This window comes from Canis lupus, chromosome 8, assembly GCF_011100685.1.
Source record: "Canis lupus familiaris isolate Mischka breed German Shepherd chromosome 8, alternate assembly UU_Cfam_GSD_1.0, whole genome shotgun sequence".
In the NCBI taxonomy this organism is placed as follows: domain Eukaryota; kingdom Metazoa; phylum Chordata; class Mammalia; order Carnivora; family Canidae; genus Canis; species Canis lupus.
In genome coordinates, this window is record NC_049229.1 from 48,692,575 (window position 1) to 48,805,285 (window position 112,711).

Sequence of the window (112,711 nt, forward strand, 5' to 3'; positions counted from 1 at the left end):
GTGGGGAGGGAAATTACAGGGAGATAAGCTGAGACCAGTCACCAAGGGCCCTGCAAGCCATGTTACATGTTGAGGAATTTGGACTTTAGGGAGGCACAGAAGAATTTTCCTAGGGCGTGATAGAATTATATTGACATTTTGGAAAGATTATCTTAGAAAGATCAGGCTTGGGCACTTGGGTGGCTCAGTGGTTGAGCGTCTGCCTTAGGCTCAGGTCATGATCCCAGGTCCTAGGATCCAGTCCCACATCAGGCTCTCTGCAGGGAGCCTGCTTCTCCCTCTGCTGTGTCTCTGCCTTTCTCTCTCTCTCTCTCTCTGTCGGTCATGGATAAATAAATAAAATCTTTAAAGAAAAAAAAAAGAAAGAAAGATCAGGCTTTCTGTGGAGAGTGGATGGAGGGAGCACAAGTAGAGGACAGTTAGGAAGATTTTGCACTGCCCAGCTGAGAGATGATGGTTCTCAAGTAAGGAAGGGTTTGTGAGCATGGTGGAGGTGGGCACATCCAAGAACTATGTGGGATGTGGAATCAACAGGGGGGCTGAAGGAGAGGCGAGGTGCAGGGGGAAGCCCAGATGTGTGGGTTCAGCAGCAGGATGGAGAGTGGATTTGTTCACCTGCAAGGGCTAACAGGAGGAGCAAGTTTAGGAAAAAGACATGTTCAGTTTGGGATCCACTGAATTTTAGGGGTTTAGAATATCCAAGGGGAGAAGTTCAGGGGGCATTGGGATCTTTATCTATGGTTCTGGTGCTTTGGAGAGTCTGGCTCATGATATTAATTTGGGAGTTGTGAATGCATAGGTGGTATTTGAAGTCATGATGATGGAATGTTGAATAAAAAATTATCTCTGCTCTTGAGTAGCCAAGAGTCTAGTGTAAGATGGGGGCCAGGCAAATAAACAAATATTGGAATTCAAGGTGAACAGTATGACACAGAGCCATGTACCAGGTTCAGTGTGGGCACAAAGCCTGGGAGCATCAGAGAAAGCTTGACAGAAAAGGGGCCAAGGCTGAGTTTGGCACGGGTGGGTGAGGGAAGGGTGATTCACATGGAGGGAGCAGCATGTGCAAAGGCATGGAGATATAAAGGCAGCACTGCCTAGCCAAGGAAGTCCTTGAAGCATTTTCTAGAGCATTTCAGTATCCTTGTTTGAGAGAGGAGGCAGCAGTGGCATTTGGAGCCTTTGAGGAAACACCTGTCACCAACATGTAGGCAGTGCACGCCAAGTGCAGCAGAGCAGATTTACACAGTTGAAAAGTCCCTGATAAAGTGACATTCAAAAAAAATTTTAGACTTTTTTTTTTAAATCATAGAAGTTTTCAAATATATATAAAAAAAACAGAGAAAATAATACAGCAACAAACCATAAGAGACTCTTGGGTGCCTGGGTGGCTCAGTCAGTAAAGCATCCTCTTTAGCTCAGGTCATGACCCTTCTTCAGCTCAGCTCACAATTTGGGTCCTGGGATGGAGCCCCACATTGGGCTTCCTGCTCAGCAGAGAGTCTGCTTCTCTCTCCCTCTGCCCCTCCCCACTGCTTGCTCTCTCTCTCTCTCTCAAATAAATAAATCTTTAAAAAAGGAGGAAAATGAATTCATTAAAAAAAAACAACAACACAATAAGAGACTCTTAATCATAGGAAACAAACTGGGGTTGCTGGAGGGGGAGTGGGGGGAAGGGGTAACTGGGTGATGGGCATTAAGGAGGGCATGTGATGTAATGAGCACTGGGTGCTATATGCAAATGATGAATCACTAAATTCTACCCCTAAAACTAATAATACAGTATATGTTAATTAAGAAATTTAAATTAAAAACTAAAACCACATAAAATTTTAAAAATGAAAATAAAAACATAGATCTGACCCTGAAAAAAATACAACAAACCCACGTGTATTCATTACCCAGCTTCAGTGATTATCAACATTCTGTCAATCTTTGTTTACTCATTTCTCTCTTTTTTAAATTTTTTTATTATTTTATTATTTTTAATTTTTATTTTTTTTATTTATGATAGTCACACAGAGAGAGAGAGGCAGAGACACAGGCAGAGGGAGAAGCAGGCTCCATGCACCGGGAGCCCGACGTGGGATTCGATCCCCGGTCTCCAGGATCACGCCCTGGGCCAAAGGCAGGCGCTAAACGGCTGCACCATCCATGGATCCCTCTTTCTCTTTTTTTTTTTAAAGATTTTATTTATTTATTCATGAGAGATACAGAGAGAGAGAGAGAGAGGTAGAGACACAGGCAGAGGGAGAAGCAGGCTCCATGCAGGGAGCCGTACATGGAACTCAATCCCAGGACTCTGGGATCATGCCCTGAGCCAAAGACATCTGTCCTTTTCTTTTTCTTTTCTTTTCTTTTTCTTTTTCTTTTTCTTTTTCTTTTTCTTTTTCTTTTTCTTTCTTTCTTTCTTTCTTTTTTTTTTGGGGGGGGGCTTTGTGTAGACGGGGGATAGTCACTCTGAAGCAAACAAGCGAAATTACTTAGCATATATTTAAAATCACGGGGATCCCTGGGTGGCGCAGCGGTTTAGCACCTGCCTTTGGCCCAGGGTGCGATCCTGGAGACCCGGGATCGAATCCCACATCGGGCTCCCGGTGCATGGAGCCTGCTTCTCCCTCTGCCTGTGTCTCTGCCTCTCTCTCTCTCTCTCTGTGACTATCATACATAAATAAATAAAAAAAAATAAAAAAAAAATAAAAAAAAAATAAAATCACAATTGCCCTCTAACAAGGTTGAATCCTATTCAGTGGAGGGTCTGGGACTGACCTGGGTAAGAAGTTTGCAGATAGGCAGCAGGAGAGTCCTGGGGTATTAGAGGGGGGAGCTTTTTTTTTTTTTTAAGATTTATTTATTTATTCATTCAGAGAGAACTAGAGAGAGGCAGAGACACAGGCAGGGGGAGAAGCAGGCTCCATGCAGAGAGCCTGACGTGGGACTCGATCCCGGGTCTCCAGGATCACACCCCGGGCTGCAGGCGGTGCTAAACCGCTGCGCCACCGGGGCTGCCCTAGAAGGGGGAGCTTTAGGAACTCCAGGGCAAGAACTGGGGGGCAGACGAGGAGCAGAGACAGGCAGAAGGAAGATTCACACTTCTGTAAGTAGAGTCCCTCCACCAGCAGCATCAAGATCTCCCAGGAATTTATAGAAATGCACATTCTTAGGCCCTCCCCTGATCAATTGTCAGGAACTCTGGAATGTGTTTGTTTTAACAACCCCTGCAGATACTCAAAGGCTAAGCCACCCAGGCGTCCCATCATTTCTCTCTCTTTTGATTGCCAGAGCACCATTTTAAAACTTTCTATTATGGAGAAAGTAGACAGTGGGGTGTAATAAACTCTCGTGTGCCCATCAGTGAATCCTAGGAGACTTCAGCTGGAGATCATTCCTTCATGTCCAAGCTCCCACCGGCCTGCTCCCCTCCCACTGCAGCATTTCATCTGCAAATATTTCAAAGAATCTATCTCTAATAGATGAGGACTTAAAAACATAACTGCATTATCATTATCACACCCAAGGCAATGGACATTAATTCATAAGGTGGCATTTTGAAGACTTTGGGCAGGTGTTTGCCAGAAAATCCTATGACCATGCAGAAGTGCACTTCAGGTAGCAATTCCGGATGTTCAGGTTGGTATAGACCAGAATCCCTTACCAAGACCCCACTGGACAAGCCAGGTAGAGAAGGAACTAGAGTGAATCTAGGTCAGGAGCAGCTCTGGGGATGCCAAGAGAACCTTCTCAGCTCTCCTGGGTGTCCTGGCAGGCAGGAGGCAACCATCCAAAGGAGAGAAAGTGGCAGAAGAAGGGATGGAGCAGGGAACAGAAAGAAAAGGAGGTGAGAGGAAAGAGGCTGATATTGATAAAGAAAAAGAGGAAGAGAAGAGCAAAAATAATCACAAATACCCACAGCATGCCAGGTGTCAGGTGCACTGCCTCTGCCCCCTCCAGGTTTCCAGGAGAGGGGTTCCCCCAAACCTGCCTCGGCTTCTTGCTCACCCCTTCAGTGAATCACTGTTGGTGGGATGAGAGTAGGGGCAGGTGTGCAGGTTTGTGTGTACTTACGAGGAAGGAGGGTTATGCCAAGGACACAGGGCAGGGCTGCAGCAGTGAGGGCGGGACCTTGGCAGAGCCGAGCAGGTGCCCAGGTGTCTGTGGCCTCTGCAGGATGGCATCTGCCAAAGCAAGGGAGAAGGAAGGCCACGGAAATGAAGGGGTTGGTCCTCGCGTGGGAGGGGTGCCGAGGGGCACCAGTCTGTGCCCAGAGCCTGATAGAAACTGCACCCCAGCGCCCTGCACCCACGGAGGGCGGCCTCCCTGCCTGTGGCCACCGTGACCCTTCTGGGGGGGCGGGAGCAGCACGGGGATAACCTGGGGAAGTAGCGGGTCCTGGGGTTTCTCCTGGGATTTGGGGAAATCGGTGGATCACCGGGAAAGTGTGGAGCTCCAGGCAGGGGCCGGCCCGGGGCGCACCGCGCGGCTGTGGGGGTGCCATCCTGCCCCACGTCCCCCCCGCTGGAAGCGCTGCGGCTGATGTCACCCATGGAAAGGCGAACTTGGACGACTGCCCCGAGGGGCTCAAGCCCCCCCCAGCTCCCGCAGATCCTGAGGAAGTTCTGGGCCCTGCCCCGCCCCCTCCAGCTCCGGGGGTGCAGAGGTGCAGCGGTGGGGGGCAGGGGGGCTTTCTATTCCTTTCAGCCAAGCGCTCATCCTCATCCTCCAATCCCAGGTGGATGCACCCCAGGAGAGCAGAAACTCTGTTCGCCCCCCAGCAGACCCCGTTACTTAATGGCCAGTCCGCCTATTGCCACTGCCCCGCGATTACATTGGTCTGGCGCTTCTTTCTGGGACGTCGTGGGGCGGGGTGGGGGGGGTGGGGGGGGGTGGGGGGTGGGGGACGGGCGGTGCAAGAGGCCTGTGGTCCAGTGAGGACCCTGAACCGGAGGGAAATCTCTGCCCTTTCGTACTAGAGGAGTAAGTGGGCTGGAGGTGAGCCGCATTGATTAGAATCTGCACGGTGGCTGGTGGTCACATGCAGCGGGGGGACGGTCTCAGTGGCGAGGCTTCCCATCCCCTAGCTGATGTTGGTGAGCTCACTACAGAAGGACATAGACCCAATAAACCGGATCTGAGGACTTGTCTTCATTGGTGGATAGTGATACCCAACACCTGGAATGCTTCTTATGTGCCGGGCGGCACCGTTCTTAGCATTGCTCTCATGCATCTCATGCGTGTCCTAAACATGCACAATCTAAGTTCATGACATTCCTGATTTTATAGTTGAAGAATCTGAGCCACTAGGAGATGACATCACTTGGCCAAGGTCATAAAGCTTCTGGGGCCAGTGTTCTGTTTTGCCTTTGTGAAGAAGAGGGAACATGGCACTGTGTGTTTCTGAAGCAAAAACAAGCTGATGTCAGGGATTCTTTCAGAAAAGCAAATTTCAGGGCCATTGTTGAGATCACCACCCATTCAGCAAATGTCCCAAACCCTGAATGCACTTCTGTGTCTCAGCCCTTGGCATAACTGATGTTCATCATCATGAGCTTCAACTACCGAAGAAAGGTTAAATTCTATTTTGCAAGCTCTGTTTAATAAAGCAGGGGGAGGGAGGAACAAGCTTTAAAAGGATCTGTAACAAAACCAAATTAGCAAAGTTAAATTGTTAAACGAATTAACCCTTCTCTCTGAAAGGCTTGGTTACTCTGCTAAGTCATTCTAGAGGACCCTTGACTTTAAACACTCTTCCTTCTGGGGACGCCTGGGTGGCTTCGCGGTTGAGCATCTGCCTTTGGCTCAGGGCATAATCCCAGGGTCCTGGGATCGAGTCCTGCATCGGGATCCCTGCGAGGAACTTGCTTCTCCCTCTGCCTCTGTCTCTGCCTCTCTGTCTGTGTCTCTCATGAATAAATAAATAAAATCTTCAAAACAAAAACTGCCCCTCTGGGAGAGACTCTGCCCTTATGCCACTGGTGTCGCCACTGCATCTGTGCGTCAGGAGCCGGCGTATCTCACCGTTATTTCCCTGACAGTACTCTCCGAAGATGGCGGGGATCACATGGCGAAGTTCTCTTTCTTCCCCTGGCCTCGGTCTGAAATTCCCCAAACGCTTGGGGCTCTGCAATGCTGGGCAGCAGGCAGTGTCCCCAGCAGTTGCCCTGGCATCCTGCCCCCTTTATACAAAGCAATCACTGTTGCAGAAAATGAGGGTCCTGTGACCATTTGGCACCATCCCCTGCCTGGCATTCGCGTGGGAGAAGGAACTTTCTCTCTCCCTGACAATAGATTCTGATCACAAACCAGGCCCCTTTTCAGAGAAACGGCTTCCCATAGAATGACTTTGCCTAGAGGTAAGAACCGAGTGAGGGAACAGAAGTGGTTTCTTGCAGGAAGCCTGTTAATGTCACTGAGAGATCACTCAGTCCAGGAGGCCTCAGACAGCCTCTGCCGCCCCCTCCTCGCGGCCATCGCTCTGTCCCTGGCCGCAGTGACACCTGCGGCGCCCTGTAGATCGTGGCCTAGACCATCAGCCTTACCTCTAAATGCAGGTGTGGTGATCCCTTCCTACAGAGAGCATTTCCCTGGGTGACTTTACTGAGAACCTAGCATTGCTCTAATACCATTAACTCAACTACAGATTTTACTGGGATTCCCCCAGTTTTCCTACCAATGTCCTTCTGCTTCAGGATAGCGAATCGCACCAGGTCTCCTGTCGTCTGTGAAGATTTCTCGGTTGTTCCTTTTTTTTTTCTCCCACAACTTTGACATTTTTCACGTATTTTACTGAATGTCCCTTGATTTAGGCGTGTCTGAAGTTTTCTAATGGTTAGGCGAGAGTTGTGAGTTTTCTGAAAGAATACCGCAGAGGTGAAGTGCCCTTGCTTTTCACGCTCTATCAGGAAGTGCATGATATCAACATGACTAATTAGCGGTGAGGTTAACCTTGATCACGTGGTAAGGTGGCTCTACCAGTTTCCGCTGCTGTAAGATTAGCATTTTCCCCTTTCTAGATTCTACGGATTGGAAGTGAATCACTAAGTCCAGCTCCCACTCAAAGGGAGGGAAATGAAGCTCTACTCCCTGGAGGAGGAAGAATTTATGTATATAACTTGGAATTCTATAAAGAACATTTGTCTCCTCTCCTTAATTAATTAATTAAATTGAGAGAGAGATAGATAGAGAGAGAGAGAGAGAGAGAGAGAATAAGCAGGGGGAGCAGCAGAGGGAGAGGGAGAAGCAGGAAACCCAATACAGGGCTCCATCCCAGGACCCCAGGGTCATGACCTGAGCTGAAGGCAGATGCTTAACTGACTGAGCCACCCAGGTGCCCCCGTTATTTACTTGTCTGTCTATCTATCTATCTATCTATCTATCTATCTATCTATCTATCTACCTAATTCTTTATAGCAATATGGACTTAGGGATATTTATTTTATTATTTGAGTTAGAAATGCAATACTTTTTCAAATCCTTGCTCAAATTGTTCCAGCTTTGGTTACTGGGTTCTGTCTCAGGTTGGCTCCGGTGTCTTTTTCACATGCAACCCCCCTCCCTTTTCCCCACTATCGTACTTTCTGACACTATACAGTGTGCCAGGCTCAGCTGTCTTTTCCCTGCCTTAGAATCAGTTTTTTCTCCAGGGAGCCCTGCTTCCTTTATTGGAAGATGGTCTTTGGAGACCAAGTTCTGAGTGCTGGGTGTGCCCGCTGCTACAGGGTCATTGCTTTATGCCCGCTCAGTGGACACAGTTAGGAAGCTTCTTCACGGAGGTTAGCTGATGTATCTGCACATACCTACATTTCTACACCTGTCTCGGTATATACTTAAATAAAAGTAAGTTTGCACCAGTATCTCCAACTCGCATCCAGCACCCCTGGGTTTGTCCTGTCCTTCTGTCTTTCCTTATTGTCCCTCCTTCCTCTGACAGTGCCAAACCTGGCTCCCGGTCTGCAATTTACACACTTACTTGTTCAACTTTACTATGCATGTAGTTTCAGAATTGTTAATCCATAGCCCTATGGAAGAAATTTTTGAGGATACAGTGTTTTCATCTAGTTCTTTTAGTCGTTAGCTTTACAAATCCCTGTCAAAACACTGTTTTCCAAGTTACTTAGCTCATCCCTTTTCCCTTCCTTCATGATGGGTGCATCTTAATATTCTCAAAGCATTTCCATAGGACGCTTCTCCTTTGATCATATTGCTATGGTTGTGTGGGGGAAAAAGTAGCCATGACGTGTAGAGGAGGAGTTGGCTGCTCACGATCAGCTGGATCCATGATGACACCTCGGGACTTGGGGCTTTCCTGGATCTCACTACCTTTCCTTGGAGCTGCTGTTGGCTCGATGGGTCCAGGCTACAGAGACAGCTGTGACACACAATGTCTGGTCAAAGGAGGAGATGAAGTAGGGCTGAGCTGCTGGCCTCTTCCTTTAGGGAGGCAGAATTGTCAACTGTCAGGAAAAAGAAGGCTTGGAGTTCTCGTGGCTCAATTTCCCTCATAGATGGAGAAACTGAGGCCTAGAAAGGCAATGTAACTTGTTCAAGATGAACTAGCTGGCTAGAGCCATAAAGGGGGAACCAGATCCAGGGCTCTGCATTCTCGTGTCTGCACTCTTCTCGCCTCCCTGTGTGGGCTACAGGGCCAGAGGTCACCAGTCTGCAGAAAAAAGCCCCTATGAAATTGTTTAAACAGGTGGGAAAATTCATCACCCATCCCTGAATAGAGAGGTAGATCCTGGAACATCTCTTTGAAAATCTGTGCATTCTGAAATGGGGGGGGGGAGTGGATTTAGAAATGATTGGGGAGTCTGCAAAGTTGGTCCCTGCATGCCACACACCAGTGACCTCATTCAAAAGTGTCAACATGAAGGATCTCGTGAATTCCAGAGCTACCCTTTTTTTAAAAAAAATTTAAATCAGTGTCATATTCTCTCTCTCTCTCTTTTAAAAAAATATTTCATTTATTTATTTGGTAGAAAGAGCATAAGCAGAGGGAACAGTAGAGGGGGAGGGAGAAGCAGGCTCTCTGCTGAGCAAGGAGCCCGACATGGGGACCGACATGGGGCCCGACATGGGGCCTGATCCCAGGACCCTGGGATCATGACCTGAGCTGATTACAGTCACTTAACCAACTGAGCCACCTAGGTGCCCAATGTCATGTTCTCTCTTAACTGTCATGCCTCCTAGTGCCTAAAAAATGGAGAAGATTCGTGTCTGTCTTGCCCAGGTCAGGGGGTCATTTTAAGGCTCTCTATCTAAATGGAATGAAGGAATCAAACCTTTTTTTTTCTTTTTCTTTACTAACTACTGATTTCCTAATCCCACCATAGTACATGAAACACTGTAGGAATTCAATAAATATTTATGGGATGAATGAATTAAGGATCACATGAGATGTTTCAGGTAAAAGGACTTTTTCATTTCTGAAGCCCTAGACACATGTAAGGGATTGTTAATGGCATTAACTAATGCTCTGAGCTTGGGCAAATTGCCTAACCTCTCTTGACTTCAGTGTCCCAATCTGTCCTGTAAGATGCTCTAGGCTCATCTTGTATTTGGAATTAAACTAGATGATCTCTAAGGTCCCTTAGAGATCAGATTTGTAATTCTGTAATTTTAGTGTTCACTGTTATTATAAAGAATATTGTGAGAATTTCCAGATAGATTTAGGATATAAAAGTATCTCAAATCTTCACGTGATAAAAGTATCACAAAGCAAGGATGACAAACTGATTTCTTTCCCTGTGTGAATTCTAGTTGATTGGTAGTGGCTGCCTGGAATGAAATGTTGAGAAGGACCCTAGATATAGGACTATAATGATTGATTAGTGATGTCTGTCATGGGCACAGAATAGAAGGCAGTAGCAAGCATGTCAAATATCTACATCTCCAACCTAGGTGCTCAAAATAGTAGCTGCCCTAGAATTTCTGAGGGCAATGTTATTTTTATTTGATTTTGCATGATAATGTTGACACCCCTTGGGTGAGGCCAGGGTTCCCTGGAGGTAAACCCAGAGCTCTATAGGCTTATAGTAAAGCACCCTTCTTCCTTTCATTGCTTCTCTTTTTTTATTTATCAGGCAAATAGTGCATATTAACACGATTAATTGATGTTTGAGAAGCGAAATCTAGACTTGGAATCTTTCTACCACCCTGAGACTCAAACAGATATATGGCCTCTGTTCTTGAGAAAATTGAGAATGTGGAATAATATAAAAATTCTACACATAAATATGAACCCATTCACTCAATAAAGAAGTGTTGAACACCTATAGTGTTCAGGCAAATGCATGACACTGAAAACATAGATACTCTTTCCAGAAGTAAAGCCTTTCCTCTTTCTTGTTTCCACTGACCGGTCATTATGTGTGGGTCCATGAGCTTTCTGAATGTAATCTGTGTTTCCCTCCTTCTACCCTCGTGGTAAGGAAGTGGTAAGTTTTGGGTTTAACTCCCAGGATTCCTGAAGGAAATATGCCAGTGAGTTGCCTTCTTCTTCTTCCTCCCCTCCTCCTCCTCCTCCTCCTTCTCCTTCTTCTTCTTCAAGATTTTATTTCTTTATGCATGAGAGACACACAGAGAGAAGCAGAGACATAGGCAGAGGGAGAAGCAGGTCCCCTGCAGGGAGCCTGGTGAGGGATTTGATCCTAGGACCCAGGGATCACAAACTGAGCTGATGCTCAACCACCGAGCCACCCAGGTGCCCCCACACAGTGAGGTTTCTTAAGTCTCTCATTGCATGCAAGGGGACGCTACCCAGTCCTGGAGAGACCTTCCCAGCCCTCAGGTATCATCCTGTTGCTCAGTATGCTCTTGAAACCCAAAGATGCTGTGAACATGGGGATGCTCTCATTCTTCCCTATCCCTAGAAAGCCTCTGTGTCTTGCTTTGGGGGTCATGTGTATTGATTCTCACCTGTCATCACTTCATGGTCATCCAGAAATGTGTCTCAGTAGAAGAGGGAGGTAGGCAATCCCGTCCCCTCTTCTCCTTGCTGGGTGGTATGCATTTGCCATAGGAACATTGGCTTCTGGTTACCCTCCCTCAGGACTGGTCTTTCTCCACTCTCTAGGCAGTTCCTAAAAAGGCTGCATAACTGACTGAGTGATTACTTCAGGACTTGAAACAGCTTTTTTCCTGTCCCAGATATGACAGTCACTTCCCTAATAGAGCCATCACTCCAAGAGGAACAGGATGTCCTTGTAACAAAGCCAAGGGGGTCACATGATCAGATAGGCGAGGGGCCTCCTGAGACCTTGTTTTCTCTTAAGCCATTGCCCAGGAATTGTCTACAAAAGCCTATCTATGACAGACCCTGGCAAGCGATTCCCAGTCTGCCCTCTTATAGGGTTTCAGTCCAGAACAATTTCTCCAAGGAATAAATGTTAATGAATGAATGTCTAGTAGGGTGGAGAGAATTTCCGTGGAGCATCTTTGGTGGCCTCATGCATGCACATGGTTCTGCACTAGAAAAATCAAGGGATCCCCATGGCTTGTTACCTTTGCCCCCAACAACACCCCTCGAAGAGGCCATAAAGTTTGGACAGGCAGCCCATCTTGCTGATTGGGGAATTCTTGGCCTAGTTTGGAGCCAGTTGGAGAAGAGAGTATGAAGCAGGGAGAGGAAAGATTTTCCTTAGGATTCAGGGTCAGATGGGAGAGAAAAAGCATCTATGAAGGATGAAGACCAGCCCAACCCCAGGCCCAGACTCCCAGACCTCACAGACATGGCTGAGTTTTGTTGGGAAGTTACCAGGCACTCCAGGAGGAAAATATGACTTAGGCAGCCATACAGGAACAGGGGTGAGAGAACTAAGAAAGGTCTTCAAGAGGCCCAAAGAAGGGGAAAATTAGCTGAGTCAGAAGCCGACAAGAGGAACCTAAACCAGAGGAACTTGGGTCTGTAGAGTCAGAGACAGCCTCACACTGCGAGAGAGAGTGGGGGATTCTCCCCCACTTTTTTTAACTCATGAATTTCCAGGGTCATAAAAATCTGTAGGAAACACAAAGTGATCTTGCATTTACCTAGCTAAACCTTCCAGTTAATGAAAAGTCACCTTTTGGGTGAACGGGAGAGTCCCCCATCAGATTAGGAAAAACCTCCGGAATGCCAGGAGCCTGGGCAGATTTTCCAGGGCCATCTGGTTTTGCTGCTCACCCCCTTCTCTTCTTTCTAAGAGTGAAATAGCAGATAAATCCAAAAGCTCCAGGGATTTTGACCTCTGGAAGAACTGAAGCTGGCTGTCAGCCAGAGGAGGCCACATAACTTCAATTCATCCATGGGATGTGGGGAAAGCTATCAGGGCTGCATTAGAGTGCACAGTTGCAGACAACAGAGTTCACCGTACCTACTCTGAAGCAGGAAGGGATTTAGCTGAGGACATTGGGAAGCTCTCAGAATTGGTACAAGAGCTGGAGGAAAAGGCTCTAGGCTGAACCTCTAGAAACATCTCCCAGAGCCATGCTGTAGGATTGAGTTGGCAGGAAGTTGCTGCTCCAGCCACCTCTGACCTAACAAACCTGTTGTTCCTGCCACCTGCTGAACCCACAAAATATGTGCGTGCATCCCTCCTGTTCCAAATCAAAGTCTCAAGGATGTACATCTAAGTTGCAAAATCTAAGCCGCATGTTTATACTCAGCAGCAAGGGAGGCTGAGAAATGTCTACACATAGGCACACATGTGCACACACACACACATGCACAGACACACATAATGTGAATATCCTTAAAACATGAAGGGATTATACAAAGACTTTCAAGATGTGAGGAATGATGGAGATTGGCTAGAAGGGGTCTGTGAGCTGTGGCCTGGGCTACTCAGGAAAAGGCAATGTGAAAAAAAGTGCCCCACAGTGTGGCTGAAGTGATGGATTCCCTGGTAGGCATCCCTCAGTAGAATTATGCTCAATTGGTCTTACGCAAAATGGAGAAGTAAGAAATACTTGTATTCTAGATTCTTCACACAACCGTCATCACCATTCATTCATTTTTAAGATACTTCCAAAAAGAGATTTGAGTCACCAGGATATTGTTTTACATACTATAATACTAGCCCATGGGGCATTCTGAAAGGCACAAACAATTAAACACATGGCTGCTGGTCTTGATGGGGAGCCAGGAAAACAAACTCACACCAACTTTATAGAAATAGCCATGTTATGAAAAGGCACCAAATGAATGGTGCAGACAATGGCAGTCCAGTTGCTCAGAGGAAAGCTGTAGTTTGGGTGGTCAAGATGGCTGGACCCAAGAGGACAGGACAGAAACTTGGCCTTGAATAATGGGAGGATTTAGACAGTCCGGGAGTGTAGGGATCAGGTGAGCATTGCTTGGAGTGGGTGGGTGTGTATTTCAACACGATCCATTGGAGGAATGGTCAGTTATGAACTGACTAGCAGTGCAGGCATGAGTGGAAGAATTGTGGGAGATATAATAATAGAAACTTAAACTGGGACATTGTTTCGGAGAATTTTTTATTTTTTTATATTTTTATTTATTGATTCATGAGAGACACACAGAGAGAAGCAGAGACATAGGTAGAAGGAGAAGTCGGCTCCTCGCAGGGAGCCCGATGTGGGACTCGATCCCTGAACGGGATCATACCCTGAGCCAAAGGCAGATGCTCAACCACTGAGCCACCCAGGAGTTCCTGTTTTGGAGAATCTTGATTGCCCCATGTATTAGTCAGAACTACTTTCATTTCCAGTGATAGAAATCCACTCCAGGGGCACCTGGGTGGCTCAGTGGTTGAGCATCTGCCTTTGGCTCAGGGTGTGAGCCCAGGGTCCTGGGATCGAGTCTCAGGCTCCCCATAGGGAGCCTGCTTCTCCCTCTGCCCATGTCTCTGGCTCTCTCTCTCTGTCTCTCATGAATAAATAAATAAAATCTTAAAAAACCCCAAAGAAAATCCACTCCAAATTAATTTAAGATAAAGGGAATGTATTGTTTCATCTAATTAAAAAGCCAAAGGCATAAGTTTGAAATACGGCTAAATCCAGGTGCTCAGCTGTTGTCAGCACTCAGCTCTGGGTTCATCTGTGTTGGTTTCACTTTCCAGCAGGCCTTCTCCATGTGCTGGTTCCTGGCAACTCCAGGCTTACATCATCTTGGTTCAGCAATCTCTTGCTCAATGTTTCTAGCAGAATTCTCAGAATTCTCAGGGATGAGTCTTGTTGATTGGCTCTCCTGGGTCATGAGCAACTACTCCCTACCCCCATCAGAACTAGAACTATGACCAGGGGAATAAGGGGGCTCTCACTGACCAGGGACATGGCCTGAGAGGACCCATGACCATAGGGAAGGATGGTTACTGTAACAGATGCTGTTGATGCCTCATCCTTATTCCCTTGGCCATTTTATTCCCTTCCCATTTTAGTGGACGTTGGCTCGATTTCCAGCTAACATCAGCATCTCTTTGCCTTGAGGGCTTTCTGTGACCACCAGGGCCCCCCTCCACACATTCAAGACTGGCCAGAAATGCCAGGCAATTAACTGCTTCTAGGAGCAGTCTTCCACCGATGACACACTCTCATCCTCTTGTCTCCTGGATGGGAAAACTCTGAGGTTCTTGATCTATAATGTTTTGCAGAAGTCCCCAGTGGGATTAGTTCTAGTTGTCCAGAGCCATCACTTGAAGGCTAGTGCACCCTTTATTGAGTGCTTCCCCTTTCCCAACCTCACTTTTCTACTTCCCTGCTGGTGTTTCCTGAGATCACCTCCTAAGGAAACCACTCACCCTGGGATCTGCTCATCCAGAGTCTGCTCCTGCAGGAACCTACACTGAGAGATTCCCCAATAGAACAGCAGAGTGCTGTTGCCAGAGTAAAGGGGAATGGATACTGGGTAGGCGGGAGCAATGAATGTCTACTTCCCTTGGTCAAAAGATTGGGCCTCTTTTGTTTTCTTGCCTCTAATTTGTCGACTTCCTCTTAGGAATGGGAAGCGAGTTCCTTGAGAGAAAGGACCCAGCTTGTTGGCTGTTGTGGTGCACAGCAGATGCGAAAACAATGTTTATTGTACTGAGTTGAGTTTTATAGGCAAAGAACAATGACAAAAGAGTTTCCTGAACCCACAACTGGCGGAACATGTTTTGTTTTTCCACTAAGATTAAATGAAGTGGAGACGGTGTGCAATAAACGTTGGAGGGAGGGAATCTAAAGACATACATTCGGCAGCGGTCATAGTAGTTTGGGCTTGAGGTGGTAAAGGTCTCTGGCGTAGTGACTAGCACACCCTAAGTGCTCAATAAATGTTTGTTGAATGAGTGAAGGCTAGCAGTTGTGTAGGGGTCAATGTCATTAAGCGGATACTCAAGACTAGGTTGAAAAGCTGAGGTTGGGCTGCGTGCTTGGGGAGAAGGCTGCAATTCTTCAGGATGTGGGGCCTCCTGGAGAGTCAGGCTGCAATCTGAGCACTGTAGGCTGAGAGCTCTTGGTTGCAGGTTATTGCTATGTGTTCCCCAGCCCCACTTTCTTTCCTCCGAGGCACGTAGCTAGTAGACTACACCCCCAGTCTCTCTTAATTAGGTGGGGACATGAGTGAGTTCTGACCAATGGAAGGTGGGTGACAGTGCCATATACTACCTCTAGCCTTGGTCCCTAAAACAGTTCCTGTGATCAACCATGCTCGCTCTTGTCTTTCATTTGCTAGCTGGATGCTGAGAGGCAGTGCAGGACCCCAAGGCCATAGGAGGTGATAGAGACCCTAGGGTGAAGGGGCGTGGGGCCCTGGATTGCTGGGTGGAACAGAGTTCATCACCCTTAGTTTCTCGCTGGTCTGGAATGAGAATGAGAAATGCACCAATACTCTGTGAAGCCATCCAGATTTCGGATTGCTACAGAGTGGTCATTTGCTACCTTATTACAAAATAACTAATTTGAAAAAACAAAAAAAGAACCTCATTTGAAACTAGGGAGAGGGACGCCTGGGTGGCTCAGCGGTTGAGCGTCTGTCTTCAACTCAGGGCATGATCCTGGGATCTGGGATCGAGTCCCACATCGGGCTCCTTGTGGCGAGTCTGCTTCTCCCTCTCCCTATGTCTCTGCCTCTCTCTCTCTCTCTATGTTTCTCATAAATAAATAAAATCTTTAAACAAAAAAAAGAAACTAGGGAGAGAGAGAGTGGAGGCCAGCATCACCAATTAGGACAGAGTCCTGGCTGTGATTTTCCTCCCATAAACTGAAAGCAGACAAACATGCCCATAGACCTAGGGGGTTGGGAGAGAGGGCTGATTATTGGGTAGGTTTGGGGCCCCATCTAAGCATGAAGGCTTTGAGGTGACAGAGTTATACATCCAAGTGGAAGTTCAATGGGAAGTTAAAAAGAGGCCTGAGATATGGTTAGAATCTATCCTTGCAGAAGTGGTCATTGAAGCCAGGAGAGGAGTGATTGACCTGAGGAAGAGCTGGTAAAGGGAGAGTAGTATGGGGTCCCAGATGGAATCTTTGTGACTCTCCAGACTCGACAGATGGCAGAAAGAGGAGCTGGTAAAGGTGTGGTCAGGAGGGTAGGAGATGCCTGTGGGGACACACAAGCTAATGGTAGAGGAAGATACAAAGAGATTATATTTCATCTACTGAAGAGAGCCGGAAAGGGCCTTACTTCTCCATGGACTAAGATGACCTGAGAGGAAGCTCATGATGTGAGAGTGGAAGCAGGAAGGAGCTAAGAAGAGAAAGCAGCCATCTCTGAAACCCAATAAAGCTGCCCATACCACGATCAGCTGGCAAGTGTGTGCAGCAGGAGCTGAGTGATTCTGCTTCACCCTGTTGGCTAAGCTTGTTGGGTGGAGGCTCTGCGGGCATCCCCTGGACTGGTTTGCACCAGGAGACAAGGAATGGGGAGTGGCTTTTTAAAAAAAAGAAATCAGAAAGAGGGGAGAGAGAAGGACAAGGGATGGATAATGTTAGGTTCCAGTGAGCAGAAAGTGGCCAGGACTCAGCTAAATTGGGGTATAACTGCTCATGTGCCCTCATGTGGCACACAGAGTCTGGCCAGGTCCTGGAGGCTCCATGGGTTATAAGGCTGTATGAGTATGTAACACAAAGCAAGCTGTTCCACTGTGCACTAGCCGTGTGGATTTAGGCATATTTGATCTTACTAAACCTCAGTTTCTTCTTCCATAAAGTGGGGCCTAACCCAAAGGACCATTGGTAGTATTAAATTCAATAACATTCAATAATACATATAAAACACACGATGCAGAGTAAGAGATTCAGTAAATGGTAGCTTCATCTCATCTCGCAGCTTGACTTCAGGGGGGTTGGAAATAATAAGTATTAGTAAGTGACATTTTGTGGAGAACTTTGTCTTGTACAAAAATTTTTCATATATATGAAATAATCCTTTGGCTCTGAGATTGTATTCCTTATTTAAAATTCACACAGTGGGGCAGCCTGGGTGGCTCAGTGGTTTAGCGCCTGCCTTCAGCCCAGGGCGTGATCCTGGAGACCCGGGATCGAGTTCCACGTCAGGCTCCCTGCATGGAGCCTGCTTCTCCCTCTGCCTGCGTCTCTACCTCTGTCTCTCTCTGTGTGTCTCTCATGAATAAATAAATCAAATCTTAAAAAAAAACTCACACAGTAGTAGGGGGATGCTGATTTTAAAGAAGACGAAACCTGTAGTCGTTCTGATTCACATCTCCTGAGGTTCAGTTCAGCAGGAAAGGGAGCGTGTGCTCTCCCACAGGCCAAAGGGGAGGCCTGTGCTCACTGGTTCTTATGGAGCCATGATCCGTCCTTGGACCAATCGCTGTGGTGAAGAGAATGGAATGTGGTGGTTGGTTGAGACCCAGGTCACATGCTCCACTGAGGCACCAGGAGAGGTTTCCATCTGAAGTGTTGGGACTGGGAGCTGGGGAGCAGGTTCTCCAGGGGTAAATCAGGGAACGTTCCTGAATATAAGCGTGAATAAATCTAGGTGGTAAAACCAGCTGATGTTCTTGAGGGTCAGTGCCTTTCAGAAGGGTAAGGGTTGCCATCTGGTTCTTGGATATGTTTTCCTGTTTCTCTAGTACAGGGATGTACTATTAGTAGTCTTTGGATCTCAGCTTCTTGGGTAGGAGCTGAAAGACCTCACACCTTGGCACCAGAGTGCTTAAAAAGGTCAAGGGTCTTATACACAGTGAGATGAAGGTCCTGGAGTCTGTAGCAAACATTTTGAGGTCACTATGTGTGCCAGGCTCTGTGCCAAGGGCTTTTCTGGATTATCATATTGCATTATCATCAGGCACACTCCACAAGGTGGGGACCATTACTCATCTCCACACTGCAGAAGAGAAAGTAGCTCACAGAGATCGAGCAATTTTCCCAGTCAAGGACGCAGGTCAGTCGGTGCCAGATCAAGAACTTGATCCAAATGTTTTGGCTTTGAGACCTCTAAAGACTGATCATCCTGGGCAAACTGAGGCTGCACCTGGGCGATACTGGCTATTGGGGGAGGAGCCTCCTCCCCTCCCAACACATAGGGGATTGCTATGTTGGTTTAAGGCATCTGGAAACAATCTTAAGTAGGCAGCACTTTAGGACAATCAATGACTCCTTTGCAGCTGGTGAAGGAAGGACTTCTGGAAAGTTCATTCACACTCTACCAAACACTCTTTCCGGAGAGGGACAGATAATGAAAACCCACCTCCTCCTCCCCTCCCCATCTCCTCCCACTCTGTGTTAAGTCACAGCTACTAGTTCTAGAGAGTGTCCCACTCTAGACTCAGCCCTCTTAACTCTGGGTATGCTGTGGCCTTCATTAGGGAGGCCTTATCCAATCCTCCAGCCTAGATGGAAGCCTCTTGTTCCCTCCCCTTACTTTATTTTTTCCATGGTACGCGATGTGTTGTACGTTATTGTTTATGTATTATCTGCCTCCCTTAATGGAATGGAAGCTCCAGAGGAACAGGATTTTATTTTGATCAGTTGTATCCCTAGTGCCTAGAACAGTACTTGGCACACAGTAACCACTAATAAATATTTGTTGAATGCGTGCCTGTTTCCCAAGCGCTGTGCTAAGTTCTGCCCATGCATCGTCTCATCGAATCCTCAAAGGCCTGTGGTTTGCCCACACTGGGCTCTGGAACCAGTTTCAGGAGATAGTGAAGTAGATATGACCCCTCACACCCCTCCCTGCGTCCTGCTAGTGGGACCTGGGTGTAAGGAGCCCTAAGGCTGGACCAACCAGAATTCACAGGCTGTGAAACTCACAAGGCTGGGAGTTCAGTGGCCTCCACCCCAGCTGCTGTTAATGGCACCATCTGATCCCAGCACCTTCACACCTCTCTTGGTGTGAAAGTTTTAGGGTACAGGACAATCACAGCTCCCAGAACCTTCTTTCCAGAAATTAGCAACAAATCAAAGAAGAGAGAGCCATCCATGGATGAGTGTGTAGGGGGCGGACTTCAGCCCCTGCTCCATGTTGACCCTGGGGAGGGTGATCTCAGGACAGTGGGGTTGGGGTGGGGGAGCTTGGAGTGGATAAAGGGAAGTTTTTTGGCTTTCTCCTCTTCTTAATTCTTGCTGCTGCCCTCCACTGCCTCAGCTTTGGGTAGGAGGGCGGGGCGGGGGGGGGGGGGAGGAGAGAGAGCTTTGGCCGACCAGTAGTTGCCCCAAGGAGAATTGGAGTGAACTGGCCAGTCCTCACCTAGTGAGGGGCTCCTTTCCAAAGCTGAGCCTTTTCAGAAAGTGGAGTTATCATGTCACACCCTAAGAGCTGATATTTCACCCCCACCCCCCACCATAAAATGTATTTAGAGCTTTGGGTGGCAAACAGCAGCCTAGGGTGGCTCACAAGATTTCTGGGGTGAACGTTTATAGTTCTGGGAAGGGGACACTGATTTGCCATGTAGAGTAGTCCTCTTTCCACTTCCTTCTCAATTTTGACTGTAGTGGTCTCCTTTTCTCTGGCCTGATCCTCCCCATTCACTATTCATTGAAAATAAACTTCCTGGGATGCCTGGGTGACTCAGTGGTTGAGTGTCTGTCTTTGGCTCAGGGCATGATCTTGGGATCCTGGGATCGAGTCCCACATCAGGCCCCCTGCAGGGAGCCTGCTTCTCCCTCTGCCTATGTCTCTGCCCCTCTCTCTGTGTGTCTCTCATGAATAAATAAATAAAATCTTAAAAAAAAAGAAAATAAACTTTCTCTCACTCAAAGGCTACTTGGTTTTTGGTTAATTAACAAACAAACATACAACAAATATTTATTGAAGACTCCTTGGATGTGAAGTTACGCCCACAACAGTGGGTAAGGCTGATGAAACTGTGGCCTTCTTGGGGTTTATAATCCAGGGGAGAGGAATTTCTTCAGCCCCTGCTGCAGGCCTACTTCGGTGTTCTTAGCATATCCTGCTCTGGCCTGGTATGCAGCAGGAACACATCCATAACTTATTAGAATTGTAAAAACGTAACTCAGTCATGCAGAAGCCCCCACCCCCTCCACACACACACTGTCCACAGCACCTCACACAGCTTTCCTCTCTTCCTCTTTAATCCCGGAGGCTGCATTTAGGTTCCATGAACACCAGGGGCTTTTTTCTGACTGTGTGGCCAACACTGCAGCCGGCAGGCATTTTTAGGGGCCGCCCAGCGCTAGCTGCTCCAAGAGGGTGGAAGCTGGAAGAAAAATCCATCCTCACCCTTGCCCTGGGCTTGCTGTCTGGGCCTCCAGGAGTATGAAGTTGGCAGGTGAGAAAAGGAAGAATCATTGGTCTCAGCAAACATCTTCAGCTTTTCCTGCAGTGGGGTGAACATCACACCATGAATTTGCTGTGTGGTTTGGACAAGCTTCCCAAGTTTTATGCCTTTTGTTGTGATACTATCCCCTGTTCCCTCATAGTTTCAGGGTAGGAACAACACTCTGTTTATCCTCTGCAGCACAAAACTCCATGGGTTTGTGTACACAGTAGGCCACCAAATGTCTGGAGAAGGAGGAGTGAGGTGAGAGGGTGCTGACCTTGGCCTAAAGGTCATCATGACCATGGACATCATGACAGCCTAAAGTGACCCGGGCTGGTCAAGAGGTAAACTCCTAGGTGTTCAGCATGGAGCACTCTTAGACATGAATTTGGCTTCCCTCCTGCCTTTTCTCAGAGCAGCAGACTGAGTTTCAGAGAGGGTGAGTGTGACCAACTTAGCCTTGGTCACACAGTCAGTGGGACAGCTGGTCTGGATTTGGGGATGCCTATCCCTTAACTCACTGCGCTTCCATACCCATTGTATATTTGGCCCATAGTAATTTAATGTCATACAGATACATGCCTACATGATCAAAAGTACAAGTAATTTTTTTTTTTGGATAATAGGTTTAAATATTCCCAGGAGCCCCAAAAGAAAAGAACACAACTTTCCCCATTGTTTGCATCACTTCCTCGGAGGGACAATATGACCCCATACAAATGTCAATGGAGCAAAACTTGAACTGGTGTACTGAACAGTGCTTTAAGACCTGGTCCAACTCCTACATCTTTGGGAGGTATGCATGTACCCTATGTGGATACTCATGTGCGCATGTATACATACAACAAAGGGATTTTTTTGTTGTAATAGTTTTAATAGCATCAATATCTCAAGCAAATTTCTGGAAGAACTCACTTCTTCTAAAAGTGACCATTTTTGGAAGAATCTATTCTTTCGATGCTCAGGTATTCTTCATTGCCAGTGGTGGTCAGTGTTCCCAAGTCTTGCTTTTCACATGTGCAGGCGATACTGGGTAGAAAGTACCCAGCTTTCTATACCAGAAGTTCTATTATAAAGTGGTTATGGGAACTGGGAATACATTTTCTCATTAAAAACAACATTATATATGGCTGTGTGGTTTAGTTAATCCTTGAAACTTGTTTAATTTCATATATAGTTGAAATTTTGCCCATTTGGAATTAATGTGAGTATGAAACACTACTTTTTCACCATCAGTGCTTAAATAGAAAAACTATAAAACCAAATAAGAATTCCTTTTTAATTATCATGAATGTTGGTGGTAGGGGTGAGCACTTTTATTAGTCGCAGTGGCAGATGAAGACTTTCTGAGAATTCTAGATGGGGATTTTAGATATTCTAAGGGCTTTGGGAGTAATGGTCCTGTTTTTTTATTATGGCTCATTTGACTTCTAGACTATGGCTTTCTCTTTCTTCTCTAAGGCACAGCCCCACTGTTTAAGTTAATCAGATGTGATTAGGCTTTGCTGACAAATGGAATAAAATGAAGGAAGAGAAAAAGAGGGAAACATTTTCCCACTTGAGATCACTAGATAGGAGTTGGAAGAAAGTAGGCAAATGAACTGCCTGTGTATGTGAGCAGGGATGCCCTACAATGTATGGATCCCCTGGCACTGATTTTTTTGGAGGGAAAGGGAGGAGGAGAGAGCTAATGCAGAGCCTACTCATGTCTCAAGTCCAATGGTCAGTGGTAGCCCAGAGCCCTGAACTCCCCCCTGTGTCTGATGTGAGTCACCCCAAATCAGCATGTCAGCACCATCGTGGCAGCTCAATCCTATGCAGTCCCATGAAAAAAATATCTTGCTAGCCAAAATGAGTGATCCACTTTCCCTAACGCCTTCCTGAAATGTGAACCCAGTCAGAACCCCAGAACAACTCTATAGACATGAAGTCTGGAGCCCTTCAGGACATCTGATCAACACCATATGTTTGGGGATTGGGAAGAGGATAGGGGAGGAGGTGGATAGAGGGATTTGAGAGCATCCAAAACAGAAGATACAGGATCTGACTCAAGAGAGGTAGACTTAGAAAATTTCCAGTGGGGGCATAGCTGCACTCGTCTAAAGGCAGCACTGTGTGAGAAGCTATCTGGAGGTAGACTTTGAATGGCAAAGAAAGAAAAGGGGAAAAATTGGCATTTCCAATCTTCCCAGTAAGAGAAGAAAGGGACAGAGGAATGAAGTGTGGTCAGTTCTCTGCACTGTCCATCAGCAATATTGGTCCTACCCCTGGCTTGGCTCAAGTTAAAGCAAATAGAATGATGCTTAACTGACATCACAAGTGCTGGTCAGGGAGAAAACAACCACAAACTCATTGTGCTGACAAATGCTGGGGTTAAAGAAATAAGGTTTGATGAGGATGGCCCGAAGGTCATAAAGTTTATCAATTGTTTTCGTTCTTAAAATCTATCCACAAATCACACCAGCTGTGGATCTGAACCATGTGCTTTTTGGTCTCTAGTGGAAATGCTTTTGACAAATTCAGTTTTCTTAAGAAGTCATCAGCCTACATTGAGGGATTTTTTTTTTTATTTTTTATTTATGATAGTCACACAGAGAGAGAGAGAGGCAGAGACACAGGCAGAGGGAGAAGCAGGCTCCATGCACCGGGAGCCCAACGTGGGATTCGATCCCGGGTCTCCAGGATCGCGCCCTAGGCCAAAGGCAGGCGCCAAACCGCTGCGCTACCCAGGGATCCCCTATTGAGGGATATTTTAAGCGACAAAATTGTGGAAGTCCCTGTCATTATAAATGGTAAGAATGTTATATTCTTTATAGTATCCAAGATCTATAAAGAACTTATTAAACTCAACACCTAAGAAACAAAAAATCCAACGTGATATGGGCAGAAGACATGAATAGAAATTTCACCGAGGAGAGACATGGCCAACAAGCATGTGAGAAAATGCTCTGCATCACTTGTCATCAGGGAAATACAAATCAAAACCACAATGAGATACCACCTCACACCAGTGAGAATGGCAAAAATTAACAAGACAGGAAACAACAAATGTTGGAGAGGATGTGGAGAGAGGGGAACCCTCTTGCACTGTTGGTGGGACTGCAAGCTGGGGCAGCTACTCTGGAAGTGTGGAGGTTCCTCAAAGAGTTAAAAATAGAGCTAGCTTATCACCCAGCAATTGCACTACTGGATATTTACCTCAAAGATACAGATGTAGTGAAACGCCAGGACACCTGCACCCCAACGTTGATAGCAGCAATGTCCACAATAGCCAAACTGTGGAAGGAGCCTCGGTGTCCTTCGACAGATGAATGGATAAAGAAGCTGTGGTCTATGTATACACTGGAATATTACTCAGCCATTAGAAACGACAAACACCCACCATTTGCTTCAACGTGGATGGAACTGGAGGGTGTTATGCTGAGTGAAGTAAGTCAATCAGAGAAAGACAATCATCATATGGTCTCACTCATATGGGGAATATAAGAAATAGTGAAAGGAATTAAAAGGGAAAGAAGGTAAAAGGAGTGGGAAAAATTAGAGAGGGAGACAAACTGGGTGATGGACACTGAGGAAGGCACTTAATGGGATGAGCACTGGGTGTTATACTATATATTGGCAAATTGAACTTCAATAAAAACAAAACAAAACAAAAAGAACATTGTATTCTTTATAAGGATCAATGGAAGAAATTTCTCTGAGGTCTTTGTTCTAGGAACAGTTATTTTTCTCCTAAATACCTGGATTTTATTTTATGTATACTCAAAATCATATAACTCACCATGTTTCCTTTTTGATTGCTTATATTAAAATTTGAAGTGATCTTGAGTGAATGTAGAGACCTCACAACCTGCAGAACTAAAATCTCACTGTTTACATATTCATCTTTTTTTTTCTTGTTTCCTTCTTTTCTTTAATTTCCTTAGGTATCTATTGTTTTTGCCTTCATCATATTGCATGTATTTTTAAGAACTCATCTTAAATTATTCTGGGAGCAACATGGTTAACTAAATACAAAGGTGGTGAAGGGGTGCTAGCTCACACAAGTCCATTTGCTGACTGTGGTTGGGTGGCTTGAACAACAGGCTATTCATAAGTACAGGAAATTTGCAAGACTGATGTTAGAAACTCTGGAAGTACCTGCACTATTTATAGTTGCATTTTTAAACAAATTCTTGAATCTGAGTAGTGAATATGTGCCATTCTAACTGGAAAGGTAATTATTAAATACCTTAGTAGTCATTTGGCCATAGTATAGAAGTACCTCTACACTCGGGGGAGCAAGAGACTGGTGATTTCTTTCATCTAAGCAGCACTGTTTTCTTTTTAAGGTTAATTCCATTCAAAGATCAAAGTCTAAATACTTAATCAAAACCACTGATTTTGCAAATCCTCAGCCAATCTTGGACTAGATTTGCAACCACCAAGTAGTGAAGAAAGCAAAATGAAATGGGACCAGGCCCTTAAAAAATACATTGGATATTGAACATTTTTTTTTTTTCTAGTTAGTACTCAACACTGAACTCTATTGCTCTTCAAGTTATCTTTCTTCTTGACTGGGAAAAGAAACAAGCTAAGCTAGAAATGGCTTGAATGGGGCAAAGAAGGGTGTTTATTTTCTAAATATGGTTTACCCTTGAATAATACAAGTTTGAACTGTACAGGCTCACGTATATATGTTGTTATTTTTATATAAATACAATACACTCCTATAAATGTATTTTCTCTTCCTTATGATTTTCTTAATAATGTTTTCTTTTCTCCAGCTTACTTTATTGTGAGGATGCAGTATATAATATGTATAACATACAAAAAATGTGCCAACCAACTGTTCATGTTATTAGTAAGGCGTCCAGTCAACAGTAGGCTATCAGTAGTTAAGTTTTGGGGGAGTCCAAAGTTGTACATTGATTTTTTACTGTGTGTGGGAGTGGTCACTCTTAATACCCACGTTATTCAAGGCTCAGCTGTATCTTTCCCAGTCCAAGTATCCATTCCGTTTCTCCCTGTGTCATCTGGTCACAGGAGGGAATGGTAAGGAGCCTACCTGTTCACAGATGGTACAAGTATTGGATACAGCTCAGCATCCTGGGGGTGGACAGGACACATGTGTCATTTGGGGAAGGGATTCACTCTTCTTGGGCTTGCTTCCTATAGGACTAACCAACCTGAAGCCAAACTGGGGAGAAGGAAAAGATTGGTCCTCATTCCTTTGGGCCCTTTTCCATTGGGAGTGATTTTGACTCTCACCTGCTTTGAATCTAGGGTGTCAGGGAGATTTTCTGGTACAAATATTAATGGTGCAGAAAATTGGTCCAGAGTATGGAGAGGAGTTGGAGAAGGAAAGAATGAAGTCCACGGTGTTCTTATGACTTTGAAAAAAATCAAACTTGTAATTTCAAAAGACCATCTTCTTTCCAGTTTTTTCTTTATGAGATATAGATATAATAAATACTCCTTTGTACACATTTGCCTTAAGAAAAGACCTTCCGAGGGGTGCCTGGGTAGCTTGGTCGGCTGAGTGTCTGACTCTTGGTTTCAGCTCAGGTCATGATCTCAAAGGTTGTGAGATGGAGCCCCATGTTAGAAGGTTCTCTCCCTTTGCCCCTTTTCTCATTAGCACACAAGAGTAGGCTCTCTCTCTCTTTCTAATATAAGTAAGTCTCAAAAAAAAAAAAAAAAGAAGGAAAAGAAAAGACCCTCTGAAATACATAGTGGTGGGATTTTAGGGGATTGTTTTTCCCTTGTTTGGATCTAAGGTCCAATTTCCCCACAATATATAAGCGACAATATGGTTGGATGTTAAGTGGGGTCAGGTTCTCAAGTCCATAAGTAAAGAAATAAATCATGTCCAGGAAAATTACCTCAGAAGATAATTTCCCTACCACGATAGGATGTATGTGGCTTTGTGCATCACACACTAATTGCTTTCATTTAGGGGCAAAGATGCATGAAAAGATGTGCGTATTTATACACCAGAATCCACTTAAGGTAACAAGCAGTGTTAAGCTTTGTGAGAGCTGAAACTGGTCATGGAAGAGATACCTCCCATCTTGTCCCTCAGCCTGAGAAGCCCATCCTCACGGAGTGAGGGCCTCAGGAAACATCTCAGGGGCCTCAGGAAACATCTCCATTCTTCAAATTGCTCTCTGTCTCTTTCTCTTCGCAGGATGCTGTGTGAGGCCTCATCTTAAAGCTGGGTTTGCAGGACAAGCCATTATAGTCACTTAGATTGCATCTTGGCAGATCAACAAAATTAGCATTTTATTTTCAGGTGGACTTATTTCATGAATTAAATTTATTTTTTTATTTTTATTTTTTTAAAGATTTTATTTATTTATTCATGAGAGACACACACAGATAGAGAGAGAAAGGCAGAGACACAGGCAGAGTGAGAAGCAGGCTCCATGCAGGGAGCCCAACACGGGACTCGATCCCTGGTCCCAGGATCAGGCCCTGGGCTGAAGGCAGCACCGAACCGCTGAGCCACCTGGGCTGCCCTCATGAATTAAATTTAATGTATTAAATTCTAATGTGAATTTATTACCACTTCACCTAAGATTGAGAAAGCATGAAGGTATGGGGTGGTAGGAACGGAGGAGATCTGGTTATAAATGCAGGGCTTTTTAGGAGGCGATGAGGGTAAAGCCCAACCTGGAAGCTCTGGGCTGTTGCAGCAGTAGAGGTCATCTGTGAGGACGACTCTTAACCATGGCTCACTAACCCTGCTCTGGTTGGGTTGGGGTGGAGTGCAGGAGAAGAGAGGGGTTGAAGGGATGGGACTGAGTCCTTTCTCTGTACCCCTGTACTTTGCTCCCTCATCCCCAAATAGACACAGGTGTCCACAAGACTGGTATGCCACTGAGAGGTGTCTGGGGGCCCAGGCAGAAGGAACATTCACCGAATGCCCAACACATACTGATTGAGCATCTGTGAGGTGTGGGGTGTCTGGGACAAGCATCAAGTTTTCTTGGTGGGGAGCCTGTATAGCTTCCTTCTCCCCTGCCATGGAGGCAGAAACAAGGTGATAGAGACGACACAACTACGGCTGCTCGGTGCCCTCTCATGCAGTGATATGTCCAGCCTTGCTGATCATGTGGAGCATCAGTGGGGTTAGGACGTGGGTTTTGGAGTCAAACAGACCTAGGTTCAAATCCCACTTCTGGTACTCATGGGCTGAGTGATGTCTAACAGGTTATTTGGCCTTTCTGAGCTTCAAGTAAGTTATTGAAATAGTCTGTTAATGGGAATGATACTTACTGAGCACCTGCTATGTGTCAGGTACCAATGTTCTCTGCCCAAGAACCTTACAGACTATGGGGAAGAATGGTATGCGTGTTTATAGGGATGAACAAACCATAGTAAGTGCTCCAAAGGGGAAAAGAAGAATCCTATGAGATCATGTAACCTTGGCCCTAATTTGGGTCTTTTTGGAGAGAGAGCTTTAAGGGAGGGCTCTCTTTTTTTTTCTTTAAGATTTTATTTATTTATTTGAGAGAGGGAGAGAGTGCACATGAGTGGGGTGGTGGGAGGAGGGCAGAGGGAGAAGCAGGCTCCCTGATTTGGGGCTCCATCCCAGGACCCTGAGATCATGTGACCTGAAGGCAGCTACTTAACCAATGGAGCCACCCAGGCACCCCAAGGGAGGGTTCTCTAAAAAACTGTCATCAAATTGAGAGCTGTGAGATGAGAAGGTTGCTAGCTGGAACAGTGAGGGAGAGAACGTTCCAGCAGGATATAAAGGGTTCGACTCACCTCCACTGATGAGACCCCCCTGCCACTTCCCCTGGAGCTAAAAAGAAACTTGCCAAGCCTCTGGGGAAAAAATCCTGTCACTGCCCAGAGCCCTCCAGAGAGACGATTCTGTGGCTCTAACCCTCTGTGTCCCACCCCACAGGATGTGTGGGGCTGGTGGTCCTCAAATGGCAGCCCCCAACCTTCCCAGCTATTTTCACCTCCCTGAGAGCATGTTTCCAGTGAGGCTGGGCTCCCAAGCTGGGCGCCCGCCAGTCAGTCTGGCCAGGGAAGGAACTATTTTGGGAATTTTTATGATGGAACAATATTTTTTTGGTAAACAAATGGAAAGCTGTTAAACAGGGACGCTCACCCCCTAGCTCCTGGTTCACCTTTCCCCATGTAAAGGTGTCACAGAGGCAGCACTGTCCGGTGGGGAGAGTGTCCCAAGGGCTACCCACCTTCAGCGCACACCCCATCATTTCTCTCAGGATACACATCTGCAGAAACTGGGAGGCTGCCCCCTCCTCACACCCTGCCTTGGGTACCTTGGGGAAAAAAACCAAACCTTTAGTGCAGTCAGAGGTGGTAGGGGCCATGTCTGATTAACCCCTTAGGGCTTGAGGATGGCCTGGACTCAGAATGTTAGCTCTCACAGGGACCTGAGAGAACATTGCCACCCCTTTCCTTCCCCCTCTACTGGGAGGGCACTAAGGCCCAGAAAGGGGAGGGCCCTTTCCCAAGGTCACAGACCTCATCAACTGCAAATAAGGCTGGAATCCAGGTACCAGACTCTTAGTCCTCTTCTCTTTCTTCAGGAATAGCAAGCCACACCAACGGTCAGGAAGAGGAAAGAGTGGGCTGCGAGCTTGGTATTTTGTGGGGAGCCCATGAACAGTACACCCATGGTCAATCCTGACTACTAAGGTCCTCAGCACTGACCCCACCCTTGAGCTCACCTGACAGAGGACTCTCTTTACTTTTGAGGACCTGTCCTTGATCCTGGCCCTGTCTTGCCCTGGCTGAGCTTCTCCAGGGGCACTCGTCTCTGACTGGGTGCTGTGGTGGCTGGGACTTTTGGGGCCCAGGACCCTCTCATTGGTGCTGGGACTACCCCTACTTGAGCACTGTCCCTCCAGCAGTTACATCACCTCTTGTTCTACCTACAGCTGTCTGGGCCTCTTTTTCTCAGACGGGGCTGCCGTCATTTTTTATGTTTGAGTTGAGAAAAGTTAATTAGGGTCCCAACTGACAATAGGAGGGATGCATTACCTTTTCCTTACTGGCAGGGCTAAGAGGCCACTGCATTATTATAGTCATGATAGCTACCTCTTACTGAGCCTCCATCGGACCCTTATAGACATGTTTTCATACAGCAGGCATGCCTGCGAGGGATTATTTGACTCGCTTTACAGATGAAGTTACTGAGGGCCAGAGAAACCCCAAATCACATGGCCAATGAGTAAGTAATGAAGCTGGATTCAGTCCGGCCTCCAGGAGAGCTGGCTTTAGGAACAGCTTGATCTAGGATAGTATTTCTTCTTCTCCTCCTCTTGATACCACACGATGGTATCCGTGGTTGCTGGAGCCCCAGAATCATACTCTCTCAGCAGAAAGGGACAATTTTCTTTCATAGCTTCAGTGAGAAAATCACAGAAGGACTCCAGTTAGCTGGCTTAGGTCATGTGCCCATCTCTCACCAATCACTGTAGACAGAGGAATGGAGTCTTCTGATCCCGGAAACGTGCGCCACACAGGATGCACTGCCCACAGGGAAAAGGAGCTTGGGTGGTGGAATGAGGGGAGGAAAAGTATGGAAAGACAGAAACAACAACACCCCTTCCTCTGTAGGCTTGGAGACCAAGAGAGTGTCAGCAGCACTGATGATCAGAGGGAAAATTAGGAGGAAGGGTTACACAGGAATAGTTATACTAACTCTAACAGTACTCGGCAAGATTTATTACTTTACAGCTTACGCAGCCCTTCCGATACCTTATTAGCCCTCATGTAACCCTGCAAGGCAGGTGGAACAAGTGTTGTTACTGACCTCATTTTACAGATGAGGGACAGGTCTGGAGAGGATAAATGATATATGCTTGTGGCTGGCAGGGGGCAGGTCTGAGACCCGGATGGTAGACTCATGCTCACTTTCTCTGAATCCCAATTCAGGAAAGAAGATATGCTGAGTGTGAAGTGCCTGCTATCCTGGAGGAAGATGTTACCTTCAAGGTGGTAGGCGCACCTGAGCATCAGGTCACTTTGGGGTCATTCAGCTTAGTATGGTCCCCTGCTAGGTGTTATGTGCCATGTGGGCAGGGACCTTGTCTAGTTCACTGCTCTACCTTAGTGACGAACATATGCTTAGCACTCAAGAGGCTGAATACAAAGTGATCCAATAGTGCCCTGCTGAGAGGCTGAGTCTCTGCTGGGGGACGGAGGGTGGGGACCAGAGTCACAGGCCAAAGACTGAGCCCTGGGAGGGAATATGGAGCGGGAGCCCAATGTGCAGAGTGGTTGGTCCCAGCTCCAGAAAACCTTTGTCAAATGCACTGCAAGTCTCACATCTGCCGGGCAGACCAAGCTGGCCATGTGGGATCTATGGACTCTGAAAATCCCATTGGTGTAATAGGACTGGGTTGGCACCGGATGTGTTGTGCCTTCTGGGGTCTGTCTTTGCTGCACCTGACTGCACTTCTCTTAAGTGAATCAAGCTCCTCTTATCGAACACCACTATGTGCCAGGCATGTGCATATATAGTGCATGTATGGTGATAAGTAAGATACAATTCTGCCTTTTTAAGTCATTTATTCATTTGACCCTCATTATTTCCCAGGTACTGTGTTAAGCACTTGGGTGTACAAGATTTGGTGAAATTCTGATTTTAGGTAGGTTGACACATTCATGACCAAGTGATCATAATAAATACAATGTATAAGTGGTTTGGTCTACATATAAAAAAGTGCTTTGGGATTATAGAGATAAATGTGACCAATTTTTGTTCAGAGATTCAGGGAACTCTTGATAAGCAGGTGTCTGAGCTAGAATAGTAGAACAAAGGAAAAAGGTAAGTGTGTTCCTGGCATGCTCAGAGGATGGGTTGGTGAGCTGTTTGGGTGGGGAGAGTCGGTACACAGGGGCAGATGGTCGGAAATGGAGGGTGGGCAGCAGGTCAAGCTTGAAGACCAGTCTAGTCCAGGTGTTTTCACTCGATCCTTAGATGCCCTGGTCCCTTGGAAGGGAAACCCTTGCCCGGGATATGTGTCTAGGCTTTGCCTTTTACTCATCTGTTGGTTTCATACTTTGTTCTCTGGTCAGCAGCATGTCCTGTTTGTGTCTAGCTTTGTTGCTTCTTAAACCGTAAGCTCCCAGTGGGCAAGATTTTTCCCAGTTTCCGTGCATTTTTTCTTTGCCCTGAGCTCAGTGACAGCATGGATAATAACCAGGCCCCCTGGTGCTGCTGTGGGCCAGGTATATCACAGGGAGAGGCTGGCCACAAGCTCTGCTCAGTGACTGGGGAGCGAACTCCAGGACAATCAGAGTTGCTGAGAATGAGCTCTCCCTGGGCTTCCCTTACCTACCCATGGGGTCATCCATGGTGTGTATGCTGGAGTGTGCTGCTTGTCCACTGACATAGGTCCCCCCTCATCTGGTGTTAGAACTTCTGAGTTTGAGCTGAGCACACCCCACCCAACCTCCCTTGCACAACTATAGCAAGCCACAGGGATATGAGTGGAAGTGACCCACATTTGAGTTGGCCCTAAAAGGAAGGCATGACCCTTCCCCTGCTTGGTTCCTCTTCCTATAGTAGGGGATGAGGGCCATGGGAGAAGTGATCTTTGACACAGCAGTGGAAGCCGTGTATTGAGGATGGCAGAGTTGCTTATTGGCCTGGACTACCTCTCTATGCACTGGTGTATTCTGAAGCCTCTTTATTACAACAGCTTCGTCTGTACCTAAATCTGTTTAGTGGAAGGAACCTTCTTTGCCCTGTGGTCTTGGACAAATCACCTTATCTTCTTAGACCTCTGTTGCCACACCTGTCAGAGGGGAATATGAATAACTCTTCCCTTGCTCATTGAGAAGCATCTAAGAGCTACAGATGTGGCTCTGATTTGAGAAGTGTGGGAGCAAGGCAAAGGTGTGTGGGAGCGTTTTCAGGGTGACTGAGTGATAGTCTCTGATCAAAGTTTATTGCTTTGCTCTTTCCTCTTTGGGAATGTGTGAGTGGCTCAATTAAACCACTGGCCTAGCTAATCAGAACCAGTGTGTGTGTGTGTGTGTGTGTGTGTGTGTGTGTGTGTGGTGGGGGGGTGGGCTCTGTGTTCACCATCTGCCCAGAATAATTCTCCCCAACCTTTAAAGTGCTCAGAAAACACAAAGTTTGTCTTGGCTGTAATGGGCCAGACCTAAGGAAGTGATCTGGGTCAAAAAGCTTTTACACAATTGTAAGTAATGGAACGTACTGAACCCAGTTGAACCTCATTAAAATGCCATGGCGGGTTGAGTGTTTATGTTTCATGCTCATGATGTTTGAATGTTTAAATTCACATGAAAAACATAAGCACCGAGATGAAATAACTGGCAGGGTCTGGGCCACTATTTCAAGACGAAGCGTACTTGATGGTGACAGCGGTGTTGACAGAACACATGGACTCTGAAGTGCAGGGAGGGCCCGGCTCACACGGGCCCTGGGCTTCCCACTCCGCAACCCGCACGTCAGCACGATTCGCCTCTTCTCGTGGAAACTGGCGCTGTGCAGGGGGCTCGCTCAACACACACCTGGGTGATTTACGATACACGAAGGACAGAGCCCACGTGATTTAGGAGAGGCAGGCAAAGAGCAGAGTTTAGGAAATTTAGGAATCATTCAATTTAGGAAATTGAATGAAAAAGAGGTGGGGGAAAAAGGAAGGATGTCCAGGAAAGAAATAAGACAATGTGTTTGAAAAATTGGAAACAGATTCCTTAAATACCTCACAGTAGAAGATGAGTAAATAAAATTAGGGGCCAGTCACTTATTCCATTTGTGAAACGATATTTGTGTTGTCTGCCGTGCACTGGGGTCCTGGGTCAGTAGATTCTGGGATGAAATCCCCTGACATCAGATTAGGCAGCTATTTAAAGTGATGGTTATGGAGCCTTGGTAACAACTTGGAAAATGCATATCATATGAATTTAGCAGAAGATGCAAGGGTCAAAATTTAGGTACAGTGTGATGACAGCTAGCTTTAAAAAACCCCAGATGTGGTGGAGGAGGAAGCAAAAGGAAGCATGGCTAGCAGGCTGTGCTTATGTTAGGGTGGTGGGGTTAGGCTAACTTGTCTCTATTCTTGAAATTTCTGCGCTGTAGTTGTATTCCATTCATAAATAAATTTTCTTTTCTTTAAGTAAGAAGGGCCATCACCTGACAAACTGACCCTCCCACCCACGTTAACCATCGGTCCAGCTCGCCTTCGAGGAGTACTTCACATGGGACAAGCCCATCCTCCTGTGCCAGCCTGGCTGCTGGCATTCTCCAGGTGTTGGGCCCTGCTGCTAGGAGTCCAAATCAGAGATATTAAAAGTTTGGGAGGAGCCAGGATATGCCAAAGGGCACCCCTGTTCTTAGCGATGGCAAATCTAGCAGCTCGCCAGTGGAAACAGAGAGGCCCCCAATCCGGCACAATGCAGGGGCCGATATTTCCCCCAACTCTCGGGGCCGGGTGCCTGTCCATTTGGGGCACGAGATGAAGGAGTTGGCCAGCTTCCCACCTGGGGAATGGAAGGGCCAGGCATCGCATGCCATGCCCAGGCCAGGCACTCACAGCTGCGCCTGCCTCCACTGGAGAAAGTGAAGGTTCTGTATGTCCTTCTCCAACTAGGCCTGCTTGGGGCATGACTCTGGGATGTGGCTTTGGAATCAGACAGACCCAAATATTTTAAGACTTTACAAATATTGAATTGAAGAACTACATGCACATGGTTAGAAAAATAAAATGGTACAGAAGGGCTTATAGTTCAAAACAGATTTCCATTCCATCCCTTGGATTCAGTCTTACCTCTCAGAGGCTACGGCTTTTCACTGCTTCAGTTTTGGGTTTTGCCAGCTTGCCTTCCTGTCGCTAGGTAATATGTGAATACTGCTGTGTTCTGGTGGATCCTCTGGGGGACATTAGCTGTTGTCTCCCCACTCTGAGAAAGTAGGATTTAGCTCATGCATATACTCGGGGAGACATAGAAAAGCACCATCCAGACTTGCAAAAATGGACTTGCCTCCCAGCTGTAGGGAGCGTGGTCAGCAGATGGCCACCACTGCCAGCTCCCACATGGTCAGCCCCCGAGGTACCGCGAGCCACCTGGCCCCAGGTCGCACCCTTCGTGGGGCTGCCTGCACCCAGCAACCCAGCACAGAGAGGGAATAAGGCCGTTTCAGCCCAACGTGGGGCCCTAACTGGGAATGCTCACTCCAGTGCTCTGGGCCGACTTTGTTGGATAGGCATCACCGTTGACTTCTCTCTCTGCCCAATTTTTTCTTTCCCCTTCTTGTCACGGGTGTCCATCTTTTTTTTTTTCCTTAGATTAATTAATTTATTTATTCATGAGAGACACAGAGAGAGGCAGAGACATAGACAGAGGGAGAAGCAGGCTCCTTGTGGGGAGCCCCATGTGGGACTCGATCCCAGGACCCGGGGATCATGACCTGAGCCAAAGGCAGACACTCAACCACTGAGCCACCCAGGTGCCCTCCCAATACCTTGATGACTCTGTTTCATCAGCTCTGAGTTGTACCCGGCTCCTTACCCTGTAAGGACACCATCCTGTCCTCCAGCCTCTTCAGTCAGGTCATTTTTTTATTGGATTAAATAAAAAAATCCACTAATAGTGTCACTAATAGTGACATCCACTATTATCTTTGTTTCAGGAGTACAAGGTAATAATTTGATATTTCTGTACATTGTGAAATGATCACCACAAGAGGTCTGATTACCATCTGTCATTGTACAGAGGAGTCGCTATGATGTTATTGACGATTTTCCCTGTGCTGGACTTTTTCTTTCTGTGATTCCTTTATTTTATAACTGGAAGTTTACTCTTCTTAAGTCTCTTCACCCATGTCACCCGTCGCCCCTCCACCCCCCTCCCCTCTAGCTACCACCAGTTTGTTTTCTGTGTTTATGAGTCTGCTTTTGTTTTGTTTTGTTTGTTTACTCATTTTTTAGATTTCACACCTAGAGAAATCATATGGTATTTGTCTTTGTCTGCCTTACTTCACTTAGTGTAATACCCTCTAGATCCATCCACCTTGTCACAAAGGGCAAGATTTCATTCTTTCTTATGGCTAATATTCTTTGTGTGTCTATACCACAACTACCTTATCCATTCATCTCTTGATGGACATTTAGGTTGCTAAGTGCTTCTATTAGCTCTTTTTAAATTTCTACATTGTCAGATATGGTCACATCATATCCCGTCCTAAAATCATAGTGAACTTTTCCCTTCTTTGTTCACGGTCAATTTGAAAATTTGAAGACCAATGAATGAGTAACAACCGGAATAGTGCATTTTGTGTGGGTAAATATCACGGGTCCTGGTGATGGCCTCTGATCGTATTTCTTTCCCCGAATGTCCACAGGAAGACACCTGTGTTACTCAAAGGACAACGTTCTGAGCCCCAAGATCAGAGAGATGTTTTATGTGCCACCATTTGCTCAAATTCATCTTACCTCTTTCGTTGTTTCATTTTTGGACTGCAACATTCTTGATTCGTGGCTTGCTTTTCCCAGAGTTTTTGATTACTTTCTTGTTTCTGTTTGGGCAAAGAAAGCTAGGTCTTTGCTGTCGTGCCCCAAATATTTCCTAGCTTTTTACTCATTTTATGTGTGGCTTGGGATCTGTTAGATTCTTCTAAAAGATTTTCTCCTTGGGACCCATTGACATTTTATTGGACACCAATTTCTTTTGAAGCAGCTATCATGCTGGGATTTTTTTTTCCCCCCATTGGACTCTGGTTAATTCCACCATTTCTTGTATTTTTCCATTATCCTTTTGTTCCTTTGATGTTCACTCCAGTTTTGTTGGAGTACCTTCTCATTTTGCAAATCTGCAAAGTATGTACAAGAAGGAAATATCAAGTACTTATTTGGGAATTTAGCTGTGTGACTCAGGGAAGTCCCTAATCAATTTGTACTAGTCTCCTCAACTGTGACATGGGGATTATGTCACCCACGTCGGGGAATCGTGGTGAGGATTGCGTGTGATAACACTGATCGAGTGCCTGATCTTTGGGGCTGAGCAAATTTTGGTTTATCTCCCTAATTAAGCTACCTTATTCGCTAAGAGATCTTAAAATGCTCCCATTGCCTATGGAAGAGTCCAAACTCTTTAGCCTGGCCCAAGACCCTCCACAATTGAATCCCAATTGACCTTTTCAAATTTATTTCCTACTACCACCTTCATATACCCTTTGCCCTGCCAAACTCTCCTGCAGCACATGTGTGTCTTCCAGCCATCAGGCCTTGACTCTGCTCCCTCTGCCTTGAAAGCCGTCCTGAGCATAGCATCTGTGTGAGCAAACCCACTTCCCTTCTCAGGTGCTCCCTCTGCCACCATCCTCCCCTAATCTCCAGCTATACACACAGTCCCACTCTCTCTTCTGGCTTTTGCCCCTTCCCACTGCCTCTGAGAGTTGTTATGGCCACACACTTGGCTGGCTGCCTGTGGATGGACCAAACTCTTTCAATTTTTCTCTGCAGCTGGGGCAGCCACAGTGTTGAATGATCCCCTTTTTGCAGGCTGGGAAGAATCCAGGATGCCTCTAGGCAACGTTTTCAGAGAGCCAAAACCTACTGCTTCCTTCCTCTCTCCTGCCAGTGTAGCTCCCCCACCCACAACAGTCCCTCCCCACCCTCCTGCCCCATGGAAGGGCAAACTTTACTTTTAGGGCAGCCACCTATTTGGTGAAGTCTGATGGCCGTGGGAAAATGCTCTGCCATCAAATATCTCTTCTACTAGGATTTAGTAAGGGAACAAAATGCTCATACCTCTGGGAGGGCATCATATTAAGTATACTTCAGTAGCATTAGCATTTGCTCACTCACTCACTCACTCACTCACTCACTCAAGTGTATTAGATGACTCTGGTGTGCCAGGCACTGTGGAGGGCTTGGGGACACAGAGAGAAGAGATATAATCCCTGCCCACAGGGAAAAAACATGAAGAGCTTCATTTAAGATCACTTTCCAACCATGAGGTGTAGCTGACAGCAGGACATTGGGTTGGGTATGAGGGTTGGGATAGTGCAAGAGTGTGAAGGCCCTGGGCGCCTGAGTGGAAGAGGAGCCACAGAGTAGTGGGGTGCCAGAGACAGATTTTTCTCTGTGCCACAGCTTAGCCCTATGCTATGCTGTCTCCTGAGGCAAGAAGTTGGGGAGAGGATGGAAGGGAATACGATGCGGCCTCTGAGTACAGGGTTGTACCCATCCCATTCATGCTTGATTCTCTCTTGACCCTGAGGGAGACGCCTCCGCCCTGGACAGCTCTTGTCATTGTAGCTGTGAGGAAATACAGAGAAAGGAAAGTCCCTCAGCTCACCGAGATGTGTTCCCAGCCATTTCCGTTCATTTTCAGGATAAGCATGGGAGGAATGGGACAAGAAGGATGGCCCAAGCTGGTGCTCTCCCCAGGCCAGACCCAGTCACTCTGACCTGCACTGATGCGCAGGGCAGCCAGCCCTGGAGGAGCAAAAGCTTGCGGTTGTGTGTTTCTGAGCAGACATTGCAGCCTATGAAAGGTTGAATTCCGTCTGGTGGTCACATCCCGCGCCGGCTGCCCCACGGCACACAAAGCTCCTTTTGTAGCCAGTGGGACCAAGGGAAGGGGGAAGCTGAGTTCTTAATGCGACCAACCAACTTCCAGCTTATATCAATAAATTTCTCCCTGAACCTTTCCAAAACAAAGCTTTGCTAATGTGGAGCGGTGGGAGCCGGCTCAGCTCTCGCAGAGTCCGCAGAGTCCACAGGCCCAGGTCCTCCTTACTCTTGGCAAGAGCCAGCTCTGGCAAAAACGGGGGCTTAGGCTACGGGGAAACTGGTGTGCAAGTTGGTTAAATAACTGCCCACAGGTGGTGGGGCCAGTAAGTCTCTGGTAGAGCTGATTTGAACCCAGATCTATGAAATTCTTCTCATTGGGCTTTTGTGCTACCTGCCCTATCCTGGAGGAAGGCTGTCCAGGGAGCCCACCTATAGTCAAAGACCACAAGTTCTTGCAGCTGGAAGGGTCCTCAGAGCTAGCTGGTCCAACTCTTTTATTTCATGGGGAATGGGGGATTTTGGATCTCTCTGAACTACAGAGACAGTGGTTGGGATGGGGCTCAGCTCCAGGTCTCCCCATTCCATATCAAAACATCTTTTTGCTTACACTACATATCCTTGGGAAATGTGCATGCTTCAAGAGAAGGACAAAAGGCACTTAACTCTAGGGAACCAACAGATGATGGTGGCAGCTAAAACGAAGTTTCCCCACATCATTCTACAGACCACAATCTGGAGACAGAGGGAAGTGACAGTGTCATTCAGTTGGAGTCCAAAAGTCCTGAGAGCCAGGGGAGCCAAGGTTGCAAAGTCCAGCCCAAGGGCAGGAGAATACCAATGTCCCAGCTCAAACAGACAGGCGGGATAGAAAGGGGGCAAAATCCTCCTTTCTCCGCTTTTTGTTCTGTTCAGGCCCACCAATGGATTGGGTGATGCCCACCCACAGTGGAGGGAGCAATCAATTTTTACTGAATTCACCAATTTCAATGCTAATCTCATACAGAAACACTCTCACAGGTACATCCAGAAATCATGTTTTACCAGCCGCCTGGGCATCCCATGGCCCAGACAACTTGACGCATGCAATTAACCATCACAATGTCCTTGCTTTATACCAATGTTGTAAGTCTGCTTTCTTTCTTTCTTTTTTTTTTCCCCGGATGGGAAATTTGAAAAGGAATCAGCTATAATTCTCCTTCCCCACGATACCTTCCACACAGTCTTGGGGCTTCCCAGTGATGCAAGGGCTGACTGGTTGGAAACAAAACCACGGAGCTCACTTATGGCACAATTATAGCTGCAAATACCCTTTGGGAAGTCAAACCTAGCCAGTGGTTCTGTGGCTATGACAGCAAAGAATAGCTTTCTGGGGGCCAAACCAGTAAATCATTTCAAGGTCTTTGTGCACATTGGATGAGGCAATGTAGTCAAATAGTTTAGAGAATTGTCAAGGGAGCCAGGTAAAGATCTGGGTTCAAATCTTGGTTCCGCCATGGTTTACAGGCCCTGTGACCTGTAGACACTTACTTAACCAAGTTGTCTACCAGTTTCCCCATTTGCAAAATGGGGATAATATTAGGATTGGTTAAAAAAAAATATTAGGATTGGTTGGGAAGGTTAAATGAATCCATCCATGTGAAGTCCCTAGAACATTGTCTGGCACATAATAAATGCTCTATATGTGGCAGCTATTATTATTATTGTTATTATTATTATTATTATTATTATTGGAGGAAAAAGTCAATACCATAAACATTTGTTGAGTGTTTGAGTGAGGTTTGTGGATTCCAGGATCTTTAGAAGATACAAGAGTTAGTAAGAATAAGACATGGGCCCTGCTCTCAATGTGCTTTCAATCTACAAGAGGAGAGAAGACACTGATGTGAAAAGGGAGACGTGTCACGCAAGTGAGAACAATAAAGAAACCTGCATTTTGAGAGAGGGAATCAGATCTCAGAATAGGAGGAGCAGAATCAGGCCAGAACTTGAACACTCTGAGCTTTAAGAGATGGGAAAATCACCTTGAGCAATTTGGGGCAGTTGAAAGGAAAGTTTTTTCAGGTTAGAGGCCTAATGTGTGTGTGTGTGTGTGTGTGTGTGTGTGTGTGTACCCACTCACAAAAAAGAAAAGCTACTTTTTTTTTTTTTTTTTTTTTTTAAGAAAAGAGAGAAAAGAACTTTTCCTCCACCTCCCTGTAACCTCATTCCACTAGGCGGCTTCATGAATTCATTAGCACATCAGCTATGGCAACTCTGTTTTAGCAATCCCAGCTCCCAGGGTACGTGAGGGAATTCTGCAAGGCCGGCTTTGACTGTCAGAGAGAAAAGGAGCTGAGCAGAGATTTCCAGGTCAGAGGAGAGCTGGGTGCCTGTCCCTAAAGCAGCAGACTGGGGCCCCTGCTTCCTGGTACCAGGAAGAGTAGGGCCCAGGGGTCATTGACGTGGAACAGGACTTATGCATGAATTTCTAAATTAAGGTTTCTTAAACAACAACTAAGAAAAAGAAAGGAAGACTTCAACCTGATTTAGAATCTCTTCACTCAGTTATTTTCAGCCTGTGTAATAAGACCTCAATTCTTTGGAACCCCAGAGGGATAAGTTGTTCTAAAGGGATAAAACTTGGGTGCCCAAACTTAAATTTAAATCATTTTGATGGGTTTGAAAAAATGTATGCATGCTTTTTTGCTTTGTTTAATAGAATATTTGGAATGTGACTTGGGGTGCCTACTGCAGGACTCTGTTGCCCTTTTGCTCTTGTGTACAGGATGACTTGAGGCCATACTAAGCAGGCTCAGACTACTATGTATTTTAAATTTTTTTGGGAAAAAAACACCACTACCACACCATGGAATTCTAGATTCAGCTCTGGCATATAAAAAGCTTAGATGCTGTCATTCTTGTCCTTATAACAAGAAAAAGCTGTACAAACTAAAAATCAACAATTTTTTTCTTGAACTCATCAGAGAATTGGGGTTGCAGAGCAAATCACCACCTTGAAAGCTGGAGAGATCAGTGAATTCTGGAATGTGTGGCTGGCATCGGCCTACCTGAAGCCAATGCTGCCAGAGCCATAAACTGGCAGGGACACTTACCCAGGTACCACAGCCTGGGTGCCAAAGTCATGTCGTTTAAACTTCTGATGGTCTCATTCCTTCCAGGCTTAGCTATGCTCTGTGCCAAGCTTCACATCTATTCTTATTTTTTAAAAAGATTTTATTTATTATTGATAATTATTTATTTTTTGATTTGAGAGAGAAGAGCAAAGGAGAAGAGCATGAGTAGAGGGAGGAACAGAGGGAGAGGGAGAAGCAGACTCCCCACTGAGCAGGGAGCCTGATGTGGGGCTCAATCCCAGGACCCTGAGATCGTGACTTGAGCCAAAGGCAGATGCCCTACTGACTGAGCCACCCAGATGCCCTATATCTGTTCTTAATGCAGATAAGGTAGTTAGCAAATGGGTGATGGGTGGCAGTGAGCAGCAGACAGACAGACAGGCAGATGGACAAAGCCAGAGGCAGAGTTAGATTTTGGGTCTTGGTTTCTGATCACCTCTCAGCTTTACATGGTTCAATAGTTTGATATTATCAGTTTAGATGAAAGTAACCAGTGCCAGGGAAGCATCATCCCATAGAAATATGGCTGCCATACATGTACTTCAAAATTTTCTAGAGGTAATATTTTTTCAAAATAAAAAGAATAGATTAACCCAATATATTTCAAATGTTATCATTTCAACATACACTCAATATGAAAGTCATTAATGAGATACTTTACATTCTTTTTTGGTATAAAGTCAAAATGCAGTGTGGACTTCTCAATTTGTCCTGGCCACATTTCAAGTGCTCAAAAGCCACATACATGTACAGGCCCGTACAGCTCCGGGGGATTCTATGAGGCTAGAATTAGGTTTGGCTGCTAATATCAAAAGTGACTTAACACAGAAATGCATTTCTCTTATATAAAAGTTTGGGTAGGCAATAAGAGCCATGTGATAAGGCACTTTGTATTCAACCCAGGCTCCTTCTTGTTGCTTCTATCATCCATCTTGTCCCCTGATACACGGCTTCATTGTCAAATTCCTCAACAGTCCAAGATGACTGCTTCAGCTCCAGTCAGCACATCCACATTCTAGCCAGAAGGAAAGGAAAAAGGAAGAAGAAATCCTCTATTAATGGTGCTCTAAGAAGTTCCACACATATTACTTTTACTTACATGCCTTTGGCCAGAATTTAGTCAATGACCCTACCCAGCTAGCTGCAAGGGAGCCCAAGAAATGTAATCTAGATTTTTAAGCAACAATGTGACCAGCTAAAATTTGAGGATTTTGTGACTAGGGAAGAAGGAGAGGGCATATATTGAGAATCAACTGGTAGTGTTGGTCTCAGACCAATTCACACTGAAGAAATGCAGATTAGAATGGTAAACCAGAATGCCAATTTATTAAGACTTAATGGGACTGTAATTGCCAGCCAGATGGGAGTGTCTGGGTCTGCTGACTGTTGCAAACTCTTCCCAGTAGGATCATCTAAATGGTTGAAAGATTGGTGGATTAAGATATTATGGCCTGATGGACCCCTTTCCATTTAAGGACTCACCACCCTGACAAGAGAACTGAAACATTCCTGCTAGTCTTGCGGGAGCCCTCTCTCTGGGATAATACTACAGACCCTTGGAAAACTCCTGCCTTCACTGGTCCTTTATCTGAGCTTCAGGGGGCAGGGGGTACTGTCCTTTCCCCATCATAGCTTTACATAGTACAACTCTGCTTACATTTGTTACATTTTAGACTTTGAAAGGACAAGATTTTGAAGATACATGAGCCCCTTGTCAACTTTGGAAGTACTACTGTCTCATCAGCAACACTCACTCACTTGACAAGTATTTATTGAGCATATATTGTGCACCAGATATTCTATTCTGCTGAGAGTCAATGAGAACCTGACTTCTGTCCTTTTTTTAAAAATTTTATTTATTTATTCATGAGAGACACAGAGAGGCAGAGACACAGGCAGAGGGAGAAGCAAGCTCCATGCAGGAAGCTCGATGTGGGACTTGATCCTAGGACCCTGGGATCATGTCCTGAGCCAAAGTCAGATTCTCAACAGCTGAGCCACCCAGGCATCCTCTGACTTCTGTCCTTAGGGTGATCACAATATCTAAAGAATAGGGAAGGTGATGATGGGCAGGGTTAAAAAATAAGTAGGTGTTCACTGAGCAAGAGGAATGAAAAGGCATCCTGGGTAGAAGGAACAGTATATGTAAAGGTTTATAGACATTGAAGAACACAAAGTATTTGGGAGTAGTGCATAGCTGGGTGGGATTTGAGGAGAGGAGGTGCTGGAAGGGTGCTACAGTACACACTGTGGTGGTCTCCTCAACATCCATTCCCTCTTGGTAACTATGCCATTTTCCGTTGGGTATGCACCCTCCCTACACTTCCCACACACTTGAGGAAGGTGATTCCACCCTACCCCTAGGGGTAAAATGAATAGTCCCAGTATAGACTCATCAGCAAAATCCCTTTTTGCCTAAGATGAGCAAGTGACCCACTTCTAACTGAAGAGACTGGGAAAGACTTTTCAGGCAGCTTCAGAGAAAGAATCTCTCTCTTTCTCCCTCTACATGGTGCGGAGTGCGGGTATGAGGTCAGGAATTGTTGCAGCCATTTTGTCACCATGAGGGAAACCTAGCAAAGGATGAAGACAACACCATGGAGGGGAGAGGGAACATCCTGAAAATCAGGGGCTTTGATGACATAGTTGAGCCATTGAGCCAAACTTACCCTGAAGCCCATTCTACCCCTAGGGCTTCAGCAGGTTTAGGTCACAGCATGAGAGAACTTGGGGCTTAGCCTTTATTCTGAGGGCAGGAAAAAACTATAGAAGATTTTCTTTTCTTTTTTTTTCTTCTTTCTCTCCTTCCTTCCTTCCTTCCTTCCTTCCTTCCTTCCTTCCTTCCTTCCTTCCTTCCTTCCTTCCTTCCTTCCTCTTTCCTTCAACATTGCATGCTTATTAAGGACTTACATGGGCAGGTATTACCCCAAAGAAAATTATATTAGTAAGGAATTCTTAAATGGTCCCTGCAAACTTTATTTCATATAATTATTTATAAGGAGAAAGAAAATAGATTTTTTTGGTACCTTGTTTTGCTTCTTTCACACCTCCATTTGGTCATTTTTCAGGTGCTAATCTCCTCCTGCTTTGTAGCCTCTGTTTTCCTTTCCTCCACCTTCCAACCACAGGTCTGAATATCCTTATGACCATTAATTGCACTTCAGTTTCTGGTCCTCCTACGGCCTCATTGGCTGCCTCTCCTCCCAAGGAAGGCTTTCGAGCAGGGCATGAGCTGACGGACCCACATTGTAGAACGTTGCCTTGGCGTGCTGAGGTCAGAGAGCCTGGACCAAGGCCAGAAATGAGTAGCTGAGCCAAGACTGGAGAAGAGGGGCGAGTTTGAGCACCACTCAGATGATGGAGGCCAGGCTGACTGGACCAGAGGTCGTGAGGACCAGGGTGTGCTTCAGGAAGACTCAAACTCATCACCTGACTATAGGAAGGGAGACACTCTCCTTCCTCCTGCCACCATCATCGTACTCCCATGAAATCACTTCCACTGCCAGATTCTTTATTCTCCTCTCTTGCAGGATTCATGCCTCTGATTATAATTTCTTATGGGCACAGCTGTCTTCTTCCCATCATGCCTCGTCATCTTCCCATCTCCAGGATGTGGCACGTGGTTGGCACTGGGTCAGTGCCAAATTGGATTGATAGCATACTGGTTCTTGCTGAGCTAGGTGTTAGCTGCACCCTCCTCCTGCTCCCAGGGCTGAGTCATCTCTTTCATAAGTAGCCTCCAAAGCTGCAACCACGATACCCAGCTTCCTTGTTGTTGGCAGGTGTTGGCAGCCTGAGTGCCAGAACACCAGGGAGGCAGCCACTAGGAACATGCTGGGGGTTCGGGTGTGGAGAGTGAGCCAAGTAATCAGGCCTCATATACATTGACATGAGGAGTGTGTGTGCTCCCTGGGAGATCTGTAACAACACCCCCTTTCCGGGAAGCAGAAGCCAGGACTCCTTCCTTTCTCTTTTCTCACCTGTCCTGTCTTGTGGCCAGAAGTACATTCACTGGCTTTCCATGCTTCTAAAATAAATTAATTTCAGGACCATAAGCTCCCAAGCTATCCCAGTTTTGCTCCTTGGGAGCATTAACCCCTTACCATCCCACTGGGCCTCCAAGGCTTTGGATCCATTTCACAAAATATTAACACTTTCTCTCCTTTCTGAAGAGGGACCTCAGTTTTCCTGAGAACTGTCTGTTCCCCACCATTTCTCACTCTGCCAATAACTCATCCCATAGAATGCTGTGTTAGGGGATGGTCATGAGCTACATGGCCTTTGAGGGAACAATATTAACCTTTTACAACTTTGCAGGGCACCCCTCCTTATCTCTTTTATATCAACCTCCACTGGGTTCTTGAGATGTTCCTGGTTCCTCCAAACCCCACGTTTTCCTCATCACCTCTCCAAGATTCCAGTTCTTCCCCTGGTCTGTATCATTATGGAAATTCCTGGTCCTGCTAGCCCGCACTTCTTAGCAGGGCTCTGAAATTCAGCTCTCATCTGCCCCACTGTTATGTTGTTTTCCCTGTCGCTATGGCAGGGATTAAGACTCCAGCCAGGGAAGGAGGGTGGAGGGAAGAAAGTTGAGCAGGGAAAAGCAGGAGGATGATGGGAGAGAGCCTGATTGGAGGGTGTCAGAGTAGGAGGAAGCAGAGAGAAATAGGCTGAGCATGTCAAGGGCGGAAGAGGGATTCCTGTTTTGTTCTATTTTGGTTTTGGTGTTTTAGTTTGGGTTTGTTTCCGGAGATGAGGAGACATACATTTAGTGCTGGATCCTGCCCCCGATGCAGAGTCACGGCTAAAGAAATCCTCTCCTATAGTCCGTAATCCAGAGGCAATCTCCAGTCCCCAGATCAAGTAGGAAAAACTCTCAAAATAACTTTTAGTTATTCCTAATTTACTTTATGGACAGGCTGGCTGGGTCAGTGTGACTATGTGATTCAGTACAACCCTGAGACCCAGGTAAGGGGGGCCTGACCTTCGGAGATCCCTGCCCTAGCTTCTTTGCATTTCTGGAGTGAGATATCCTCAGGACTAAGGAAGATGCCCAACCAGAGCCAAAGCCTAGACCCACACCCACCCTGGTCTAGAACTTGCCCCTGGTATTCAGGACCCTAGAATCTCTGCCCACAAGGCCCAAGCCTGCTTCCAGGGCCCATGTGGGCCTATTAGCAAAGTCCTCCCTCCCAAGGGTGGCTTGTGTAGCCTGGAGCCCAGAGGTGGCTACTTGGGGCAGTTGGACAGAATGTGGAAGTGCAGACTGGTGTTAGGAACATGCATGTGGGTAAGGCCCCTCGCTGAGGAGGGAATAAAAGGGAGACTAACCATCATCTGGGATAGCCTGTCCCTGTGGTTCTCACTTTCTGGTGTGAGGAGTCGAGAATTCTAAATTTGCTCTTGGCCTTCCAGAAGTCAAGGAAGGTATGTTTGTTAGGGTAGAAGGATAAGACATGGTTTATTTTATTTTATTTTATTTTATTTTATTTTACTTTATTTTTTTTTTAAAGAGAGAGCGTGCCTGCATGCATGAACCAGGAGGTGGTGGAGCACAGAGGGAGAGGGAGAGAGAGAATCTCAAGCAGACTCCACACTGAGTGCAGAGCCCAACACAGGGCTTGATCTCACCACCCTGATTGTGACCTGAGCTGTAAGCAAGAGTCAGACACTTAACCAACTGAGCCACCCAGGTGCCTGAAGATATTTTATTTAACAATTTGTTAGCTTGACTAATAGTGTTTAAATATTTAGATATATGGTATTTGGGTCTTAATTTGAATTCTTGCCCTAGTCCCACAAGTCTGTGAGAAAATAAAAGATTTGTCCAGTGTGAACACCCCTATTTCCAGCTGTGCCTCCAAATGTCTTTTTCTCCATGTCCCCAGTCCTCTGGCAACTGACTTCATTCAAAGGCTCTAGTGCTGTGTGACTCAGTTACTTAGTTTCCCATAGTTATAGTAAGGGTAGCAGTAATGGAGTAGTGTTCTCTGTTTATTTTTTATGGTTGTCTAGCTTCTGAACCCTCTTTCTGTGTTTGGGAAATATCTCTATCCTGCATGCGTGTTTACACATGTGTACACACACACGCATATGCACACTTTTATGAGCCTTGATAGAGAACAGAGCTCACATCCCAGTCCAGAGGACAAAAATGCTAGGAACTTGCTATATCAGATGCCACCAGTCATCTCCTGTGATATCTATTCTCTTCTTTAGTAAGAGAACCCCCAATTTTTAGTTGGGGACATGGCTACCTGGATGGATCAAAGACTACCTTTCCCAAACTCTTTTCTGCTAGATGTGGCCAAATGATCAAATTTCAACCATTGAAATGTAAGCAATGCATGTGATTTCCAGGAAGTGGTTGTAAAGAGAAAGGGTGGTTCTTTCTCTTTCCTGATAGCTGGGATATGGACTTGATGGCAGGTACTCAAGCAGCCACATTGGTCCATAAGGAAGCATGTGAAGGTCTTCAAAGGTGCTTCAACAGCAATCTTGCACTCTTTGCCTTCACATTTTTTATACAGAGTGAGATACATTTCTATTTTTCTTTAGCCACAGTTATTTTGAGTTTTCCATTATATGGTGTGAAAACCAAGTGTGAATAATGTATTTGTCTTCACAGCGTCTCTTGCAGCTAGGGCACAGCATGTGACCAGGCTCTACCTCAGTCTCTCTGGTCAAGGCAGCCTCAGCAGGGAGCTTGAGTTCCTAGAGTAGTGGTTGCATCCAATGTCCATTGTGAGGCAAGATGAAGTACCCAGTGCTTGGTGATGGCAGCAGGTCTGCACTAGGCCAATTCTGCCTCATGATTTGGGATACTATTCTTGGCTGCATGGTTTCAAGCTGCGTCTTCCAGCAAATTATCCAATCTCCTGTTAATAAATTCCCCTTCTGTTCACATCTGTCAGAGTTGGTCAGTAACCCACAGTCAGCCCCTGTCAAAATACTTTATAGAAGTAAGATTTCACCAAGAATGTTGGTTTTTGCCATCAAATGAGTCCACTGATGAGTCTGTAATCTGTTAACTCAGACTCAACATGAGGCATGAATTTCATTTAAAAGTCAGAATTTTCTAACACACTTGTTTCTAAAGATGCTTCAGATGGGGGCAGAATTAAGTTCTTTTGAATATTTGGTGTCTCTTGTCACAAGGATATGTGCCATCTGCTAGTTGAAGCCACAGTATTTTGGGAAGAGACCAGCAACCAAAATTAAATATGAATTTAATTAAACTTAATACAAAATTAAATCAGAGGCATATTCAAAGGGCAGTAGCACTTCACTTATCCAGAGGTGATTTATACAGCCAACCTCAATTATTTGGAACAGGAAACAGAAAAGGAGCAAAAATAAACAAAACTCCAAAACCGATGAGGAAACAAACAACCACTTTCAAAACAAAACAAAACAAAAGAATATTTGCAGCCAAAATCAATGCCACAGGGCTCATCCCTCACAGTTTATGCATCTATTCAGAGGCAAGCCATTTAGACTCTCCTTTAGTTCTACTCTTTGTGTAGACACAATTCCAGGGAAAATTTGGGTGGTGAAGAACTTCCCATTCCAGAGAAGATTTGAAAAAGCACCTTAGGGGGCAAGGGGGAAGGGAAAGCTGCTGGAGATTGATAGGAAGGAGATGTTTGTTGGTTTGTGTTAAAGGCAGAAACAAGGCAGTAGAGCACAGCACTGCCTCTGAGCCCCTTCAGTATGACAGTAACCACCCTGGGTTACAATCCATCCAAGGGCGGGGGCTGTGTGTGCTGTGGTCCAAATGTTTGTGTGCCCCCCAAATTCATTAGTAACTCCTAATGCCCAAGGTGATGCTATTAGGAGGTGGGGGTCTTTGGGAGGTGATTAGGTAATGAGAGTGGAGCCCTCACAAATGAGATGAACACCCTTACAAAAGAGGCCCCTGAGAGATCCCTAGTCTGGCCACCGTGTGAGGATTTAATAAGGAGTCGGCAGCCTGGACAAGGACCCTCTCCCAACCAGGCTGGCTCCCTGACCTCAGACTCCCAGCCTCCAGAGTGGTGAGAAATAAGTTTCTGTTTTTATATACCACCCAGGCTGTGGTATTTTGTTAGGGCAGCCCAAACAGACCCAAGACAGTGCTATTCAGGAAAACCCTGAGCACCATGGAAAGTTAGGAAAAATTCACAAGTGGGCCAGTATCCAGTGTCGGTGGACACGTAGAGCAATGTGAGTGGATTTCCCCACTGCTGGAGGGAAAATAACCATTTAGGAAACTGGTTTGGTAGCACTTTGGAAAGCCTAGGCTGTCAGAATCCTTGACCCAGCACTTCCTCTCCTACTACATACAGATGGTCCCGACTTACAAGAATTTGACTTATGATAGTTTGACTTATGATGGTTTCGAAGCCATATGCATTCAGTAGAAATCGTACTTTGAATTTTGATTTTGATCTTTTCCTGGGCTAGCATATGTGGCACGATACTCTCTCCTGATGCTAGGCATCAGCAGCAAGCAGCAGCTCTCAGTAAACCATGCAGTTGTGAGGATAAACAACCAATACCCATACAACTATTCTGCTTTTTCACTTTGGAGGATTCAACAAATTTCAGACTAGGCTAAACTGTGATGTTGGGTAGGTTAGGTGTATTAAATGCATTTTCGATTTATGATATTTACAACTTATGATGGATTTATTAGTACATAACCCCACTGTACATTGAGGGAGATCTGTATAGAAAGAACCCATGGCCCATGGTCATGGAAGACATGAGCCAGAATATTCACAACGTTCAATGAAAGGAGCTACTCCTAACAAAACACACAAGTAGGATTCAAGTTACATAAAGCTCAAGAACAGGTGAAACAAATTCTACTGTTTGGGGCTACATTCCCATGTGGTAAAACAATAAAGAAAAGCAAGGACAGGATTAATGGAAAGAGGGGGCTCCTGAGGTACTATAGTGATATTCTTTTTCTTATCTGGGTGGTGGGTCTACTGGTATCTACTTGATTTATATTCTTTAAGTCATATATGCATGTTTTATTCATATATATGATATATCTCACCAACAATGTTTTTAAAAGAAGGAAGAAGAAAAAAAGGAAGAGTCAGGTTTTGTCCAATTTACCCTGTTGAAGAAGGCAAGATAGCACTTAATAACACTAGAAACATTTCTGCCAATACACTTCAAAGGAAAAGGGTTTGGGCACCTGGAGGGCTAAATTTCAGTGATCTGGAAGGTTCATTTAAACACAATAGCTGCTCAGCTGCTTCTCCAAACAATGGAGATTGATTATAGGTAGTGACCTGGAGCCCCATCTCTTTTTCAGTGAATTTCTGAATTTTGCATTGGCTTAAAAAAGAAGGAGGAGTCTTCGTTGGGGCTCCTTGGGGATGGCATGGAGAACTTTCACCAGTCAGCTTCAAGCCTGCATTTTGGCCTCCTTCCCTCTGGCTGCCTCCCCACCTGGAAGCTGGTTATAAATGTAGAATCTCGGGCCCCACCCCAAAGCTACTGGATCAGAATCTACTTTAAATGCACCCTGAAGTGTGAAAAGCACAATTCAAACCTAGACCATGACGGGACCAGATACTGGATTCTTCATAATTTCAGGAAAACCCTCCCTTTAAACAGGCCCAAGGTGGAAACTCTCAGTACTGATCTCCATGCTGCAATAAATAGTACGCCAAAAAATTGGAATGTGTGCATTCATTCAATTAATATTAGGATGAAATTACCATTTTCTTCGTCAAAAATGGTTGAATATGGTCAGTTTGATATGGTTTAGCTCTGAGTATTCATTGAGCTTCTATTATGTGCCAGGCACAATGCTAGTATTAGGGACAGAGCAGTGGGCAAAGCCAGCCTTGGTGGCTGCCTTCATAGACCTCACAGTCTACCAGGAGAGACAGACATGAATTTTTTAAAAAATTTACACAAATCATGTAAAGTCACAACTGTGGCAAATGCTATAAGGTGGAGGTCCCTGGTGCATGGATGGTCCATGAGTTGACATGTTTCACAGTGGCAGGCATGTGGCCAGAACAAAAATCTCACAGGTGAGGATGGCTTGGGAGTGAGAGGTTCCGAGCAGAGGACGCAGCAAGTGCTAAGGCCTCCTGTCATTGATTCTGGGAGGCAGAAACCCTGACCCGAGTGCAGGACCCAGCTGGCTTAGTCTGGATCTCTTCTCTCTCCCAAAAGACAACCAGAGAGGTAGCCGAGTTTGTCCTTGGCACTTGCCCACACTTTCTGCTTTTCCTGCAGCCTCTGTGTTTGAAGAGGTTGCCAGGGCTTTTCTCTCCTCCATGGGAAGGGATTGGAGACCATGGTTAAATGGTCCTAGAGTCAGATTCAGTCACTTCACATCTGTGGGGCCTGCTTTTGATCTTTGTTTGAATAAACTTTGGTGGCCTTGGGAAACTTCTCTCATTCCCTGAATACCCATGATCATCCCTCTTGCCACTAGGACTTCACACTTGCTGGTCCCTCTGCCCAGAGCACTGTATGGACAGCGTGCCCGCCTCTCTCCACTCCAGATACCTGGCTTACCCCTCAGCATTGGCAGCACCCATGCAGGAAGTCCTCTTTCCCCCTCCCCCCAAGTTCCTGTGCTCCTACACATAGTCAGCCAGCACATAGTCAGGCCAAGCATGCATCACCTCAGCACCAAGTGTGATTTTACTCATCAATCTTCCCAGCACCCAGCTCAGGGTACAGTAGATGTTCAACACTCACTTGTTGAAAACACATATGAAACATTATATTTAACCAGATGCACAGCTGTGGCTGACACTGTGGGTTGGCTGGGTTGGCTTATTCAAATGCTCTTTTCTTCTCTTCTCTCTTCTCTTCTCTTCTCTTCTCTTCTCTTCTCTTCTCTTCTCTTCTCTTCTCTTCTTTCTCTTCTCTTTTCTCTTCTCTTCTTTCTTTCTCTTCTTCCTTTTCATTCTTTCCTTCTTTTGCTGTGATGCTGGAGCTGCAGTAGCCATGTTTTAACCATGAGAGAAAAGCCAACAAAATCAAAGAGACAACAGTACCGTGCCGCAGAACCAGAACCAGTGGCTACTTATCTCTGGATTTCTCCTCATTCAAGGAAAATGAATGCCCATTTAGTCCACTGTTAGATTTTTCTGTTATTTGTAGCTGGTAGAGTGCCTGATAAGATATGTCTCAGTGGCTGCCAGCAAGTGTGTAGGGAGGAGAGACTAGAGAGTCTACTCTTTGGCTTGTCAAAGAAAGAAGTTAACATTTTTTGAACATTTTTACATTCTAGGTTATGACACTAGTTGTTTCATATACATGACATTTAACCTCACAATCCATCCAAGTAGATTTATTCTATCATTACACAGATGAGGCAACAAAGGCCCAAGACCTGTGTGAATCCCCCCTGACACACAGCCGGTGGGGTGGAGATGGTATGGTGGGGCACTGCTCTCTCTACTCTGTCCCACTGGGGCCCCAAGAGAAGGGTGGTGGGCTCTTAGCAGAGTTTGCCAAGTGTTACTGGGGTGAGGGCCGTGGGGGTTTGTCTTAAATCTAGATCTCCCCCAAACTGACTAGGATCCTTCTAGCTCAGCATCCTTTCTGTCTAGCAGCTATTCTAGCTTCGTAAAAGCCAACCATTGTAGTTAGAGCAGAAGTCGATCGCTTTGCGGGATAGCTGGTTCTGCATCACTAACCTTAAAACTGGCGCTGTCACTGTCAGACACATTCTGCAGAGAAACAAGTCCTTTGCCCACAGCTCAAGCATTTTGCTCAACATTGCTTGCGTCTCAGGGGTCCCCAGGTTAAGCAGTGACTGGGCAGGTGGTCCTCACTGCTTCCCTTTCTCTGGTCCCTTTGGCACTTTCTCTCTCTCTCCCTTTCACTAAGTGCCGAGTGTTATCGTGTTTTCTCAGTCTCCTCCATGGAGAGGAAAAAACCAAATTTATAAACATAATTGCAACAGAGTGTTGACTATTTAATTTGTTCCCTCTTTCAGGTCCTCTAGCACAGGTTTCCATCCCTGGGAGCTGGATGTAGTGCTCCTGGTAAACACCCAGCCCAAGTCCAGACTGTCAGAAGCAATCCTTGTCTTTGGCTGGGGGTGGACAACAGTCTTCTTGGCTGGTCCTACTTTGAGGCCTTAGACATTGGGCCAGGCTCTGTGCCAGGCTTTGTGTTAACAGCAATATGACTTAAGTCTTATGAGTCCATTTTAGAGACATGAGAACTGAGTCTCTTACCTAAGGTCCATACATGGGAGAACTTAAAGCCAAGCTTCTTGGACCTCAGACCTGAACTATATAGTCTTTTTGGTAAGGGCACTTCTCACTTGGTCTTGCCGCCACCATCCCCCTACTACTCCTCCACACCATCACTCCCAGGGAGCCCAAAGCCCAAACCCCATTAAAAGACTTATGCCTTGAGGCTGAAAGCATTTTGATTTTTCCAGAGTGTCTGTTGAAATGCAAAAGTCCCAGGGAAGTGTAATCCCCTCAACCTTTATAATATCAAAGTAGGGAGAGTTTAATGGGCCAGCCCTGGGGGAGGTCACAAGTGAGGCCTGGGGGCATGGAGGAGGGGGACAGAATAAAAGTATTTAATTGGCCCAGGGCCCCTTTCCCCTGGGGTCTTAATGAGACCAAGGTTAGCTCTCTACCTGATTCCCAGGGGCCTTAAGGCTGGTCATTTTCAGCAAGCTGCTTGGCGTGGGCAATTATTCTGAGAGCACCTTCATCCCTGTCAGATACAGTTAATAAGGCTTCGTTAGGGAAGGGAGCTTGGAGTTCTCCATGGACAGGTGGCAGCAGGGCCACTTGCTCTCTCCTTGACTATGAAACCCAACTGCTGCAGCGCAGAGAGCCAGGTCCTTCCAAGGTAGGTCTCAGCATGTGTGAGGGGAGGGGTTCAACTCTACCAGCTGACCTAGCATTCTGGGTTGTTACGGCAACCTCTCCTTGAACCAATCTCAGATGATGTGGATGTTTCTGGAGGCAAGCTGATAACTCAATGGCTGACAGCATTGATTTAGGCTGGACCTAAAGACCTTCTAGGTTAAGGGACCATCGCATTTCTGGCTTTGTCACCTTGGGCTTCCAGAACTCAACCTTAAGAAACAATATTTGTGGGATCCCTGTGTGGCTCAGCGGTTGAGCGACTGGCTTCGGCTCAGGGCATGATCCTGGAGACCCGGGATCGAGTCCCACATCGGGCTCCCTGCATGGAGCCTGCTTCTCCCTCTGCCTGTGTCTCCTCTCTCTCTCTCTCTCTCTCTGTGTGTGTGTCTCTCATGAAGAAATAAATAAAATATTTTTTAAAAAAAGAATTAATATTTATATTTCTGCCTTGGCACGGAAGTCCCTTTGCTGACCAGCAGGCATAAAACTGCCCTTCCACACTCTGAGTCAGGGCCTAAAGGCAGGTGAAAAACAGCCCCCCCCCCCCAATTGGGGGAGCGATGTTTCTTGGATTCCCCTTTGCTGGCTCCCTTCCTCCTTGCTTTGGTACTGGATCCATGTTGACTGCTCCCTTTCCTTGCATATTTTCCAGGAAATAGGATGCAAGTTATCCTCATGAGGACTAAGCAATAGTTTATCCACATGCTGGGCATTGTGAGAAGCAATTTACACGCCTCATTTACCCTCTCACTACAGCCTCAGAACGTACAGGGGAGACCTTGTGTTGCAGGGTGGGGGGCACCGATGTTCAATGTTAGGGGAGAGTAAGTGGTTTGCCGGGGGTCAAGGAGCCAGGCTGTGGAAGGAACCTGGAATTGAGCCCAGGGTGTCTGACTGTCCGGGCTGGAACTGCCAGCACTGCCTCTCAGTGTGAGTCCTGTGAGCAGACCCACAGGGCAGCAAGTGGTATATTTACAGGGAGATGGATAAATGTAGCCTGGGGAAATACAAAGGTGACCCAGGTTAGAGGGGCCTTCCCTGTTGCTGCCATTGTGCCTTGCAGGCCCTGTGGAGAAAATGTGTAAGAGGCACCCCGCCCAGGATTTAATTATCTGGAATAAATATCAACTTGCCTCCTCCAAAGTTCAAATTTGGTTTAAAATAGCAACACAGTGATTTCCAGTCTTTTTAGATTTGTAATGCTCTGTTGCTTTTGCTTGTTTCTTGTTTCTTTCCTTCTTTCTTTCGATTTTGTAAAAAATCCCTTTTGTTAACAGACATTTATCTGTGATGTGAAATTTCATTAAAAAATGTTTGCAGGGGATCCCTGGGTGGCTCAGCGGTTTAGCGCCTGCCTTTGGCCCAGGGCACGATCCTGGAGACTCGGGATCAAGTCCCACGTCAGGCTCCCGGCTTCTCCCTCATCCTGTGTCTCTGCCTCTCTCTCTCTCTCTCTCTCTCTCTCTCTATGTCTATCATAAATAAATAAATAAATCTTAAAAAAAAATGTTTGCCTTACGGTGACTGGGTGGCTCAGTCAGTTAAGCATCTGACTCTTGATTTCAGCTCAGGTTGTGATCTCAGGGTTGTGAGATGGAGCCCTGCGTCAGGCTCTGTGCTTAGCGTGGAGTCTGCTTGAGATCCTCTCTCTCTGTCTCCCTCGGCCTGCTCACATGCTCTCTCTCTCAAATAAATAAATAGGGGTGCCTGGGTGGCTCAATCGGTTAAGTGTCTGCCTTTGGCTCAGGTCATGATCCCAGGGTCTTGGGATCGAGCCCCGCAATTGGGCTCCTTGCTCAGCAGAGAGCCTGCTTCTACCTCTCCCTCTCCCTCTGCTGCTCCCCCTGCTTGGGTTTTCTCTCTCTCTCTCTCTCTCTCTGTCAAATAAATAAATACAATCTTTTTTTTAATAAATAAAATCTTTAAAAAAATGAAATATATACATCTTTAAAAAAACTTTGCTTTGAAATCTTCAGTGAAACCCCTTAAGATAATGGGGAGACGCCTAAAGCTGCCGTTAACTAAACTAAGTGGACCAGGTTACTAGGTGTGTCCACCTTGTGAACATTCATCGAGTTGCACACTTAGGATCTGTGACTTCCATGGTTGTTTGTTATACTTCAGTAAAACATTCACTTAAAGTACAGAAAAATAAAAGAGCAAGGGCCCGCTCTGAACAATGTGCAAATGAGAATGAAGGTATGGGCATCTACGATCTCAGTTTTTTTGGTAGAGCTGATGCTGGAGCTCTGGGCCTCCTGTATAGCTCTCAGGGCCCCTCTAAGGCTTGCCTTACAGTCACACCTTTGTGAAGACTTTTCTCATGACAGCCTGCTGGGGCCCCATATCCCTGCCTTGTAGCTTTCAGGGGCTCGAAACAGAGTTTGTACAGAGTTAAGTATAAAGACCTCAGAGCACATGTGTACTTGCACACACGTGTGCAAAACAAAGAGGCTGGCCAGCAATTCTGAAAGCAGATAGATTGTTTTTATTTGGGGGGCAGCTATAGCACATAGTAGCTATGTGACCCTGGAGTTCCTCAACCTTTCTGAAACATAGTTTCCTCATTTGCAGAGTGGGGATGGTAATAGGGCCCATATCATAGAATTGCAGAAAGAAGAATTATGTAGGATAATTCACACAAAGGGCTTAGCTCAGGATCTGGTACACATAATCAACACTAACAATGCATGGAATCAGAATACCCAGGAATGGGGCTCAGGCATCCAGTTCTTAACAAGCTCTGTAGGTGAGGCTGACACACAGCCAAGCTTAGGATTACTCTTGGACCTGGCCTCTGCCCCCACCACTGCATGTGGGAGATCTAGAATGTTCATTCCCTTCTCTCCCTCTCTCACAGATTAAAGCAGAGGTCAGAGGGGCCTTCCCTTTGGAAAGGGTGCATGGATGCCAAAGGAACGTCATTCCTTCCTTCCTCCCACAAGCACTCACTGAATGTGTGCCAAACACCGTGTGGGGGAAGGACAGGCAGATGGTCAGGTGTGACTCTTGTCCGTGGGGGGCTAAATGCTCACAAAGGAAACTGCCTGATGACATGCACTGTGGTGAAGGAGCACAGAGTCCCTGGGCTCTGGTTCCAGATTTGCCCCATTTGAGCTTCTCTGAGCTGTTGTTTTTACATCTGGAAAATGAGGGGGATGGACTGGATGATTTTTGAGGCCTTTCCATTCCCGAAATTCTGTGAATCCATAAGTGCATCCCTAAAAACACTGTATGATAAAACTCAATGCAAAGAAAATATCAACTTAATTAAAAATGGCCAAAAGATCTGAATGGACACCTCAACAAGAAAGATACACAGATGGTAAATAAGCATACGAAAAGATGCTCCACATCTCAGATGATTACAAATTGCAAATTAAAACAACAGTAAGATACCACTGCACACCTATTAGATTGGCCAAAACCCAAAACACCAATGACACCAAATGCCGGCATTATGCAGAATGTGGAGCAAAAGGAGCCCTCATTTGAAGCTGATGGGAAGGCAAAAATGGTACTGCCGCTTTGGAAGACAGTTCAGCTGTTCCTTATAAAGAGAAACATCATCTTATCAGACAACCTAGCAATTGGTAGTCCTTGGCATTTGCCCAAATGAGTTGGAAAATTATGTCTACACAAAAGCCTGCATGAGAAATGCTTATAGCAGTTTTGTTCCGAAACTCAGAAGCAACCAAGATGCCCTTCCATAGGCAAATGGACAAATTGTGGTATATCTGGATAATGGAATATTATTCAGTGTTAAAAAGAACTGGGCTATCAAACCATGACATGGAAGAAATTTAAATGAATATTGCTAAGTGAAGGAAACCGATCTGGGAAGGCTATATACTGTATGAGTCCAACTATATGATATTCTAGAAAAGGCAAAATTATGAAGCCAGTTAAAGGATCAGTGGTTGCCAAGAGTTAGCAGGGAAGGAGAATGAATAAGGGTAACACTGGGAATTTTTTCGGACAGTGAAACTATTCTGGATAATACTGTTGGCAGATATATGTCATGTATTTGTCCAAATTTATAGGATATACAATGCCATGAGTACACCCTAAGGTAAACCATGGACTTTGAGTGATAAGGATGTGTCACTGTATGTTCATCCATGTAACAGGTTCCATTCTGGTAGGGGTGTTGTAATGGGGGAGACTGTTGGGAGTGTACAGAGAGTATAGTTGACCCTTGAATAACACAGTTTGAAACTACGTGGGTCCGCTTATACATAGATTTTTTTCAATAAATATAGTACAGTATATAAATGGATCCTCTCTTCCCTATGATTTTCTTAATAATATTTTCTTTTCTGTAGCTTACTTTATTGTAAGAACACTGTATATAATACATATAACACATAAAGTAGGTGTTGACTACATTTTCGGTAAGGCTTCTGGTCAACAGCAGCCTATTAGTAAAGTTTTTGGAGAGTCCAAATTTATATGCAGATTTTCAACTGCATGGAGGTCAGTGTCCCTGACTCCCAAATTGTTCAAGGGTCAACTATAAGTGGGAAATATTTGTGCCTTCTGCTCAATATTGCTGTGAACCTAAACCATTCTAAAAAATAAAGTCTATAAAAAAATCAAAACCAAAAACAAATAAAATGCCAAATAGTGTATGGTTAAGGCTTTGGAGTTCAACTGTTTGAGTTTGAGGCCTGGCTCTACCTAACTAGCTGTGACCAATAGCAAATTAGCTCAACATTCTGTGCCTCGGTTTCCTCATCCTTAAGATGGGGATGATAATAGTGCCTGCTTCATGAGTTTTTGTACAGATTAAATGATTTAATAAATCTAAAGCACTTAGCACAGTGCTTGGCATTGGGTAAGTGCTCAATCAATATTAGCTGCTGTTAAAAGATAAGCGAACCTTTGAAAGAACTGATTCCAATTGATTGGTTGCCTTTTGACCATAGTAATCCTTTGGATTGTTTATCCCTTAGGATAAATAATCAGATGCCTCATGGGATGACTTCTCTTTGCTGTATGTTGGGGTAGAAGATCTTTTTAAGAGCCAGAGCTTCCAAGCCCATACATGTTCTGAGGCCCAGAGAGCATGCCTCTAGATGGGACTATGCCAATGAACCAGGCAGAAAAAGGAGTGATGTATCTATGTCTCATTGGCCTGAGTGACCTGGCAAATCCCCCTGTCCCCATTCTTTCCTTCACCAACCAAGCATTGTTGTGTTTCTGATGTTACTCTGGGAAAGAAAGCTCTGTGCTTGATTAAACTAAGATTGGTATTTAAGCTTAAAGTCATCTTACTATCTTTTGACTGTAGCAACTGGCCTTGAGCACCATGGGCCGTGAGGCATGAACTCATCAACCAGTGATGAACTTGGGACACTGTGTTGCATACTTAAAATGCATTTAATAGTTATTAGACATTTTCCCAAATAGTTCTAATGGCATTATTGTGTTTGGAAATTATGCATATATACACCAATACAAGTAGTTTGCATTTCGATTTAGGATTTTTTTTTTTTAAAGGAAATGTTCTTTTTGGCCGTAAGAATCTTAAATGATATATAGTGCTTATTGAAGTAATTAAGAATTGTAGGCACCACCGTTGACTTTGGCCAAAAAGGGTCACCTTACACATTGAGTAGGGAAAAGAAACTGTCTTTTTTCTCTGACAGGCAGAATTCTATATTTCCCCTGGATTTATTTTATTTCAATCCTACTTTGTGTGCTCATGGTCCTCTTTTGAAGAGCACCTGGCTACCTTCTTTTGAGTCTGGGCCTGTAGGCCTTGGCTCATCTCTGGATGACTCCCAGCCTGGGTCTATGGTTTGATGGCACTTGGCAGCATCTGCACATGGGCCAGAGGCAGGGAGCTCCCGCTACCCTTGGCAGAAGGTACGGCTGTGCAGGCTGGATGTGCCTGAGTGGCTGGCCCAAGGGTAGCATTGTGGACTCCGGCCCCCCATTGCTCTCAGAGGAGTCTGAGAACCAAGCCCCTGACCACGGAGGCACTTCACCCTGATGCTTTGGTAACAATGGGAGGAGGGGTGACAGATGATGATGCCCTCTTTCAGTGAGCTTCCTCTGTGAGACCATGATTACTAAGCACTGTGGCTTGGAAAAACCCTTTCTTCTTTGAGAGGCCCCATCCCAAATAAGAAACCTCCCAAAATCAGAAACTAAGGTTTTACACATGGACCTCAACACTTCTGTTCCTAGTACCTTGGCCAGTTTCCCAAATGGGTTTAGCAATCTCCATTGGAGGGTAACATTAACAGCACAGAACGATTGCATGGAATTTCTATTTCCAGAGTGAGTCTTCTATTGGTTCACTTTATTCTTTTGTCAAGCCAATAAGAAGGTAAGGAATTATCAACAAGTCCTGTGACACTGGGAAATGCCCTTATGAATACATACCCAACCATCCGCAGACAGTGGGTTAGGCACATCATATGTGGCCTCATTAGTCCTCATGGTGCCCCTACACAGTAGGAATTCCTACCTTCACTTTACCTAAGAGTATAACGAATCCCAGAGAAGAGACTAAGTCTTGGGGCTGGGATCTGAATCTTGCCCCTGCTGTGCATGTCACATGACATTTCTGGGTCTCAATTTCCTTACATGGAAAATAAGGGGCTTATTTTTTTTAAAAAATATTTATTCATGACAGACACAGAGAGAGAGAGAGAGAGGTAGAGACATAGGCAGAGGGAGAAGCAGGCTCCATGCAGGGAGCCTGACACGGGACTCGATCCCCGGTCTCCAGGATCATGCCCTGGGCAGGGGGCGGCACTAAACCGCTGGGCCACAGGAGCTGCCCTAAATAAGGGGCTTATAATATGGATGCTCTAAGGTTTTTTTTTTTTTTAAACTTTTTTTTTTTAAATTATTTATTTATTTATGATAGTCACACAGAGAGAGAGAGGCAGAGACACAGGCAGAGGGAGAAGCAGGCTCCATGCACCGGGAGCCCGATGTGGGATTCAATCCCGGGTCTCCAGGATCGCGCCCTGGGCCAAGGGCAAGCGCCAAACCGCTGCGCCACCCAGGGATCCCTGTAAGGTTAATTTTACTTCAAACTCCATGATTCTATGAATATTATCCTCTGCCATAAAAAAATGGAATTGAAGTATAGAAATGATCTTCACCTACTGCCACATAAAAAGCTAGAGGGGTAAGTGAGTCCTCCTCCAAACCAGATCTCTGGGTTCCCTTCTTCTTGCTCTAGCGATGAACAGTTGGAGTGGCTCCTGGTATTAGGGAATTGAGATCGATGTGTTGCATATCCAGTTGGCTTCAGTGCCCTTGTCTGTTTAGCTTCTGGGCAGTCTTCATTGCTGCCAGTACCTTGTCTCTTTTAAAAAGTTCTGGCCTCTCCTCCCAGGCAGGCAGCAGCCTGAGACTCTGACCCAGGCTAGGTTCCAGGAGCCAAGGCTGGACACCTTATCAGGGGCGATCCAAACTCTAACATTCAAGAGCTCCCTTCCTGGGGTGCCTGGTGGCTCAATCAGTGGAACATGTGACTCTTGATCTCAGGGTCATGAATTTGAGCCCCATGTTGGGTGTGGAGCCTACTTAATACAAAATAAAATATATTATAAAAAAAAAAGAGCTCCCTTCCTGAGCCCTTACTTATTTTAAGCACTGTTCCAAGAGCTTTCCAGGAAGTAACTCTTTATATATTAATATATAAATATATGTATATCTTTATAATACCTCTATGAATTGGGTATTATTACACTCACCTCATTTTAATATTAATGAAATTGAACACAGAGAGGTTAGGTAACTTGCCCAAGGCCACAACAGCTAGTATGCATCAAAGACAGGAACAGGGATAGTCTGGTTCTGGAGCTCACTATGCTATATTGCCTTGCACGATGCACTAGCCTTAAAAGACCAGGTTAGCTACCTGAAAACCACACCTATGGCCATGGATGACAACCTGAGACACCAAGACAGTGAACAAGTCTGAGAGCATTAGGGCTAGGCAGTGGAGTCTGAAGAGATACCCTGGAGCACTAACTCTTTGAACTAAGTGTCCAGGAAGGAGACTTTTTTTAAAGTGGCTCCACACCCACCGAGGAGCCTAACACAGGGCTTGAACTCACAACCCTGAGATTAAGACCTGAGTTGAAATCAAGAGTCAGATGCTTAACCAACTGAGCCACCCAGGTGCCCCTCCAGAAAGGGTTTTTTTTTTTTTTTTCCAGAAAGGCTTTAAAAAATTTATTTATTTATTCATGAGAGAGAGAGAGAGAGAGAGAGAGAGAGGCAGAGATACAGGCAGAGGGAGAAGCAGGCTCCACGCAGTGAGCCTGAAGTGGGACTCAATCCCGGGTCTCTAGGATCAGGCCCTGGGCTGAAGGCGGTGCTAAACCACTGAGCCACTAGGGCTGCCCCAGAAAGGCTTTTTAAAGTACATTTCCCCCTAAGTTCGTGAGTGGGATAAGCCTGGGGCACCAACCTGATTTGGATTAGAGTTTCTGACAAATTGAGGAAGGTTGATTCTGATGGTTTCTCTATCTGTCTCATAACACCCCTTAATTCTCCTTTGCACACGTGCATTCATGTAGTTAATTAGCTAATGATTCATTCACCAAAGAACTGGGCCAATCTTGTTCATAACTGTATTGCTATAGCCCTGCACGTACAGATAATCCAGTATTTGTTGAATGAATGAATGAATGAATGAGTGAATGAATGAATGAATGAATAAGTGAAAGTCCGGCCCTGTGGTCTGAAGTGTCCTTTCAGCCAGAGCTCTTGGGGAAGGCTTTTGGAGGGGAGGGTGCAAAAACAACAAGCTGGCATTTAAGGAAGTATTTGAAAGGAAAGGCAGGCTTTAAAAAAGAGGAAGGAGAGGATTAGGGAGGTGTATTTAAGAGATAGAGAAACACTGGTGGAGGCGAGGGTAGGGAAATGTGGGCATAAAACCTGAAAGGGAGCCTGTGAGCCTGGCCAGGGCTACCAAAGGAGCCCTTGTCCAGAAGCCTCCCTCTGTGGGACTGGACGCGTGGCCTCCCTCGAGCCTTGTCCTGAGGCCAGCCCAGAGATTTCTCCTGCTACAGAAGTGAGTTCTAATCGTAACTTTCTTCTCCTCAACCGCCCAAGGACACCAGATTCCCCCTAGGTTCCTGACGTGGTAAACTTTTTTGGTCCCTGGGTGAGTTTCCTTGAGTCTGGCCTGGGGACTCCCCCAGCCCAGGTACCAGAGCTGCCAGAGGGGCTCTCTGGAAAGCACAATCGGGCCAATTGAGGGCAGCAGCTTGCTTAGAAAAGCAGGCACCAAAACCTGGTCTGGATTTCCTTGGAGCAGGAAGAGCTTTCCTAGAAGTGAAAATCCCAACCCTCCCCCACTGACCGGGCCCACACAACAGCCCAGTCATTGGGCCCCCTTGGCTCCTTCCCACACCTCTCTCTACCACACCACCAAATTGTTGAGTGTAAGAGGAAACACCACCTCCCGCAGAAAACCTAGGGGACTTTTTTTTCCCCTTTAATAAACATTTGCTGAAATAACTTTTTATTGGTGGTTGTTTTAAAACACATAGCATGAAAAGCGTCCTGAGAATTATTCCCATCATAACTTTTGTCTGGCTAGATCTGTGTCATCAATGGGGGGCCTCCATTTCCTCGCCTATAAAATATGGTCCCTTTCTCATGTAATATCCTACCAGCGTACACTGCACCAGGAGTGACTGGTCATTGCATTCTGCTCAGCACCTGTTCAGTGAATTTTCTTTAAGTGCCAAGGGCCTAGACTGCTTTCAGCATTATTGGAGATACAAAAGAAGTTATGTGTTATTTCTTATCCCCTGCTCTTCATTTATTGGAATGCCAAGTGTAAACTCAGTACATGATAGGTGCTATTGAAGTTAAAAATGTAAGTTGTTGGGCACCTGGGTGGCTCAGTAGTTGAGCATCTGCCTTCTGCTCAGATCATGATCCTGGGGTCCTGGGATTGAGTCCTGCATCAGGCTTCTTGTAGGCAACCTGCTTCTCCCTCTGCCTGTGTCTCTGCTTCTCTCTCTCTCTGTCTCTCATGAATAAATAAATAAAATCTTTTAAAAAAATGTAAGATGTTGGGCAGCCCGGGTGGCTCTGCGGTTTAGTGCCACCTTCAGCCCAGGGCCGGATCTTGGAGACCCAGGATCGAGTCCCACGTCGGGTTCCCTGCATGGAGCCTGCTTCTCCCTCTGCCTGTGTCTCTGCCTCTCTCTCTCCCTCTCTGTGTGTCTGTCATGAATAAATAAATAAAATCTTAAAAAAAAAAGTAAGATGCTGTCACTACCTGTGAGGGAACTTCAAGCTCACTGGAATGACCATACATGTATGAAATAGAATCATTTGAAATAGTGTATGATTTTGTTTTTTTAAGGAGATAGAAGTTTATTGAATACACTGGAGGGAGTGATGGGCAGGATAGTAGAGGAGAGGCTGTCTGCAAAAATAGCATATGATTAATGTTAGATGGACAGGGAAGTGCTACTTAAGTTTAGAAGACGGAGAGATCACTGTGAGTCTGATAGATCTAAGAAGACTCCATAGAAGCAGGGCTTGGGTTGGCTAAAGTGTGATGTTGATGGTGGTGGTGGTGCTGCTGCTGAATATAGCCACAGTTATTGAACTCCCAGCATGTGGCAGCTATTGATATGGTGCTTAATAAGTATCTCATTTAAGCTTCCCACCAACCCTCTAATGTAGGTACCATCATTACCCCATTTAACAGATGGGGGAACTGCAGTCCACATGTTTTATTGAGGAATCTGACCAAACTATAGTAACACCTTCTGGGAGCAAAGGAGGCAGGGATTAAGAAGGAAGGAAAGAATGGAGAAGGGTCTTCAATCCCTCTAGAAGCAGTATTAATATAGATTCTAGGTGGAAACAACTTTGTAGCATAATGACTACATTTGCAGACTAAAATCCTTCTTTTAAAAATGGCTTGAGGCTTTTTGAATATGCATCCCTACGGTAATAATGTACCTTTCAGATCTGAACAAATGCAACCGACTCATCTTCAATCTGATGTCTCTGTGATATTTGACCATACTGACAACACACTTTGGTTTCCCTGGCAGTGGAAAGCCTATACCACTCCTGTTGTTGAGGGAGGGAAGATTTGAGGAACCTTGAGGTTTTATGATCCTTCCTTTCTTCTCTCTTCTGCGGCTCCCTTTGTCTGCTAACTTCTTTGCTTCCTCTTATTTCTCCAGTTTGTTCATTATTAGCATCTCCTAAGACTGAGTCATAGACCAGCTTCTGTTTACTCATTCATTAACTCAGAATTTGTTAATCACCTGTTATTTGAAATTTCAGATTTCTAAAAATCATCTTTGATCTGAAGGCGCTTGGTGATTCTATCTAACAATCCTGTTGTTAATCTCAGGGAGCACCAGTATATGAATGCCTTACACAACACCACCCCCAACATGGATCTTTCATCTTTCTCCCCGGGTGTTTTCAGAACAATTTTGAGATATAATATTCTGAGTGCAGCATGTATCACATTTTCCTTAAAGCACTCAGGTCCTTATTTTCCCCATTTTTGTGAACATCATTCATCTTCCTGGGCCTCTAGTCTGTCATCCTTTCTAGGCAGGGATGATACCTTCTTTTTGCTTTGCCTTCTCAAACAGAATGGCAAATGGTGTGTGGTTCATAGCAAACATTCAAACAAGGTTGTCTGACTAAATTATTTAAATGACTAACTGAACCCTGAGCTGTAAAAAGACAGCTCGGTGCAGTTCTGTATTTAGTCTCGGATGGTTGAGTGGCATTTGATGGATGAGGCAGGAATAGTAAGCAGATAAAATTCCCCAGTGTCAGTTCAGCTGTCCTTTATAAGCTTGACTTTGGGGCCATTTTATTCATGTATTCTTCAGCTTTTTTTTTTTTTTTTTTTGGTGGCAAGTGTCAGAAAATCCAACTTAAAGTATCTTAGCAAGCAAGAGAAAGGAGATGTATTGATTCCATCACTGTGAAGTCCAAAGACTTAATTCAACATAGTCTCATGGCATGTTAGGTTCAGGGACTCATATGATGATCTCACAGCTGTTTCTCTTTTTGTATGTGTTGGCTCTCTTTTCTGTGTGTTGATTCTGTGCTCAGTCAGATTCTTGTCACATGACAGGAAAGATAGCCACCAATGGCCACCAACTACATTCTCACACTGGTGTTTTCAAGGAGAGGAGTGCCCCTCTTCCTTAACATTCACATATCAAATCTCAGGGAAGACTCAGATTGGCTCTGTTTGGGTCACGCGCCCATCCCTGAATCAATCACCACAGCTTTGAAAATGGACTACTCTAATTGGGCAGCTCTGGTCACATACCCATATTTGGTAGAGGTGGTGAAGGGGCACCAGGATTGAGACTCCTCCAGGGCCACAGAGAGAAGGAGAGAAGTGGTTCTTCAAAAAAAAGTAATGCTGAGGAGAACAACATACACCCACTACACTTCTCTCCCTAATTCCACCTGGCCCAGAATTTTAACCGGAGAATTTACCGTCTCTTCACCCTCCAAAGACTTATTGTGTTAGATTAAGGAGAAAGTGCTGGGCTTTCCCCAGAAATGTCTACATTTCTATGGGTGCCAATTTATTATTAAACTTTTAGACATGGGAGTCTGGATGGCTCAGTAGGTTAAGCACCTGACTTTGGCTCAGGTCATGATTTCAGGATTCTGGGATCAAGCCCCATATCAGGAGTCTGCTTGTTCCTCTGCCCCTGCCCTCTCATGCTTGCACACACACACACACACACTCTCTCTCTCAAGTAAATAAGATCTTTTTTTAAAAAAAATTGTTTAGACATACCTGTTGTTTTATAAAATTCTCATTGATTATTGGAAGAAAAGCCTTCTCATTCTCAACTCACAAATTTTCTTCTCCAATACTTCAGCCTTGGAAAAAATATAACATATATATTTAATATATATCATATATGATAATATATTTCAATAATATATAATATATAAATGTATATTTTATCATATGTTATATATATTTAAATATATCACATATATGTATCTTTTAAAACTTTAAATCAAACCACTCCTCAAAATCACTACCATGGAATTTCTTCTCTCACCCTAGGAAAGAGTGTGGGAGGCTTATTTCTCCTGGTAGGTGTTTGCTTGAGCAAGGGAAGGGCAGGAGGAAGAAACCATCATGAACAGGTCTCTGTAATTTGCAATATTTAACAGCTAGTTTCAACTTCTTGTTTGATTTCATAATACCATCCTGCCCTTCAGCATAGAATTCTTTATGGCATTTTCTTTAAAATTAGCAAATTAAAAAAAATACCCATTTTTGAAAAATTTGTGATAACTCCATGAATGACCAGGGACACAGAAAAATTAATGCTGAAATTGGCTTTGTGTGTACCAGGAACTGCAAAATCAAATGCCCCCAGGGGCCCAGCAGGTCCTGTAAATGACCTGGCAGGCTGGGTGGAGACAGTGTCAAGCTGGGCTGTTTAAGTCCCATCTCAAGGAGGCGGCTTCTAGTGGGCTGCAACCCACCGCTGCCATTCAGGAGTACATTCTGTGGTGGATATTAATTATTCACTCCTACATGATTTCTTTCTCCTCCATGGTACCTGGGATGACTGAGCTTCCTTATCTCTTTGAGATTAAAAAATGGTCATGTGACTTGCTTTGGCCAACATAAGCTAGAGCGACATGTTTCACTCCAGGAGGAAACCTTTAACTGCTGGTGCCTGGTCCTCTCCACCTCTCTCTCTTTCCCTGCCACTGTGGCCATGGATAACACCTGTTGATACGATGGGGCAATACTGAGCCATCACCGTAGGACTTCTGCCCTGGACAATTACCTGAATCCACAGATGTCTCAGGTAGGTAAAAAATAAGCCTTTTTTTGTGTTGAGCAGCTGAATTTTGGAGGATGTTTGTTAATATGGCATAACCTATTTCATCCTATTAAATGTTTCCTGACTCATCTTTCTTGACAGAAGTTAGAGATCTAGAGTTTTGTGTGAAATCTTTGGTACGTTAAAAAAAAAAAAAAAAAAAAAAAAAAGTAAGGTTGAGTCAGCAAAGCCAAATTCAACCTGCCAGTTTGTAATTTTTGGCCTACACCGTTTGAATGGAACAACTGATGAATGTTTTTTCTATGGTGCAGCAATCTTGTCGGGACTCCTACAGTGCTTATCATCTGTGTCACATAATCAGTTCTTCGTTACTCTCAGCCTTGCTGTTTGTTGGTGTTCAAGACCTTATTCCTAACTAGATAGGAGGTGGGGACAAATGAGGAATCACATCTTAAACCTTGTGTACCTCACAGGCACATGACTAGTTGCTTGGTTGATTTCTCAGAACTTCCTTCTTTAATGTTGGAGAAACAGTTCTAGCCATTTCACTTTTTTCCTGTCTGCAAAGAGCTTTGGAGTCACTAATGTCCATTAAACTTTCAAAGGCAATTGTCCAAATAAGTCAGAGATGCAAAACTCAATGTGTTAATCAGGACTTTTCTAGTTGCACTACAGATCTTGCTTGACTTCCAGTGGGGTTACATCCCAATAAACCCGTCATGAGTTGAAAATATCAAAAGTTGAAAATGCATTTAATACACCTAACCTACTGAACAGCATAGCTTAGCCTAGCCTACCTTAAACTTGCTCAAACACTTACATTAGACTACAGTTGGGCAAAGTTACCTAACACAAAACCTATTTAATAATAAAGTGTTGAGGGTACCTGGGTGGCTCAGTCAGTTAAGAGGCTGCCTTCGGCTAAGGTCATGATCTCAGGGTCCTGGGATCGAGCCCCACATCAGGTTCCCTGCTCAGCAGGGAGTCCGGTTCTGCTTCTCCCTCTGCCCCCTGCTCACATTCTCTCTCAAACCAGTCAATCAATAAATAAAATCTTAAAAATAGTAAAGTTTTGGATGGCTCATGTAATTTGTTGAGTACTGTACTGAGAATGAAAAACAGAATGGTTGTATGGGTACAGAATAGTTGTCAGTGTATTGGTTGTTTACCCTGGTGATCAAGTGGCTGACTGGGATCTGTGACTGTCAATGCCCAGAGTCACGAGAGAGTATGGTGAGCATATCACTAGCCCTGGAAAAGATCAAAACTCAGACTCTAGTTTCTAATGAATGCGTGTGGATTTTCTACCATCATAACACTGAAAAATCATAAGTCAAACCATCATAAGTTAAGGACTGTCGTAATAGGAAATCTAAATTCAAACTGCCTTAGTTAGGTTGGATATAATTTACTGATTCCTTCAGCTAAAAATTCCAGAGGGAATGATGACGTCAGGCACGGCTGGCAATGCCATCTGAGCTTGATGTGTCTCACTCTCTCTTGCTTGGCTATCCTCTACTCTTCTTTGCATTAGCTTCACTCTCAGTAGTGCACCTCTGGCAGTTTCAAGTCAAGCTTCTGGCAGCTTCTCTTCCCAGCAGATCCTCAACATTCCTAGCCTCATCAGACCCACTTAGGATATGTGATAATCTCTCAGTTTGGCCATTGGCCAGGGTTTATTAATCAGGCCTTTTGTAGTTGCCAGTGATAGGAAAGCTACATTTAAACTGTCTTAGGCTGGGTCTCTTGCCTGTCCCTAAGAGCCAGTGGTAGGTCAGCTCCATCCAGCAGGGTTGGAAGAAGTAGGCCAATATCTCCATAAACAAGTTGGTGTATGGCCTCTCCCTCCAGCTACTTCTAGAGGCAATGACTAGGTAGAGATCTGGGAGGGGGCAATGTGGCTGGAAGGGAGAGCTTGAAGCTGTGTTTACATGGCATTTCATATACAGCTGAAAAACATCTGTATGAAATAATGGAGAAGACCTAATGGATAGGACAGGGAGGTGGAGGGGGCTAAAGATCGCCAAGTTACTCCTGGGTGCCACCCCTGTAGCGTATTTAATTCGTGGGGGAAGCAAAGGCCCAGCAGGACTGCCGGTGGCCCAGCTATGTCCAAAGCAGGCCCTGGAGAGGACTTGCTCTAACCACACACACTAATTATTAGCCCCCACACATAGATCAGTTTAGTTTTTTCAAAGCCCCAGACGAAGACGCATAAAGTAACGTTGCCCCTGTTCAATGTTTTCTTCCATATAAACGTCCAGACCTCATTTTCGTAGGGAAACATCATAAGGCAGTTTCATAGTACCCACTTTGATCTCTGTGCTGTAGTAAAGGTGTAGTTGGCCTTTCTGGGGCTCAGCGTCATGTTCTTCCACAAGACTATCGGATTTCTACTCATTTTCCACTGTATATTCTTTCAGGACTTTACTTTGTTTTTACTTGCTAACTTCAATGTTTTGAGGGAGACTGCTGATGGTGAAGGTGAGAAGGGTCAGTCAGTGTCATGGGTGCTCGATCCTGCCCCCACGTTCCCCAGCGAGACCAGTCCTCTCATCCAGAAAGCTTCCACCGCCCGCACTGGGAAATAAGCAGAATAAAACCTGACTGTACTCACACCGAAGAGACAGGCTCATTCCGTTTTGCTCATCTGCTCCCATCTGTCTCAAGTCTTGTTGTTTCTTTCACTCTGAGCATCTGTGCTCCAAGAAGGCATGAACTTTTTCTTTCACTTCCTTTCTTCTCTGGGTGATGACCTGACATCACTCTGGGAAGGAGGCTGAAGGTTACCGAATATAAACACTGTCACTCACTCCCATCTGGCTTAGGCAGAAAGGTAGGCTGGGCATGCCGGGGGCTTGGAGGTAGGCAATGCCAACCGTGGTGCCAAGGCCTTGGGAGACGCGTGTATGCAGGAGGGCTCGGTGTCTCGGTGCCTTTACGTCCTGGAGGGCGCATTTCCTCTGGAGTCGCCATTAACCATCGACCACTCGAGGAGGATGAAAGGTGGGAGTGGGTTGGCCGCGGAAGCCCTAATGGGGGCAAAAGGCCCCCGGGTGGGCCGAGGGCTGGGTCTGCTCGGGGCAGTGTCCCGAGCCGAAGGGAGCCCGCAGGGGCCGGACGGGAAGCCCAGGGGTCAGCCTGCGGCGTCCCAGGGAGCGCAGCGGGGTCGGCCGCAGGCCCGGAGGAGGGCAGCCCGCTGCGGGCAGCCCCGGGGCTGAAGGGCGCCCGCGCCGCCAGGTGGGCTAAGGTGGGGGTGATCCCTCCGCCCACCCGGCCTTCGCCCCGGCTCGCCACGTCCTCCCCTCACTCGCCCTCGGTCCTGCCACGTCCGAGGAGGGGAACGTGCCGGAATGCCCTCGGGCGGGGGGCGAGCGCTGGGGCGGCCGAGGGCCCGGCGAGGCTGGGATGCTGCGGGGCCCGTCCCGCCGCGCCTTCCGCTGCCTCTCCCGGGCGCCGGCGGCCGCGTCTCGCTGGGAGCCCTGCGCGCGGGGATGCTCTTACATAACCGCCGCCGCGTCCCGCTTCCCCGGGGGTGGGCGCCCGGGGCGGCGCGCGGGGCGGCGGGCGGCGGGCGGAGGGCGCCCGGGGCGGCGGGGGAGGTGAAGGTCAGCGGGTGTGAGCTCCGGATCCACACCCCCTCCTCCCTGTCCCCTCCTTCCCTTCCTCTCCGTCCCCCTCTGACGTCTGGAGCTGGCAGCTCGGCGGGTTCCGCATTCCCGACCCCTCCCCGCCGCCCAGGGGCCGCTATATAGCCGGGGCTGATGCAACCCGTCCCGCCGCCCGCCACAGCCTGCGGGAGGGACGCTCGGCGGCCGCGACGGGGGGCGCTGGCGGCGGCGGACGCTGCAGCGGCGGCGGGGCTGGCGCCGCGGCGGCTCCCGGGCCGGGACGGGCCTGGGCACCGGGCGGAGCTCGGCGGCCGGGCGGCAGCGGCGCTGCGTGGGCACGGCGCCTGCAGCCGGGCCCCGGCCCCGGGGGCGCCGCCTCCGCCCGCGGCTTGTGCACGGTGGGTGCGAGGGCGCGCGCCGGGGGGCGCCGGGCCGGGCCGGGCGGGGCGGGGCGGGGCGGGCCGCGCGGGGCGGGAGCGGCGGGAGGGGCGGGAGGGGCGCGCCGGCCGCGGGCACCTGGGGACCGAGGCTCCCGCAGCCGCCGGGGCCCGCGAGCTCCGTCCCGGCGGGGGGCGCTGCAGCACGGGCCTCTCCCGCCGGGCGCCGCGCCGGGGAGCCGCTGGCTGCCCTTTGGTTCCCGCCCTGGGACGGGAGGCTCCGTCCGCTCCGCGGGCACCCGGGGCGCTCCCTCCGCCTCCCCCCCGCGCTCTCCTCCCCCGTCCGTTTGCAGGGAGGTGCTCCCTTCGGGCGGCCGGGAACACGGGTGAGTGGGGGAGCAAGCCGCCCGGGGTGGGGGTGGGGGTGGGGGTGGGGGTGGGGGGAGACGGGCGGTGGGACGTGGGGTGGAGGCCGAAAGGCCAGGGAGGTGCAGGGTGCCGGCGGTGGAGGGGTGACAGGGACCTGCTGGCAAGTCGTGCCGGCCCCCACCCCCCTCGCTGGGAGGAAGCGCTGCTCTTACAGGACCTGGAGAAGCGCTGGGGCTCTCGGTCCAATGAAGAGGGCTCCTCTCAGGGCCATTGCTCTGGGGTTCCGGGCAGGGAGCGGGCCTGGGGGCGGCCCGGGGGCCCCTGTGGGCTCCCCCTGGCTCCCAAGCCAGGTTACATAAGGAAGGAAGCCTGCTCCTCTAGGTAACCTGCCCCTCCTCTGCTGCCCAGCCCAGTTTAGAAGACTGTCTTCTGCCCCGCCCCTCAAAGGAGCTTGAGGGATTGGGCCATAGGGCCTGGATCCCTAGACCCTGGGGTGGCCGACCCAGGCTTTGCCTGGGTCAGTGGGAGGAGCTGGGGAGATGGGAGGTCTTGGCTCTCCTGGAGGGATGGATGGGCCATCCTCGTAGCTGGAGAGGCTGGTGGAAGAGGAACTCAACTGACCGCTTGATTCAGCTCCAGTTGCAACGTTGCCTGACCCTTGCTCAGTGTAAGGCTCTCGCTACAGTGTAAGTCCAGGGCATCCAGCTATGACCTGACCGCATGTGCTCAGGGCAGACGTGCTGGGGTCTGTCTCTCAGAAAAAGGGCTTGCGGACTGTGAGGGTATGTGTACCCAGGTGTCAGTCTTGGTGGACTCTCCTCAGGGTCTCACTCTGAGGAGCATCTCATCTGAAGCTTTGAACTGTGATTGGGTGCCTGCTTGTCCTGTAAGCCCTTGCTATGAACTGTGTTCCCATATCATCTCCCTTCCCCACCCCAGCCCACCTCCTTTCCCTGAGGGTTTTTAAAAACACCTCCCATTGCTTTCATCTTTCCAGCAAATCTGGCTGCAGCTTGGATGGACGCCTTATCTTCCTTTGCAGGTTTCTAGGGGAGAGTTTAACCAGGTATCAGGTGTGAGCATGGCTCTGGTTTTATATATAAACCTGAGGACTGGGGCCGAGAAGCAAGATCTATTCTCGTGGTGCCTCTGGCTGGTGAAGGTTTTGCCTTGTTTAAAATAGGGAGGACAGATTTCTCAAAGACTCTTCTGTTCCTCTTCTTCTTTGGCTTTGGTTCAGAGCTGCCAGCAGCTCCAGAATCTTCCTGAAGAGCTGGGTGCTGTGAGATTTTGAAGGGCTGTTGGAAGGCATGCGTGTTGAGGCCTCTGACTTTCCTCCTAGGTTGGTTGCAGTCACCTCCAAGGAGATGTGTTGGTAAGTGCTAACAGTGTCCCCTAAAGAAGGATTTGGTCGAGGATCTCTCTACTCAATAACTAGCTTTTGCGGCCACCAGGGTGTGTTGTCTCCCCCACCTGTTTGCAGGACCTGTGGGCATCTTTTCCAACCTGCAGAATCCTTGGCAGGATGGGCAGGGCTAGGCTCTCTGGGCCTTGTTTGTCGCGGGGCTGCTGGTATTGCAGCAGGCCGCCTCTCGCACCGGTGTCTCTGTTTCCAGCTGCGCTCTGGAAGAGAGGGGCCCGTGCGATTCCAGGTTGGCCTGCTCTGTGTTCATTCTGCCCAGCTCAACTTGAGCAACTAGAGCCAGGGCTGAGGGCAAGCTACATTCTTTTCTGCTTTTCTGCTGCAGGATGCAGTTTGCTTTTTTCCATGCGAATGAATTATGTTTGAAACCGAAATGGGAGGAAGAGAAAAATACAGTGAATGTGTATGGGTATGTGTGTGTGCATACCTATATAGGCTGGGGGGGTGGGGTGGTTAGCAGACACATTATTTTTCCATTTTCCTTTAATTAAGGCTCTGTGGAGGTGTGTTTGAAAACAGAGGGTCTCCTATGCCTTTGAGGAGGGTGAGAACACTGTTTTGGCTGCGTCCCGGGCCATATGCAGCATATGGTGGCCAATGAAACTGGGCCTGGCTCGTTCTGTTGCTTGTCTTGGCAGTCGGTTCCGTGGCTTGTGTTACCAGCTCTGGAACTTACGGGCTGCCAAGCTCTGTGTGCCTGTGTGTGTGTGTGTGTGCGTGTGCGTGTGCGCGCGTGTGCACTCTTGTGCGTGTGTGTGGTTTGGCCTCTCCAAGCTCAGCAGAGACAAATGCCTTAGCGACCCAGGGTTGGATTTTTCAGTCTGTGTTTCTTTACACTCATTGCTAGCTGTGGGAGGCCCGGCCAGAGCTCACCGTTCTGGCTTTTTTTTTTTTTTTTTTTTTGTATTTTATTTATTTATTTTTAGTCTGTTTTCTTGCTGCAGCCTATGGGATTCCATTTGTGGAGTTGCATTTCCAAAGCTTTAGCTAGCCAATGGTATTTTTTAAAAAGGGCCAAGAATTTGTCACACACTATGTGCCTGTCTGTGTTATGTATCATACTATGAACTATTCACACCGATGAGCAGAGATGGGGTGAGTTGGGAAGAGAGGATGGAAAGCTTACCCAATGGTAATCTTCTCACTCTTCGCTATTTAGGACAAGGATCTTGGCAGAAATGCCTTAATGTGTATTTATTGAGCATCTACGATAGGCAGGGGAGAAAGCTGTGTTTACAGGCAGGGCCTGATCAAAAGCATGTCTCTGGTCTCCAGGGAAGAATCTTTCCTGGGGGGAGATGTTCCAGTTTCTTCCATGGCTAGATGGTTCTGCCAGGGTCATGCATGCCAGTGTGTCACTCGGGTGGCTTCTCCCAATCCCTGCCATCCCTATCACCCCTCTCCTTGGTGAGGATATAAGGACTGACCCCTCCTAAGCAGTGCAGGAATACAGTAGGTCCAAGGACACAGAAGATGCTGGCCCTCTGCCTCTAGAGGCAAAGGTGGAAGACACTGGTCGTGTCTTATTGCCAGTGATCTCTGCCCCTGGAGGAAACCTTAGGAGAAACCAAGGCAAAGGACAGATGCTGGGCCTCCTTCCTGCAATTTTGTACCCAGTGCTGATCTGGCATCCTTTTTCCTTTTTTTAAGATTTTATTTATTTATTTAAGTGAGAGAGAGCGCAAGCAAGGGGACAGCAAGAGAGAGAGAGAGAGAGAGAGAGAGAGAAGCAGACCCCCTGCTGAACAGGGAGCCTGACGAAGGGCTCCATCCCAAGATCCTGGGATCATGACCTGAGCCAAAGGCAGACGCTCTCTCGATGGAGCCACCCAGGCGCCCCGATCTGGCATCCTTTGTTTCTCTTCTGCAGTACTGGCCTGGATGCAGGATGGTCTTGCAGGTTGGGGTTTACAGCTGCAAAGTGGGATGGCAGAGAGCCCTCTGGGGAAGAATCCTCTTCACAGCCATAGGAGAGGGAGATCTATGCTAGGTGGGAAGTGTGAGGAAGGGATGTCGAGGGGTCATCCAGCACTGATATCCCTCCAGGAAGGAAGGCCTTCATGACTACACTGACTTCACGCTCACTAGGTGCAGGCGCGGTTCCAGGTACTTTCCAAGTATTAGCTAATTTAATCCACTTCTCAGCCTTACAGGGCAAATAACATTATTTATGACTCCCACTTTACAGCTGAGGAAAGTGAGATGCGGGGACATTAGGGAACTCGCCCAAGGTCACACAGCTAGCACAGGGCAGAGATTGCAGTCACCCTCAGCTGATCGGGCTTCAAAGTTCTTACTCTTAACCGGCAACCTCCGCCCCCCCCCCCCCCCCCCCCCCCGCAGAGTTGAGGCAACCATCGGAGACCCTTGTGCCGCCGCCCCTGTTCTCAGTCTCACAGATTTCTCCATTCTTTTCCTCCTTGCCTTCTGGATCATCTTATCTTTTGGAAACTGATTTACCCACATCATTTCAGATTCCAGGAGAGAGATCATTCTGGATGATTCCGTAGCTCCAAGAACAGGTTTGCTATTTAACTCTCTGAGATTCACGATAGTTAGTACTATGTTTTGTGATCACTGGCCTGCTGCTCACACCCCTTCCTGCCCAGGGACTTCTGTCCCCTCCCTTCCCATTTTCCTCCTGGGAATCTATCTTCCCAGGCTCTGGCTCCCAAGAGCTCCCCCCCCCCCCTCGCTGATTCTCAGTTGCTGGTTACCTGCCCTTGACTTCTAACTGCCCTAGAGTCCCTGGGGCCTGACCTGGAGCAGCCTTACTCCTTAACTTGCCCCCCCACTCACTTCCACTTTCTCTTAATGCTGAGCTTTGTGGCTTTGGGCCTTTTGCGCTCATCACACACCCAATTCCTGGCTCCTGACGCCAGGCCAGGCCAGTGATTTGCCTGGGTGAGGGGGTGCGGGGCCGGCCTTCTCAAAAGAGGCCCAGGGACCTTCAAGCTTCCCTTAAACTTTTACTTCTATGGACAGAGAGTTCAGGATGTGGATTCTAACTTTCTCTTAATCTGCCCTCGTCCCCTTTTCGTCCGTCTTTGCCGTTCTATTTGATGATGACGATTACTGGGCACTTTCTAACAAGAATAGCCACCACTTGACCCACCACTGCAAGATTGTTACTTATTTGTAGATATTTGCATTGAAAAAAATTTGATGTCTTACAGGGTTATATACAGTAACCAAGAGAGGAAAATCAGAGGAGAAAACTTAGGTTACCTCTACCTCTCCTTTCAGCCAAATTGACTGTTCATATTAGGATCTTTCAAGGCGACCCAATATCTGGAACTGAAGTGTATTATGGCTTTTCTTCTGCTTGTATAAGGCAGCACCCTGACAGCGTGCCTGTGAGCCCCCAAGGACGTCAGAACAGGGAAAGACAGATGTCACATCTGTCACATCTTTGTTTTAGGTTCTTACCTCTTAGACCCGTCTGGTCCCTGTCTTTTCCAGGCCCACTTTTAGGGAGCTACGTCACATTTCTCCGAATCTTAGGCTCAAGAACAGCTCAGGGTCCACTATGACCTCCTGAGCATTTTCTATCTCATCCATGCCTTACTTGTCAGTCTCATTCAGATCCTTGCATTACCCAGTTTTTCTTCGCTGGCTAGTTTCCAAGTTGTTCCTGGTCAATGTCCCCAGTCGCCCAGATCTTTTTGGATTCTGGGCCTGTCTTTTGAGGTCAACCCCCATCTGCCAATTTTGGTCTTCTGGCAACATATAGAGCTTGCTCTTTATTTATGCATCACAGTTACTAATGGAGACATGGAGCATATTTATCTTCCATTCCGACCTTCTGGGCCCTGAAGGGAAAAATCTCCGGGTTCTTCCCCTAAAGCTTTTAGTGCGTAGCTCTCCTTTTCCTCCTAAATTGTTTCCGTATGGAACAAGCAGTGGGGGAGATGATTTCACCTCTTGTCATCTTTCCTATGTCTTCCTTGAAGTGGGTAAATTCCTCCTGGCTGCTGTTGGGTCTCTGCCACTGCCCCCCGCCCCCATTTTTATAGATCCCTAAATCACATCAAATTGTTTTATTTTTCAAATCACCAAAGTTGCCTTTCAACCTTGGATCGTCAGCCAGCTTTTCCAGTTAATGAGGACCCGGTTATGAAAGGCAGCCGCTCCAGCTCCTCCATCTTCTGCCCCAACACCCCCCCACCCCCACCCCAGAGCCGTTTAGGATGACTTCGCGCTGGTGAATGTCAGCTGTTGTGATTGTCTGCTAGGAATGGCATGTGTTAAGGACTTTGTGGTTTGTATCTGAGCAGTTAGGGGCGCCCTTGTTGGGGGGAGGAAAAGGAGCGGGATTTTTTGCTTCTGCAGAGGAAAGCGTGGCGTCTGATCCTCTGAGGCTTGCCACTGGGATGGGTTCATGGGGGAGCAAGAATGGCAAGAATTTATGGGGCTGCTGCTCCCAGGGGGTACTAACCCCTCTGAGGGGGTTCCACAGTAGCAAAGAATCCATTATATTTTGGGATCATTTGTTAGTGTCTCATTTATACCATCTGTATGAAAATAAACAGAAGCTGCAAGCAGAGCCTATCATTCCCGGAATAGAGTGGGGTCTGGCTTCCATCTTCCTGAGATGGCTTAGGCAGGGGAAACATACAGAAGCCTCTGGAGTATTTTTCTTGGGGTCTACTGTGGGAACAAATAATCTGGAGGTGGATAATGAGCATCTAAACTCCCAGAGATAGATCCTTACCCCACTTACTGAATTTTGCCCCACCATGACTTCTTTATTGTTTGTTCATTCATTCATTCACTCATTCATTCATTCATTTTAATTTATGCATTAGCTCAGCAAGTATTTGTTAATTACCCTTTCTGTGCCAGCAATGATGCTAGGCACTGGGGTGCCATGGGACAGCAACCAGCCATGACTGGGGCTTCTGCCTTGAAATCACCCCTATGCTTGCTGAGTGACCACATGGCATCTTTTGCCCCCACAGGAATTGGCTCTTATAGTATGAGAAGGTTCTGGGGCTTCTGGCCAAGCAGGAGATTTTGCTCTGTATTTTTGCTTGGCTGCACACCGGAGGTGTGGTGTCCCCATCCCATTAAGTGTTTGTGTCTATCTGAAGTACCAGGCACAGAGCATTTCCCAGCCTTTCATTGCCTGTCTGTTTTGACTAACTCAAGCATCCTTTTGGGGGTGGTGGTGGGATCACTGACTCCTTGTGGCATCAGTTCAGGTCTGGCAGAGCAGATTTTGGAAGGTTCTCTCCTCTTCTGGAAACGCGATATGAATGACCTTTGTCAGTTTAGATCAGATAGCCTGAAATCACTCCCCTCTGCTTGCGAAGTGTTCACATGGCTGGGCCCAGGCATCACTTTGCCACCTAGGAATGAATCCTTCCATTGGCCCCTTTCTCATTCTCCCTGGAGGAGGCCTTGGGAAACATGTAGCTCATCCACTCTGCTCCAGAGCCACTTTCTGGTGTGGAAACCTGCAGCCCTCTCTGCATTGCAGGCCTGGCTCTGGAGTGTGGCGGGGTGACTTCAGTCCAGTTCAGGTTTAGGGAGGGTCATAACACCTTGACCCAGCACATATGAGATGTCTCAGGGGCCATGTCTAGGCTCCCACCCAGGCTACCTCTGAGTGAGGCTTGCCACTGGGATGGGTTCACAGGGGAGCAGGAATGGCAAGAATTTATGGGGCTGCTGCTCCCAGGGGGTGCTTACCCCTTTGAAGGGGTTCCACAGTAGCAAAGAATCCATTATATTTTGGGATCATTTGTTAGTATCTCATTTACACCATCTGTATGAAAATAAACAGAAGCTGAGTTGGTTGTACCATGGGGTTATTCAGGGAATTTCCTAAACTTAGATCTGCATGGAAGGCAGAGTAGAGGGTCCTCTGTACAAGAGAGTGATCTTCTATTAGGGGCTAGTGTCTCAAAGTCCATCATTAAAAGGTCATTAATATCTGCATATATATCTCTTGAACCCTAGGAGGGGAGACAGAAAGGACAGGGTGAGAAAGCTTTGGTTCTAAAACCCAGGGACCAGGAGTCCAGCCCTGGCTTTTCCCCCCTGTGTTACCTTGGGCAAGTCATTTCACCTCTCTGAGCTTTAATTTCCTCATGTGCAAAATGAGGATGTGGTTTAGATAAGTACAGGGTCTCCTCCAGCTCTAAGACTATAACTTGATGTGAATGAGTCTCAGATCCTTTTCTGAGATGGCCCGAGGGACACTAGGTGCTAAGGAGGGGAGAGGACCTGGGTGTGGGAGGCAGAGCAGGTGGAGAACAGACAAAGGGCTTGGGGTACCTCGTGAACTCAGGTATGCAGCAGCTTCTGTAAACAGCTTCATAGGCAGGTGCCCTGGGGTACTGTTGGTGAAATGGCAGGTCCGCTGTTCACTCACATGCATGTGTCTTTAAGGAAAGTGATGTCCAGCAGAAGTCTTTGTGTTTTGAGGGTACAAACCCCTCTCATGCTTTTCCCATCAGAGTGCAGGACCTATTGAGAAAGGGACACAGGGTTGTACAGGGAACCAAATTTCACCTTTGTTTATTATTATTATTTAAAGATTTCATTTATTTAGAGAGCAAAAGAGCACAAGTGGAGTGGGGGTGGGGGGCAGAGGGAGAGGGAGAAGGAGACTCCCCCCTGGGCAGGGAGCCCACCATGGGGCTCCATCCCAGGACCCTGAGGTCCTGACCTGACCCAAAGGCAAACACTGAATGGACTGAGCCACCCAGGTGCTCCCGTTTCACCTTTAAAAGAGAAACAGAGATGGAGAACATGGTATGCACTTGTGGCCAAAAGGGGCTCCCTAGTGGACCCCTCTCCTGCAATCTAGATCTGGAAGCCTTCATGGGGAAAGAGAGTTGTGGGTTATCCCCCCAAGGCCACTCTTATGGGAGGCAGTAAGCCCAAGACAGTGGCCATATGAGAACATTAATGCCGCCCAGGAGGGAAGTGTGGTCCAATGGATATCACATCTCCCCTGTCCCACCAGATACATCCCTCTCCATGGGAAGAGACTGATGGAGATGGAAGGGTAGGACAAAGCTCCCCCAGGATTTCCAGGCCAGTTGAGGTTTTGATTTTCTGGCCCTGTGCAGAGAGGTGGGAAGGGAGAGACATTCCCTTTGCAGGACTGGAATCCAGGAGCAGCTTTGTACTAAAATGTGCCTTACCAGGCTGTACACATCTGATCTCCATATTCTCAGTGCCTCCTGGCTCTTGGTGGTCAACAATGGGAAGGGTGGGTGGATAGATGGATGGATGGTTGGATGGATGGATAGATATGAGCCCTGTAAAGGACCAGAGAAGCCTGGATTTCTGGGCAGACATGCTCTCTTTACTGCCGTGTCCTGAAGTGACCATTTCTTATCCGCGAGCTTCTCCCAGCAGAAAGACGGAATAAGAATTCTCTGGTATTGCCGTGTTTAACTTAGTCCTTTCTTTCATGCCTGAATCTGTCTTCCTTTGCACACCTCCTGGGTCTGGCAGAGCAAGAATATGTATTTGCTTTGAGAAAGAAGGGACTGGGAGGACTTTTCTGATCCCCGGGCTCCACTGGGAAAGCACATGCTCATGTACTTCATCTTTGCCTCAGTATCTTCCCCATAGACACCAGATGCACACACTCACACACACACTTACCTTGAACTTCGATTTGCTTCATTTCGTATTCAGGGTGTCTTAACAAGTATGCAGAAAGGGATGTGTGATTTGAGGGGAGGCACCGTGCCAGAGCAAAAAATAGCTCCCTCTCAAACAGGTGCGAAGGTGCTTGAGATCCCACCATTGTAACCCGTTTTCTTCGGCGGCAGTATGTTGCAGTTTAAATCCTGGCCACTCCACTTTCAACTGTGTACAGTCTTGAGCGAGTTATCTAAGCCTTGGCTTCTTCCTCTGTGTGATGGGTCTGATTCCGTCTCGTGGGGCTATTGGAAGGGTTACCGCAGTGCCAAGCACATAGCAAATACTGAATCGATGTGGCCTGTGCTTGGGTTAAGCGTTGCCTTCCGTGCCATGAAGAACTTTGATGGGAATTAATTGATCAGAGCTCCCCTCTATAACAGAATGGACTTAAGGGCAGGAGGAGCAACTGGGTGGGGAAGGGGTTCAGGGCAACGTTAGTAAAAGGAAAGAAGAGACCCCAGCCAGGCGTGGGGGCTGAAGCCCCTCATGGATCCCCAGACCTGGCTGACGATGTATGTCCTGTCTTCTCCCACCCACTCCAGGCTGGGCTGCCGCTCCTCCTGCTATGATGCCTGGGCAGATTCCAGACCCTTCCGTGACTGCGGGCTCTCTGCCAGGGCTCGGCCCCTTGACCGGACTCCCTGGCTCGGCTTTGACTGCAGAGGAGCTGAAATACGCCGACATCCGTAACATTGGGGCCATGATCGCTCCCTTGCACTTCCTGGAGGTGAAACTGGGCAAGAGGCCCCAACCCGTGAAAAGTGAGGTGAGCAAGCCTTGTTCCTCCCGGCAGAATCCAAGCATAGGACGCCCGGGTTACAGCCCCAGTGTCTAGCCCACGTTCACCGAGTGACCTAAGCATTGCTGCTCAGCGTGGGGTCTGAGGACCAGTAGAATCGATGTCACCCTGCAGCTCGTTAGAGATGCAGCATCTCGGCCCCGCTCCAGAACCTCTGCATCAGAATCTGCATTTTAGCAATCTCCCCCCGGGGGAATTCATGGACGTGTTACCGTTTCAGAAGCTCTGGGCTAGGACAGGATGCTGAACCTGTGTCTGGTTCTTCCAGGGGCAAAGAGTGATTAATAACAGTAATGAGTAATGATATATTGGCAGTCTCTCTGCGATGTTGGGAGGATCAGGGGAGATCGTGGAAACATGCACATGCTTTGGAAACTATACAAGAGAATGCCAATCGTGGATTATCTTTAAAGATTATTATTTTTAGTCACATCATTGCCTCTACCCCTCTTGGCCACAGGCTGGAGTTGAAGGTAGGCACTTGGGGAAGGGGTGGTGTGGCATCTCTTCCCCCAGCAGCTGCCAGGGATGGGCATGGTGGCGGTCACTCAGCACCATCTGCTTTAGATGATGTTTGTAGAGGACCCACAGGTGAAGCACTCCCTCCTCGGGTCCCTTGAGGCTGCAGCTCCCACAAGCCTTCCTTGCAGAAGAGCAGCGTTTCTCTGGGGACTGGTGAGAAGCAGAAGTCCTCAGCGTGGGTGAGCTTCAGTGCTGTACACGCCCCCAGCCACTTCCCCAGGGGTGGCAGTTTGTCCGGAGACCTGCCCCACTGAAGTCCCCAGCAAGGCCATTTCTTTAGAGCCTGCAGAATAGCTGCCGACTTGGAAGGGAGAAGGGGCCAATGGTGGGAGAGGGAGGAGGGGAGGAGGATGTGGGAAGCCGCTAAGCATAGGTGCTCATTCATAGGCGAAGGTGCAGCTGGATGTGGGTCCATCCCATGGCATGGAGCACAGAGGGCTGGACATTCAGGAGAGAGGGACTCTTGAGTGGGTAATGGTGTCTGGGTACTGCATAGGGTTTATTATGCAGCTACTGCTCTGCTCACCCTGCCCCAAACCCCAGGAGTACCATCAAAACTGCAAAGAGGGGCCACTGGGGGCTTGGTCAGAGGGTGGCAGACTGGCCCTTTGCGAGCTGGATCTGGCTCTCAGATGTGTTTTGTTTGGCCCGCACAGTGTTTTAAAAGAAACCTGAACCAACATTTCACCTCCAAATTTGGATTTTAATCTTTGATTAAGAAATTGGGAGATCTGGTCACATTGTACCCCGTGCGGGCCTGGCAATAGCTACATGGAAGGCAGAGTCCCACCTCACCTCTTTCCTCCCTCCAGTTTGCCACAGGTCCTGCGCCTCCTTATTGTTCTTGATTTTGTTTACAATGCTGGTTTTGCTTTTGTTACCACAAGCTGCCTTCCTTTACCTTACTGGGCTTGGCTCCCGCTGGAGACATTTGCGCTGAAGACACCTGGATGAGGTGCATTGTAGGTGCCCATTAAAGACTGTTAAGTACAAGATGAAAGTTGATAGTGATTATATTATTCTTCTGAGTTGATTTTGTAAATCAATGTGCTGTTAATAGCACTTCCTGGCTTTTTTAGTGCTCTGTTTTCTTTATGGAGGGCCCCTGTCTTTGGTCTTTTGCTATTCCCCTTCCCAGGCTCATAACTTGAAAGCATCCGTTTCTGGGTCGTTACAGTATAATTGCTGTTTAAAACCAGCAGCTGAGCAGTTTCACTGGGGTGCTGAGGCTGTGGGACCAATAGAAGAGCCAGGTGCCTTGGTCAGGGGCTGGCCCAGCAGGGATTTGCCTGGGGGCTGAGTTACCACCTCTTCCCTTTCTGCAAAGGGCGCCGGAGGAGCTTTCTTTTTCTTTGGAAAAGGGCTTTATTTGGGTTGGGTATTTTTACATTTCACAGCCTCCCCCAGATTGGTGGCATATGCCCTGTACCTGACAGTGACGTGCTGTCTTCACAGGCACCCACAAACGCCGCACCATCCAGGCCGTGAAAATAACAAGCCGTTTTTAGGGCGTATTTGCATGTCCCCTCCCTCGCTGTCAGACTGCGGCACCGTGGGGGCGAAGAGGCAGATGGAGCAGCGCAGATTGTGCTGGCGTGGAGCGAGGTCAGCCCGCACTGGGCACTGACCTCCAAATGCTTCCTAGGTCAGACCGAAGATTGGGGGAGGGTCCTTCTTAGAGCAACTAAAAAATAAAGGAGACGGGGAGAGAAACTTGCAGCTGGAGAACCTTCTGTCCCCAAGATTTATTTGCATATGGCGAACTGCCTTTGGAAGATTTTCACATTGGCGTTTTAGACTAGTAGAAGTTTCTTGAAGAATAATAAGATACTAGTACCCAATTATTAAGCATTTAAGATGCACCAGGCCCGGTGCTAAGTGCTGAAGTTATGATTTTTAAAAATATATATACTTTTTTTTTTTTAAGATTTCATTTATTTATTCATGAGAGACACAGGGACACAGGCAGAGGGAGAAGCAGGATCCCTACCAGGAACCTGATGTGGGACTCGATCCTGGGGATCACGACCTGAGCCAAAGGCAGATGCTCAACCACTGAGCCACCCAGGTGTCCCTGAACTTATGATCTTGTTTATTCCTCTTTACTCCATCCTGGCGATTATGTTCTCCCTGTTTGAAAGAAGAGGGATTTGAGGTCCAGGGAGGAAGAGGTCAAGCCACTCAGGATCACTCCGCTGGAACGAGGCAGAGCGGGGCTGTCTGGGGGTGCTGCTGCTGCTGCTGCTGCTAGAGTGGTGCTGTCTCTGTTGCTGGGAGACACGCACTGGGCATGGTGCTGGGTGCTCTTTGTGAAGTGTCTCATTGAACACTTTGGATTGTTATTGTCATGGTTTATGCCCACATTACAGATGAGGTCAACAAGACTTAGCGAGGTCAAGGTCATGTAGCTGGGAAATCAGCCCAGCAGTCTGACTTTAGAGAGCCAGAGCATTCACTTTATGCTGTGTCGCCCACCCACTCCAGGCTCTCTATAGCCTTGCATGCTTCTAATCAGCCTGCTGTTGTGCTGGGGAGGCCGGACGAACCTGGCTCCACAACACTCGATCATTTTGATGACATGGCCCCATTAGTGCTGAGCCCTGCAACTCCTGCAGCCTTGTCGTCGTCGTCGTCTCCCAGGCCCAGGAGAGAGAGCCAGCCCGGCTGCTGTGCAGGCAGCTCTGTCCGAGCTGGCTCGCAGGTGGTCCACCTTGCAGAGGCCAGCGGTCTCCTGGGCCGTGGCCAAACACACGAAGCAGTTTGGTAAAAGAAAATTGGGGGAATTAAGTTAAACGACAGGTTTTGTAAATGATAAAGTGCTTTGTGCTGATGTTGTTATTATTATGTGGCTGACACTTAAACTATTTTGGTGCCAAGAGGCTGGCTGCAGTCCATTTGTCCAGCAGATATTGCTAAGCAACTACTATGTGCTCAGTACTGTGCCAAGCCCTGCGAACTGAACCACAAACAAGGTAAATGAAGCCCCCTTCTCTTGGAGCTGCACATCAGAGTTGGGGGCATCCAGAAATACAAATACACAAAGTAATATATAATGTAAAAGGTCAGGTAGTGGTCAGTATTGTGAAGACAGATTCAGGCAAGCAAGCAGATGGAGAGTGGCCAGAGGGCTCATTTGGCTGGCTGGCTGGCTGGGGAATCTGGGGATGTCATATTCTGGAGGATGGGATTTTTAGAGCTGATTCTTCTTCCTGGCCTCTTTGTTCTTCTTGCCTTTCCAATATTCCTTTTCAAGACAGGGTGCTCTTGAGCTTTCTCTAGAGTTTTCTTTCCTTTCCTTTTTAATTATATAGCCCCTTCTAGCCGGGACTCCTCAACCAGCCAGCCCCTACTGGCCTGAAGATCGTGGTCCTCCCCAGGGCATCTCCGAGTGTGCTGCTGCAGCCACACCCTGTGCCTGGAATCCCTTTCCAGTAGGGAAGGCAGGGAGGCCAGAAGCCCCACCCTTACACACATATGGGCACACACACACACATACGCACACGCACATACCCCAAGCTCTTAACTTGCTGGATGGGACCGACCCCTCACCCTCACCCTCTGTGCCACTCTGCCAGGCTCTAGAGGACATTTGAGTTCAAGGGAGTTTGGACTGGGTGACCTTTTAGGAAAGAGGCTGCAAACTGTCATTCCATGGGCAGGAGTCAGCCTACGGATGAATCTCATTTGGCCCTGATGATGTGGTTTTCTTTCTTGCTCTTTTGCTTTTTTTTTTTTTTTTTTTAATTGAATGAGTTGTTATATTTAAAAGCCAGGAAATGTGGACTTTATGGCTCCTTAAAAAAAAAAAAAAATCCAGAAGATCTGGCCTCTCTAGGCCCACACCCTTATAAGCACCAAGAAGCTGGAGCTGAGTAGCAAGTGCTCACCATATTAGCACCTTCAATTTGCCACAGTCTCCACTACTCCCTGTTGCCTTCCACACAGCCTGCTTTTGAGCCTGAGTCATGTGTTTAGGCCCCCAAGACAGGGAGGACATCTTACATTTCCTTTTATTTCTACTAGACTGTGTGCAGTGCCTTGTATAGACTGCATGTTGGATACGTGCTTGTTGGCTTAAACATTAATTAGCTATGTTGATTTAACAAGTCACTTAAACTTTCTATTCCTTGATTTCTATATCTTTCATTCTTATCTCCAAGCACTGTCCATTTGTTTTTCTACTACTGCACTTAAGTGACTTTAGGCAGGAAAAAAAAAAAAGGAACACAATGAAAAACCAATTAGTTCTAAAACTTGGCTAATCATCAAAACTGCTTGGAAAACTTTTAATAAATACAGATTTCCAGGTCCACACCCTGGGTGCATGGGCTCAGAAACTATGAGGGCAGAGTCCAGGGAGGGTGTATATTTAGTAGGCTCAGAGATTCCTCAGCTACATTTGGGAACCTGACTTTCACCGTTCATACCTCTCCTCCGGCTCTTCTGATCCTTGTCAGGGAGCATTCCAAGGGCTTCACCTTGAGGACTCAGGTGTGCACATTCCATCATGGACAGCCTTTCCAGCCTGTATTCCACATGTCGACTGGATCCATGTCCTTGTCATCTTCAGGGCAGGGGAGACTTCGCTGTTTGCAATTTCACACTGGTCACTTCCCGACTTCTGTAGGGGCCCTACAGAACAGCTATGGGGGGTTCACCTTTGACAGGGTGTGAATTTGAGTCCATGGACTATAGGGGGCTCTTGGAAGGTGTGCTCATTCTCAGCCACAGGTGGTCGTCCCAGAGTTTGTTCACCAAAATGTTCGCCTATGTTTAGCCTGAGCATACAGAGTTGCCCCAAATCATCTGATGTGCTGGGTAAATGTTGGCGTAAGCACGCTTGTGTTTTTAGTGATTTAAAACATAAAGGCAGCCCACTGACATTTTTTTTAGCAAGCTTTGCATAATTGGTTTTTAATTTGTGGCTCTTTGAAATAGCATTGGCCTTCTTCCCCCTGACTCAGACACTTTTTCTGTCTCATACTTGTTTGGCAGAGAGATCCAATCTGTCCCTTCTTGGAACAGGAATCTCCCAGCTCATCTTTGAAATCCTGAGTTTCCACTTTAGTGCTGTCACTTTGTTAGCACATTGTCAAAAGCCGTTAGCTTTTTAAATTTCCTTTAATAGCTTAATTGGAGGGAGAGCAAGCAAGAGCTAAGGGCCGCTCTGGTTGTATTTACCATTGGCCCCTCTGCTACTGAGTCCTCGTCGACGCAGTACCCTAAGCTTTCACAAGGGTTCTGACACTCCTGTTTTATATCATAGGTTGGTCACACCTGCTGTCGTTCTTGGACAGGGTCCCTTGGAGAGATGGTGGTGGGGACATGGCTGGATCTGTGTGTCCTTAGAAATCAGACACCTCTGCAAAGTTCAAGGAGTCTGGTGCTCCCTTCTTAGATTCTCTATCTTAAATTGAAGATGATACTAGTACCTACTTCTTAGTGCTGCTCTGATGATCAAGTGAACTAACGCAGGTCAAAGGTCTCACGTAATGCCTGGCCCTCAGTAAGATACACAATAAATGCAAGGTATGAATGGGATCCACTTTTGCAATATGTCAATTATGCAAGTTAGTTTTTGTAATTGATTCAAACGCTGTTCCTTGAGCTTTCATCTCCTCTAGGGTATTTTGCCTTTGGACATGATGAGTGAGGTCCCAAGTGTCATGGGTTCAGGGCACCATCCTAGTTTCCTAACCAGAGGGGCTGCTTCTGGGTCCGGGGAAGAACTCTGGACTCAGGCTCAAGCTTCTGGGTTCAAAGTCTGACTCCTTCACTCATTCCCTGTTCGACCTTGGATAAGTCAGCTGTCTTGTTGAGCACTGGTTTCCTCAGCTATAAAAGGAGGAAACTCATACTCAACTGAGTTGCATCATGAAGATTAATGGAGGCACTGTGTGAAGAGATGACCTTGACTCCAGCACAATATAGCTGTAAACTGCCTCTTCTAGGGGCTGCAGCCCATGTGCAGTGAATCACACCACAAATTCTGACAGCACTGGCCTTTCCAATGTGTTATACCTTTGACCTGGATTTCAGGATAGCAAGCCGACCTTCCTATTTCTGGTTGTTCATTCGGGTTTAATGCAGCCAATTTTAGTTACCATTGCAAACTGTAAACGAGAAGGCCCTTCAACCCTCTGTTTTCCCCTAAGCTGCTTTGTGTGACCCCTATCTTGTTTCCTGTGGTGTTAAGATCACTGCTGGATTCCCGTGAACCATTTTTTAGCAGCCATACAAAGTGGCCTCTTGCATCAATGCTGGCCATCTCTCTTTGGTGTCCCATGGTCCACTGGCAGCATGGACTCAGACTTGGGAAACTGGGTCATCTCACTGGTGAGCTCTGGCTGAACAACTCTGAGGCCAGCCAAGTCTCTCTCAATTCTACTGTGCCCCAAGGCACAAGACCACCTGGCCTGAGGTTGGAGCTCTGAGACCTGGGACTTACTGGCAGATTCAGGCCGGCTGCAGAGGTGCTGGGAGTCAGGTCGTAGGCTTCCTCTGGGTTTAGTGTCCCCTTGAGCCTGCGCACATCCTTGCCCCATGCTGGGGCTCAGTGTGCTCTGCTCCGTGGCTGTGGCTTTTACTAAGCTACAGCTAAGGGGCATGGAGTTTCTTTACTAAGCACAGTGTCTGTGCATGTTCTGGATGGAGAGCCCCTGCACGGTTTGCCTCCATAGCCCTTCTTCCTGTCCCTTCGCCCAGCCACCACCAATTAAAAACAAAACAAAACAAAACAAAACAAAACAAAACAGAAACCTTGGCTCTTTGGAAGCATTGTATCAAAGCAGGATTGGCTGCATTAGAACAGTGTGGCTCTGGAGAGGTTACTAGACATTTGAGCTTCAGTTTGTGCCCTTCTAAAAATGGGGGAGGCAGATCCCTATCTCACACCATATACAAAAACTAACTCAAAGGCTTAGTATAAGAGCTAAAACTATAAAACTCTTAGAAGGAAATAGCTGTTAAGCTCTGTGAACTTAGATTAGGCAATGATTTCTTCGATAGTACACCAAGCCACAAGGAACAAAATAAAAAATAGATAAATTTGACATCATCAAAATTAAAAACTTTTGTGCTTCAAGGGACACAGAGGAAAAAGTCCACAGAACAAGAGCAAATTTTTGCACATTATAGATCCAATAAAGGACTCACATATAGAATATGTAAAGAACTATTGCAAATTTTTTTTTAAGATTTTATTTATTTATTCATGAAAGACACACACAGAGAGAGAGAGGCGGAGACACAGGCAGAGGGAGAAGCAGGCTCCATGCAGGGAGCCTGACATGGGACTCAATCCCAGGACTCCAGGATCATGCCCTAGGCTGAAGGCAGGCGCTAAACCGCTGAGCCACCCAGGGATTCCCTATTGCAACTTAATAATAAAAATGAGCAATGCACATTTCTCCAGACAAGATATATGAATGTCTAATAAGCACGTGGAAAGATGCTCAGCATCATTAGCCATCAAAGACATACAAATCAAAACCACTGAGATACCATGGCACACTTAATTGGATGACTCTAATACAAAAGAAAAATTGTAACAAATGTTAGTGATGATGTGGAGAAGTCGTAATCCTCATGCAATGCTGGTGGGGATGTAAAATGGTACAACCACTTCAGAAAACAATCCTCAAAAGATTAATTCCACTCCTAGATACATAGCCAATAGAAAGAAGCACATGTCCACACAAAAACTTGTGCATGAGTGTTCATAGCAGTATTATTTATAATATCTCAAAAGTGGAAACAACCCAAATGTCCATAAATTGATGAGTGGATAAATAAAATATGATATATCCATGCAGTGGAATATTACTTGCTCATAGAAAGGAATAAAGTACTGATACTTGCTATACATGGATGAACCTTGAAAACAATTATGTTTAGCGAAAGAAGCCAGTCACAAAGAACCACATACTGCAAGATTCCATTGATAGGAAATGTCCAGAATAGGCAAATCCATAGAGACCGGAAGGAGAACCACTTCCCTGGTGCCTGGGGCTGGGGGAGATGGGAGAGATGGGGCGGGGGTAACAGCTAAGGGGCATGGAGTTTCTTTTGGAGTTAATGAAAATGCTCTAAAATTTATTGTAGTGATATTCACACAACTTTGTGAATTCACAATAGCTATTGAGTAGTGTACTTAAAGAGGGCAAATTGGTATGTGAATTTTATCTCAATAAAGCTACTTTTTAAATGAGGAAGAATAATATCCGTGTCACATAGGTGTGAGGAGGGTTCAAGGACATAACCATGTAAATCATCTGGCATGTAGCAGGGCTCCAGAATTAGTAGCCAGAATGATTAAAATGCCCTCTTAAGCCAACAGAAGTGAAAAAGCCAGGATCTGGTTGGGGGCATTTTCTCCTCTTTCCTCTTTATTGCTAGCGGCCATCCAGAAGCAATGAGAGCAATCTGGCAGGATTTTGTATGGAACTTGGGAGGAAATATGGAGTAATCCTGGCTACTCATTAGAGTCCCCTGGAGAGTGTTTTAAAAAAAATATTGACATGGAGCCTAGAGATTCTGATTCAATTGGTCTGGGTGGGGCCGGCAGGTGGTTCTAGCCTATGGCCCTTGGTTGAAACCTCTGGTACAATATAAACCGGTGCAGGTCTTTGAAGGAGTGAGGACATCTGGGTCCAGGATAGAAGGCTCGTGTAAGCAATGCACTTTATAGTTGGCAAACTGCTTTTGTAGACCTTATCTCTTTTGATCTGTTTAACAACAGTACAGAGGTAGGTGTCATTAGGGCCATTCGTTGGGAGAGAACTGAGATTTGGAGAGGTTAAGTCATTTTTAAAGCATAATTTTGTTGTTGTTTAAGGCAAGATCCACACACATGCTCATACCTATTGGCTATCAAATCCAACACCTTGGGGGAGCACCTCCAAGTTAATGCCTGGTGCCAGGTTAATCTATTTTGTGTAGACTTCAGAGCTTTTTCTGCTACTCCTCTTTAACTGATGAGCATCTTGAGAATACAGGGCAAGCTGATATGTTATTTACGTATGTCCATAGTCACACACACGCCACTTGTAATTACTGATCCGTGTGTGCAAGGGAACCATGAGATGGAAATAATTTCGATCCTGGGGCTGTCAGAAACCTGTAGCTGCTCCTCATAATCTCTGAGTGAAAGGTTTTTATCAATCACATCTTATTGTTCTCATTGAATGACTATAATAAGTCTATGATACAATGTGAGCCCCTTAATAAAATACCATCTATCTACTTAGTATATTGTGGTATCATTTGAGCAAGAGACTTCTGCTGAAACCAATCTGAAATCCACTGGCTTACATTGGTGCTACTCAAAGTGGAGGCCGCAGAGCAGTGGCACCAGCATCTGGGAGAGCATTAAAAGTTCTTGGGTCTCAGGGCACTTGGGTGGCTCAGGGGTTGAGCATCTGCCTTTGGCTCAGGTCGTGATCCCGGGGTCCTGGGATCGAGTCCCGCATCAGGCTCCCCACAGGGAGCCTGCTTCTCCCTCTATCTATGTCCCTGGCTCTCTTTCTGTGTCTCTCATGAGTAAATAAATCTTTTAAAAAAATTCTTGGATCTCACCCCAAGACTACTAAAGCAGACGCTCTAGAGGGTGGAGTCCAGAAATCTGTGATGAAACAAACCCTCAGGGGCATTCTGATGCTCACTGAAGGTTTAGATGACCCGTAATGTCCTCTCCAGCTCCGACAGGCAATGAGTCTCTGAGAATGCTTACCAGGGTCTAAGGCCACATTTTTCTCCAAAGCGATCTCAAACTTTCTGGAGGGACCGGCACACCATCAGCTGTCCATTAATGTGTGTGCTACCTGAATTTGTGTAAGGCAAGGCTGCAATCTGAGTCAGCAGACATTTCCAAACTAGTTATTTCCAGGTATTGAGATCCTCCCAGCTGCCAACCTTCACACCCTAAGGGACTTCCCAATTACTGAAGCTGCCGAGCTTGTCAATAGGCCGGCTCCTTTATAGTTTTGGAAGGGAGGATCAGATAAGCTGTTCATTGCTGTAGCTGGCTGGAGTTCTCCACGGCTGCTCTGGTCTGAGAACTTGGGGCTGGGAGAGCTGTCTGCCTCCACCCCACCCCCACCTCCACCTGCCTGGGTCCTGCAAAGCCTTTCCTTTCCCATCTCTCAACTTTTATTGCATCCATTTCATTACATATATTACTCATGATAAAACCCTTCCATCCTCCAGGCCAGGTATCCTTGGTTGTGAATTCATCTGGCCATGTCACTTGGGTGGGATTTTTATTAGCCAGAGTTCAATACCCACGAAATAGAGGTCGCCTGTTCTGCTCAGTGATTTGTCTGTTATCTGTGCCTTATGCCTGAAAGAAATTGGCTGAAATCCGTGTTTTAGCTGCACACTCTGCATACAGATTAAACCGAACTGCATTGGTGGAGAATAATTAAGCCAAGGACCTTGTTTTTCACCTTCATGATGAAAGACAAATGACTTCCAAGGCTTTAATAGGATGATGGCACTTGAAATGTTCTTCTACTTTGGCCAACTCGGGACTTTCAGAACAGCCCTGTTCATGAATATTCTTTGCAACAACTGCATTTTCATTTAATTGTAGGCAGTCATTTTGCAGGAGCTCTTGTCTCTTTTTTTTTTTTTTTTGCCCCAATATAATCAAGGCATATTACACTGCTGTTGTTAAAGAATCAGTTTCAACTGTATTATTAACTCTTTTTGAGAAAATTGATTTTCCCTGCCAGTCTTTTGAGGGTGGGGGAGGGAGAGTCTTGTGGGGACCACTATTTTCTCCCTTTCTCATCTTTTGAATCGAATGTCAATTGGGCAAGAAAATTGATTGATGGCTTAGTGGGAAACCAAACCTCACCAAACCATAAATATGAAACAGGCCTGAAATAGATAGACATATTTCAACAAAAGCCATCATTCTTCAAATAGCTCTTCTCCAGCAAAAAGGATTTCCCAGCAATCATCAGCTCCTTTCTCTTTAATGCTAGGCTTTCGGTCCCAGCCAAGGTGATTTTTCCTATGTCTCCTGGCCTCTCTAGCTCCCTTTTGCAGGAACAGTGTTGGCTCTTTCCACAGCAGGACCATCCACAAATGGGTGTCACCTTGCCCAGCTGGCTGTTTCAGGCTTTGTTCCAAACACAATGCTGTCTTTTCTTAGCAGTGGAAATGGGCTGTTCTCCACTGCTCTCTGAGAGAATGGTCCTTCCCTATTCTGCTCATATAAACCAGCCCCAAGTGTCAGCAGCCTATTGTTTTATGGGTTCTCTTAACCCAGAAGGTTCTTACTGAGGACAGGGGGCTGGGAGGGCCAAGGTCAGGGGAATGCCTTGTCTTGCTGAGATGTGAGAAGTTGGTTCTGTTTGGATAGATTCCCCCTGTGAGTACTGATGGCAGAGCGTCAGGCTTTCAGTTCAGAACAAAAGTGTTCCCTGCCTCTAGAAGGTATTCCAGGAAGCGGTGGTGTTCGGGTTGGTTCTGCCACCATCCATGCGGGGACGGAGGCAGACTTATGCCCCTGCTTTGAACTTGAGCTTCCTGCTCTGTGGGTGCTGCAGAGTGCTAAGATCTCTAGGTCTTCTCAGTTCCAGAACCTCAGGATGGGGCTTGGTTTATAGCCCCCCCCAACCATTTCCTGTAGATGCCCAGTGCGCTGAGCAATTATCTACCCACCTGCGCCCCCAGCCAGCAGAGCCGAGTGAATCATCTTGGCAGGTGGAGCCATTGCCTCTGGCGGCTCTTGTTCAAAGCCTTCACCTGGTGGTTGGCTGGGCTGGTTTGATGCTTTGAGTGAGCATGGCATCCACCATGTGGGTTTGTTCCTAGGTGAATGTGTTTGATTATAGCCTGGCTTGGGGGCATCTGGAGCGAAGTGGAAAGGGCACCAGACTGGGAGTCAGGAGTCTTGCCCAGATCACCAGCTCTGTGGATCAGATCTCCCTTTAGCAAACATTTATTGAACACTCCCAGTGCTCACAAACTCAGCAAGGTGCAGAGCACACACAAAGGCAGTAAGAGACAGATTGTGCTCTCATAGGATTCCCAGTTTAGTGGAGGGGGCAGAAACTAAAGTCAGAAGAGAGCACGGGGTGGGGGGAGGGCAGCGTAAGCTCAGAGTTCTATGGGAGCCCAGAGCCCCTGCTCAGAAGAAATGAGAACCAAGAGGGCTTCCTGTAGGTGGTGATGCTTGAGCTGAATATACAGGGTGAAAGGAAGCCAAGGAGACAGCAAGGGCAAAGACATGTGGCCAGGGGAGTGTGAGGTATAGAGAGGCTCAGGGTTGCAGGAACATGGAGTGTGGGGTAGGATAGATGAGAACTAAGACCACATCTTGTGGGGCCAAGTCACAGGTACCCTTACTTGACACATTTAAGAGCTTAAGCTCTATCCTGAGGGTGATGAGAACCAAAGACCAGTAACTGGATCAGATTTGCATTTTAGAAGGATCCCCTCCAATGGCTGGGATGGAGCATGGCCATGTGGGGTTAGGAGGCCTCCTAGGAGGTGGTCCGGGAGACAGAGAAAGAAGGCCTGGGAAGTGGCGCTAGGGAAGAGGAATGGGGAGCAAATATGAGGAGGATTCAGAATGTAGAATGGGATGGCTTGGATAGCCAAAATTGGACATAAAGAGGACAAGTGAGCAAGCAGGGAGAGCTGAATGTCTAAGTCCAGTGAACGGGTAGGCAGTGGTGCCAGCCTGGGGTAGAGAGTAGACACGAAGTAGCCAATCGGGGATAGAGACATTGAGAGGCTAAGGGACATCCAGATTGAATGTCCGGCTGGCAGTTGGATATTTTGGCTGGAGCATGAAGATGTGGTTGGCATTCATATATAGGTGGTCGTTGAAACCACACAAGTAGATAAAAACGATGATCCATAGGTGGTACACGTGGAATGAGAAAAGCAGCAGGCGAAGGATAGGACCCTGGGAGACATCAGCCTGAAAGAGATGGGAAGAGATGGAAAAGGAAGGCAAGGGATAGAAAAGGAGAGGCCAGAGAAATAGGAGGGGGACAGACAAGGTCAGTGTTATGCATCCAAGAGCATAGAGAATTCTAGAAAGAGGGAGTCAGGCAGAACCAGGAGGCCCCGGAAGGCTGACCAGGCACTGTCCTTTGGACTTGTTCATGAGGACCCAGGCCCTACCCTCAAGTGCGAGCCTTGGAGCAATCTACTTCCTTCCCCGGGACTCAGTTTCCTCATCTGTCAAATGTGGGATTTTGGCCTAGGGGCTTCCCCTTTCTGGCTCTAAGAGTCTGTGAAGTGACTATTTCTGAAACTTGTTAAAAGGGAAAAGGTGTCCTTCTCCTCTCACCCAGCCAAGCCAACACTGCCCTTGAAGGTGGGTGAATGAAAACCCAGGGACCTCAGAGCTAGCCAGGACTTGGGGGGGCTTTCAGTGGCACTCACTGTTGGAAGGCAACATGACGGAGCGGAGTTGGGCCCCTGTCTGTTCCCGGCTTGGTGACCTTGGGCAGACATTTCACCTTGTTTCCTTACCCGTGAGATGAGGCCCCTAAAACCGACCTTGCAGAGGCGTTTGAAGGTTAGTGAGAACGAGGAGCTCTTGTGTCTGTTTGAGATGGGCCCCAGGACGGGAGACATGAACTGATGGGCCCGTGGTCACGGCGTGGGACATCTCAGTGACTAGAACCAGGTGTCTGATGACCAAGCCCGTTGGGGTCTGTCTCCTACTGCGGGTGGTCAGTCAGCAGCCTGGGGGCTGGTGCAGCCCACAGATGTTTGGCCCACGAAGTGTTCTTTTCAAGATGGAATTCGTTGTCAATGCTGAAAACTGGAAGATTTTACTTAAAAACTCATATTTTCGGCCAGGCTTGAAAACTTGGAAGATTTGTCAAGGCTGAGCCCACGCTGCCGCAGTGGGGCCGGTTGGGGTGCCCTTTCTGCAGGCCCCAGGCCCATGCAGCCCTCCTCCTCACTAAGGGTTACTTGCTTGATCCCTGGAGAGGACTTGAGTTTGCAGCTCGAGCCTTACTTAGCCTGACCATTTGGCTTGAATTTTCACTTCCAGCCCTGCCCACTGTTTGCTGAAACTGCTCCGTATTTCACAGCTGAGGTCCAGACCGTGGCTATTTAGAGAGGGGGAGGCTTGCTGGAGAAGGCAGGAGAGGCAGGCAGAAGGGTTCCAAGGGCTCAGCCCCCTGGGGAGATGCTGATGGGGAAGGGCCTGGCCCCTGTGGGGTCCCCAGGGGGGTGGGGGTGGGGTCAGCGAGGGTGTTGGAAGGAGGCCCCTGGGCTTTCCTCATTCCTCCCCGGGAGAAGGGGGGAACTGTGGGCCTCGCCCTGCTGGCTTGCAGAGGTCTTGCCCCCGAAATGCCCTACTTTGTGGATGCGTGGCCGGACAGGGGAGTGGCGAGGAACCGCAGCCCCTGGCTCAGTGCAGCCCTGTTTATGTGGGGGAATGTCTGGTATGTTTGGTATTTGGGTGTTTACTTCCCAGGGTGCTCATGGGTCCCTGGTGTTGAAATGTGGCTCCTCCGTGCAGTGTGGCTCCTGGCGGGGGGACTCTAGTGGGTCTGGCCAGGGCTAGCTTTGGAGCCCTGTTACTCAGGCCTGCTCATTGACAGCTTGTGTGCCTTGAAGCATTCCCTATGCCCCCGCCCCCCCTTCCCAGGTCTCCTCTGCCAGATTCTGCCCTATGGGAGGTGGTGTGTGCCCCAGGCTGTACTAACACTGCCTTCCTGCCTCACCTGGGAAGGCAGGCCCGCAATCTGGACCTTAGAGAAGGCTCCCTGTGTCCCAGGCTCTGGATTGGAACTGAGTCCTTGTTACAACCTTGTGCTGCTGTGCTCACTGCTTGCCTTGTACAGGTGAGGTGCAGAGGCTCAGGGAGGGCAAGTGACTTGCCTGGGGGCACACAGGCCACTCAGACCCTAAAGCCTATGCCGACAATCCTGATGCCCTGAGTCTCAGCTAAGCCTGGTTCTCTCCATCCATGCTACAGTTCTTCTTCTTTTTTAAAAAGATTTTATTTATTTATTCATTAAAGACACACACAGAGAGAGACAGAGACATAGGCAGAGGAGAAGCAGGCTCCCTGTGGGGAGCCTGATGCGGAACTCGATTCCAGGACCCCGGGATCATGACCTGAGCCGAAGGCAGACGCTCAATCACAGAGCCACCTCGGTGTCCCCATGCTACAGTTCTTACTGTAAGATAAGGCCTTCTAGACCTTTGCCACTCTGACGATGCTAAGGGCTTGTTTTGGGGCTTCCCCCCGCCCCGGTTTCTGCTCGTCTCCAGCTTCGTTGCTCTTGTCTTGGTTGCTTCATCCTTGTGAGTCTGTCCATATTTTCAATGCCTCAGGTTAAAAAGGGTCATTGCTCTTTTTCATCCTATCCCTTTGTGGGCCCTGCAAGATATATTTTTGGAAATGCTTATGAAATATCAGAATTCAAAATCAAGTCTGGGCGAAGGTTGCCAGCATGTGAAAGCCACATGGCCTGCAAGAGAGGAGTGGGGAGGGGGGGCCCTCCTGTAAACCAGTCAGTTTTATTGTTACACATTCAGTGTTACTTGTGCAATACACTGTTTTTATTTTAAAAGCCCAAATAGGAAAAAAACAACATAGTCATTGCCCTCAGAGTCAGAAGCTTCTGTGGCTGCTCTACAGTCCCATCACCAGGATGGAGCTGAAAGGACAGGGGGCCTGTTACCCTATGTGTGTGGAGGGGGGAGGGGGGCACACATAGAGCACCAGCCCTTCAAAGAGCAGGAGGCGGTTGGGCCCTAGGGCCAAAAGGCCTGGATTGGAAACTGTCACTGACCTTCCCGGCAGCCTTGATCTCTTTAGTTTGCTCATTTGTAAAAGTGTGGGGCCGTGGGGTAGTAGGGCTGTCCTGGATGGTTTACCAAGACCATTTGGCCTGCTGAGACTCCTAGGCCAGAGGATTTGATGCTTGCTGAGGTGGGTACCTCTGTTTGCCCAAGCCCTTCTGTATCCAGGCTCTGCTATTTTCCCAGCTGTTCTAGAGGCATGGCTCCTGGGTAGCAGTGATTCTCCACCCCCTACTCTTAATCCCTGGGGACCACCTTCTGCTCCTCCCTTATCACGTGGCATCACCTGACTTCACAAGGATGGGCCCCTGGTGTCCCACAGGCAGAAACCTCCTCAAATTCCCTCCCAGGCAGGAGGAGGAAGTTTTCAGGACAGATTCAGGGGTATGGATCATGGATCCTTGGGTAGGACATGTAGGTCACCCCAGGGGTGGAACCCAGAGGATTCTCCGTGTGCTTCCTATCTGTCCCCTGGGCCCGACTGAACTGCGGCCCTCTGCTCATGCCTCTGTGCTTCTCCTTCTAATGGCTCTGCCTCTTTGTCTCTCTGTGTCTCTTTTCCCTCTCCATCTCTGTCTCTACCTTCTCTGTCTGGCGTTCCCTCCCTCTCTCAGCACCTGGACCAGGGTGAGGCAACAGGATCCCCTGCAACACAGCATTTAAGGAGGCAATCCAGCTTGGGTGCTGATCCTGCCCTGGCATGAGCTCTAGAGTGAGTGTGTCCATCCTGGGCACGGCACTGGCCCCACCCTGGCCCAGGCTCTGCTTTTCTCTCTGTCACCCATTCCTCTTTTTGTCTTTCCGACGCCCCTCTTTGGTGAAGTGTTTGTTTCTCTCCTGCCACGTGGTCTTTGGTTTCTGCTCATCTCTACACAGCAGCAGCCTGATCTTGCCGCTTCTCTGGGCCACAGGACTGAAGCTGGCTGCCCCCTGGTCCAGCAGATCTGATTTCAGATTTTCAGGAGGCGACTACAGCCCAGCTTGGTCTGCCGTTCACACCTCGTCCAGTCAGCTGTGGTCAGGGGCTCGAGTCCCCCTGCCCACAAGCAGAGCCCTGAGAACAGTCTCTCTGAGGAGGGACTGCTTAACATGAGGACCCTCTTGGCCCTGGGTCCCCTAGTCTGTCCCTCACTTCTAGGGGCATGTGTGACATGTGGCACAGAGGTACCCCTCACTTCTCACCCCAGAACACAGACAGCTTTACCCTGGGCCTTCCTGGGAATCCGGGGGAAACAGAGCCTACATCTCGTGGGTCTTTAAATGTATCTAGTGTCAAGCTGCCTCCTTCTTTAATATTCCTGTTCTTCCAGCTGTATCTGCAGAAAAAAAATCATCATGCCCCATTTTGGGGTTCCAGTTTTAGATGTCTGAACTGTGTGTGGTGAAAACACTGCTGGCTCACCCCCTCCCAGTCGAGTGCTTTAGAGACTCTGGCAAACATCAAGGAGCTGGGGCAGCAGCCTTGATGCTGTGGTGAGGGAAGGCCGGGAGGAGGCTGGTGGCGGTGGTGGCGGCGGCGCGGGGGGTCTCCAGTGGGGCTCAGGCAGGAGCCACAGGCAGCCCGCAGGGATGAGAAAGCTGAAGGGCACTGCCCAGCACCCCTCTTATTTCCGGCAGGACCTCAGCAGCTGTTTTCCAAATTTCCTGGGGTGGCTTTTACATAGCAGCAGGAGAAGTTGGGGAAGATGCAGCACAGTGTCAATGGGGAAGATGTCGTAATGGGGCTTTGGGGCCATTTCTTGCCTTACTGAGAGATGTCAGCTGAGGTGGAGCATGGCTGCAGAAGCCTGGGGATGGGCGGGGAGGCTACGGGGTGGAGGTGGGGTGTGGAGCTTTAGCAGGGGGTTAGGCTGAAGTGCACAGCCTAGACTGTGTCAGGATTTGTGCAGACCTGCCATAGCCATCAGGAGTTTGCCCTTGATCGAGGCTCTGCCTGGTCAGTGTGCTTCTGGGGAGGACAGGACCCCGCCCCCAAGCTTTGCTGGCCTCCTGCAGACAGAAGAGGCCAGGCCTGGTGCAAAAGGCTCCTTATTAGCACCAGGGAAAAGCTTATGCAGGAGCAAACATAGGCAACACATCGTTTTTATAATTATAGAATCCAAGCCTGTGCCATCTTTCCCTGGAATCTTTTTTTTTTTATTAAGATTTTATTTATTTATTTGACAGAGAGTGAGAGAGAGCATGAGTAGAGGAAGGGGCAGAGGCATAACAGGCTCCCCCCGAGTGGGACTCGATCCTAGGACCTTGGGATCATGACCTGAGCTGAAAGCAGACGCTTAACTGACTGAGCCACCCAGGTGCCCCTCCCTGGAATCTTTTATTTCACTCCTTCGACGCACATTTGCTGAGCCCCTGTGAAGTGCCATGTTCTGTCCAGGTGTTGGGGATGCTCAGGTCCCCCATCCTTCAGCCTAGCAGGGAAGACAGAAGCCTACACAAACAGAGAACTATGATGGGATGTGATAGAGACTCTCACAGTGCAGTCCTCAAAGAGCTGTGGCAGCACAGTCAAAGCAGTTAATTCTATCTGGGGAGTCCAAATAGCCTTCCTGAGAGAGGTGACATTTGCTCTTGAAGGTTGAGTAAGAGTTTACCAAGGGGGAAAGGAAGGTCATCTCAGGAGGGCCCAGCTGGCTTGGAGAAGAGGAGACATTTGGAGACAGAGGGTGATGGCTGGAGGGATTTACGGGGCTGGACAGGGAGGCTGGAGCAGCCCCCTGACACGGGCATCGGCCTGGCCCTCTTGAGCTCTTAAACTCCCAGCATTGAGCCTCTTTGTATCTGCTGCTGGAGCAGCTTCCCTTCGCCCCTGGCTCTGTACAGGGCTGGGGTGGAGTGCGGGGTGTTGGAAGACAGAGGTTGTATCTCCCAGGAAGCAGCCACTCTGCCAGAACCCGGGCTTGCTCCAGGCCCTGTGAGCCCTGAAGTGCCCGGGTTGCACACATCACCTTGGCAGTTTGTGGGCAAACCCTCTGGGCCGAGGGGAGATTGCACTGCCAGCCACTTCCTCTAGTTCCTTCCCTCTGCCTGTCGTCACGGTTACCTTGGCCTTGTTGGGGGTGAGGTTGAGGTTGGGTGGAATCAATTTTGTCCAGGTTTCTATTTTCCCAGATGCAGGTCAGCCAGAGGAGCTGTCACTTCTGGTTCTGTTTCAAGGGAGGCCAAGGGGCTGGGAGGTGCTTGGGTGTGGCGGTGTTGACAAGGTGCCTCTCCAGCCAGCCTCCCAGGAGGGGTGGGAGCGGGGCAGGGAGAAGCTCAGAGGTGGTGGAGGAGACAGGGCTGCCTTACCAATAGGCCTGTGCTCATGGCCATGGGTGCTTGGTCTCTGGCCAGGCTCTGGGTCCTAAGCTCCTAGAGCATGCTGGGAGTGCACGGAGAGAGGCTGTTTATTTTCCTGGCCTAGAGCCCTTTCGGCTGAGACCTTGTTCCAGGCCTCAGGCTGCCAGATTCACCCCCACTGGCTCAAGAAGTGAGAGAGTTGGCAAGCCCAGAGCAATCCAACGACTTCACTAGTGGCCTCTGACTCTGGGCTGTCCCCAGCCCAGCTGGCCCTGTGTGTCCTCTAGATCCTCCTGGTAGCTCACAGACAGCCAGAGGCACCACATCGAAGTGATCCTGATGGGTCAGGGCTGTGAGGGCTGGTGGTCAGTCAAGAGCAGGAAGATTGAAGTCTGAGAAATCCGTGTTGGAATCCCAGCTGTGTCATTTCTTAGTTTGGGTGGCCTTGGGCAGATGGAATCCTGCAGCTCAGTCCCACCAACTGTCGAATGGGACAATAATAGTACCTTTCTCATTGATTGTGAGGGTAATGTGACCTGTGTGGAAAGCATTTAACAAATAGGCATGAAACAATAAGATGTGGAAAGCATTTAACAGATGTGATAAATAAAATAAATAATAAAATGTGATTTAAAAATAAATCACCGAGGGACACCTGGGGTGGCTTAGCGGTTGAGCATCTGCGTTTGGCTCAGGGCATGATCCTGGGCTCCTGGGATCGTGTCCTGCATCAGGCACCCCGCATGGAGCCTGCTTCTCCCTCTGCCTGTGTCTCTGCCTCTCTCTCAGTGTGTCTGTCATGAATACATAAATAAAATCTTAAAAAAAAAATCACAGAAAGTCAGGGTTGGTGGGCAGTGAGTTTCCTCCTTCCTGTTTAATGGTCCCTGTCTTTTGCATGGTGAATTTTCTAACGTGTCCTGGGGGAGAAGCAAGCAAACCTGGAGACTCAGGGAGCCCCTCTGCCTGTGTCCCGCACAGGGCACTCCCGGGATCTTTGGATACAGGGGGGTGTCATGGGGACAGAGCCTCAAGTGCAGAAGCAGGGAAAACAATCAAAGCCAGCTGAGGAGGCCGGGGAAGGTGGTTTAGGAGCACCAGGAGGTAGATCGGAGCCTCTGGGAGGACCAAGAGGGAGGCTCCCCCCGGGGAGGTGGAAGTGCGTGGGGGTAGCATGTGAAACCTGTGTCCATGCCCAAGGCATTTTTAAAGGAAGTGCCTGGGAACCGCTGGCCTGGAAAATAGTGCCCAGAAGGCTTGGGCTGGGCAAGAGGACAGACCGTCACCGCCCACTGGGTGTCACCTCCGAGTGAGTGGCCTTGCCAGGCTCCGAGCCTCCTGAACTCTGGCAGAACCCTCCAGAGGCCTGCCCTCCGGGCCACTGGCCCGCCCGGCCTTGCCCACCTGCTCCGGGAGGACCGGGGCGCCGCGTGGGTGCGGCCGGGCTCGTCCATCTGTCCGCGTGGGGCGGGGAGCCGTCCCCCAGGCCCGCCTCCACGTCTGACCGGTGGCTCTCTGCCCTCACAGCTAGATGAGGAAGAGGAGCGGAGGAAAAGGCGCCGGGAGAAGAACAAAGTGGCGGCGGCCCGATGCCGGAACAAGAAGAAGGAGCGGACGGAGTTTCTGCAGCGGGTGAGCGGGCCGGGCGGGCGGGCGGGCGCCCATCTCGTTCTTCCGAGCGGCCGGGGCACCTGCGGGCCCGCAGACGGCACCCAAGCCTGCGGATGGAATGCACGGGCACCTGCTGGCATCTGGCCAAGCCGCAGCCAGCCCTCGGTTCCTCCCTGCCTCCCACCCACTGCCCTTTCCCCCACCCAAGGGCAGCCGGCCTCAGGTCCCACCCACCCAGGGCCCCCAAGGCCAGAGGAGGTGGGAGGAGCCAAGTCCCCTCTACCAGGTCACACCTGGTGCTGCTGATTGACCCTTGTGGCCGCGGACTGCTACTACTCATTTCAAAACCCTGGTGGCTGCAAGAGTTGTCTAGGGTGGATGCTAATGACCTAGGTGACAACCGCCAAGTGTGCGCGGTGGATGCAGCACCTGGCAAGAGAGAAGCTCCTCCCTTCGCTGCAGGGGGCTCTTCCAACCCTGCATCCCCTCTGGCTGGCCTCAGCCCTGCTGGAGGGGGCCCCCAAGCCTCTGCCCCCAGGGAGCAGAGGTCAGCTCTGCCTGTGAAGGCCAGCAGAAGGGGTCGCCTTCCCCTCCCTCCCCCACCTGGCCCTCAGAGCGGGTCTCTGCCCTTTCATGTGGACTGTGCCAAGCAGTCCCCCCAACCCCCCTAGAGTCCCATCTCTTAGGCCTTCGCTGCTTCTCAACAATGATAGACAGCAGTGAAGGGACATGACCAGGAAAGCTAATCAGTCCAGCTTGGTAGTCTCTGGCCTCTCCACTCTGGATCACTTGTTCATTACTAAAGAATAATAGTAACAATAACAATCCATGGGTCTGGCTCTGTTCTATAGCATGCAACAAGTAACTGTGGTTGCTAACATTTGTAAGGTTGGGAGGTGTGCAAAATACTGTAAATATATTATCTCTTTATAGGCATAACAACTGTATGAGGTTATTGTCTTCCTACAGATGGGGAAACTAAGGCATGGTGAGGTTAAGTTACTTGCCCAGGTCCCTCAGCAACTAAGTGGTAGAACTGGGATTCAAGCCTGAGGCTAACTTGAAAGCATTTGTTCTTAATACTCTGCTATGCTAGCTCTAATTCATTTGTTCATTTGTTCATTCTTTCACTCATTTGTTGATTCATTGGCAAGCATTTTTATACACGTGCTAAATGCCCAGCACTGTGCCAGGTGTACTGAGGGACACACAGGAAGGAGCAGACATAGACCGTCCCACGGGAGCTGGAGAGACAAGGCTGATGTGGCCTCTGGTTTCTCTAATGCTGGGGAATATATGGGTCTCTTCTCACACTCTCAACAAGCAGAGAGAAAACCCGAGGTCACAGGTGTAGACAGTGTGGGGCCGTGTGTACACCAGCAAGCTCTGAGCATCTGGGGTAGGTGAATGGCCATTACAGGTGAGAGTTAGACTCCCAAGAGCTGGGAGCTTCCTTGGAAGAGTTGGGGGATCAACACTGGGCTGGAAGTTTTCAAAAAGTTTCTAAGATACAGGTCTGACACGGGCCTTTAAGGTGGTTGGAGTGTCCCGCACCTCATTTCCAGCCCTGAGCACCTGCAGAGCCAAGTAAGGCATTCGAGTGAGATAAACATTAGTTATCCCCATTGTGGGAATTGACCTCTAGCTCAGAAGAGGTCAAGTTATTTGCCCAAAGTCACACTGCTAGCAAGTGTGAGCTGGGATTCATTTATTCCTTTGCTTATCCATCCATCCATCCATCCATCCATCCATCCATCCATCCAACCAATCAGTGTGTTGTGAGTACCTGCTATTGCACAGCAGACAAGCAAGTGATGTCTGCATCGGATTGGCAGAGAGAAGTGGGGAGTGGTAATGTGTGCTGCGAGTTGTGTTGGGCCAGCTTGGCGGGCTGTGAGAACACACCATGAGGCCCTATCTTAGTCTAGGCTGAGGAGAGACTGCTTACTGAGCCACAGAAGAGGAGTAGGAGCTAACGAGATGAAGGACAGGGATGTGGGGGGTTAGCAGGAACAGTGCAAGCAAAGGCCAGAGGCAAGAAGTGTTTAAGGATGTGATTAAGAAATTGAGAAGAATGTCAGTGTGGCTGGAGTTTAGAGTACCATGGAGAGAGTGGAGGGGCAGGCAGCCCCCCTGGTCCTTGCTAGGTCTGTGCTGCGATGTCTGGGGCAATCCTCCTTTATGCCTCTGGTCCTGGCCTACTTACTAATATCACTTGTTTTACTCTCACAAATGTCTCCATCTCCATGATTATGTAGTCATGGAGAGCGATGGAACGTTTCAGTTGGAGGGAGACACACCTTGGAAAGATCCTCCTGGCTGCAGTGTGTGGCAAGGATTGGGGCAGTGGGAAGACCAGTTATATGACTGGGGTGGTGTCCTTGGACGCTCGGGGTCTAGGAGGGGGGTTTGGGTAGTTCCATCCCAGTCCTCCTCTTCTCCCATGCTCCTCTCTTCCCCTCTGGCCTTAGAAACACAGTTGGGCGTGAGGTTTAGGACACAGATGCAGATGGCTGTGTTGATGGCCAGTGCCCACAGACCTGAAGAATTCTCTTATAATTCAGTCGTTTATTATTTTTTAAAGATTTATGTATTACTGGAGATAGAGAGAGAGAGAGAGAGAGAGAGAAGGGGCAGAGGAAGAGAATCCCAAGCAGACTCCCCACTGAGCATGGAGCCTGCCATGGGGCTTGATCTCATAACCCTAAGATCATGACCTGAGCTGAAATCAAGTCAGACGCTTTACTGACTGAGCCACCCAGGTGACTCTTGTACTCTATTTTTTACCAGATAAAATATTTATAAGGCTCAGAGGTACAAAAGGATATGTGTGTACACACACCCACACACGTATGTATAATGTAGAAAGTCACCCACCCATCCTTGACCCCTGGATGCCTAGATCCACTCTGGGAGATTCTTAGAGCCTCTCAGAGTTCGCCTGCCTGGACCAGCCGAGTTCCTGAGGCAACCAGGGTGACCTCAGTACCTCCTGTGTCCACAATTACATGTAGCAGCCCCTGCACTTCTCCCTTCTGTAACCCTGGCCTCTGTAACTGCTGCGCTTAACGCAGGTTCATTCCCTGGGCTTTGGTAGCAGTAACCCCATCTCATACTCCCATGGTGCACTGCACTGTTCATGGCCATTCTCTCCTTGATGGCCACAAGAAGAAGGTGGCTCTGGGAGGAGATGAGGCAGTGCCCACTCCACTAATGAGGATTCTGAGACTCAGAGGAATGAAAGTTTGCTCAAGGCCCCACAGCAGCTGAGGTGGGACTCGAACCCAGGGCTTCCTTTGTTGCCCAGCATGCTGTTCAGGTTGCCCCGGCTCAGGGAAATTGGGGATATGGTTCACAGTGACATAGCTAAAGTGGCAGAGTCAGGATTTTAATTCAGACAGGTCTTTTGGACTCAGAAGAGGCCACACCAGCCTTCTACCCAATACTTACCAAAAGAGTTGTGAAATAGAACTCTATTTTAAGTGCATTAAGGTTACTTGTTTTTAAAAGATAAAATCAGGGATGCCTGGGTGGCTCAGTGGTTGAGCGTCTGCCTTTGACCCAGGGCATGATCCTGGAGTCCTGGGATCGAGTCCCACATCTGGCTCCCTGCATGGAGCCTGCTTCTCCCTCTGCCTGTGTCTCTGCCTCTCTCTGTGTGTCTTTCATGAATAAATAAATTTGAAAAACCTTTAAAAAAAAAAAAGATAAAATCAGAGAATCTTAATGCTTAAAGTCCCCTGGGCCAATCATTATATTTTCTGGGAGGGGACTGAAGCCCCGAGAAGAGAATTGACTTGGCCAAGGTCACACAGCCAGTATGAAAAGCCAGAACACGCAGCCCCTTTGTATTTTTTCTCCTGCCTTTGCTGAACACAGTGAAAGAGACAGAATGTTCATTCACTTCCACTAATTCTACTCTAGAACGACAAATGGAGGCAGCTGGGTGGCTCAGCTGGGTAAGCATCTGCCTTCGGCTCATGTCATGATCTCAGGGGCCTGGGATCGAGTCCCACATGGGGCTCCCTGCTGGGCAGGAAGTCTGCTCCTCCCTCTCCCTCTGCTGCTCCTCCCCGCTTGTGCTCTCTTATTCTCTCTCTCTCCCTCAAATAAATAAAATTTTTAGAACGAAACAATAACAACAACAAATGGTTTCATTTTCTCCAGGGCAATAAATATCTACCAGAAGACAAAATAATAAGCAAAAATGCAAGCAGAGTTATTGACTTCTGTGATTAACATGTATCTTGATTAGGGAAACAGATCAGGTAATTGCTGCTACAAAACCACAGACAACTTCTACGATCATGGTTAAAAAAAAAGAAAAAGATTCTTCGGAACTCAACTTCTACTTATGCAATTAATAAAGATGTAGCACCACCCAAGAAAACAGAAGGAAATAAAAGTAAAAAGCAGTCACATTCTGACAGCCAGCTGGGCAGAATTTAGGGTATTCCATGATATGCTCTAACCTTTTAAAACCAACAGAATGCAGTGCCATTCTGCTGAATGGTGACTGTATGTGTGAAGCCACATGCCTACTTGGGTCTCTGTGTGATACGGACGTTCGTACGTGAAGTTGGTTGGACACACAGTCATTTCGAGGCATTAGATTGGTGTGTAGTACTGAATGCCGTGTGCCTGGACGCTGGCCCTTGCATTGGCACCTTTAACGCCCACTCATGTGCCACTCAACTGCTTCCTTGCCATCCCCCAAACAGCAGCCCCCTTGGGCCCTTCCCCTCGGGCCCACAGGCAGCCTCTTTCATTCTCCAGATGGAGCCAGTCACCAGGATCTGCCAGGCGTCTTTGAACCATCCTCCTCTGCTGCTTCTCCTTCTCTTTCTCCATGGGCCCTTGCTCAAAGCTTAAAGTATCCATTCCTTAAGCCTCCCTAAGCCTTCAGTTTATAAGGTGCCTTTCCCATGTGAGTTCACTTAATCCCCGCGAGCATCATCATTTTATATTTTAGATAGCTGAGACTCCGTGTAGCTAAGGAACTTACTCCTGACTCTGGTTCCAAACCCTAAAGTTTTGCCTAACGTGGCTCTAACTCCACCTTCCTGGCTCTCTACCTTCTGTCCTAAAGTGACCTATGGTCACAATGGAGGATTTCTTCTCCTAAACACATCTGTAGCTTATTTCCCATGTCTGTGTCTTTGTCCACTCAGGGCCGCCTTCCTCATGTCCCACCCCCTCCACTGGAGGGGCCAACTGGCCTTCTCAACCCAACCATTTTTTAAACTTGAGGCCAGACCTAGCCATTTAGGCCTCTTGGAAGGTCTTCCAGTCCCTGCAGTGCTGATGGGCACATAGTAAGCTCTTTCCCGCTGTATGGATCCTGATTCCCCCAGACATTCGTTGTACACGAATGTCCTCAAGCAAATGCAAATGGGTGGATTGAACAGAAACTCCTAGAGACAGAGGGTCAGAGGATTTGAACTTGGAGTTAAAATGTTGGCTCAGGGGAACCAGATGGTCAGAGGGTTTGTGAAGAGTCCCCAAAGTCATGAGTTCATCAGACCCGGTGAGCAGGCAGCTAAGATTAGCACCCAACTGGCTCAGACTGATCGGTCATGGACCCATGGTTTCACGTGGGTCTCTCTCCTGGCCTTCAGAGATGACTTCACCCGGAATTCTGAGAGCAGGGGACAGGGCCAGCCTCCCCCTTTGGCTTCATCCTGTTGAACCAGAAACAACCATAGCTGGTTTTTAATATTTTTCCCTTGAGCATTTTTTTCCTTTTTTCAAGGCTGTTCTCCTGCAGTGTTTGGTCACGAGGTTTGCACGTGTCAGCAGTCCAGTTCCCTGGGCCACTCATGCTGCGTCCTCAGAGATGAGCACAAGGCAGGCCAGTGGGTGGGAGAAAGAATAGCAGCCCTGGGATGTGTGTGGGCCCCACTGAGGGCCCTGAAGACCACCAAAGGAGGCTGCTCGGCCTGGCCCTGACAGGTGGAGGGCAAGCCTCTAGACCCAAGCCAGGGTTCCCCAGCTCAGTTGTGGAACATGTAATCATAACCACAGCTTGTCCTTTGCCTGATACAGGTTGCTCAACTTCAGCTGTTGACATTTTGTCTAGATAGTTCTTATTGTGGGGCCATCCTGTGCGGGATGTTTATGAGCATCTCTAGCCTCTACCCACTACCCCTAGCCTCTACCCACTAAATGTGGGTAGCAACCTTCTCCCCAGTTGCAACAACCAAAAATGTCTCCAGACATTGTCAAATGTCTTCTAGTAGGCCAAATCGCTCCGAGTTGAGCACCACTGGGCTAAAACTTTGCTGGCTCTTGAGTAAATTTCAACCCTTGAGCTGCTTGCCAGTTTTCAGACACAGTCCAATAAAAATCATTCAGGAGCCTTCCTGTCTTACTGTTTTGACCCCAAGCCTTGAACTGGTATGCCCATCACCTATCCACACTCTAGACATGCGAACTCCCCCTGAAATCAAATAGCCAGCATTGCTTCTTTCCCTTGGAGTCTCTCCCACTGAGCTGGAAGTTCATTGGGAATCTCACTTGAGATTTGAAACTTTATTTTAGATCCAGAAGGATGACAGTTGATTGCCCCCCAATGGGCAAAGCTTCTAGATAACAGGGGATAAAGAGGAGGGTGTTTAATAATTTGGGGCTAATAACCAGGCAGCACGTGTTTTAGGAAGAATGACATGATTACCCTGGGCATGTGATCCCACAGGCCAATATCCCCAATGTACAATGACACATCACACATCAAAGCACTTTGCCACTGCACTGCCAGCTGTGGGTCACGTGTGACCCCCTCTGGACCCTTCATGCACCTGCTCTAGTGCCACTGGGCCACTATTCTTCTCCCACCCTTTGTTTCTTTGGGCCAGGGTCAGGAGGCAGGAGAGTATTGGCATATTTGAGCAATTGCAAGGAAGTCACTGTGGCTGGAGTAGATTGAGCGAGGGGAGGGAAGGGGGACCTGACACAGGCTGGCCCCAGAATATAACCTGGTTCATCCCGCTTTGACACAGGCCAGTGTCACAGGAGTGACGGGCACGGCTGCAGAAAGTCAGTTACCCCAGGGACTCAATAGCAGGTTCTGTGCTTTCTCCAGTGGGAGGCTGGCAGGCAGAAAACAGGCGGACGCCCGATGGGAGTGCCTTGTAGCTCCCCAGAGGCAGAGCTGGTCCCCAGTGAGCGCTTACAGCCCTGTCTCTGTTTCCACGCACCAGGAATCTGAGCGGCTGGAGCTCATGAACGCGGAGCTGAAGACCCAGATCGAGGAGCTGAAGCAGGAGCGGCAGCAGCTCATTCTGATGCTGAACCGGCATCGCCCCACCTGCATCGTCCGGACGGACAGCGTCAAGACCCCCGAGTCCGAAGGCAACCCGCTGTTGGAGCAGCTAGAGAAGAAGTGACCATGGGCTGGGCGAAGGAAGAGGAGGAAGAGGAGGAGGAGGAGGAGGATTTGGGAAGAGGGTAGAGGACGAGGGGTCCCAGAGGGCCCTTCCTCGCTGCATGACAAACTTGACAAGGAGGCTCAGCACAGCCAGCGCGGGCCGGGCCTTTTTTGTGAAACTCAGATCAGCCACACGAGGGGCAGAACGGCTGAGGGAACTAGAAGGACCAAGCGCTGAGACCAAAGCAGACCCTCGGGCGGGGCTGGCCTGCTGGGGCCCAGCTCGAAGGAGGCAGCACAGAGACCAGAGACAGCCAGCGAGAGACACCCCAACCCAATGGCCTCGGGCACTTCCCGGCCCCCCCACCGGGCCCACTGAGGGACCTGGGAGCAGCCAGGAAAAGCCATGAGTTGCAAACAAAACGCGGCTGGGGACGAACTCCGAGTCCAACTGCAGCCTGCCGGCCCCCAGCCCTGCCTGCCGACCCTGAAGCCCGGCTGGACGGGGTGCCATGCGGGGCCCTGCCGTCCCCGCCCCCTGGGCCCAGCGTGGGGGGCCCCCCCGGGAGCGGCAGCCGGGGCGCACCCTCGCCCGCCCTGCTGGAGTTTGCTGTGGGCACGAGGCGCGGGCGCCCTTCCAAAGCACATACTCACCGAATGTTTACAGACTGGCTGTCCTGGCAGGGCTTTCAACTGCACATGTTTTTTATACTTTCTTTTTTTTTTTTTTAATATTTTTTACAAAAAAAAAAGATTTTATACAAGCAATATATATATGGATTTCTATAATCACTCGATGTGATATAGTATAAATATGCTATGGTTTGTTTGTTACGAACAGATATCCAGCAGTTATGGCCATTGTGTGTAACTCCTAAGTACTGTAGTAGTCTCTGGGTGTTGGGGGTGGCCGGGGCGGGCATGGGGTGCATTTCCATCCTGGTAAACCCTTCCTAGTACTCAGTCCTGTATCGCTCAGTAAACGTTACTCTTACTTACTCGGCTGCCTCTTGTGGTGTCTGCCTAGGGAATGGGGTGCAAGGCACGCCCGGTGGGCTTCCCGGTTGCGGTGTCAGAGGATGTTTGGAGCGTCTGCTGTAGGCCCTGGGTTTTCACAACAGCCCTCCCAGGTAAGTGATTATATGCCCATTTTACAGATGAGGAAGTCGAGGTTCAGAGAAGTCAAAGAAATCTGTGGTACTTCCTTTGTTCACTCCACGAGTGTACTGAGTGCCTGCCCTGTGTGTGCCAGGCAATCTACAAGGGGCCGAGTCGTCACCATAAAATGATAATTATCTTGTTCTCTGCTAGTGTGGATAGTTGTTGATATTTACTACATAGTGCAAATGATTTAATATCTTTTATTCTCTAAAGGTGGCTGCAGAGTTTGTGTCCTGGCCACGTACCCAGTTCCTATAGTGACAAATGCTGGGATCCAGGATTCCCGGGTTCATTGGGCTCCTGCATGGCCACAGTCATCTGTGTTGGGCTCACCATCCCCCTCCTCGGGCCTCCCTAGGATTTCCTGTCAGGTGGTCACAAGTAAGGCCTGTGCCCAGAGTTGCTCTGAGAATCAACTGTGCAACCTATAAGAAGGACAAGACCCATTAGCAATCAGATGGGCACAAACTAGTATGTGTTGGTTGGGATACGAATTAAAGGGAACTTACATATGCCAGGAGTGGGAAATCCGTGTGACTCCTGTGCAAAGCAATTTAGCAATAACCAGTGATGCTAAAGCTAAACACATCCTTTGACCTAGCAATTTCCCTCTGAAGTATATACCCTGGAGGAACTCCAGCACAGGGGCCCAAGGAAATGGACAAGACTTCCACTGAAGCTTTGTTTGTAATAAAGAGAAACTGAAAACAACCTAAATACCTATGAATAGAAGAGCAGATAAACCGTATTTTTAT

The 112,711-nt window shown here is 47.7% G+C and overlaps 1 protein-coding gene and 3 long non-coding RNA genes across 8 annotated transcripts; 2 read left to right on the forward strand and 2 right to left on the reverse strand.

The window, feature by feature from the left end:
• The first annotated feature begins 29,732 nt into the window (after window positions 1-29,732).
• Window positions 29,733-50,955, forward strand: LOC119872904. Its single transcript, XR_005363552.1, has 4 exons — window positions 29,733-29,859; window positions 30,567-30,626; window positions 31,231-31,282; window positions 50,609-50,955. It is a non-coding gene; the product is annotated as an uncharacterized LOC119872904 (long non-coding RNA).
• Window positions 41,883-71,281, reverse strand: LOC102154477. The gene is made up of 3 exons (XR_005363548.1): window positions 70,593-71,281; window positions 66,961-67,046; window positions 41,883-42,313 (listed from the first exon to the last, which is right to left on the reverse strand). It is a non-coding gene; the product is annotated as an uncharacterized LOC102154477 (long non-coding RNA).
• On the forward strand, window positions 67,866-111,793 carry JDP2 (Jun dimerization protein 2). Of its 5 annotated transcripts, none has more exons than XM_038545306.1 (4): window positions 67,866-67,999; window positions 81,966-82,189; window positions 103,346-103,450; window positions 110,629-111,793. In XM_038545306.1, exons 2-4 carry the CDS (start codon window positions 81,989-81,991, stop codon window positions 110,812-110,814), a joined length of 492 nt encoding a protein of 163 aa, XP_038401234.1. In that variant the 5' UTR covers window positions 67,866-67,999; window positions 81,966-81,988; the 3' UTR covers window positions 110,815-111,793. The 5 variants fall into 5 exon arrangements, with proteins under 5 accessions (XP_038401234.1, XP_038401233.1, XP_038401230.1 ...); XM_038545305.1 differs by lacking the exon at window positions 67,866-67,999 and adding an exon at window positions 70,673-70,811; XM_038545302.1 differs by lacking the exon at window positions 67,866-67,999 and adding an exon at window positions 70,813-70,981.
• LOC119872903 lies at window positions 83,477-84,957 on the reverse strand. Its single transcript, XR_005363551.1, has 3 exons — window positions 84,735-84,957; window positions 84,174-84,428; window positions 83,477-83,724 (listed from the first exon to the last, which is right to left on the reverse strand). It is a non-coding gene; the product is annotated as an uncharacterized LOC119872903 (long non-coding RNA).
• Window positions 111,794-112,711: the final 918 nt, after the last annotated feature.

Bases quoted from the DNA above. Each gene is read 5' to 3' on its own strand.
- JDP2 (XM_038545302.1), top strand. From the start codon at position 70,885: ATGCAGGAGGGCTCGGTGTCTCGGTGCCTTTACGTCCTGGAGGGCGCA. The intron at 70,982-81,965 runs GTGGGAGTGGGT...CACCCACTCCAG, and splicing joins CCACTCGAGGAGGATGAAAG to GCTGGGCTGCCGCTCCTCCT. The intron at 103,451-110,628 runs GTGAGCGGGCCG...TCCACGCACCAG, and splicing joins GGACGGAGTTTCTGCAGCGG to GAATCTGAGCGGCTGGAGCT.